Source organism: Amphiura filiformis, chromosome 12, assembly GCF_039555335.1.
Source record: "Amphiura filiformis chromosome 12, Afil_fr2py, whole genome shotgun sequence".
Taxonomy (NCBI): Eukaryota; Metazoa; Echinodermata; class Ophiuroidea; order Amphilepidida; family Amphiuridae; genus Amphiura; species Amphiura filiformis.
In genome coordinates, this window is record NC_092639.1 from 40,167,963 (window position 1) to 40,312,141 (window position 144,179).

At 36.8% G+C, this 144,179-nt stretch overlaps 1 protein-coding gene across 1 annotated transcript; it reads left to right on the forward strand.

Moving 5' to 3' along the window:
• Positions 1 to 1,642: 1,642 nt before the first annotated feature.
• LOC140166197 (ligand of Numb protein X 2-like) lies at positions 1,643 to 69,940 on the forward strand. Its single transcript, XM_072189603.1, is given in 14 exon segments — positions 1,643 to 1,970; positions 10,668 to 10,849; positions 10,852 to 11,075; positions 39,829 to 40,034; positions 44,882 to 44,991; positions 53,073 to 53,156; positions 55,463 to 55,650; positions 56,793 to 56,823; positions 62,323 to 62,439; positions 63,199 to 63,363; positions 64,054 to 64,176; positions 65,956 to 66,146; positions 67,308 to 67,478; positions 68,289 to 69,940. Coding segments are annotated over 13 exon segments (1,812 nt in total). The 5' UTR covers positions 1,643 to 1,970; positions 10,668 to 10,783; the 3' UTR covers positions 68,425 to 69,940.
• Positions 69,941 to 144,179: the final 74,239 nt, after the last annotated feature.

Genomic DNA, 144,179 nt, shown 5'->3' on the forward strand with positions numbered 1-144,179 from the left:
TTACCATGTTTAATAAATTCGTATTAATCGTATAATAAAATGTGGCCAAATGTATATTTGTGTACATAGTGTGTGGATCCACTCTTCTACGGACTTGGCTACTAAGCATGTCGGGAAGGATATGGCGGTATGCTGACCTGGGTCAATATGTTCTGGGCAGATGAGGTCCGACCAATTGCCTACGACCTTGTGTGCGATCATGTGTAACAGGCAATTCCCGATAATAATAGAGGTTCCCTGTTGACATGTAGGCCTACGGGTGGAGCTCACTGAGTTTTGGGTTTTTTTCACTGGTTTGCTATCATTTACTCATCAAGGCGCTCCACCGTTATTATAAGGACTATGCTAAAAATTTAAAGATTGACATGTAGAAAATAAACCATACTTGATTTGTGACCGTACAGCACGAATGAGCCGTAAATGTCCTCAATTGTATTCTGAGTTACAGTGTAAAATGGGCATGAAGGTCATATTCATAGGTATTTCAATTTGGTGCTACGTGTATCTCATTAAATGAGGTACACGTAGCACCAAATTGAAATACCTATGAATATGACCTTCATGCCCATTTTACACTGTAACTCAGAATACAATTGAGGACATTTACGGCTCATTCGTGCTGTACGGTCACATTTACCTAAAGTACTAAATTTGTACCTATATTACGGTTTGGTGGCACTCCTCTCAAACGCGACCAAGTCAAGGCGGCCCGGTGAAGCAAAATGTGCATTGGATTCACACGGGAGTTGTAGATTTCCTTTCTCATACAACTGCCCCGGAGGGGGTTCTCCCTGGTTGAAGGTGTACGGGGATGTGCCACGGTTTTGGGGTACCTTTTCAGCAATTTTGGTATATCGATGGGTGGGTTTTCAGTGGAGACCAATGCCCCTAAAAATGCCCCTAAAAGCACACAATTAGGGCAAATTTGGGTGCTTTTTGGGTGTATTTTGTGAAAAATTGGTATACTGATGGGTGGCAAAAACAGCAAAAAGTAGGTATAGAGAAAGTCAGCATCCGAAAGTCTGCGTGGCACATCCCCGTAATTTTTTTTCGAAGACCCCGGGACAACTGCATGCTCCCCCGTTATTAAAGCTTGTACCGGATTAAAAATTCAGATATTTTGAAAAGAATAAGTAATATTGAAACATAGAGAAAGCACTAAAATCAGAGCTAAAATCCTAACTGCATGATGATGCTCCTTAAATGCTCCCTGCTCCCTACGCGAAATCTGCGATTGATTACAGGCGGCATAGGAAGCGCAATACGTGACGTACGAGGCTGGCGAAGATACAGGGCTGACAGCCCCATTCAAAATACACGGTTAGCAATTACAAATGGAAAATTAACATACTTGCAGTGGGGTACTTTGCAGAACCACGACGGTTTTAGAGTAAGATAATTTTGCTTTGACACCACATAACAAATTTATAATTGTTTGTGAAGATTTCATGATTTATGTGTTAATCCAATGGCGACCTCAAAATTGGCGATATCGCTTCCATCACCGCCTGATTGATTATGCGATTGATATAGCGCCCTCTGTTCAATTTCATAGCGACCCGGAAGTTGTCCTGCTCCAATAAATTGATGGGTCAAATTTTCTGCAATATTTTGATTTCGTCAGTGAATCACGAGAAGGTACAGGTGTTTTCACGAAGGCAAGATTAACGTTGTAAAATAGGGAAATTATGCTTTATTTGCCTCACATAATATGTTACACATGAAGGTATATCTTTGGATCTATCAATAGATATCAGATGTGATTTACGGAAGCAAACAAGGCAGTAAATGTGTTGAATTTTTGGATGTAAATTGTGCGTGTTCTTTTGCGGAGTGCTTGCTGCTGGCGATACCGTGTGCAACAGGGCAAGCACAGTGCATGTTGAGACCTATCAACCATACATGTACATGCATAAAGAGTGTTATCATGGTTATGCAATAAATAGCTGGCAGTATTTCTATAAAATGTGGTAAGTATTTTGTAATTTTAAGTGAAGCGAGTAGCTATCAATCAATCATGTTTAAAATTTTGATTGTTGAATTTTTCATTTTAACTGTCATCTTGTCGGACTTATACTACGTGTATCAATTGAAAGAACTTCAGAGCAGGTCAAAGTACTGTTTTAGCCTACCGGTCCCCACACTCCGTGTACCCGCACGGGTATTCATGCTTGTCAGTGACCCCGGGCAGGCCGTGTGTTTTGAACTCGCCACCCTTAGCGTTACATCACAAATATTATGAATTTTTACACCAATCAAGTTTCAAATTAGAATATCTACACAACTATCAACCCTAAACTAGCAAAAGTATACATTTTGAAAAGCTGAAGGAATAAGCAATTCAAATATACACATTTCAACTCATTGTACAGGGTGACCTTGAAGTTATACAGGGTGGAATAAAAAATTCCAAATAAAAAATGGGTCACTTAATGCATTGCTTATTACTAACTTGCAGTTATAAACTGAAAGTAAACAGCATTGATTTGGTTAGAGGTTAGGGGGATCCTACTGACTGGGGAAGAAAAAAAATCACAGCTGTTTGGTACCGTCAACAGGGGTGAGATTGATCACTTGGGTGAGATTGATCATGAGGATTAATCACCTGGGTGAGAACTTATGGAATACCATATGGAACACTGTTCAATAGGCTTAACAATAAGCACAAAAAAAACCTGGTAGAACATTTTCGTACCAGATTTGGTATATCAACATAAAACATTTTGATTTGAAAATGTTTCAGAATTTTTTTAAACGCCAAATTTTGATCAATCTAACCCCATAGCAGTAGTGACATTGATCATATAGGCCCCCTACATACTTTATACAGTCAACAATGAGTGATCAATCTCACCCCATATATTGGGTGAGATTGATAACTCTTTGATTAAAAAAAAAATATACAAACGCAATTCCTACCATTATACATTATATATTGATATAAAGTGGGGACCCTATTTGTTATAAACAATTAATATAATCCACCAAAAAATTATATGTGCCAGAGTTACAAACATAAAAAGGCCCAATTTGATCAATCTCACCCCTGTTGACGGTAATCTCAGAATACAGGGTGTCCCAAAATGTGTTCAAATTTTTTTACAATTCAACATATTTTGAACTAAAACATTTTACCCTAACCCATACAGAAAAAAGTAAGTCCATATTTAGATTCCTCATCAAATTTCCTCTCAGAAAATGTATACTTTGACTACATGTATGATAGGATAAGTAATTAAATATTTACAGCAACTTTTAGATTTTGAAGACATCCACATTGCTTACTACGGTACTACTAGTACTACAGTGTTTAATATGAAAACGGGTAGTTTTGTACGTAAAAGTTTGTATTTTATAGACTAACCCAATCATAAAGAGTTCAAAATGATTAGAAACAATTAGCATAATTAATAACCTTTCACAAGAGCTCTTAACCATGCCTGTAGCCCATATGGATGCAAAGATATGATCAGTTGATTCAACGTGCGCACACAAAATCTATATTTCTCATAGACTTTGTACATACCGCCACAACCGCCACCGCCACAACAACCACCTCGGCCATTCTGAACTCAAAAAATTATAACTCCACTACATGTATCTTAGCTGATAAACAATTCTCCTTTGGAGGTCTGTTAGGTCACTCATTTAGCTACAAAATGACACCAAACACAAGCTACAATACCTTTTGTTTAAGCAGAGATACAAAATGTATAACAATTTGAACGAGTCTCGATTTGGAAAAGCGTAACAAAACCACCATTTTTGGGTGGCGAGTTCAAAACGCGTGGCCGGCAGTGACCTTTAAAACCCCCCTTTTGCATCTCATTTTGTGAAGTTTTCACTTCAGGGGAAAAACACCCCTTTTTTAGCAATTTCACGAATTATTCGCCCTTCAACAATACCCAGCTACTTTCACTAAAATGCGAACAAGATTTCTAATATACCCTTTTCTGGCAGAATGATGCGAAACAATTAGCCAGATGCAAACTGCAACATTTTTCGTAAAACCACAGAAAATAAAATTTTACCTCTTCTCTGGTAAAAGCGAGAGAAGTGATATTTTGATGAAAATACCCTTTTAATTTCACAAACACGTGGTTTGAAAAAACACCCCCTTTTTTGTACTTCGCGAATCACATTTCTTCATCTGAAAACACCCCTTATTTCGCAAAATTTTCAATGAGCATGAATACCCGCGGATGCACGGAGTGTGGGGACCGGGTTTACAATGTAGCCTACCGTAGATGTTTTTGTGAATGCACATTAAACTGTGTTGTCACATGTACACAGCACTTCCTGGAACTCCCGGTCGGAGCCGGGAGTTTCAGTTATTAGAACTGCTAAAAAAATGCTATACTACATGTACTGTCGATCACACAGGAAATCTCTTCCACAAATGCACTCACCTTGCTTGCGAGCCTACATGTGTACATCACCAGTTGAAATAAACAAAACAACATGTAGGCCGTACCGTATTTTTCATTTATTTTTTCATCAGGTTAGAGAATTGCTTGTCTCAGCTGCTGCAGTGCATCGATCGTCTCATACATAATACGAATGACACCATTATTTTATAACAAATCCAAGTTAATATGCCAATAATAATGCCGCCTGTGTTAATTATTAGAGAATAGTTGCACGGCAGCGGTTTAAAAATAAATACTTTTCTTCTCATTCATTTATAACACTTTAAATAAAAATATTAATCATAACTATAACAAATTTTAATCAAATTAAATCCTACATTTTTCAAGGAATTACCTGGGGCATAGAATTGATCTGTCTCGTTCTTGCTTCAATGCTACATGCTCCCCCTATTAGCGCTTGTAACATATCACAGTGACACGCATGCTGAACCATGTAATATCGTCTCATATGACACAGCTAAGAAACAAGTGAACTTTCTCTTGCGTTTAAGAGTTGGAGATTAAAGGTATTGTTTTTATCTGCTGCCATGCATTATACATCATACATTGTCTACATTGTATCGTCATACATTGTACAGATGACACGGACGGCACCATTATTTGCCAAAATTTATGGTGCTGAGCACTCTTATTGTGTCGCCCACGTTATGAGACAGTAGATGCACGGCAGTCGGCAGCACAATATGTTTTTTCTCATTCTTAAAAACACTTCAAATAAATATATTTTATTTATCATCTTTATGCGCAAAAAAGTTTGTGTATTTTGTGTATAACCGTGCATAATACATGTAGGTCCAACCCCGAATTAAAAAATTTCCCCTAAATAACCATTTTTTAAGTACCATACTCATTTTTCAAAAACCTGAAAAATACAAGAAAATACAGAAGGAAAAAAGTCACTTTTTTGGGAAAAAATAATAAAATAATAAAATGTGACGTGTCATGTCAAAAGCAGACACTTTTGGGCAGGTTATCAATTTTGAGGTTATATAACTTAAATAAAAAAAAAAAAAAAAGATTGTTTGCTTGTCCTCCAGCGACCGACCGTAATTTACCACCCGAGTTTAAAAATAAAGTTTTTAAAAACTTTTACCGACCGACCGACCCATGTTTGTGACTGTGCGAGTTTTTTTTATTTTTTAGTACTACTTTTCAACAAAACTACAATGATAACAAACTCAAAAATTAAATAAGATGAAGAAATTAATAAAATAGAAATAGTTTTCACCAATAGTTCAAAAATATCGCAAAAAATCGCTAAGATCGATGATAGAGAGGGTCATGGGGTAGGAACTTGGGAATGCAATCGAAAAAAACAACAAAAAAAACGTTTCCCGACCGACCGACCCAACTCTGAAAAAGTTATGGAGGACAAGCAAACAATCATTTTTTTTTGGCCTAATAGAGATATTTTGCTCCACAACGCCGTTTTCCCAAATGAAATTGGACATTTGTAAGCGAAGATATTGAGTTCGTAAATTATGGTAAAATTGGAAATTGAGATATCGGCCTTTAAGTAAAAAGATATTGTTGACAATGTTGAGAGTAGGAAATACATGTACCTTGAAAAATATCTCAAAAAATACAAGATGCCGGTTATATTCTGGTCTCAAACTATCAGACAATATTTTTAACATTAATAACATCACAAATTCGCAACAAACCCAAATAGTGAAAAAATCACCCCCGGGCAGATTTATGGCTATTTCTCCATTTACAATCCTGCTCAGAAGTTGATTCTGATTTGGCAAATGTTGCGAGTTATTCATTTTATGTATTACATGTACACTGCTCCATAGACAATGTGTTATAATTTCGTTCTGGTATACCAGAATGAAATTCAAATTTCATGATATCTGTGCTAAACAAATTAATCTGCAAGACATTTTATGTGATTTTGGACTGTCTGTAGAGCGTATATATAATACCGTATTCATTCCAATAAGCGCCCAGGGCGCTTAACAAAGTCATTTTGGGTGGGCGCTTATTTTTTACATGGTTTACCAAATTTTTCGTAAGGGGTGTTCATTAGAGACAAATTTATGTATGTTATAAAAGGGTCCTGAGACGTTCTAGTAGCTTTTCTGATGTAGAAAATGTATTGCAAGTTTACACAGGACTTGTAGTCCTCCAGCTATTTCACCGTATCGACGTCTGTCTATCACTTCAACACTGATGGTACCCTTTAGCAAATTGGAAATTTCCTGGGTGGGCGCTTATTGGGGCACGGGCGCTTATTGGAACGAATACGGTACATGTACATGCATCTTGAATAGCATCAGGCCTATATTATAGTTTAGGCCTGTTGAAGATAAAGAGCTCTGTGGCGCAATAGTTAGGGCATCTGACACAGGCGTAGGTGCCCGGGTTCGAGCCCCTTAATATATTTATATTTCTTTTTCTTTTCTTTATTATTATCATTTTACAATTTCCTTCATCATATTATATTTGTCATTCTATTAATCTTTGCCAATGTTCGTCTTTTTTTCTCTATAATTTCTACCTTTATTTTACGGCACTGTACAAATATCACCATATCCTGTATTTAGGATTTGACTCAGACAATCCAGGAAAAAAAGGTTGGCACACTTTGCCTGTCTTTTGGTATATCTCTTCCCCCGCTCCCTCAATTCAATGTTGGACCAAGCCATGTTGTCAACAGGTCTGTGAGACCCTCCAACATTGAAAGATGGGGGGTGGGGAAGGGTGATATATATAGGGGGAGTCTGTACTTCACATATATTATTGCATGCATGTTTCACTCGCCTCTCCAATTTTGATAGGGCACACATTTCCATTGTTTTGTGCAAATGTGCCAAATTTTTTTTTCCTGGATTGTAGATCTAGAGCTAAATGCTATGATCATTCATGTTTGACTTTTTAAAAAAAAGTAGGGTATTTTTAATACATGCAAAGTGATAATTTGTGTTCATGTTATACCCTATTTACGATTTCAAAATGCATTGAATTTGTATCCACTTTGAAATCATTAATAGAGTACATGTATGACATGAACACAAATGTATCACTTTATAAACACAAACAATTTTGATGGTAAGTCAACCATGAATGATCCTAGCATTTAGCTCTATAGTGGGAATTCCAATTGAATGAACGCAGCTTTTAATAGCGTGATTGAACATTTTGCGTACACTGTGCGATATGCGCCAGCGTGCAGCGACTGTGCGTGAGTAGTAAGCGGAACCATGCCAACGCACTTTTCGTGATTGGTTAGCATTGTATCCAAGGTCGTGCGTTCGCGTTGTAGTTTGAAATACGCGATATACAATCGCGGTTGGATCGAGTACAGCTGTTGAAAGCTGCGTTCATTCAATTGGAATTCTTACTATAGGTCCAGAGACACTCCGAAACAGAAAAAACACTTTTTTGAGGGGGGGATTTCAGGTACGGGTCATTCCATATGAAATCAAGGAGTCGCCCCACCTGACCCCCTCAGATTTGCTTTATATTTTAGTCATATGTTGTACCTGTAAAAATATTAAAACCTGCAAATTTGAGGTCTGTAGCTCTTACGGATTTTCTGTGGCAGCCATTTAAAGTTGGAGTAGAGGGGTTCTATATTTGGACCCAAAAGTTGCCCTTTAAATTAATTTCATCTTTGGGAGTCTGTGCCTTCTTTATAAAAAGAAAGAGAAGTCTGAAACTTTGTATACACACTAACTGCATGCCCAATTTGTCAAAAAATAAAAAATAAAAAATTTCTGTAATTGCGGGTTGTGTCACGGGGTCATTAAATATGCAAGAAAAAATGTAATGTTTTGTAAACTGGCAAGTTTAGCCCCCCTAAATTCACATTTTTGGTCAGATTTATTATTTTTTGTTGTCACTGATGCTATATATAGGATAAATACAATGCATATCCAAAAAATTGAGGTCACAACTCATTTACATTTCGAACAGCGCCCTCACGAAGATGAAATTTATTGCAAATTCAACATTTTCAGGGGGCCCAAAGTCGATGTGGTCCACCTTCAAAATTTATAAAACATCACTTTTATATAACTACTAGTCTTAAATTACAACTTTGCTAAGTCCCAGTAATTGTATAGGTTGACTTCATATAAAATGACAAGCCCAAAGTTGACCATTTTCTTATGATTGCATGTAGTGCAAATGTGCGAATTCGGAAGGCTTGAAAGTCAAATTGGCCACAATATTAAAAATAAATGATTAGATGAGTAGTTATTGGCCCTATTTACTTTTATTTCCATTTCATTTTCAATATATACATATTTTCTATGCAGGTAGCCATTTACAGTTGGAGTAGGGGATCTAAATTTGGACCCAAAAGTTGCCCTTTGAATAAATTTCATCTTTGGGAGCCTGTACCTTCCTAATAATAAAAAGAGAGAGAGGTCTGAAACCTTGTATACACACTAATTGCATGTCCAATTTGTCAACAAAAAAAAAAAACTAAATTTCTGTAATATTAACTTGGCGTTGTGTCACAGGGTCATTAAATATGCAAAAAATGTAATGTTTTGTATACTGGCAAGTTTAGCCCCCCTAAATTCACATTTTTTGTCAGATTAATTGCTTTTTGTTGTCACTGATGCGATATATAGGACAAATACAATGCATATCCAAGACATTGAGGTGACCATTTATTTACATTTCCAACAGCGCCCTCGCGAAGATGAAAATTAATGCAAATTCACCATTTTCAGGGGGCTTAAAGTCGATGTGGTCAACCTTCAAAATTTATAAAACATCACTTTTATATGACTACTAGTCTTAAATTGCAACTTTGCTCAATCCCAGTAATTTTATAGATTGACTTCATATAAAGCGACAAGTCAAAGTTGACCATTTTCTTATGATTGCATGTACTGCAAATGTGCGAATTCGGAAGGTTTAAAAGTCAAAATGGCCACAATATTGAAAATAAATGACTAGATGCATAGTTATTGGCCCTATTTACTTTTATTTCCATTTCATTTTCAATATTGTGGCCAATTTGACTTTCAAGCCTTCAGAATTCGGCACATTTGCACTACATGCAATCATAAGAAAATGGTCAACTTTGGGCTTGTCATTTTATATGAAGTCAACCTATACAATTACTGGGACTTAGCAAAGTTGTAATTTAAGACTAGTAGTTATATAAAAGTGATATTTTATAAATTTTGAAGGTGGACCACATCACTTTGGGCCCCTGAAAATGTTGAATTTGCAATAAATTTCATCTTCGTGAGGGCGCTGTTCGAAATGTAAATGAGTTGTGACCTCAATTTTTTGGATATGCATTGTATTTATCCTATATATAGCATCAGTGACAACAAAAAATAACTAAATCTGAAAAAAATGTGAATTTAGGGGGCTAAACTTGCCAGTTTACAAAACATTGCATTTTTTCTTGCATATTTAATGACCCCGTGACACAACACGCAATTTTAGAAATTGTTTATTTTTTATTTTTTGACAAATTGGGCATGCAGTTAGTGTGTACACAGAGTTTCAGACCTCTATCTCTTTTTATAAAGAAGGCACAGCCTCCCAAAGATGAAATTTGTTTAAAGGGCAACTTTTGGGTCCAAATTTAGACCCCCCTACTCCAACTTTAAATGGCTGCCACAGAAAATCCGTAAGAGATACAGACCTCAAATTTGCAGGTTTTAAATATTTTTACAGGTACAACATATGACTAAAATATAAAGCAAATCTGAGGGGGTCAGGTGGGGCGACTCCTTGATTTCATATGGAGTGACCCGTACCCAATTGCCAGTTCAAAATATTACCCGAAAGTGCCAGTCTTAATCCTGAAAGACCAGTTTTTACTTTCCAGAACTCTATTTAAATGAATCTGTTACTACATACTGTACAATGTACAATGCATTGCTACATGTATTATTACCGCTGATGTGATAATTAAGCGATAATTGTCAATTGCATCCATCCCTGTGAGAACAAAGGGCATTGGTCAAAGTACAATGTACATCAGGTTGAACCAAATATTGTAAACAATGTGTCACCAAAGAAGTATAAACAGGACATCCTAAATGAATCTTCATCTTCCTATGGCTGTGTGAAAATCGCTTTAGGTGTTTCAGCTCATCAGAATAGATCATTGATCTTCATGTACATTTGTATGCATGCACAAACATGCAAATTGTCCAAAAATGTTGAGTGTAAAAAATGTTATGTTGGTATTAACTGATGTGGTGAGATTAAGGAGTATCAAGTTTTGAGACATTCATTCATTTTTATTTTGTGCAGATTTACCAACCAGTAGAAGTTACAAGTTCATCTTGGCTCAAGTTGGCTGCTCGTAGATTTTCACATCACCAGTCGAATATTTGTACTATCCCTAGGAATTTATATCCTCTTTCACTATGAGCGTGCGAGGTGCACGAGCAGCCATTATGGACACTCTCTGCCGCACCTGCGGTCAAGTGCACTGAAACCCACGGCAACCATCTCTCACGACTACTGCGAGACAGTCGACGAGGAATTAACCTGCCACATCTGTTTGCAACCATTGGTGAATCCGATGGACACCATGTGTGGACATACTTTCTGTTCGCGGTGTATACGAAGTGTGGTGAGAATTCATAAAATGTGCCCGGTGGATAGGAAGGCCCTCACGTCACATGACTGCAGGCCCTCGAGTCTCATCATTAGAAGGTAAGGCACTATAGGATACAAAATGCTCATCTATCAAGGCACAGTTCTTTAACCCCAATACATTTGCACATTCATTAAATGACCTTTGGAAAATTTGGGTACAAAAACTCATACTCTGAAACTTGAGGTCAAATTTTGCACTGTGATTGTTTAATTGAGGTTATTGAACTATGCCATTGGGATGAGGCCATTGTGGTCCAAACTGAGGAATGCATTTTGTGACTCCTGGGGTTTACATAATATTTCATACAGAAAATGCAATAATTACAAAGTTAGGCCGAGTACAAAAACAAACATGTTTCTCGTCCGCGCCCTCCTCATTTTTTGAAGATTTTTCAAATTTCTTTTTATTTTGTAAACTTTCAGTTTATAACTTGTAGAAAAAGATGTTTCAGAAGTTGAAACTTATTTTACGGTTTGGTAAATGCATATTAAATACATCATTTAAGAAGAGTTTTGTGATCACTAGAGGGGTCTACCTCTCAAAACAATAAAATAAAAAGGGCCTCCTCCTTTTTCTCAGATATCAATCTGTATGTCGAATACCCGAAACATGGTGCCAAATGCAGGTATATTTAGCGTTGTTTTCCAATACAAAATAGAAAATAAAAAGCCCCTCATCCTCCAAATTTTTTAAAACCCGGATGAGAAACATATTTTTATTTTTACTTGGCCTAAAACACAGAAACATTTCACCTAGACATACTTAGTATTGGTACAAGAATAAAGTGTTTGTACATGTACATGAAAGCTTTTTAAATATTTTTACAATAAAATTCACTCAATTTTATACAAATTGATGATGCGACACTACATTGTGGACTGGTAAGGTCCGACCGATGCGTTTAGTTGTTCAAATCATGCCACATTTTTAAAGCACCGTGTCTGCACGCAGTATGAAGTCATCAGCAAATTGATCGTGAAGGCTCCTTTCAAGCTACCAGACTTGGAGTTGTTGTTCAACTTCATATCTCATAGCACACACCTCCAGGCCAGACTCCCAAGGTCACATATTTGTCAAGTTCACAATTTTAATCCACAAAAAGGTGGGATATTGTGCTATTTCAACTCTTGCTTTTCACTCCAGGCATAATATTATTGACATTTTATTGGACTAGAAAGAAACGAAGAAAAGTCTTTTATTCATAGATTTTTCAGTTGGTCAACTTCACACTCTATATAGAGTTTTAGAGCAAATCTGTTTCTAACCAAATGCAGAACTTTGAATTATCATTTCTCATGGCTTAGGTCTATAACCCCACTCATAATTGCTGAACTTTTCTGACCTGCTCACTGTTGGGTATCATATCATACCCATGTTTGACAATTTATCAACTTGCTGTTTAGATGCTTCTACACAGGCCTGGAAAAATGGGGAATTCAGGATTAGGAACCTCATTCCTGGGAAATTTGGTAATCTTGAGGGAAATTATGTTTTTTTGATAAAAAAAAAATACATAAGAAATAGTGGGAAATACACATGTAGCTCGGGAAATTTGTCTACATTCAGGGCTGGAAATAAACATTTTTCCAGGCAACAGTGGTGTTTGCAGGTCAGTGAAAAAAAAATGTCAGTGAATCTTTTAATCATGCTCAGCTGGATTAGTAGGGCACAGTTCATTCTCAATACATGTACAAATGTACCTCTGTACAGTCATGTACAGTACTTGTATGACCAACCTTTCAAGAGGGCAAATTTTGAGCTGTATTGAATGGTGGTTTGGTGGTTACATTTAAATGAACTGTGCAGTTAGAAATGATAATATTTGGGCCCTTAGCACATGAAACTTCCCACATGGGTTACAATTTCATCACTTTTTTTCAATAAACAATGTTAGGTTTAGGAAATATGAAATTAGTTCTGCAGGTGGACATATTTCTCTTCAAATTTGTGGAGAGAAGTTCATATCAAAATAAATTTCCCTTGTGGATGAAGAGAAATTATTTTTTGAGCTCTTTGAAGGTGGTCTTTTCTGTCATTTTGTTGAAAACAAAAGTATGGATTTTAGTGAAAGTAAAAATATTTTTGTTGAAATATTGGGAGCCGGGGGGGGGGGCACTCAACTTTGGAAGTGACGGTTGATGTGCGGACAGCAGTTCGAAACTAGGGGTCTTTCTGTGAGAGCCTAGACACTAGAAGGCCCCCCAAAAGGGGGTCTTTCCGTGAGACCGGGGAAATCTGACCAAAAAAGGGGGTCATTCAGTGAGACTGGGAAAAACTTTGGGTCAAGATATTAAAGTTGATAAAAATTTATCAAAAATTCATCACAATTTGAAAATATTTTTGAAAATTTTAAGGAAAAATACTGAAAAAACGGGGTCATTTAGTGAGAGATTATCAGAAATTTCCCCAAAATTTTGAAAAAGGGGGTCTTTTGGTGACAGGAAAACAAAAAGGGGGTCATTGGGTGAGAGGGAGTTCAGTAAAATAAAAAAGGGGGTCATTGGGTGAGAGGAAGTTGAAAAATGGGGGTCAATGTGGCCGCACATCCCTGTCACCCATTTTTAGTGAGTTAAACTTTAATACTTTGAAAATACAAGATGTTCATACATTGTCCCTGATTGTTGTGAGGCAATAATGAAAATTATCAGTGGTAACATAAAATGCCTTTGGAAAAACTGATCCTATTTCTAAATTCTAGGGAAAGTCTGCATGTTGAATAAAAATCCCATGGAAAGAAAAAGTGATTCAGTGCTAGCCTACAAAGTTATATCCCAAAGCGCTTGTGCCTCATCAGACAAAGCGGCTTGACCACTTGATCCATTCAGAATTGAAATCTTTAGATTCAGTAAAAATCCTGTGGTGAAAACTATGTGAAGCAGGTGAAACTTTGTCCATGTTGTGTCATTAGCCCTATGATCATAGCAGTAGTGTCATTGCCTTGTTAGGAGCAAAAGTTCAAGTTTGTCGTAAGTGGTCCTATTTTGATTTTCGGCAAGAATTTCTACCCTCCAGGCTTCCGTTCATGGTTCATAGTGCATTTGCTCTGTAGACATGTAGTGGCATGTAGCTTTATAATTGACCAGTGAACTAACTGTGTTGCTGGGGCTTTAAACTGGAATCCTTATGTTAAATATTACCCTTTGTATGCTTGAAAATTTTGGGATGAATTGATGATATCATAATTCACATAATTATTACCAACTTTCAGCATTACATGTACCTCAATGCTGGCATACCCTCTGATGTAGCCCGATACTACAGCTTTTGAGGGTGTAGCAATCTCAGGAACTGAGCCAATTCACATCAATTATAAAACCTGAAAAAAAGTAAGACATGGCACTATGGACCACAATGGCCTCATCCCAAAGGCATAGTTCAATAAACCCAATTAAACAATCATAGTGTACAATTTAACTTCAAGTTGCAGAGTATGAGATTTTGTACCCCAATTTTCAAAGGTCATTCAATGAATGTGCAAATATATTGAGGTTAAAGAACTGTGCCCTGATAGATGAGCATGTTGTGGATCCTAGTGTGGGTGATGCATTCCAGGTTTGACCATTTTCAGTGAGATGAATATTGGTGGAGGAAGTCCCATCAACAGCCATGTACTCTGGAGATGCAAAATCAATTCAATGCTTACAGAGAAGCAGAAAATTGCTCCCTTGATGATGAGGTTTTTTATCAAGTTTAAGCAAGCTGTCCATCTGTTACAACAGATACATACATGTAAAACCATAGACAGTAGTACTGTCTATGGTAAAACACACACAAATCCATTTAGTGTTTAAAGTGCATGATAGTTTTCTAAATATTGTGAAAACAAATGCACTAGAAATGCATAAAATATGTGCCTTTGTTCTTACATCAGTAGGTCGTCACTGTGCTACATGTAAGTCAGTCAATTTGATCAATTTACAACATACTTCAAATAATGATTTCCTATTTTTGCTGACTGACAGACCTGTTTTTTCGACAGCATGTGACCGGAATTGAAGAAATTCTCTAAACTTGAGAATTTACAATTTAAAATTGTCTAGCCTTGTCTCTAATATTTCAGGGACTACAGATTTAATTTGCTGCGCATGCAACTACAACATCACATAGCATTTTTTCTTTCATTCCCTCTTGCTAACAGTTGCCTCCTATTTTGTAGATCCCATAAGTAAATTCTTACTCGGGTAATGTCAGATTTGTGTAACTGCACAGACGGCTATGCTGTAAATATCAGCGCATCTAAGTGCTCTATTATCGTAAGAGTCTGACTCGCAGGGACGTTTGTCTTCTCCAGGGAGGAAGGGAAAAACTTCCCTACTCAATGCCCGGTCCCTTCCTCTGTACTGTTTGTGTTCGTACAATCGCGTACATTAAATTATGGGATGGGATTATTCAACAAAATGTGTCTTTTGTTGCTATAATTGACTATACATGATATTTTAAAAGCCAGAAGAAATTATATATACAAGTTCTTTTGTAATTTGTTGTTTCAACAACATGAGACTAATCGAAGGCATAGAATTTTCAAAAATTTGCATGACAAATTTCTGATCACGTAAATTATAAATGATTGTCTTGGGTACGACAGTGACTTTATAAAAAGATAAAAATTTATAGATATGAATTTCCAGTGTTGCATGTCACAATCTCTTGCTGATAATTTTAAAATGTTTTAAAAAGTTAGCCCGTCATGTATGATGTGTATTATGTTGTTGATAAGGAAAATTTCATTGGGTAAAAGAAATGATTCAGCGATACTTTATTAAAAAAATTGAAGGAGCTCTGAGAGATTTCTTGTAAAATAGATTGAATACTCTACCAAGCAGCAGACAAAATTTGTAATTTATTAAAAATTGAAACATACACAAATTACACATTGAGCGCCATGTTATGCATTTCTCCTCCTATTGAACCACAGATTGAATTTGGGGATGGGAATGTCTGGATCCAGACATTAATTCCAAAATCATACAATTTTTTCATTGCTGATTTAAGCTATAAACTATTTCAGATACCGTACTGATATTTATGATCATTGCTTACAAAATAAAAACTGGACTTTGGACTTAAAGTGAGAGCTTGATTTTTGTGAAATCTCACAATACCAGTAGGGATGAATAGTTTTAGAAATATTTGTAGAGTAATTTCAATAACAAATGATCAATTTTGTGTGAGCACATCAGAACTCAGCAAACAAAAAGTTAAAGTGGCATTTATCGGAGGGAATCCCCCGGCGAGGCAGATGCATGGCTAATGAAATTGCAAGGCGATTTACTCAACGTTATTGTGCCACAGTGGGTCGTTCTCAATGCAGCAGGAATTTGCGATTTGTTGACTGTCGGAGCTCTCAGTATTTTCTCTAACTGCAGGGGATGTTGGGTCTAGCGGTATAATGGTAACATCATTCGTAGTGAATGGTTGGATGGTTTAGTGTTCCATTTACTTAAATGTACTTGGTCTTGGCAATGATTTTGTAATTTTAGATGCTGTGATGATAAAAGTACCCAAGTTTTGGTATTTGAAATATAGAAACATGTTGTTGTAGCTGTATGTGTAACAATCCTTTTTCATGTAAATATTTTTTTTGTATTAAGAAGGGATGATCCTTTTCAAATTCAGTGCTCTAAATAATGGCAAAATTATGCAACCTAGCAATTTGGACCCTTGGGTTTAAAGTCTACAGACTCTGAGCATAGACCATCTCTTGAAAGTTAAATTTTACAATTTTAATGATTAAATACTGCTGTTGTGACACTTTGCAAGACTTGGGACTTGCAATGCCATAAGCCTTTTTGAAATATGGCGAGCACAAAAGGAGAGGGCGTACTTTGATTTGGGTAATCTTTTGTCAGCTGAGAAGCATACAAAAGATTACCCAAACCAAAGTACGCCCTCTCCTTTTGTGCCTGCCATACTTCAAAAAGGCTAATGGATGATTTGAAAAAGTTTATGTACTGCAGGCTGAAAGTGCCTGAATTTAAATTGTACATTCTGATTTTCGCAGATTCACACCACCTCCATGCTAGCCTCTCCTCCTGGATCTGTCATTGCTTGCAGACAGTCCCGCCACCTTAGTGCTAGGATACAACACAGATATACATATGTACTGTAGTTTCATTTTCACAATACTACAATTCAATGTTTCTTCATTGTTTACCAAACCTTTCACCTTTGTCCAAATAGGAGATAATAATAGATTAAATATTGACATATTGACTCACTGTACATACTGTACACACAAATCATTTTATTACTGCAGATAAGATAGTTTAGGAGAGTTTTCATCATTCTTAAACAAAATCCTCCAAAATGATGCAGACCGATGTACAATGTAGGCCTACATGTACCTCTAGTACTAAAGTTCTAGGAGACGGGTGACTTGCATGAATGCTAAGCCAACCATTATTAATTGATATCCCTAGATTATAGATATTTTCATGATTATAAAAGCCTGATCTTAACTGAGGAATTATCAACTCATAAACTTCCTACAACAAATATCCATTTCTAAAAGTGTTAATTCAAGTGGCCTAAGAAAGGGAGGTTAAAAGTGCTTTGACAATTCTGAACATTCATGTAAAATAAATTACTCAATTTTAAAGTTATCTGTCATCATATTTTATCAGGAAGTTTAAACTTTCACATTATCATATCAGTTTACATTTTGCACATATTCTCTCACCAAAAAGACAAATTTTCAAAAGCTTTATATTACAGGAACTACACAGTTATTTATACCCAAAATAATCTTGACTCAGAGCATTGTAAACGGGAAATAGCCACTCGTCAACATTACATGATTATGGTCAGGCAAGTTCAGGTGTAATGCTGATAATTGGCTCTCAAAAGCTGACCAGAATGTAAATAAGCCAGAGGGCCAGATATTTTGTGCAGGTTGAAATTGTGGTCATTCTTTGGAAGGATGTCCAGAAGGGGATATGCATCCATCCATCCATGTGGTCACTTTGTTGTGGTTTCTATATTGTGAGATGGAAATAATGATATTAATGGAAATTAAGCCTTGTTACAAAAACCTACTCAAGCAGTATTTAGTCCTTTTTTTCTTATTTCTTTGAAAAATCGAAAGGAATGTTAAGAAGTATGTCAATGTACTTAGGTTTAGGCTAAATATATAAAAATACATGTTTCTCGTCCGCGCCCTCCTTCTTTTTTGAAGATTTTTCAAATACTTTTTATTTTGTAAACTTTCAGTTATAACTTGTTGAAAAAGATGTTTCAGAAGTTGAAACTTATTTTACGGCTTTGTAAATGCTTAATACATCATTTCAGAAGAGTTTTTGTGATCACTATAGGAGCCTACCTCTCAAAACAATAGAATAAAAGGGTCTCCTCCTTTTTCTCAGATATCAATCTGTATGTCGAATACCCAAAATATGGTGCCAAATACAGGTATTTAGCATCGTTTTCCAACAAAAATAGAAAATAAAAAGCCCCTCATCCTCCTAATTTTCAAAAACCCGGACGAGAAACATATTTTTATTTTCACTTGGCTTTATTCCCTAATAAAAACTAAAAAGTATTCATATTTTCAAATAATTATATAGGAAAAATATTATTACAATAAAAGAAATTGGTGTGCTAATTTTCAATGAAATAGTTGACAAAATTGATATGAGTTATTAATATTTTTGACATTTCGTCGCAAGAAATAAGCAGTCTGCAGGATCATCAGGTCATGATTTGTTTATTTGGGCAAAATTTCCCATTTGAGAACGAACTCCCCAGGCCAGGTTAACCATGGCTTTCCATGTCATCATGTATGAAATTATTATAGAACTGGTAAATGATCACCATCAACAGTACCTCCAAATGTTTTACTGTGTAAATAAAAGAAATATCAGATCCCATATTGCAATTTTGTGAAGTATTACTTGAATCTGTAAGCCAACTAAACAAATCAATGTACACAAGGAAAGTCAATAAGCGTGGAATGAAAGCAGACCTGGTATGTCATATACAGTGTATTATAATATAAATAGAAATGAGAGACATAAATGGCCTGTCAGCACTTCCACAACACAGTAGACAACGCATTGATTTTTTTACAAATTGCTGAAATTGTGGCTTGTACATCTATAGGACAACAGCGATGCAAGAGTTGCTGAATAGGCTTGAATGTATGGTATGCAGGCGTATTGATTTGTATCCATAAAACATGCGGTTAGAACCTACATTGTAATAGGTGACAAGGTACTTTTGACCTATTCCCGTTTCCTAGAACAAAAATGCTTCATAATGTGTTAACATTGTCATTATTGAATAATTTAGTGATTGGACCTGGCAAATCATTACAAATTGTTTATTTGACTTTGTTTGAAAACATGCTTCATTTAACGGTGTTTCGGTGTTAATTAAGGTGTGTTTACTGTTGTGTTCGTTTATATTCTTTGTTCACCTAAAATCAATTTATCATCATGTTGCTTTTGGTTTCTTTGTCCAATTGTGTTTACTTTTTTCCAATAAAAATACATATACATTCATGACCTGACCTTCATTTAAAAAATCAATGACTTATACTAGGGAATGCCCATATTCCAGCACACAATGACAAGTGGATATGACACTACCATTCTCCACCCCTTACCCCCACAACTGAGAAGCCCAAGAACGGTCAAACAAACAAGCAAACAAAACCAGACATTTACAAACCAGAGAGATAAGTGAGGGAGGTGGCATATTGTTGTTGTGAATTCAAGATACAAAAGCTGTAGTGAAGTCTCAAGCATTGTTATATTCTCCTTTCAGCTTTAAGTGCAACAAATGTATAGCAAAGATACAACAACAACAATAATAAACAATAGAAAGACTGCAAGATTCCCCTTGTGCTTGTCCACAAATTGTCAACACAGGTACTTTTTATTTATATTTTTAGGAGAAGAAAATTGCAAAACTGTCAATGCAGTAATGTACAAATTGTACAATGCAAATGAAAACACATCAAGAAGTGCTTTTAAAATTTACACCATAACAAAAAGAGAAACACGGTGGAGACAAGACACATGGTAGTGGTACTAGAGAGTGTACAATGAGGCTGCAGTGTGCAAAGTGCAAACATACATACAGGAATGTCAGAAAAAATACACATAGAGCTTATAATAGGAGCTATATTGTACTTTTTAGCTTCATGCTGCTATCTTCAGTAGATGAATGTTTTATAATTGGCAAATTTTAAGTCAGAAAAAATACACATAGAGTTTATAATGGGAGCTATATTGTACTTAAGCTTCATGCTGCTATCTTCAGTAGATGAATGTTTTATAACTTGCCAATTTTAAGTCAGAAAAAATACACATAGAGCTTATATGGGAGCTATATTGTACTTCAGCTTTATGCTGCTATCTTCAGTAGATGAATGTTTTATAATTTGCACATTTTAAGTCAGAAAAAATACACATAGAGCTTATAATTTTAAAGGTTCATGATGCTATCTTCAGTAGATGAATGTTTTATAATTTCCAAATTTTGAGTCAGAAAAAATACACATAGAGCTTATAATGGGAGATATTGTACTTCAGCTTCATGTTGCTATCTTCAGTAGATGAATGTTTTATAATTTCCAAATTTTGAGTCAGAAAAAATACACATAGAGCTTATAATGGGAGATATTGTACTTCAGCTTCATGTTGCTATCTTCAGTAGATGAATGTTTTATAATTTCCAAATTTTAAGTCAGAAAAAATGCACATAGAGTTTATAATGGGAGATATATTGTACTTAAGCTTCATGTTGCTTATTGAAGAGATTCATCAGGAATACAGTAATCAGATTTCAAAGTTTTCATAGTAAAAATTCCAAGAGATGTTGCTATCTTAATTTGCCAATTTTAAGTCAGAAAAAATACACATAGAGCTTATATGGGAGCTATATTGTACTTCAGCTTTATGCTGCTATCTTCAGTAGATGAATGTTTTATAATTTGCACATTTTAAGTCAGAAAAAATACACATAGAGCTTATAATTTTAAAGGTTCATGATGCTATCTTCAGTAGATGAATGTTTTATAATTTGCACATTTTAAGTCAGAAAAAATACACATAGAGCTTATAATTTTAAAGGTTCATGATGCTATCTTCAGTAGATGAATGTTTTATAATTTCCAAATTTTAAGTCAGAAAAAATACACATAGAGCTTATATGGGAGCTATATTGTACATTGTAGCTCCATGCTGCTATCTTCAGTAGATGAATGTTTTATAATTTGCCAATTTCAAGTAGTGCACTGTATGCATGATGTAATTTGAATGGAATACAATGTATCCAATTACCTTGAATGCTTTTAATGTTGCCAACCTTGAAATTGCATTCACTATAATATGTATGTATTAATTTATGTACATGTATGTCAATGTTGCTCATTAGTGTACTAGTATTTACACAACTCTACCAGCAACCTTGTAATATTCAGTTGCCCGTGAACTCTGATAGTACCGGTATTTCATTGTTGTGATTGCTATAAAAACTCATCCACGTTGTCAAATTACTACATGTAAACACAACATCTAGGTGATTCAAAATTATTGGACTGTGCTGAGAGTTGAGGTTAAATTATGATTCCTGCAAGCAGTGGAGCTGTGATCATCATCGCTTGAGATGATCCATGTAATTTTTCAATAACACTGTTGCTATTGATTTGTATTTACGTACATGTATTGGAAACATGCTGGTCCTAATTTGTATCGAATTAAATAGCTTTTAGTGCAATCAGTGTTACCAAACTCTTAATTTGGAGGCACAATTGGGTGAATTTTTGAAGATTTTTTTCATGTTACTTATGACAGTTTCCTGTAATGTAGAAACCAATGTGAAGAAACAAATTGAGTGGCTTGCCGATGTTGGCCTGCATGATTTTCAGAAATAGAAACCAAATATATGTTGGTTTTAGAGATGAATTGGGTGATATTTTGGTATGTGATTAGATGCATAATTTGGTTTGACAATTGTTGGCAATCCTAAGTACAGTGTGATGATGTGATAGACTGTACGTATTATGTTGCTATCGTGTGGTCTGGGGAATAATCGTTGGCTCGCTAGTCTGATGTAATATTTATGTTATTCAATAAATGATGATATATCTATGGGATTGTTGTTACTTTTTATTCTGCAGAGTATAGCATGATGGAGCTTGCAAGTTCATTAATTTCAAATGCTTCAATACAACAGTACATTGCAGAGAGTTTGCGATTTCCAAACATACGTATCATACACCTGTGCAGTGTACAATCTATTCAGAATCACTCTCATGTTACAGTACCGTAACCACTCGGGTATAAGCCCACCCCCTAGATGGCAGATTTCACTTCAAAAATGGGGGTGGGCTTATAACCGGGAAGGGCTAGTGCTGGAATTTTAAAATAAGAACAATTATCCCTCATCTGTATATGCCAAATGTACCAGTAATTTCTATCTTTTATGTCAATTTCTTAAAATTGTAAGTGTGGAATGTTAATTATCAACTGATATGTTTTTAATTTGTTCTTAAATATGAGAGCAAAGCATTGACTTGGCCAAAATTTAGTACTGGGCTTATACCTGAGTGCACCCTTGTTCCCAGAATGTTTTGAAAAATAGGGGTGGGCTTATAGCGAAGGTGGGCTTATACCGGTGGTTACGGTATTTTGAATAGATGCACAGGCGTATGATACCTGTACGTTTGGTAATCGCAAGCTCTCTTGATATTATTTCAAATTGTGGGGATTTGGTAGCCCAATGGGTGACTTTGAAGATTTTCCCAATATCATTTCCTGTCCCATTATAACAGTATAGCAAAGGTTATATTAACCCTAACACGCCTGAGTACTACAAAATACTACTTGATCGTGGTGTGATGATGCAATCGCCCTAAGTGATATATAGGCACGGTTTAGCTGGCCAGCGAAGCCCAAGACCGTGGCAAAGTGTCGCCGATCCGTGCTTGGCATGCGAGGGGTCTCGGATCCCACCCAGAGCAAACAACTTCTTTCTTTCTTTTCTCTCTTTATTCCTTCCTTCTTTCCCTTCCCGTCGCCAAAAAGCCCCTGGCAGGTTAGGGTTAAGGATATTTTGACATTGGCCCCTGCAACTTTTAGTAGTTTTGTGTTCCCTAGAAAGAAACCAATGGTTATGAGAAAAGTTGGCCAACTTTTTGACGATTTGACACACGATAAGTTTTTGTAACCCTCCTTTAGATGCTGAAAAGATATGAATAGTTACTGTGTGAGATTTTAGCACATTTACATGTGTTTTGTCACTTTGGTTGTTAACTTTACTCCACAAATTTGACTGGATGTACCATAATGGATTGTTGCCATTTTAACCATCATGTCTTGTAGGCCTAAATGATCTATTGTTTTCTTTTGTAAAAGTTTGATAGTACATTCCAGCACATGGTTTATTCAAAAGTGTGTTTTCACCATGATCGCATATTCTCAGTAAACTATCTTGGTTTTTTTTTACCCAGTGCAGATAAATGGTACAAGTAAATAAAGTATTTTATTGATTGATTGATTGCAACTGAGAATCTGAGATGATGTGCTTAAAATGAAAAAAGTTGTAAATACCCATTTACTTTTACCTTTATCAAATTCAATATTTTTGCTCTACATGTACGTGTACTACATCTGCTTTAAAAATTCCTTCTAGACAGGTGCATTAACTTTGCATGATAATTGGCAGCAAAAATTGGCAGATCCTCAACCCTTTACTATTTTTCAAGAGGACATTCCTACAGAGTATCAATATGCTCCACCATGTGTAACTACATGTAGACACAGGCACTTAAAACCAGGGTATACTTTACCTTCCATCAGGTCAAATAGCTAGCACTAAAAGCAAAAATTACCTGATCTCTTAGGGCATAATTCTGTAACCCCAATTCTACATTCACAGCTCAAAATTTGACCTCAGCTTCTGGAGTATGAGTTTTTGTACCCAGTATATTCAAAGGTCATTAAGTTTGAATGCAAGTATATTGAGGTTGATGAACTGTGGCCTGACAGATGAGCCTGTTTAGGTGTGCATTTCTCCTTGAACCAACCTGCTATTCATACCTTGAATAATGGATGAATTCTTGAGCTTTGTTGCATGTCAATTTACATGCCAGGTTTATTTGTACTTTCATAGTATGGCACTCGTGTAGAACAATGGTGCTTCCCACCTTCAGGCGTAATTTTGGTGTGAAAAGAACAATCTCCTGTGTGATCTAATTTTGTGAGTGCCCACAAAAACTGAAACAATTTAGGTTTTAGAAAGTACAAATGACTTTCCTTTATCTTGAATTAAAAATAATATAGGTCTGTTCCTGTGGGTCTGTTCATTTGGGGAATTTCCATAACCTGACCACCTTTTCTGACTACCTTTTCTGACCACCTTTTCTGACCATCTTTTTTGACAATCTTATTTGACATTATTTTGATGTTTGCTTCATTGTTATTATCTTTACACTTTGCACAATAATGTTGTACCATTCTGGATGTTAAGTGACATAAAATTGAAATTATGAAGTGAAATTTGTTTTGTTTTTCCATACTTCCATGGTTTTTCACAGGGCAGTTAACTTCTCAGTTTTATAGAGAGGAGACAGTTATCATTTCAGGTGCTGGGTCAATAATCACCACTTCACAAGGTCATATTCATGATATTTGTCAAACATGCCCTGAATGTGAATATGGGTTTAAGGGTACACGAGGTATTGTTGGTCGAAGCAGATTTTCATTATCTGAATCAATATATTATTGAAAAATAACACTTTGGTGTTTTGCAGAAGTTCATTATACAAATCATATACTTTGGAAAACTTGCATAATTTATTGTTAATGAGTTATGTACATTTTACAAAAGTGTTGTTGTTTCAGCCCTCTCTACAACATAACTCAAGAACCACAAGACCTACAAAAGTATATCTGTGATATTTGAATTATTCTACACGCCGGCTCTCTATGAATAACCCCAATCGCCATAACTTTCAGGTTTTTTGGGACACTTTGACCTCTGACATATCTGGAAAATTGCTGTAATCATTAATTTATTATTGTAATATTAAACGTTATCATTATAAATAACAAAATAATTAATTTATACAATATTCAATAATCAAATTTTTGGGTTTGTTTTTATTCTAGTAACACGTTTTAAATTATATTTTGTACGCTCAAAACCCCAATTTTTCTGAATTTTCCCGATAGGTCAAAGGACAAAGTGTCCCCAAACTGCAAAATGTGTCCCACAATGCATTGCAAACTTCCAATGCCGATTGGGCTTACTGAGCAATGCAATTTTTGCTAAAGCTCACTACCATTTGCAAGGTGCTGTTAACTACTTTGTTTTCTGCTGCTTCGACCAACAATACATCGTATACCCTTAATTGTCCATCAGATTCAGACTCTGAACAGGGAAGTGCTGAGGGTAACACTAGGGAGCACTCGTTCGAATGAAGTCAGGAAAATTGGATGTGTGTGCAAAATTTTATTTTATTTGTTTTAAATAATTTCATTTACCATGAAAGTGTTGTAGTTTTTAAGTTTCAAGTTTTTATTTGGAAATTGCTTTTACATCAGTGGCACTCGATCCGATGGTGCATCCAAGACATTAAATATACAAACAAAACTGTATTAAACAAAACAAAATCAAAGGATACTCGACAAGCAAAAGGTACAAATAAATAATCTAAAGTGAGAAAGAAATAACAACCATGTACCCTTAAAAATGTTGTTTATCTATTAACAAGTCCCAGAGAAAAGCTTGGTAATTATCACCCAGCAGGGCATGTCTATGATTATGGCATAAAACACTAGGATCCAAAACATTTTCATCTATTAGTGCACAGTTCTTTAACTCCAATACATTTGTACATTCATTGAATGACCTTTGAAAATTGGGGTACAAAAATTCATACTCTGCAACTTGAGGTCAAATTTTGCACTATGATTGTTTAGTTAATGTTATTGGACTATGGCATTGGGATAAGGCCATTCAAATATCACAGGGCTCACTGTAAAAGCTGGTCAGAAAAGGTAGTCAGAAAAGGTGGTCAGGTTATGGAAACACCCGTTCATTTGTATGTTACATGTATGTCCATTCTTTGCAAGTTTGATTATAAACGAGGTTAGGTATGTACATGTATAATACAGGTCAGACTTTTTCAATGAAAGGAATGCAGGGGGGGGGGGAGTGGGAAGCTCTGAAACATCACTGCGGAGTTAATTTCCCAGGTATGTAGACAAATTTCTGTCCAACATATCAGGATTTCCCCCTATTTCTTAAAATGTATATGTATTTCTTTATCCAAAAAAAGCATAATTTCCCTCCAGATTATCAAATTTCTTGGGAGTAAGATTCATGGATTCCCCATTTTATTCCAGGCTTGACTGCTGGTTCCGTCCGGTTGCTATTGTTCTTAACAATGGTAACCAGACTGAACCGGGTGGAGCCGGCAGTCATTCCGGTTAAATGCCGGTCGAGTTTTGATTTCATCCCTAAGAGAAAGAAACATTTCATTGCTTTTCTAAACATATTTGAACACAGGCTCTATATGCCAGTGCAAAAACATTTTTTGCAATGATATGGAGTTCTTGGTTTTAGAAATCTAGAGTATTTATGTGTACTGGAATTGAACTCTGCAAATTAGGAAATCAATGAGGGGACATTTTCATGGTGGTTGAGTACTTTATGAACCATTGTGAACTTTGTCATGTTAGTTCAATATAAGATTAGCGGTCATGTACCTAAAATACTTCATGGTGAATACACATGAACAGGTTTTGATCTGGTAATCTATAATATTATACAGGATATACAATCAAATGGTCAATAATAGATATTGTTAAGGCTCATTATCAATATCATTGTGGTCTTCATGCACCAAGGAGAAATGTTAATGGTTTTGACAGAAATTAACAAAACTAGAGCCTGGGAACCTTTTGGTTATTTATACAAGGTAACATGGATTTCTAGAAGTTATAACCTTACTATAAAAGTTATGATTTTTATATTTCAAGCGATAAATATTAACTCATATCAAATTAAGGTACAGTGTGAGAAAAACTAGAGTGTTGGTGGACAGAAGTAGAGAAACTCAAATTTATTACCATGTGACCAAACCTTGCTTATTTTCCTTACGGCCACGTAATATTATGATTAGCAATTAGACTGAGAATGTGTATTGTTCCAACCCACAATAATTCCCAGCCATATTGTTTGATCGGTTCGCATATTAATTCTATATTACATTTGGCTTAGGGATTAAACTTAGCATCATTGTTTGCAGAATAGGATATAACCTGCGCAGGTTGATATGGGGTCAAGCTAAAAGAAAGATCTGGGAGTGGGAAAGCCTGGGGCGGGCTACATGCCTTGCTTCCATAATTTGCTGCAATTGATTTCCCTTGCTAGGGGTATCTTCTGTTGATGAAGCTTTTGACATTGTCGCTGTCAGCTTCTTGAGAAATACCTGGTTTAAAAATACCTAGTGTCTGGTGGTTGATTACTGGCTGGTTGACATTTTAATTAGCAGTTATACCTCATAGGCCTACATGTAGGAATATTTGGAAAGAACAAAATGTCATCTTGAACTTGAAGTGTCGATGAATAAGTAGTTTGCATTATGATTATGGGGACATTATGGGGAAATGTATACATACATGTCTGGCAGCACCAGGAATTTTTTCAGAGGGGCATGGGGGGGGGCAAAGTGAATTTCAGGGGGGGCAAAATCAGCATATTTTGCACAAAATTGCTGCAAAAAGTAGAAATTTACGTAATTTTGGGGTCATTGTCTTAAAACGGGTGGGGGGTTCAAGAAAAATTTGGGTTGGGGGCAAATTCCATCTTGCCCCCTCCCTCACCCCATAGCGCTGCCACTGCTCATGCCTGTGTAGTGGTGGGGTGATGCTGCTGATGATGATCCAATGATGATGGTGATGATTGAACACGGGTGCTGCTGATGATGATGATGGTGATAATGATGGTGATGATGGTTTATGTTGACAATGTCATGGATGGTGGTGATGTTTTTGATGGTTGGTGGTGTTGATGATCAGTGATGTTAGTGAATAGTGATAATGAGGAGGAGGGCAAAGATATTATTAATGATGTTCATATTGTCAGTACAGTGACAGTAATCATCAATGATGGATGGATGGATCCATGGTGATAATGCTTGGATGCAAGATGATGAAAGATGAAATATCAAAAATAATTTAGAGCACAAATAGTTTTTATATCGGGTTGTGCTACATGTATGAATCATAATGATTTATGAATCCAATTTAAATAATATTAATAAACGCAGAAATATTGCACAAATCTCAAAATGCCTTTTGCCATAGAAATGAAAATCAATAAGTTGACACATAACCCTCTATATTCACATAAAGAAGTGTCAATATCAACACTTCATGACAATGACATACATGTAATTCTTAACATTTAATAATATTATCAGCATGCACCAGATGTCCTGGTGTATAGGCCTAGATTTGTATTGTTTTCGCCCCGGTGTTATCACTCAACATTGACTATGTGTACGCATGATCGTTCCCAATTTCGAGAAAAAAGGGGTTTTGTTTAAACTATGTTCGCGAACATTTTATGTTCAGCGATATTTAAAAAATAGGGCTGTTTTTGACGACGGCGGACTCGAAATTAAAAAATAGGGTATGGTATATTTTGTGAATCCTGATGTTGAAATCATTATACCATTTCTTGCTCAATTTACTCCGGATTTCACTTTTGTGAAACTTTTGTGCATTCCAAGTAATATTCAGGAACTCACTTCCCAGTTTGGCGCTGTGTTCTTTGGTATGTGTTCTAGAAATGTTAAAAAAGTGGTGCTTTTGTAAAAGTGTAAAAAAAAAAAAAAAAATAGGGGTAATTTTTAAGGCTAATTTGTACCCGTTTTGTGTAAAATAGGGGTAACAAATGCTGAAAATGTTCTTGAAACCGCGCAAAATAGGGGGGTATTTTTGACTTTGGGAACGATCATGCGTTACGCCTTTGAATAGGAAGTGACAACACCGGGGTTTTCGCCATTAATAGATATTACGATTCAGTGTTATCAGAATAATTTGGTTTTCATGGTTAACTGAATTTTATTCTAACTCTGGTAGTCTGGTACAATTTGCTGTGTCTAATCAGGAAAACAGCGGTGATGGCACCTCGGGGGGGAGAGATGCGTTCAGAGATCTTCCCCCAGTTACCCCCTCCCAACCCCAATGTAAAAATGAAGTCAGAAAATTTACAATTTTCACAGCAGTTTTGCCTTGATTTTTGACCCCAGCTGGAAAAAAATTGCCACTGGAAAAAAAGGGGTCTCCCCGTCAGTCCGAAACACCATCAGACCAAACCACCACTAGTCCGAATTTTTAGGGTTAGGGTAAGGTTTAGAGTTAGGGTTAAAATTAAAAATTCAGACTAGCGGTGGTTCGTAATTGATGGGGTTTTGGACTGACGGGGTAAACCTGAAAAAAATACAAGATTTCTGACAATTTATTGAAATTTGAAAAGTATGATTTTGCTATTGAATATGTCTCAGCATCATCAATATTAATCTGTATGTTATGTAGCTTGGCAACACTAGCTGTATTTGGACTAGACAAGTTCCCACTTGCTGCAATCAGGCGTAAAAATCAGGTGAATAGTAGAAAGGGACTTTCCATTGGATTGAATGCCAACATGTGATATTTGAATGAGTTGAGGTCTTTAGAAAGGGTGCTTTAAGTTTATATAGGGTGTAGGAATGTATGGGTCTACAGCAGGTTCATTTTCTTTTGTGGTGAATTTTAATCTCTTGAAAAAATAAAATGCATTGGTGAGTTAAACTGGGCTTAAAGTCAAGTGGGGTGGAAAGAGTTTTCCTTGTGCAAGGTTAATCGGCAATAAACTCCTTTTCAAAATATGCAAAACTAAGAATTGATCCAAAAATTGATGAATTGAAAATATTTTTGCAAGTTAAATACCTGTTAAAATAACTGTTGCCACCAACTTTATTTTCTGCATTTTGAGTACATATAATTTGCATATGAAGAGCAATATTTTAGGACTTTCTGAGAAATTAGATGATTTTAGATTTCCTTCAAACCCTGGGGAAAATGGAAGTATACGTTGTATGTAATAATATCAATATGGTATCATCATTCACAAGGCATAAGACGGGTTTCAGGGCCAAGGCATTAGCCAGAGGAGGGTGTCCAAAATGGTCAAAAATACCTTATTCTACCAAATCAGGGTGTCCACTTTCTATTCACTCCGTTATAAAAATCAGAATTTTAGGGTGTCCAAATTGAAAACAAGGTCAAATGACACCTGGACACCCCTCTGGCTAATGCCTTGGGTAGGGCCCAGGGGCAGGGCTTGAGGAGGTCACAATTTTTTTGTGCTGGTCTGAATGTTCATTTGCCTGAAATAATTAAATTGGAATGTTGGGTACTTTTAATAACACACAGTTACATACTATGATTATAATAATAAATGTCTAAATATTAAGCCTCCCCCCTTCATTGCGTACTCCAAAATGACAAAACTTTCTTGTGAAAGGGGTGAGTAGAACATGTATACCAATACACACAGTGTATCAACCATCCATGGTAGGTTGTACTTTTTACCCCTTCCAAATTTATGGTCTGTTTGGTCTGAACTATGTAAAAGCTGTCATGGTTGTGTCATGGTACTGAATTTTGCTATAAATCTGTCATTATGTTTAAAATGAGTGTGAAATGTAGCAAAACTTGTGGGTCAAGTTCAAGTACTTGGTAATTGGTGGCACATCCTTGGGGAGAGTATACACCACAATGGCCTCATCCCAATGTCATAGTTCAATAACCTCAATTAAACAATTATGGAGCAAAATTTGTCTTTATTAGGCTGCAGAGTATGAGTTTTTGTACCCAAATCTTCAAAGGTCATGCAATGAATGTATTTGGGTTAAAGAACTGTGCCCTGCTAGATGAGCATGTTGTGGATCCTAGCGATAATGGTAAACAAGCATTGAATGATACAGGTTTACCGTTTATTGCTGCAGTACATACCATGGGTTCTCCCTGTTCTATGTTTTTCATGTACATTTATCCATTTGGTTTTTTGGGGGGTGATTTTTCAGTGATTTTGGTATATATATCAATGGGTGGGTTTCTGGCTTCTGCAGACGCATGCCCTGGGTTCTAGACATGGTAGGATGTTTTTAGGTATTTAATATTTATCCATATTTGGGGGTGATTTTTCAGTAATTTTGGTATAGCCTACCGATGGGTGGGTTTCTGGCTTCTGCAGAGGCATGTAGTCAAATTATGTGACTTTGGGCACAATTTTGCTCTTATTTTTTCTCAACCAATTTTGACAAAATTAGGCGCTATAGGCCTAGATATTAGAATATTAAAATTAACATCCCCACACCCTGGGTGGTAATTTGTATTCCATAGGCCTATTCACAGTATGAGTTTGTAGAGATTATTAAATTCATTTAAAGGAGGATTTCGTGATCCTAGCATCTTCTTTTTATGACATTTTTCAGCAGATATCCACGAAAAAAAGCTTATTCCCACAATTTCAGTTGATCCGATTTATGCATGATTATGTGTATTACAGAACGAATTTCAAATTTGACGATATTTTTGCTAAATGCATTAATCTGCAAGATATTTTTGGTACATGTACATAAACATTATGTAGCTAGAGGTTTCCAGTGGTATAAAAATCTCAACTTTTTTTGAGAATAATGGGGGGATGAGGCTGTGGAACACAAAATGCCCTTTTAATTTTACTAATAATTAAAAAAAGAAGAGCACTACTACAGTACTACTTATTAACTTATTGTAATACAACAGAGAGCAGATCCAGGGAAGGAGTCAACTATGGGAAATGTTCTCCCCATAAAATCTTTGATATATTAATTTTCAAATAATTTAGATCTCACCGCTCCTTTTCATGTTGAATGATTTGCCATTGCCAATGATCACCTGGTAATAACAAACCAATCACACTGTCATAATGCCTTTCACTCGCCGAGTCAGTCACAGCCTTGCATGTATTATTTATACATCTATTATGTTTCATTTTAATCTCTGCGAAAAAGTAGTTCAGTTCAGTCTAAACAATATCCCCAAGATACTATCTATTGCGATGGTTAAAAATCATTATTTTAGTATGGCATTCAGAATACTAGTATACTCAACCTTGTGGATGTGAGAATATCTCTTGAATGGTGTAAATAATGTTCAAAAATTACAATTTTGTTATTGATCGTAAATGAGAAGTCAAATAATGTTGCAGCACTATGTATGCCAATTGATGAATAAGTCGTACTTCATAAAAGAGTTGTGAGATTTTATATGATAGCTTCTCATTAGCATTGTTTAACATATCATTCACTATTTATAAATTTTTCCCTGGGGGTCTGATAATGATTGCATCGTTGCTGTGATGATAACTGCAGCAGCAACACTTGCTGTACTGAATCTTGCCATTTTAGTATGTACATTGATTACAAAATTCGTAAGGCAGTTTGGAAGGGGGTATGACCTAGCGGTATTTTCACTCAAATATTGAGACAAATAAAGCTGACACACAAGGTTGGATTGATACATGTAAGGGGTGTCATTTCGGTTCAGAAGGGGATATGACCTAGCGGTATTTTCACTCAAATAATGAGACAAATAAAGCTGACACACAAGGTTTGATTGATGTAAGGGGTGATATTATACATGTAAGGGGTGTCATTTCAACCTGCATGTGTTTGATATGCTTTTACAAATTTCAAAGTGACATTCACATCCAGTCTAGGGCAGTTCCCCAGACCCCAGTGCATTATGTTTGTCCTGATTGTGGAGTGAATGTGCATAAATGGGAGCTACATCATACATTGTACATGTTGCTATTTCAGTACCCATACTGTTTTTCACCAAATTCTGAAAGCAAAACTTGTTGCATAGGGAATTGTTTACTTCAAACTCAAAGTATCAGATGATGCAGTACTCATGAGTTACATTTGCATATTATGGCCATCGCTTTCTACATTTTGTACCTAATAAGCTATTGAATGACACCTCCCCAGCATGTATTTCAAAATGTTTTACATCTCATTGGTTATGTCACTTCTGTTCTACCTGTCATCCTTGAGAAATGTTGTTATGCCATTTGTGTTGTTCTCAAGCTAAGGTAAAGACATGTATGGTTTCGGAGATAAAGTCCGATGTATACTCCACTTCGCGACCATGATTTCGCAGGCCGCGAAGTAATTTGAGCTGAAATTGTACTACTTCCGCGAAGGAAATTCCTTCGCGGAGCAGGTTTCTTCGCTTCGCAGAAAGTTGGATTTGGTTCAACTTTTGGGGGGTAGGCCAGCGAAGTTTCTATATGAAAGCACAGAGCGGACAACAATTCTTTGCGATACTCGGCGATATTTTGATGAAGTATCAGGCATTGAGTTTTGCAATGTGACAGGTGTGCTGTAAATCGCACGCCTGGATAACCCGAGGTGTGCTTTTAGGTGTGCTGCAAATCGCACACCTAAATAAACCAAGGTGTGCTTTTTTCAAAACTGGTGTATGACTATGATTTCATTTTCAGCTAAAACTTAGCAATTGTGACAACATACATGTACTTTTTTAAATGGCCATGGTAAAAGCTCTGGGGTAATGAATGGTGTATATTACATAGATGTCCCTGGATTTTAGAATTATTGCTAGTGTCATTTGTAATTTTTTTTTTTAATTAGTTTTTTTTTTTGGATTTAGAATGTCCCTAGAATGTCCCTGGAACTTTAGAATGTCCCTGGAATTTTTTTTATTTAAAAAAAAAATTACAAAAGATTATAAAAATTATAAATTCTTGTTTAAAATAGGCAAATTTGTAAATTATGTTCACATAATAATCTATGAATGATTTTAAAATGCATTTGTTTTGTATGCTTCTTTACTTCATAAATAGGTTGTAATGTGAACATCAATTATAAATTTGCCTATTTTGAACATGAATTTATAATTTTTAAATCTTTTGTAATTTTTTTTTTTTCAAGTTTTTTTTTTTTTAGGTGTGAAAAATCGCACCCTCGGCGTATTTTCAGGCGTGCGGCGCGTGCGAATCGCACTCGCACGCCTTAAAACTCAATCCCTGAAGTATACATGAACGCCTTCGCGCGAAGCTGCGAATTAATTTTTTCATCACAGCTTGTGGCGAAGTGGAGTATACATCGGACTTAAGACATGTAATTTTGGTCCAATTTGTGCCTGGTAGATCGAGCTGGCCTGAAACCTGGTGAAAGCTGTCTACATGATCTAGGCATCTAGGGGACACTTTGCATCTCTGCTCTACCCTGGCCTGCTGGAGGGAGGCTGAACCATATGGGACACTGATGGGAAATCCCTTTTGAGCCAGTAGCACCAAAGGTTCTACACAACTCGGAAGAGAGTTATTGATGGCTGGTAAATGGAAATGCCCTCCATCCCTGTTGAGGTGGCTGCTTATAATCTTCCCTGTACTTAAAGTTCAAGTGAATATGTAAAGAAACCTATTAGGCCCTTCACAATTGATTCTGAGTTTACTGTTCATGATTTTAAAAATAGGACGAGGTGACTTTTAATTATTAAATATTAATTATCTATTATTTTCTTTATTTAGTATTAGTTATCACAACCAATTATCAACCCGTTTTGACAGGAGTCGGCATTTAATTATTTTATCAATATGCTTACTTTTACACATAGTATAGGGTGCAGTTATGCTGTTTGTTTATTCATCATTATTGTTGATATGATTCATGTTAGAAAGTAGCAAGTAAAAGTCATTAAAAGTTATTTTAAAGGAGAAAATCCAAAATAAAAATAAAATAATTAAATATTTTGCAATTTTCAATTTTGGACGCGGGCGGTTAACAGTAAACTAAGAATTTAATGTGAAGGGCCTTAGCATCAGTTTTAAACAGCCATCCAGTGACTGATATAAAAGTGGCCGTGTCTGCTTGAATTCCCAGACAGAGATATCAGTGGATTGGTGTTGAGAGTTTGTATTTGCCTAAATACTGGGATTGGTATGAATATTGGCTGCTAAAGGCACTGTCATAATGAGCAAGCAACTGAACTGTCTAATACTGACCTAAAATATATAAATGAATAAATTTCAAAATATGAATTATGAAATGAATAAACGTAATGATAAATGTTAAGAGGTGTCAGGATTGTGGGGAGTTGGTCATTTGGAAAGGAAATTAATTCATTATCATCGTGTTAGGAATGTGTATCTATCCTGTGTTACGATTAATACATTAATATTAGAAATGGTGTGTTGCCAGCCTGCCATTGATCATGATTGCTATCATCAATCTGTCAAGGCCAGAATATATGAGCTGCTGAAAGCATATTACGTAGATGATGAGCTCAAAATCACTTGCCAGCGGAGATAAATTAAAAGTGAGATTAAATTTCTAGCCAACTATTAGATTCACTCTCAGATAACAGTTTTAACCCACAAGATTGGAACTGCGACTAGATATCGCAGAACGTTTGGTCCTATGCAACATCATATTGGAGATTAATATCATATTTTTGTTTGTTTGTTTATTTATTAGTTTATTTATTTATTTATTTATTCATTTGTTAGTTTATTCATTTATTTGTTTATTTATTTGTTTATTTATTATTTATTCATTTGTTAGTTTATTTATTTCTTTATTTATTTATTGATTGATTGGTTGGTTGGTTGGTTGATTGATTGACTGACTGTGATTGATTAATCCATCAACCGATGGTAGATATTTTTGCACTTGAATACTGGATGATAAAAACTTTTCTTTGACAAATTGTGTGAAAATTTCACTGTTACATAGCTCTACTCTATGTACATTTATAAAAGTATTTTCACTTTAGACAATATCATAGTCAATAATTAATTATAACCCACACATAAAAAAATGAAATGATGAACATAGGCTACTGATTACATCTTGTGCAGGTGTTTGGAGATAATTTGTGATGTGATCAAGCAAAATCAGTCAGAACTTGGAAATCCTAGTTTTGAGATTTTTCCACAAAAGATTTTCTCCATTTCTTTCTTTACTCCTACTATGCTCCGGCTAGGTCCAAAAATGAGGATGGTTATGTGGTTATCAAGTTGTTGTCTCAAATTATTGGGTCCAGGTGGACCCCATAGTCTTCTAAATTTGAAAAATATATGGTCCCTCACAATTTTATTGTGCAAAAAAAAAATTGGGTCTCGTGAAAACCCTGTTCATCACATACATAATGTAGAATGTATGATTGTGCACAAGAGACTACGAGAACATTGTGAAAGAATTCTAGATATATTATCTCCAAGACAAATTTCCCAACCTCTGAACGTACGTTTCTGGGTCGCTAAAATATTGAAATACAATATATCCACAGCTGCTACATGGTTAATTGGCTAAATGCATGTCATGAATTCAATATTATTATTGCATAAATGTTACAAATCGTCGGTCGCAATACATTAGTGGCGCCGGCGTAGTGTGATTTTGCCAAATTTTCCATTTCACATAGTGGCGTATTAAAGGTTTAGAGCTAGCTATATCCCATAATAGTTATTCCTTGTTAAATATTATTAAAGATACAGTAGTTTAATAGTTTGAACTTCTATTTCAAAAATGGGCTATTCCATTTGAAATGCACACTACCCCTGTGGAAAAGTTTGGAAATATCTTCCACAGGGGAGCATTAGGCAGCCCCATTTGAATTTCATACACACTCTGAGAAAGATTCAGTCTGAATCTTCAACAGAGGGAGGGCAAATAGAGTTGATTTTGCTAATTCCATTTTAAAAGTTCCTGCCCTGTGGAAGATATTTCCAAAATCTTCTGCAGGGGTAGTGAGGTACATACATGTATATAAAATTATGGAGTGGCAAAAAATCTAACAAAAAATCTATAAAGCAAATGTAATGAAATATTTATTATAGCAGGTCAATGTGTTAGAATCCATAGGAAAAGTGGCAAGCATGCACAGTAAATTCAAATTCTATTTCCTGCATTGAAACCTATTGACCTGGAAAGTTGTAAACGAATATGCCATATATGTGATACGACAAACCGGGGTCTGTTATGTATTCTCGTCAATGTGCATAGATGATAACCATTGTTTTAATACATGATGCCATACTGAGAACGTCATTTTGAATTAATGTTCATGATGTTGGGGGCATTGAGCACTTGTTCAGTATCAAAATCCCTCAGTTCTTCCTGAGACTAGTTGGTTTACTAGTCTTGGTTTTTCTCTCAAATGCATTAAAGTATGCTTGAAATTATGAAAACGGACTGATACTACATTTGTATACATTAAGGGACCATTTACAAATACTTGTTAGGGGGGGCCTGTTGCAAAAACATTTCATCGCAAACAATTTTTGGGCCCCCCTTTTCAGATCTCAAAAATTTCAGGGCCTCCCTTTTTGGCATGAAAATTATGGGTCAACCCATAGAAAAGCATATAAACTCAATTTTTCCGGGAAAATTTGTGGTCATTTTTTCAGGCCCCCCTTCGGAGGGTCAAAACTTTTAAGGCCCCCCCCATTTTGCTTCAGGCCCCTCTAACAAGTGTTTGTGAATGTTCCCTAATAAGCAATATTTTGTCACTGTTTACAACATGAGTGGTGATGCAGTGAACAGTATGTCATTTAAGGCCCATGGTCAATTTGTAATCAGTAGGTATGTTATTAGCAAAACCAAGCATTCAAGTATCGTATCAATTAACCCAGTTACATCAATACAAGATGAAGCGCATGGTATGGACAGCCCTACATTTGTGGCATGTAAATGTGTCCAGTAGAGATTGGATAAGAATTTCTTTTCTCTTGACCCAAAGGCTAACAGTAAAATTGTTCCACTTGATTTGTTGGGAGTGGCCATGTGGTCTTCTTTTCCTTTATTCGTCATATAATCTTTTTCTCTCTTATATTTTCATAGACCACTAAGCCAGCATGCTTATATAGGTTTCTTAGCCTGGCTTGAGCATTTTGTTTGAGCCTGGTCCCATCAGGACCCAAGTGTGTGTCCGCACAGACTGATCGGATAAACAAATAAGGACATTAAAGAGAGCTTGCAATAACTTTTGGTCTGTATGGCAATGACACATAGTTTCTCCACCCTTTTTTTATACCGTCACAAGGTTCTTCACATGCAAATTAGCCTTGCCTTAATTTCAGAGTCCAAAGTCTTTTGAATTTGGTTTTAAATAGAAAGTATTTTAGATGAGGTGAATGTGCAAAGACAGAGATTGAAGAGAACTCGCTGAAAGTATGAAAAATGAACCAGTCCAAGAAATTGATGATTAGACTTTACATTGAAAATATTTTAATAACATTTTACATTTGTACATGACAACATGATGATCCATATTCATGCACTCTACATTTAGGAATTATTTCCCAACTTGATGACCTTGTTGGTATTTTCTGACAAATGTATATTAGTGCCAATTTCCAAAGTATTGGAAATGGAACAATATTACATTTGAAATATTAATAATGATTGGCCATGTTTGTTTAGGCGTAAGAAATTATTAAAATCTAGAAATACTACCAAGTGTAGGATGTCATGTCATACTAACAAAATCATTTTTGAGTAAAAAACTAGTCTAGACTTGCACCGAGTAAATGCCAATAAACATTGACATTTCAAACAGTATATAATTCCATTGTTAAAGAACAAAATGTGCTCTTTAGTTTCGCCCACATGCCACCCAGACTCCATACTTCTTGTTCCCATAATAATTTGTCAATAAGAAAACAATGGTTGAGGAGGGAGGAAAGAGGATGCACTAGTCAACAGATAAATTCTGATGGAATCAAAGTTTGACTTAAAATAAACTTCTTTTGTTATAAAAAGAAGATCTTAAAGTTTCTGTTTATACATGTGTATTAGAATAAGAGTAAGGACAATGTAGATTTATATTATGAATAGTATTGATCTGTTGGTTGAACAAATAATGAAAATGGAAATATTTGATAATATTTGCCCTCAAGATGTTGCCCTGAATACCTATAGACCTACATTTGTATTGGAAGGATAAACCATGTGAACCAAAGACCTTGATCCAACTTCTAAAGAGAAGGTGTTAAAGTGCCGTAGAGGCCAATCTGTTTCTATACATTTTGGACAAATTATTCACTTGAAAAGTGCCAAGATTTCACACTTGAAGTAAGGAAATGAAAAGAAGAATAACTTAGTGAAATCAGGAAGGTAATAATGTACACTTAAAATTTCTAGAAGGTAGAAACTTCAACACTTTTTGAATTGTTGAAGTTTCTACCTTCTAGAATTTAAAAATTCAGGTTGGTTCACTCAACAATAGTCTTTTAAATGTACAATAATCACCCATTATTTTCAGCATGGATGAAAGAAAATGTTGCATTTTACGTACATGTAAGGTGTCTCTGAAAATAAAACTATGGATCCATTGCTATATCCCCACATTCTCAAGAAAATTGAACACATTTGTACACCTTAAAGGCCAAATAAGCTGTCAAATTTAAAGCACCTTGAAGCCATAATATTTCCGTCAAATTTAAAACAAACTAGCACAGTTTTGACTCAATTTCCAGAAGATTTATTTTGTTGGTTAAATGAGGCAAAATTGGGCTATTTGTCAGAAAATTCGCCCCATGTTTGCAGCACGTCTAAAATTGAAAACTGAATGCGATTTTGGTTGACATCAGACTCATTTAGCTTGAACGCATCACATATGATCATTGATGCTGACTACCCCCTCCGCAATTAACTACATGTACATGTATAATCATATATACCACAATTATACCTGTTCATTAATTATATTTTTATTTCTGTGCTGTTCTTTTCAGAATGTTAGACAGACTAATAGTTGTATGTCCGAACACAAGTTACTGCCAAGCCACAATGCCACGCTGCGACTTGGACCCCCATCTCACGAGTCGGTGTCCAGGAAATCGTGCACACTGTCCTAATGAACCTATGGGATGTACATGGCATGGACCAGAGGAAGCAAGGGAAGATCATATGTGGGAGTGCTCCTACAGGACAAGGGCCGGTAAGTGTTTTAATCCAGGAATATAGTATCATCATCATCATGTGTCGTCTTTGAGACGAAGGTTGGCCACTCACCGTAGCTTTCCATCTCTCTCCCTGTTCCCTGCTACTCTCTTCAATTCTGCGTAGGATGCTGCTTAAATGTTCAGTTTAAAAATGTACTCATCTGTGCTTTCCGTTTTCACAACGATTTGCTTCAAATACGCTCTCTAGAGTCTTAAGGTGCACTTCATTTACGTAATTAAGTCATGCAATGTTAATCATGGATAGCGTATCACAGGTAACTTGTATGGCATGATTATTCCAAATGAGAGTTTCATCAAGTAAAATCAGATTTTGCTTTTGAATCTAACCTTTGCCCATATATTAGAATACAATATGTCAAAAATTAGATGTGTTTATTACCTGAGACATGTATACACTAAGGAAACCACATTGGGATTGAGATTGAAATCCCATCAGATTTGGATTTACACTTTGTGAGAAACGATATTTTAAAAGAATTTGAACACTTGTTTGGCAAGTTCAAAACAAGCGATCATCGATCATCATTTTGCATAGTTTTGTAATTATTTTTGTTGTTCTTATCTGTATTAGCTTTATTAAAAAATTACTCTGAATGATGGGCAACTATACATCATAGCAACCATCACACTGTGTTGCAGACAATTGCAGTCAGTACTTTTTCCCTGCATGTCCTATCGCAACAGAATCGTTTTAAGAAAACATGAAATCCTTTTTTCGAGCCTCAGATGAGGTTGCAATCAAAGTCTAGCCGTCTCCTCCAAGCCAGTGTTGTGATGTCACTGATCCAATGCCAAAGGCTTCAGAGGCGGTAGAGTAGCGGGTCATGTGATGCCAAGCAAATTGAATGCTTTTGTCGCAATTGTGTAAGATGAAGATATGAATGTATTAGTTTGTTTCAAAGAGGATGGGACATATATGTAGCAAGTATTGGGTATTTGTGGCTACATTTTGTAGTATGTGTACGTAATTATTTTGATTCTAGTCTGTGTCATATACATCTGACCATTTGGAATCTTGGGTTTGGAACTTTTCTTATGTGTATTGCTCAATTGCACACACCCATGCCCAGGCCAGTAACCAGGATTTATTTTTGGGGGGGGGGTGATTTTGAAAAGGTTGACTTTTTTTCAAAATTTGGACCTTTTTGGACTAGGGGTGGGGGCAGATTTTGAAAAAGTGGACTGTTTTCCCAAAATTTGGACCTTTTTTTTGACCAAAAAGGCATTAAAGAAACCCTATTTTTCTCTCGCTTTGCATGCAAATAGGACTTTTTGGGCATTCCTCCCCCAGCTAGCCCTACTACTACATGTAGTATAGGGCCTTTTGACTGTGGTGATCCAAAACCATGCTATATCATAAAACCTGGCTATATACAGAGAACTGCTAAACCCTGTGACTGCTATTCCCCTTTTTTTTCGGGTGGGGCGGTTAGTGGGTTTTAGCGCTTCTTGGATATAGTGTGTTTAAAATGCCCTATAGTAGGGCTACCCCAGCCCCCCTGGTTACGAGCCTGCCCTTACCTTCATGTTTTCTTGTTTATGAAGATGCATTAAATTAAGGACCTGTAATAACATTTTGTCGAAAAAAATCACCTTTTGGTTCAAAAATCTAGTGTAAAAGCCAGCCTGTCTATAACCTGATGCCAGGAAGAGAAATTGTGACGTAAAAGGAGTACACATGCATGACAGTGACATTACCACTTTACGTGTCTTGAAATGTGTGTGCTCAACAATGTACTTCAAGATTGTCCATTTCTTGACATTGCAAGCCAAGTAAATCTGCCCTTTGCGTATATGACTTACTACATTCAGAGAGGGATTTCAATAAAGGCATGTACGGGATTGTTTTGCAGGGAGGGTGGTACAAAATATGAACCTTTCTTCCTACTTTTTGGAACTATTTAAAAAAAGTTTTAAATGAAATTTTTTTACCCTTTCATAAGGACTGTTCCAATATTTGCAACACTAGAAAATCTCATAACTAAAGTACCATTATAGCTACTTTATAAAAGGTAGAATATCTTAGCATGCTTGTCTAGCATAACAATAACATCAATGTCAAAATGTCAAATATTTTGTGTTGCATATTCAGTGCATATTCTAGCACCATCATGCTGGAAAATATTTCTGAATCTCTTTGGTATGAATAATTCTAACATCTTTGTTAGCACAATTCCAAGCAGTGAAATATTGTGGCACCCGGAGACTAGAAATCCTGTGGTACACTTGTTTCAGGCACAAGGAAGGGTTAGGTTGAGCACTGCCTTATTAATAGAAGTAGTGTGGTAGGTAGGGAGGCAGGCAAGGATCCGTTTGGAGTATCATGTAACTAGTGCGGACTAGGGATAACAGGGCTATCAGGTTCACGACTGGGTTTTAAGAAAAATGTAGGGGCTCAGAAATGATGTAGCTGCTCCATGCACTATTTCAACCAAATAACCGATCTACCTCTTGGCATATCTATGTAAAAAGATTTCTTTGCATATTTGTATTATGAAGTAAAGTTCCGAGTAAAGTAAAAACCATCAGGGCACAATGGTGACGGCTTTGATTCATAATTATAACACATGCATTGCTACCATAGACCCAAAAAGCAAGGTGTTGATCGGTTATGCTTGGTTATGATGATAGTCCCAAAAATGACAATATGGGTAAGCTCCCCCAGATAGAACCCTGTTTTTGGACCGCACAGCTCTGAAAGACCCTGAATTTTACCAAAACCCCTGAAAGAAAGGTAATTTTGATATTTCAGCTCTGAAAGACACCTAATTGGCCTTTCACAAGTCCAAAAGAAGTCTTTTTACCAGTATGCCATCAGCTCCCATTGAAGGCACCCTCCCATTGAAGGCACCCTAACTCCAAATTCCTTGGGAACATAACCACCAAAAAATTGATGATGTTTCTTCACCAGGGACTGAAAGACAAAGACTAGCTACAATGGATCATCATCACTGTTTTACTGGCAGGGCATTGGGTATGCACTGGTAAACATATTTTCATCACATAGGCTTAGGAACCAGGGGGGATTTGGGGGCTCAACACCCTCAATAGTTTTGCCCCAGCCCCCCCCCCCCCCAATTCCAGGTGAAGTGAAAAGATGTCATCATAAACCTGGAAAAATTGGTGTTTTGGGCATTTTTTTTGGCAGAATTTACTAGTACTAGGGGAACCCCCTCAGGCACCCCCATGGGTCATCAACAAATGTTCATTTTGCCAGCCCCGCTAATGCTGAAAGTCTTTCTAAGCTACTGCATCACATTGCCTTGTTGATTTTTTACTAGTTCAAAAGCATCATAGGAAAATTACTATTCTGTGAGGGTTTTTACCCAAGCACTGACAAGTGGGTTTCATTACACTTTTAATAAGACTGTTGTTCTGTAGAGATGGTACATGTGGGTTAATAGATTCACTAAAATAAGAACATGCACGTAACATCATGTGTATAGGGAATAGTGATTATGAAATATGGATGTGATCAAGCAAATGATGAATTGCAAGTTCTAGTTTGCAGATGAGGAGAAAGTGTCAGTATTTCCTGCCTAGTCCCTTTGTTTTTGTGATTTATAACCAAACTTTGAATGAATAACCTCCTAATAAAAGGTGATGTGTTTTACAAAGAAATTTTAGGTAAAAAATTCTAATATTGTAACAAACTGTGCTATCTTCGAGTCTGGTCTATGACACTTACACACTTGAACCTCCGTGACAAAGCTCCCACTCCTCGTAAGATGCATTACTTCCTGAGCCAGCCATTTTATTAACTCCTAACTCTTTCCATTGGATGGATCTACCTGGTGTTATTATTATTATTACAGAAACACTAGGGACCATAACTGCCACTATTTCTGTCACAAACCACTCACAGAATTGTCCTGCGCTATCTTCAAGTCATTTCCGGTCCGGCTGCCGGGCCTTGAACCCATGGCCTTGTGGTTAAAAGACGAGTGAGCTAGTGTATAGAACAAAAAAGGACTTCCCCTTCTAGTCTTTACCTCTGTGACAATATTAGAAATAAAAATGTGTAATTTGATAGAGTCGATTATTCAACATCGGACTCATTTTGTTTGATTGCATCACATAATTATTTGAATTCTCCACTGGTATTGACAGTGCAATGCTGCATGATCTATTTTCAGGTATTCATGTATGAATCAATGTGTTTTTGACTTGAATGAATATCTTCACATATTTCCAAAGCCTCATATATGTATAATGCAGGCATAGGCATAAAATTTGCAGCCAAAAACTTCCATGTTAGAGTACCTACAATGTTAGTAGTTATTTTGTCGGTTTTTCATGTATACATGAAGACATCCCTAAAGATACACCCATGTTTGTTGATTACTTTTTCTAAGAAAAGCCGGTTCCATTTCCATTCCTCTCAATTTAATAGTTCTCTCCCCAATAACTATAGCTTCAATCAGTTCTACATCATTAATTAAGCATCCGATTACATCTTTCAACAAAGCTGTTTACATGTTAGCGATTGGAAAGTACCGCCTACAACTATTGAATGATAAACCTCATCGCATTGTCTATTGATCCAGTTTTCATAGAATACAATGATCCTCTTCCAGTCATCCCAAGTTGATTAACCCAATGAAGGACAATGAGTTACCATCATCAATATCATTATTATCAGCTTGGATCCAATTTATATTGGCATCTGAGGTCATTGGTCACTATACCATTGATTTGCACCTTGAATTTCATCCAACAACCAATTACGATCAAATTGCCGACAAATTGTATTCAAATTATCCAATGATTGTCAAGGTGTCTAATGTTGTTATGTCTTAATTTGCATCTTCTTTTTTCGTAGTACAAGCTGGGGTACCAATCAAAGATGGCTCGCTGACGACGATAGAGGTACACAGAAGAAGAGAGGAGGAGTTGGGCATCAGCTTTGTGGGTGGTAATGAAACCCCTATGGTAAGGATATCAAAGATTAACTTGTGTCTGTTGAGACATAAAGCATTTATAAAAGGACAAGTTAACTCTGTGATTAAATTTCTACATCCGGTTAAAACTAGCATCTACATAATTGCACAAAAACATACAGCTCATTTCTTAGTAGCAAAATTTATCATGTTTTATTGTAAATCACACAATCTATTGCAAACAGTCAAGTTAGTTACGTGAAGGGACTCTGTGGTATGGTATAAAACATGATGATCAGGGTTCACAGTTTATCGCGTTTTCGCGTCCAGGACGCTTTTTGAACTCACTGGACCCGGAAAAAGTAAGATTATGTAACCTGAATGGGTCCAGCAGGCTGTGCTTGGACCCGGAAAAAATATCCCATCCAAGAAATAGAAAATATCATCATAGATCGCCATTGTGCGATAACCCAGCTCAATCGGCTCACTTTTCATTCATAAATTACATTACAAAAATCGCTGCAACATGATACACACCTCATTGCTATTTCATGCACAGATATTTGATCAGCGATACGAGGGGAACTGTGGAAGAGGTTGACTTGCGATTTTTTTTGGATCGTGCAAATATTATGTTACAATAAAAATGTCAACAAAACAGGACATTCCTGGTGACATCGCGAAAACACATTTTTGCGGTAATTTTATATTTCAACCGAGCAAATATAACAAAATAACCAAATAATTAGATGATTAAAGTAGTGCATGTTATTAGGTAGTAATTGTAGTTCTTTATGAGAAAGTCGGCCGATCGCGGCAAGTCGTCCTTTACCCAGTAATTTGACTCAACTTTGGTAAGTTTTGGGTGCGAATTCAGCATACTTTAATATTTATCGTTTGCGCCAGTATCGGTACTGAAAATACATTTCCGGTTGTTTCTGAAGTTTCGTACATAAGTACAATTTGGACCCACAAAAATCAATTTGGGACCCGCAAATTTCAACTAAATGGGATCTGAATGGGTCCAGCATAAAAAAGTGGACCCGGTTATTTGAGAGCAAACTGTGAACCCTGATGATGATGAGTGGGAGTTCCAATTGCCTGCCGTCGCAGACCCAAAGAGCCATATTGTAGTTCTTGCTTTTCAGTTTTTTGCCATCATAATCCAAGTATGGTGCAAAATTGGCCCAATTATGGTGCAAATTGTCATTGTTTTTGTAAAATATGTATAATTTAGGACACAATTTTGTGAGGAAAGAAGAAACTTTATAAGAAAGAAACAAGAAAGAACAGCAACAAGGCTAGAGTGCCTGACAAAAAACACCTCTTCACATTTTACCTTAACAGACAAAAAAGCTAGTATCCAGGTATACTGTATGTGTTTCATAACTGAAATATCAAATAAAGAAACACGACTTGTGTGTCAATTTTTATTGGCATGATTGATCCAATTTTGCATTTATCAAAACAAAGCTTAGAGCGTTGTTGTCCTTCCGTAAGAGACATAATTACCGATGTTGTATACAAGTTGAATCAAAAGTGATGCAAGCATCTTAGCTATAGATCAATTCATGCTTGGAGCATGAGTTGGACTTGGTTCACGTTCATCCTGACACTTGTATTGTAAGTCAGTGTTGAGATAATCAAGAGAGACTTGTCGTCACGAGAGTAATGCATGTAGAAGTGGTTATATCCATACATTTTGTGTGTCAACTATGCATTTTACTTTATTGTTCAAAAACTCATACTGGCCAATTGTCATATAATGAAGTTTGGCTAATCATTGATGCCACCAAGCAACTTCATTTTCAATGGACATGTCCTGTATTTTGACAGTTTACTGTACTCAAAATATAGCTGGTCCCATTCATAAGATGGTTCAATTTCTAGAACATGGTAACAAAATCATCAAAAATTCTTTTTTTTATATTTTGTAGGATTTTCATACAAATTTTAGCATCATAACATTAATTACAAATAACAATTATGGAAACAGTTTATGTTCATAAATATACCACAGATTCATTACTCCTGATATGATACATGAATCAGTTTGATGAAGATATACTCAAGAAGAGTTGCCAAAAGCAACGAAAAATTGACATTTTGTATACTTAACATACATCGCATCCACCTGCTCCATATCCACCTGCTCCGCCACCCCTTGAGGTTCAATTTGAAACTGTTGCTAATTTTTAATAAAATGTTGCTTTGTTTTCAAAAATTTCGCACATAAACACTGATTTCTTAGCTTTGAAGTGACACCGCAAATTTGTGTGGTAAGGGGTTGAGGCGATACAGACTTTTTAATGTGCAGAAAAATGTTCCACCACCACCTTTTTGCATGCATTGCCACCTTGAGATACCGCGGGTACTCAAGTTTGGTTTTGGTAGGGTGTGCTGCTGAGAATTTGAAAGTGGATCCATCAATATACCAATTTTTCAAGAAATTTGGACCTATTGATATATACCAAAAGTCAAAATATTCAGCCAAATTGAACCCAAATTGCCTTAGTTTTTTCAAATTTTCCCCCAAATTTGGGCAAAATTGCAAAAAAATTTGGATAGATTGAGGTAAAATTTGGCTATTTTGCAAAAAAAAAATTGAAAATTTTGAAAAAAGGACCCATCCATTTACCAAAATTTGCCTAGAAAAAGGGGTCATGGATATACTAGGAGGCCGAAAATGCTACCCATGTTTGCGGCATGTCCCCGCATTGGCCATTTGTACTGAGTACCCCCCCAGGCTTGAGACATGTAGCAGCTAAGTAAATGCAAAATCAAGGAAAAAATGTGTAGCATGTTTCTCCTTAAATTTAATGCATTACAGTTACAACATTATCTAAAATACAAACATGTACAATTAAAAGTTGAAAACATCCTCAAAGAAGTTTTTATTTTCACTATTAAAATAGTGAAAATAAATATAATGGCATGGGCTTTGGATTTTAGCAGAGGGGAAATCTCAATCTCAGATCAAAAGTGCAGGCCACTAATGGGCTATTCCATTTAAAATTCACACTATCCCTGTGGAAGATTTAGCTGTTCAAAGTCTTCCACGGGGGAGTATGAGTTTTGATTAGAATAGACAAATTGTGTAACTTCCATTTGAAATACTCACTCCAGTTGTGGAGGATTTAGGTAAGAGGGAGTATGGGTTTCAAAATGATTAACTCTGATTAGTTACATTCAAAAACCCATACCCCCTTTGGAAGATATTTCCAAAATCTTCCACAGGGGTAGTGTGGATTTTAAATGGAATAGCCCAATTCAACTGATTATGTCATTGTTAGCAAGAATAAGTATTGAATTGTCACATACTACCATTCATTAAGGGATCTAAAATGAGCGTTTATTTGCGTTTCGACAGTATTTTTTGTGGGACATGAGAGCACCTCAGACCTATCGAATTGCATTCTGAATACGAAGCATGTCTTTCTGATATCAAATAATTTTCATTTTTTGAAAATTACAATATAATACAAATTTTATGACAAATTATAAAAATTTGATATTTTTTCAAATTTTTGATATATAACAGTCCTCGAAGTAAATTATATAAATCTAATGATATTATATTCTTTGTATGTAGCAGGAAGGAAAAGCCGACGGTCAATTGAAAATTTTGACCTTTCATATTGAAGATATGGATTTTTTTCCCAAAAAGACCTAATTTTTGTTGGTGTTTTGGGAAAAAAATCCATATCTTCAATACGAAAGGTCAAAATTTTCAATTGATCGTCGGCTTTTCATCCCACCTACATACACTTTAAGTATAAATCATCAGATTTATAAAGTTTACTTCAAGTACTGTTAAATATTAAAAATATCAATATTTAATGATTTGCCATAAAATGTGTATTAAATTGCTAATTTCAAAAAATCAAAATTATTTGATATCAGAATGACATTCTTCGTATTCAGAATGCAATTCGATATGTCTGATGTGCTCTAATGTCCCAAAATAAATACTGTCCAAATTCATACCCCAGCCCTTAATTCCATTGTTTTAAGGTGCATAATATGACATGCCACAGAGACAGCTCAGAGCAGATGGACCATTGTATGCGTCAATGACTGTGAAATTATGTATTGATACTTCACAGTGAGTGGAAGACAGAAGGATAATTGCTTACTTTAGAAATGAAATAGCGTTTGTGTTTCAGATGAATGTGGGACAGTGGTGTGGCGTGGGTCATCATATTGGGGGGGGGGACACCAACCATGATTTTTTTTTGTGGGGGGCACGGGTCTGTTTGGTGGGGCACAAGCCATTTTTGGGCTATTTTCCTATAGGGTTTTCTAAATTTTGCCATCTATGTGCCCCCTGTACTCTTATGACGCTATGTCACTGATGTGGGATACCTTATTTGGGATAGATTTATTGTGTCATATATATAAGGTAATTAATGCAGTATTCTTTACACACAAATCATGTGTTCCAAGCAGTATATAAACATTAAAAAAATTGGTGAGGTGCATATTGTTGTCCAATCATATTGTTTGCTGAGTTTTGTTTGTGTAAATATGCAGAAATCTTTAAAACTATGTTTCAATCATGATTCTGCATAGTCTTTGTCAAAGACTACTCGCGATTGAGGAGGACACGAGCCGCAAGTCGCAAATCGCGATGCCCCACAAATAGCGAGCTGTGCCCACTTATGGTTTCCAAGAGTGTGTGGTTCCCAGTAGTTTATCTCCCTATGGGTAGTACAGACTAGATTCTGCATCACCTTAATTTGGGCTCAAGGCAGCTTTATATCGACAATTTCAATTCATCCATTCGACTCAATGTTACCTGCACTCTCTCGTTTTAAGAGTGAAATTTTATAAAAGGTAAAAAGGCGGGCACTCAATTCAGCAGAGTCAAGTTTGTCTGCAGCAGGTTGACAGTGTTTTAGGCACAGTAAAAGGAGCAGACTGCTAGAGGGGCCGCAATGTTTCAAAATGTCACCAAGTTTGTCACAAAATAAATATTTTGGTGTAGTTAAAGAATAATATGCTGTGCTCAATTTCAATCATGGTACAGTACAGCTTCAGTTGTGCAACATCTTACATGTAGCTGGGGTTCAAAGGGAAGCAGGCTCCACAAGGATGAAAAGTGATCTGTTAGAAAGTGTGCCATAGAATTGAAAAATTATCACATTTCAGAATGTGGTGTGCGCTTAGTGCTTTAAATAGCTTTATAGATAAGAACTTCAAAATTATTAATTTTGGAAGAACTTAACTAAAACTAAATAGCTGGCCTAGGATTGTAACATGACAGAGAAGATATTTTACCCTTCCCAGAATCCTTTGCAACATGATGCATCACTTCATTACAGCAAATCACACTCCTATTACTTTGTACAGGTTCCCTTTGTTTTCATTTTGAGAATGGACTGGCTAAACATGGGTCGATAGTCAAGAAGTAAACATTTTTGCAAGATGTGGATGTGCTCTGTTGTTCATAGAGGCCTGTACTTCTTGTCACTGTCGACCCATGTTGCATGAGATAACAAATCAGTACAGAAAACTGAAATGGAAGAAATGCATTGTGGGAAGTGTGTGATATCTTCTGTGGCAACATGAGGTACATAATTTCAGCAACTAGATTTTTTTTCGAGAAAAAAAAGAGTACAAGAAATGTTTCAACAGTTGTTGTGCATGCAGCCCTTAAGAGCATATCCAATATTGTGCCAACTTGTAAACATTTTTCCCGCAGACCCATTTAGTATTCTCACAATGTGTCCGTAGCAATGCAGCAATAAATGCCATTGAGATCTCCTTATGGTATAAGACACTAGTCCTAATGGCCCCTCTAAATGAGGTTATCAGCCATGTCCAGGTAAATGTTTAATGGTTAAGAGGCCATGATAAAGAGGGGAGTGGCACGACATGCTGATGTTTCATCTTGTTCCTCAGGTAGCTTAGGGTCCCAATTGTGACTAAAACAATATGCTGAATATGGGAATTGTTGCATAGGAAGAAATCATTGCGGTGATGTTGTGCTGAGTTTTCAGCCGAATTTCATAAATGTTGAAATTGTTGGCTGTCAGTAAATTCCTATTTTAAATCAGATCTAGTCTATAGATTGCTAATTAAAAATTAAAATATGATGAAATCTGACAGAGAAAGCATACATGTACAGGTTTGAAAAATGACACTAACTGTAATTAGGATGACAAATTGGTTCAGCGTAATGGCGAAGAGGACAGAGAGGTCATATCAGTAAACTGTAAATCCATATGATTGAAAATTCTGTGTTAATTACAATGTGTAACAAAAATGGATTAGGCCCAAAAAAAAAACAAGTTTGTTACCTGGAGTGCACACGCTAATGCACAAAATAAGCCATCAAAATTTTTGATGGCTTATTTTGTGCATTAGAATTTTTTTCATTTACAAAAAAAAAAAAAACCCAAAGCGGAAAAAAATCGCAAAAAATAATATAAAACACTACTGGAGTAAACATTTACATATTACACAACAACCGAGCATAGTGAAGCATAGTGAACTACTGGAGAAAACATCACACATTTTTTTAAATACTTTTTTGATCTGCAGGTTGAAAGGGGATCATAAATATTCTTGAATATGAAGAAATATGATATTTGTGTATGTCGGAGAGACCCACTGTAAATTCCCATTTCAAGGTTTTTTTTTCATTTGAAGACATGGATTATATAAACAAAATAAGAATAAAAAAACGCATTTCGCATTTAACAATTTCGCAATTTCTGAAGAATAGAAAATAAGAAATTGGTGATGCTAAATCAGGTTAGTGTGGGGGTCTTAATTGTAAATTAAAATGAATCTATCAACCAAATTACAAGACAAAAAATGTGAAAAATGTTCATCCGAATCTACATTGGTAACCAAAGTCACATGCAATTAGTGTCCGGACACGATATCTATCCAGCAACTGTAAATAATTACGCTGATATAGAATAAGCAAAGTTCTATAAATATAGCCTCTCTAAGCTCATCAGTCTAATTTCTGAAATAGCTCAAGAGGTCACCTGACTCGTGCGGTTTTAATTGGTAGTGAGCACTGGTAAGGAAGCAATTTTGTATTGCAGGTAGGCAAGTTAAGAAGGCAATTTGTTATGAGCAGCTAAGGTTACTTTTGATGTAGACCTGGGGGTACTCAGTACAAATGACCATATTGGGACATGCTGCAAACATGGGTACCATTTTCAGTCTTTTTGTATATCAATGACCCCTTTTTAGGCCAATTTTGGTATGGATATCGGTCCTTTTTTCTAATTTTTCTCTTATTATTTTGGAAAATGGTCCAATTTTGCTTGCTGTAGCCAAAATATTTTCAAATTTCCTCAGGGGAAAAAAGTTGTAAAAATTACGACAATTTGTGTTCAAATTGGAACATATATATGGTGCTGTAGGTATGACATTTTGTGAGTTTTGTGTTACTAAGTGGTGTTAAAAACTTGACTGAAAAGTGCACCAAAATGATGTTTTCACAAGGATAAAATCTGAAATTAAAGGTGGAAACTCTGGTCCAATTTTGTGAAGGGATACGTTGTTGGTAACTGGGCGTACCCCAGCTACTTCTAGCATCCATATGAAATCCAGTAGTTGTGGTCAGTGGCATAACCAAAGGCAGGGAGTAAAAAGGAGGAAGTTGCCCCCACCCGCCCCATAAGTCACTTCAAGTGTCCCCCCTCCCCCTGTGGGATGCTGATCGCCCTGATATTTAAGATTTTTACGCCCATTTTTAACCATTTTGTCAATGTTCCCCCTTGAAAGTTACCTGGCTCCCTTCCTTTGTCCACCTTCTGAAAAAGGGCTTGCTACACCACTGGTTGTGGCCACATTTCACATACAATACATGTACAGGTAATAAATAAATACGATCCTTCAAATGATTTTGAGGCACGCTTAAACTGTCATACATGTAAAGATTTTGGTTATTAATTAGCATTTTGATAAAGCAGGAAGGTGTCGCAATAAATTATGTATTTATATTTATATAATGTATAGAATGAATGTTATAGTTGTCTTAGCACTCCTCAGGAATAATAACATTGTCTGATAGAACTTATTTAGCATAACATTTAAAAATGTAATAGTTACAATAAAGTCATATGAGTAAACCCATCTATTTTGTTTCATTTTCTTTTCCTATTACAGGTTGGGATAATTGTGCAAGATATTCAAGCTGAAGGTGTTATAGCAAGAGATGGGAGGATGTTACCTGGGGACCAGATAGTTCATGTGAGTACTCCTGATCCGGTTCAATTCACTCTGTACTCGGACTAGCACCAAACTGAATAGCTGAGAATAATCTAGTCTCCTGCACAAGTGCACATGTGTGTGTCCTAGACAGGCCCGTATGCAGGGGGGGGGGGGGTTCCTAATTTGCAAAAGTATAAAAAGTTACAAATAATATCACATTTTTTATGCTTTTTAGAAAAAGGTCCAAATTTTGGGAAGAAGGTCAACTTTTCACAAAATTTTACACTGTTTCAAAATCTGCACCCCTCAAAAAAAGTTCCTGCGTACATTAGTGCGTACGGGCATAGTTCTATAACACATTGAAGGCATAATTACCACTGGTCTTTCAACAAATGTATATCCAACATGGAACACTTGATACGCGTACAGCAACACACCACAAGAGTATGGTGCAGCTAGAACCTTTGCAGATCTGACCAAATTTAACACTCCTGGATAACATAATGGAGGTGACTGTGTCTGAATATCATTATTCAAGACAGAAAGCCCATGCTAGCAGGCATTGTCAGGTACAAGGTGTCTTAGAAAGCCCATGCTAGCAGACATTGTCAGGCACAAGGTGTCTTAATGACTGTACCCACTCACTCAAGTTTGGCCTAAGACCTTATTATCACTTTAAGTGACAATCATATCTGTCATAGAAAGAATACATTAATTTTATGTGATCATGAGCACAATGCAGTGTAAGCTACATTTGTATGTGTTGGGTATGTTGCATGATGGCCACAAATATTTTGAAAGACCCGTATTTGTCTATTGCTTAAATAATTGGTGCAGGATTATAATTTACGCTGATACTATTCTCACGTACTATTCTATACTATTCTCAAAGTATAGACCTACATGATTCCCACAGTTTGTTTCAAGTAGCATTGTTGCTTCTGCCAAAGAAAACAAACCCTTCAGCTTGTGGTGAAGTGGTGCTTTGAAAAGATTTTTAGTATACTCATGTTCTCTTGAAATTACTAGGGCTGGATAGTGGGGGAAGCTTAAAATCTTTTCCTGGATAATTTGCATTTGTAGGGAAATGTTGCTTTCCTAAATATAGACCACTTTGACCTCGTCTTTGTTGATAAACAATGATGTCAAATGGTCTATTTACAAAAAATATACTAAAGAAATTGTGGGAAATGATGCTATCTTTGGAAAATGTGCTTCTCTTCCCAGGCAGGATACCGTATTTAGTCAAATAGTCGCCCCCCTCAAATAAACGCCCCCCACCACTTTTTTCAACCAAGTTGTTTCAAAAATGCCGATATTTCCATGCCATCTTGTGTAGTAAGCTTACCAAGTTCCCCACATCATAGTTGATAATAGCGTCAATAATTGGCGAAAATCTGGATTGGAAACCCGGAAGTGAGCCAGAAGTCAGTGTTTCTAGTTCATATTTCGTCATTTTAGCGTTTTTTATCGTTCTAAAATTGACCTTGAATAAACGCCCCCCCTTGGGAAAATGTAATGCCCCCAGGGGCATTTATTTGACAAAATACGGTACGTATAATAAGGCCTGCATATTATATATGTACAGGTGGGTACATTGCAAGAATACTGTTGCAGTTGGAATGTTTTTGTAATTTAATTTTTGATGCTGCAACAGTCTGAAATATTTTTGCCTATTTTATTTCAAGTTGCTTATTTCAAATTTCTTTACTGATGTAAAAATACACATTAAACATTTGTGACTGTATACCCAGCACGCAAATCAATCTGTCCCAAACATTTGTGACTGTATACCCAGCACGCATAAATCAATCTGTCCCAAACATTTGTGACTGTATACCCAGCACACAAATCAATCTGTCCCAAACATTTGTGACTGTATACCCAGCACGCAAATCAATCTGTCCCAAACATTTGTGACTGTATACCCAGCACGCAAATCAATCTGTCCCAAACATTTGTGACTGTATACCCAGCACGCAAATCAATCTGTCCCAAACATTTGTGACTGTATACCCAGCACATAAATCAATCTGTCCCAAACATTTGTGACTGTATACCCAGCACGCAAATCAATCTGTCCCAAACATTTGTGACTGTATACCCAGCACGCAAATCAATCTGTCCCAAACATTTGTGACTGTATACCCAGCACGCAAATCAATCTGTCCCAAACATTTGTGACTGTATACCCAGCACGCAAATCAATCTGTCCCAAACATTTCCACTTCTGCAGTAAACCGCTTCATTACCCCGCAGACAAAACTTATGTCAACAAAAAGAAGAAGAACTTGCCAAGTAGAAAAACTCAATCTAAGATTTGTTCCTCTTATCATTATTGACAGGTTAACGATACAGACTTGAAGGATGTGTCGCATTTTGTAGCTCGGGAAGCCCTCGGCCAAGCATCATCACCAATTAAGCTAACAGTGTACAGGGAGAAGGCTGAGAGAACGGGACAGAAGGAGGTGCATAGAATCCAACTAAATAAGGTACCTGGGGTACCACTGGGTATCAAGATTGCTGGAAGAAGGTGAGTGTGTAGCTGTGTGAATAATATTACACTAAATAAGGTACCTGTGGTACTACTGGGTACTACTAAAGATTGCTACAATTATGTTCAGTTTATCAGTTTTTTGCAATCTCAACACCCCCCCCCCCAACACATACACTGCTTAGTGAGAAGAGAAGGAGACTTCCCCAGGTCTGATATCTGCAATCAATTCTAGGTTCCAGGATCGTGCATAGGTAATTGTGCATGTAAAGCCTGTGCGTTAATACATTTAGTTATGTATTTAGGAAGGAAGGAGCATTCAGGATGCTTTGCCATTTCATCCTTTTGGCCAGCATGCTATCTGATATCCACCGAGATAGTTCAAATGAGGATGCTGTGAAGAAGCTTGCTTGTCCTTCATGCAGACTATTCTAGGAGTGTCACAGTATGGACTGAGCTGGTTCAAACTTATACCATTTTGTCCAGCAAGGCAAGGTACACTCAGATACACAAAATCAGCACCGATTCCCTGACCTTAATACTCCCTCATGCTGCTCCATAGACTATTTCAAGTATACCACTCCAACAGTAGCTGTGCCAGGGGGATGGCATGGAGGAAAATGCCCCCCCCATCAGAACTTTTGCCCCCTTATAGTTTCCCCCAGTAAAAACTCAAAATTACAAACAATTTCACTTTTGGCAAAAATAGTGTGCACAATTTGTTGATTTTGCCCCCCTGAAATTCACTTGCCCCACAAATTTGGACGTTTTGAATTGTCCACAAAAAAGTGGATCTTGAAATAGATTTTGAAGTCCCCTGGCAACAGGCCTCCATTACAGTTAGGGAAAATGGAAAATATTGATTGTTATTAAGTGTACAAGTCACTAATATTCTGTTAAAGCCAACATTGATATGCTAGATGACATATAATTATTGGCAGTGGATTTACATTAAGCTAATAATGATTCACTTGTGTTAAAATATTCGTAGAATAGCCTACCTATTATGTTGCCTAATGTGGGTATCATTTAATTTGATTGATATAGGCCTACTGATATTGTTGCAGGTAGCACTTGCAGTTTATATTACTGTAGAGGTACAATCGTACAGAGTAATTAGTTTTCCCCATTTCATTTAACACAATTGACTTGCATGTATTTCTTTGTTTGTTTTTCCACAGAAATGAGCCAGGCATTTACGTGGTTGAAGTTGTAAGTACATACCCCTACAATCAGCTATTCCAATTGAATTCCATACACCCCCTATAGAAGACATAACCTTAATCTCCCAAACAGGGGGTGTAGATTTCAAATGGAGTCACCTATTCAGGTATTCCCATTTGAAATTCACACTCCCTGTGTGAAAGTTTTAGGTCATGTCTGCCATAGGGGGTGTATGGATTTCAACTGGAATAGCCCAAGTCCACCCAACAAAATATGTGACGGATCTGATCCAACCAGTCCAAAGGAAGCAAATTTGAACATTTTCAGCGGATCGTGCTGGCGCTCTTGATTCTCGCGCTGCACGTTCAACATGTTCGCAAGAGCACATACTGTGGCCACACAACTCTAGAACATCTTACTATTTGGTATTTCACTACTATGCACAAAAACATAGCAGTACAGGAAACAAAAAATATTTTAGTGATCTTGTTCAGTAAATTCTCCCTCCTTGTAAATGTCCCCCAGCACCACCCACCAGGGATAATTAATTACTGTCTTAATACATGTCTAATGTTCAAGTGTGGTAAATCAATCAACTTGACAGAGTTAGACAGACACTGAGACAGTGAGTTAACATGAAGTGATGAATTTGGGGAGTAAATACAATGTAAGCTCTGTGCTGCCTTCTATTAGGTTTCTTCATCAATATTTTTATTGATACATTGAGGGGCACAGTGCAACACTGGCTCCATTTTGGGTTTAAGGCGAGTTGGAGCCTTCAGGTTATATTTTCCCAGTTTTGGTTATTTTGCTATTTCTGGCAGAATAATACATTGATCTTAAAGGAAATGAGTCAAGGGAGCCACTTGTTCTCATTTATATTACCATATGTAGTGCAGTTATTGAGTTAATAATAGGTCAAAACTTTTTGTTTGAGCTGAGCGTCTTAATATGCAGTTTCATGACGCCTTTGAATGTACATCTTTTTTGAATAGATGTCAACTTTCAATACCTTGTTCACTGTATACAGTGTCCCTCTTTTATTAGCACAAGGTATCCTTAACTCTCTTCACACGGGTGTCGACTGTAGGCGACAAGATTTTAAAAAATAAATAAAATTCAAAAATTTCAGAATTGTAAATTTTCATGACCATATTTGGAATCAGCATGAAAAATGCATTAAAATGGGTACAAACAAGCCTATTTTTGATTCAGCAGGTCTTAAGATAACTCTTGATATTTTGAGAAGATATCTATCTCAAAAGTTGGGCTTTTTATGTTCAAGCCTATGGCTAGCACACAGAGCATTAATAACAATAAGATAAAAGATATGCAAGGCAGCCTTTGGGTATATCCTATTCTGCATCTGAACTCTGACCTCTCAAGTTTTCTCAGCTGTATAAATGTCTGTGCTACTGAAATCTGAGGTTTATCATCCCTCTCTGTCTGTCTCTTCCTTGATGATGTATTGAGACAGCAGCTATTATGTGTGTATGTCTATAACATACTGTTATGCACAGTATCTTCAAAGAACAAAATTTTTGCAACTTGAAAAGAGTTGTCATTTTCTTCGGCATGTAACTTTAGCAAAATGGTTACATTTTCGTAAAGGCCTCTGTAGGAAAAAGAAATATTTGTAAGCATGAAACTTTTACAAATCTCACTAGTTGTGAAATATCCAACATCTTCATGAACATTTCATGGTTTACATTAATAGGATGAAAATCAAAGAGATCTGAGACACTTCCATACTGACATGTCCCATTTTAATAGTAACCTGTGTCTCTGGGTTTTATTCCATATTTATGGCAAATGATCTTGTGTAAAATGCACCGTGTCTATTAGTTGTGCTTAGCACTACATATGCAAACCTTTGGTAAGATCATTTATAAAGATGCCAATTATTATACAATTTTAAGATTTTAAGACAGACTAATTGTCTGTCCTCAACATCGGTATAGGCCGTTAGTACGGAGTGTCTCATCTCATAGTCTGTTATCTTTGGTAACGCCATGTTGGATTTCGCATTGGCATACACATAGAATGGCGATTTCACTGTACGCTGGCGACGCCATCGCGTATGCGCACCGGATCAAATCTGCCACTGCGAAATCCAACATGGTGTTACTTTCAACTTGAGACTACATGTAGATGCACTATATCAGAGTGTAGGCTCTCCCATTGTATAATTGATTTGATGAATGTACAAAATCTTTTCATCGTTTCATTCACACTAGAGTCATTTGTCCCATATGCTATATTATAAACATACATTGTAGACAGTTAATGGAAAGGACAACCAGCTGTCAAATTCTAAGAATGTGATTTTTTATCTGATCTCGCAGAAAACCGATTTGTCCATCTAATGTTACCCACAGAGGTCTAGAGTTCTGTCAAGAAAGTCTATCACATTATAATATAATGTGATAAACATCACATAATAATATAAATAATGTGATAAACAGTAGCAGATCAGAGTTATCAAATCGAAAAGATTGAGAGAAAAAATGACATTGATTGAGTGAGTGAATGAGTGTGTGAAAGAGAAAGGGAGTATGTGATCGCAAGAGAGAGAGAGAAATTCAGGCAGACAGACAGACACCCGGACAGCCGGGGTCAGACAGGAGACAGAATTAATCATGTAAAACACAGTTTGTTTGGCTTATAATAGGAGAAAAAAATAACACTCATTACAAAGTGTATTGATATAGAACAGCATGCACACAGCACTTGCAATAGTTGTGCATTCCAAAAAGTTTGCCTATTATAAGCCAACAAAATTTAGCTATCAGTCTTTACCAAGCCATGCTTAATGTTTCAATGTTGTTCAATCAAAGATACTTCGACCATACCCTAACTTTGTTATATTATTATTTTGAAATGAGGTATTTATGGTTAAATTTGCAACAGATACTGCACAATACACATCAAATCATGCAGGCATTAATGTGTTCCTCTGCAATGTTTTCCTTTATTCTTGAATAACAACAAAGTTTATGTCGGCTGTTATTTTTGGCATACTTCAAAACATTGCTCCCAAGCAAAATACCAGTTGTGCACTGCAGTATAATAATAACTCATAACTTAACAGCAAAACATTATTTACATGCATACTTAAACACAATGTGAATACAATCCCATGCATCAATCAATCATGCAGACACTTTGTAGATTTACCATTAAAGTTGTGTTAGGTTGAACTTTTTGACCTAAAAGTGTAAATACACACTCCCAAATAATCATTTTCCCACATGCTTGATAAGAAAAAATATTGAAGATAAAAATAAATTTCTCAAAATAAGTTGGCAACTTACCATAGAATGTGCCGCTTGAATGACGTATAATCATGGCCAATAGATTAAGCAGGGATTTTAATAAAACTGAGAGCAACTTTGAAGTTCAAGTATTACTCACCAAGAGTACCTTCTTACCCATGGATGTGATCAGCTATTGTCATTCTATCTTTGTTAAAAAAATCTGTGATCCACTTGGGAGATGTGATGACATCACTCCACCAGATAGACGTCATGAATCTTGGAGGTCTTGACCCCCGCTTCCAAGATTCAGCAAGTTACCCTGGACTGAGTCCTGTGGGATTTCAATGTTTTACAACAATTTGAGATCCCCTTGAGAGATGTGATGATGTCACTCCACCAGATAGACGTCATGAATCTTGGAGGTCTTGACCCCCGCTTCCAAGATTCAGCAAGTTACCCTGGACTGAGTCCTGTGGGATTTCAATGTTTTACAACAATTTGAGATCCCCTTGAGAGATGTGATGATGTCACTTCACCAGATAAACATTGTGAATCTAGGTGATCTTGAACCCCTCTTCCAAGAATCAGCAAGTTACCCTGAACTGAGTCCTGTGGGATTTCAATGTTTTAAAACAATTTGAGATCCCCTTGAGAGATGTGATGATGTCACTTCACCAGATAAATGTCTTTATAATCTTGACCCCCATCTTCCACGATTTAGCACAGATTCTCAACAATCTGAGAATCTGTGGATTTAGTAAGTTGTCCTGGACTGGGTCTCATGGGATTTTAATGTTCTGCTGATGAACATCTGGATGATCTTAACACCCCCCCATATTGAAAACCTGACCTTCCCACACAGGGAGTGTAGATTTCAAATGGAGCCATCCATTCAGGTAACCCCATTTGAAATTCATACTCACTACATGGAAGATTAAGGTCATGTCTTCCCAGTCCAGGGCAACTTGGACTGGGTTTCAGCTGAAATAGCCCAATGTTTTACAAAAATTTCAGATCCACTTGTGATATCTGATGATGCATCTCACTAAATAGCCATTGATTTTGACCCCCCCCTCCAAAGATTCAAGAAGTTATCAAAGACATGATCGGAAGGGATTTTGATATTTTTAATGTGCTGATTATGAACATCATGAAATTGCGCTCTAGATTGGCACCATGCATGTTTCGTTTTAGTCTTTCAGGATCAATAAAAGCCAGGTTAGTACGTTAGCTGGTTGTTAAATATAAAAACAGCACTGTTTTGACGTTATAGAAATGATATGTTTTGATGTGAAAACTGTTATTAGATCCAAAATCAAAATCCATCAAAAATGTCAAATTCTGTTCAATTTGGTTGGCTCTTGTCCATGCACCCCTACACATATATTTTGATACCAAATAGATTAGATTGAAGAAAAGCTAAATCAGTTCACCATTTAGTGGTGAGAATAAAAGTAGCAATAGTTTGAGAACTTAAATTGTTTGGTTGCCCTTCCAAGACAAAAATTTGGAGGGTCGGTAAGTCGATCCTTTTTTTTTAAATACTTTTTCATGGGCTGTTCCTCGATTTTTCATACATTTTGAAAAGGCTAAATGCTTGGCTTGGTCATTACTCAATTTACGGTAAAAAATTATGCATTTTTGGACTGAATTTAAATGGAAATACTTCTTGTTTTCAATCAAATATGCATTTAATACATAAAATGAGTGAATATCAAATATAAAATGTCCTTGGTACTGTCAATATTTAAGGTTTCTTCTCAAAAAGTGATTGAAAAAAAAACCGACCCAAGATTTCCAATGTTTTGGGTCGTTCTCTGAGGGCAACCAAACATTTTTTTTGCCTTTAACAATTCCTTACAGCTTGAACTTATCACTTTTTATCATGTGACTCAGTGTCTTGACACATTTTGCTATTTCGAGAACCACTAGTTGTTCTCATTTTAATGCATTTTCAGGCTTGTGTGTACTTGTTTTAATGCATTTGTCATGCTGATTCCAAATATGGTCATGAAAATGAACAATTCTGAAATTTAATTTTTTTTTATAATTATTTGAAACTTGTCATCTGCAGTCGACACCTGTGTGGGGAGAGTTAAGGTGAGCTACTCATCATGAGGATGATTAGGAGAGTGGTCCCTCTTGCTCACCTGTGAATCAAAGCTTGTTTAATCTCACCACATTTACATGCATTATGACTTGTAATTATTTGATATGGGAAAATATTCTATTTAAAGTATTTTTCCTGTTGCTTAAATTCTGCTCTCATGTGTTTTGTTGTATTCAATAGTTGGAGGATAGTGTAGCATGGAGGGATGGTAGATTAATGGCCGATGACAGGGTGCTAGAAATCAGTGGACAGGATCTGAGAGAAGCCGAGCCTGAGAGAGCTGCTGATGTCATTAAGGTAGGAGAGCATTTGTTTGTGTGAAGGAAAAGGTTAATTTTGGCTGTTGTCAATAATGTTATCGACAAAGCAATTTTCCAGATTGTCGACAAACATCATTTGAACAATTGTCAACAAAAAAAATAGTCATAAGGTTAAGAAATGCTTAACATACATGTATACATAATTTATTTACCATAAAATAACTGCACCAGTTCTATTTCATTCGTAAGTGGTGCAGATTATCTTTCCATTACAATCCCAAAATGTGACATGATCAAGGGGAATGAGTCGCATGTCGACAATTTTCAATTAGAAGATTTTTACATCATTTTACAAACACCATCAAAATCGGACATCTGATTACCGAGTTATGAGCAATTTATCAATGGCTGAAAACAATATAAAACAAAAGAATTTGAAGACTGTTTTTGCCAATATCTCAAAAACAATATTTGCGACATCCGACTCATTCCCCTTGATTATGGCACATATTCTGATGATGCGTATTATGTAGTTGCTTACATAGTTGCTCAAACTCCAAAGAATGTTTTTGTGAATGGTGTCTGCCTCTTTTATCAATACAACTTATTTAGAGGCATTGTATATGCTTGTAGATGAAATTCTATGATATCTTTGTGTAAAAATGTTGATTCAATTTGTTAGAATCTAGTCTGATTCTTACAAACTATGATGAAGTTATCTCCTTCATCAAATTTGAAAAAGTTTAAAGTTGCATTTTTAACCATCTACTTTTCTTGATCATCTCTTTTCCAACAGAGCTGTGGTGACAAGATAAAAGTCACTTACTCACGTATCGTCAAGCCCACTGCTCCAGACCTGATCCAATCACTCAATGCTGACATCCCAGTAGAAACTTTCAACCCGGCAAACCTAGTGGCAGCACTCGTACAACGCTCAGAGAAAGTCATCAATATCAGAAAAGTAAGTGTTACGCTACTGCTATAAATTTTAAGAAAACAAAAACATGTAACAACATCAACAGTGGTTGAAAAGATGGGTTTTCAGGCTGCGTTTGAAAGTAGCAACTGTGGCAGTTGACCTAATGGACGAAGAAAGATTGTTCCTGATTCTGGTTCAAAATTCTATGATTATGGTTCATGCTTAATTGTTTGCATTGTATGAGTAGTGCATTATAATGCCAATAATTAGCGGTAGTTGCTACTTGCACAAACCTTTGCATCACTCTTATAAGCTTATAGCAAAAAAACGATGTGTTGGGTTAGGGTTAGTTAACATGTTTTTCCTAGATTTAGGCCTTCTTAACCCTAATCCAACTGAAACTCACTAAAGCTCACTATGAAATCCACTGGGCATGCATGCATTCCATGTGATGTGATGACACAATCAGCCTAATTCATATATACCTACAGAATCCCTGGCCTTATCTCTATGATCAGTTGTCAACCATCTGTTCAGCAGGCTTTTGCAATACTTTAATTAAAATGCATGAAAAATAACATATTGCTGGAATAATCTGTCATGGCAACAGGGGTGAAAAGGCTTTTTGTTTTCTCGGAAAAGTTTCAATGAGTCTTGCAGCTGCACAAGCACTAGTGTTTCAATAAAGATGTCACCTTTGTAACCTGACTTTAAAATTGATTTCATTTTCAGAGTTCAAGAGAAAGTCTTGGTATTAGTGTGAGCGGAGGTAGAGGAGGTCCTAAAGGAGATGTACCAATCTTTGTTACAAGTGTACAACCAGATGGGCCTGTTGGTAAACATCATTATTTAAGGGTAAGTTGGATTGGATCGGTGAAAGGAGATTCTTGGTGGTCTCTATCTTTTCCTGCTCTGCAAAATTCAACAATGGGCTCGTCAGTGGTACCATTCCATTTAAGCTACCCTGTGAGAAAAATATATCGGAGTAGACAATAATATGAATCAAATTCTGGACTCACCAATGATTTCTAGTAACGTTGCGATCCGTTGCTTCATCAGACTGCCCACAGACTTGACTGATGGTTTGGTCACATGATGGTAATCGGCGAGGAAGTAGTTTCACAGTGGGGGCCCAGGTGTGTGATAGCAGGAAACGGAGACCCTCTTCACCCCCGGATGGCCTCTTTCACTCCTCAAACCACCTCTCCACCTTGTCGAAGATTATGATGTTGATTACCATCACATGACCAAACCATCAGTCAAGTCTCTGCGCAGTCTGATGAAAACCCGGTGAACGGGTTGCAACGTTACTAGAAATCATTGGTGAACCCAGAATTTGATTCATATTATTGTCTATTTTATACTACTGGATGACTCAAAACATTCATAATCTTGTATATCAGAGTACTTACAACATCTTTCAAAATTTTCAACTTCCTGCTTTTCAATTGTTGACTTTTATACAATACTAGCATCAACATTCTATCTATAATTGGAACTGTATTTGATGTGGGACCTAACTGACATCCTCATCCCCCACCCACACACTTCAGCCCATCAAACTTTAGATTTTGGTATCAGGAGGAAGCTCACAATTTTGTTTATAACCCCAGTTAAATTTTAGGCCTGAAATACCTGAAATATGATAATTTCTTACAGAAAAGTAGTACAAGAGTGATACACCACCCACATGTGCACTGTTCTATGGACCACTGTAATACATTTTTTACTTCAATATCCAAAGCGGTGGATTGATTCTACTTAAAATATTGAATGCAAATGTTTGGGTTACGGGCCACCAAACAAGCCAAATAGTTAAAGGGATATGTCATGTTCTACAACATCATCCACACACTTGCCTCCAAAAACTTGAGATATTTCATCAGAAACCATGGACTGCATGCATATGTACACAACATTTCTTGCAGATTTGGTTGTTTGCCAAAGAAATACTTCATTTTGTATTTTCTGTCTTTCAGATTACAAAATAGGCATATGGAGGTTTGTAGTAGTTACGTATGTATCGCGTGTAAATGCAAGAATCAACTGAAATTTTGGAAGTAAAGATTTGTTCTTGTTATATATCGGTCCATAATGAAAAAAGATGTTCATTTATCAAGGCACATCTTATTCACAGATCTTGCACACAAGATATTTAATGCATCATATTGATGTTAGAAATAAAAAAAACCAAATTAGTGTGTTTAGAAATTTTAGAAAAATGCAAAATACCGTATTCACTCAAATAGTCTCTCCGGGGTGTTGATTTTCCAAAAGGGGCATTTATTAGATGTCATTTTAAGAACTATAATTCCCATTAAAATCATTAGGTAAGATTAAATTTAACCCATGCTGAAATGATGAACTTAGGACAACTTCCGGGATCACTTCCGGGTTTACGACCAGATTTTCGCCAATTACTGACGCCATTAGCCATCATGTATGCACCTTGGTCAGCTTACTACACAAGATAGCATGGAAATAGAAGCATTTTTGAAACATCTTGGTTGAAAAAAGTGGTGGGGGTATTTATTTGACAGGGGATTAGAGGAAATACGGTATGTATGTTTAAAAGATAAACAAATTTAATGTCAAAGTTAAACAAATGCGAAATTTGTGGTTTGTTATTTACAGAGAGGTGACATCCTACTCAGTGTGAATGGTGCTAATTTGTGGAACTTGTCCCATCTGGATGCTGTCAAGGTACTCAAAGGGTACGCAGGATGCAAGGCGCTCTGTCTCAAAATCGTAGAGGCTGATACGCCGACGAATATTGAGGTAGAAAGATACTCACCAACATGGCTCACATGGCTTACGTTACCAAGGTAAGAAGCAAGATTGATAAACAAAGATAGGAAGTTATGACAAGAAACTTTATGTTGCTGAGACAGTCCAGAGAGGAAGTGATCATAACTAATAAAGACTATCTCCAGTAGTTGCAATTGTTTCACTCTGTCATTATTTCATATGTCAGTTCACCTATTATCAGAGACTGAATTAAAAAGACTAGCAGGGCTGTCGCGTTCTGGCTGCACTCTAATCGGAGCTAGGTGAAGCCAACTCACGGTTGGCCCTGCTACCTGTGTTTGGCTGTGCTAACTTCTAAAATTATAATGTGTTGATACCACCTACCTTGCGACCCATATCCAAGATAATGAATTGGATCTAGTGCACAAAGGCTTATTGTGAAAGAGAAACCACAAATCCTATTACTACAAAGTGGGCAATAGGAATAATGGTTAGTATGCACAGCAAATATGGAAATAGCATTATTTACTCAAGCAGATATAATCCTCATACGATCTAACACCAAATGGCCTGCTCTGACCGTAGCCAGACAGCGTAGCCAGAATTAAAAAGAGTAGCAGAGCCAAGGCGGAGCTAGAGCTCAGCCTATTTTGTGCTCTCATACCCAAGTTGGGTCATAAGTAAACATTACAAATACCACAAAACCTCGTCTACAAGCATATAGAGTGTGTTTGATGAAAGCTAAATCAATACGAGACAGCCGTAAATATGCCAATACAATACATAAGTCTTACAGTAGTACTTGTTTGTATATGCTTGTATCAGTAATTAATTTGCTGAAACTCCATAATATGATAATTTTGTTGGTGGATAGCATCTCGATTAATTTAGCTTTTATCAAAAGCACTCTATATGCATGTAGATGAGGTTTTACGGTACGTCAAAAAATCAAGTGGATCGATTGAGCCTATATTTATTGGTCGAGCTATGAGTTTTAAAATATTGGACGAGACATAGTCGAGTCCAATATTTTAAAACTCATAGCGAGACCAATAAATATTGGGCGCAAAGCATCCAATTTATCATTATTATGTTTTGGATCCAATATTTTCACACACTTGGACTCATCAAAACATAATAATGAAAAAAAGTGGCCAAGATCATACATTTGTGGTTTTAATTTCCTCTATTGACAATATTAAAACTTGGACATTAATCAAGTTTCTTTCCCTTTTCAGCTACTGTCACACAGCACACAAAGTCTGCTTAGAGAAGATCAATGGTCAGAGTCTAGGCTTTAGCATTGTGGGAGGTAATGACTCCAGTCATGGCAATCATCTACAACATGTAACTATCTATGTCAAAACATTGGTGCCTAATGGGGCAGCGGCAAAAAGTGGACATCTCAAGTAAGTCTGTCTGTCTGTCTGTCTCTCAGTGTGTCGGGGTGTTGATCAGTCCATCGGTTTTACAGTCTATCATAGCAATCATTTAAAATCATTACGGCATATCAAAGCATAGTTCCTAAAAGGTGGCTGCAAGAAACATTCGACACCATGTCAATATTATAGCAAATGTTAGTGCCCAAAGTATTCCACAAGGTCCTTCAGCTGTCTGCCAATTTGACACTGTTTACAGCATAAACATGGAAGTAGGGCTATGATTGGCTAACTAGAATCACATCATCATATTAGCACCCTATTTGCTGAACAAACTGCATAGCATCAATGTAAACTAGTTGTTTTTTATGTGATTATCAGGAAGAGCGGTAGGGGAGTGCTAAGGGACCTTGCTGAATGGACTACATCTCTTTTTCGGTTTTAAAAATCCTACAAATGTCACATGAGTCTTTGTTTTTGAATTATCCCCACTGCCCAGTATAAAGAAATGTGCTTTTCCAGACACTTTTGGAGCTGAAATGTATGTAGTAGTAGTGGGGATTTCTGATGTAATACTTGTCTTTGTGTATGTATCTTTCTTTTATTTATCTTGTACGAAGTTATCATCAAAAAACTTGACTGCTCAGTGCCAGAAGTGGGTAAGTGCAATGGCTGCCAAGTGAACATTTGGCAATTTCGACCAGTATATTGTACTCATCTACACATGGCAGCTACACGTGGCACCTACACATGGCAGTTATTGCACATACCCACTTCTGGCACTGAGCAGTCAAAGTAATATTTCAACTCATTTACCTGTTCCTCTTTTCTTTGAAACAGGTGCGGAGACCAGATCCTCATGGTCAACGGCAAGTCGCTGTCTAACGTCTCACATACGCAAGCTGTAACATTACTCAAACAAGCTCCGAGGAGAGTAGAACTCACTGTTATATCATGGCCTGGCACACTGGTTTGACCTCGGCTACTTATCTCTTTTGTGTGTGTATGTACTGTTATATAGAGGTCGTTCCGTAGGCACCTGTAAGCATCAATTTGGCCAGGCTGAAGGCAACAGGTATAATGTGCGAAGATTAGTTGGGCAAAACTGATGGCAAGATTTGTCAATTCAACCACAGCAATACTTTGTCAGTGAAGGAGATTGAATTTGCCTTCTTGCGTCACAATTTTTTTGATCTTGGACTTGGAGAGATTTCAACAACTTCTACGAGTACCATTCTTTGTCAACTTAACAATGTTGCGATTGTGTGTCTTTTGTATTTTTTATCATTGTTACATTTGCACACAAGTTGTTGAAGATACAGGGATGTCAGTTTCAGGCAATTGTGCGATTTCAGACTTTTTGTTACTCCAAATTTCCGCACTTTTATTTATTTTCAGCCTGTTTTGAGGCTTTATAGCCCAATTTTTTGTGCTTTTTCAGGCTCCTCCTGCAAAGTCACTTCAGGCCACTGGCATCCTTGAAGATATGACAATGACAACAAAGTTTTTCCAGTTAAGACAGAGGCACCAGTTGCAAACATTGTGATGCGTTCAATTGGTGTGTCTCCTTCAAACTTATACTTGGAGCACAAAAAGTTTTTTAAAACATTTTGTCTTACTTAAATGGGTTTTTTCTCAAATCAGTTACTTGTACACTTGACTATGTATTTTGCAATATGCAGAGTCAAGGGTAACTGACTTTACATGTTCTGCAATCAGAATTTATACGTAACTACACTACATTTCAGAAATGTCCAATACTTTTGGCTTATGAGACTATATAGTTCTCACAATGTGAGCTGAAAGTCGTCAGTTGAAAGTCGTGATAAATATACGATTTATTAAATACTATGCCACAAAAGAACAAGATTTTTCTTTGAAATATTGACTTTTTAACACCAAATGAGGGTACATTCCTGGCAAATTTTATACCATAGTCTAGTATACAAGTGTATGATTTGAACAAGCACTTAAAACTCTTTTTGTGCAACAAGCAGTCGATGTGGACAAGGTGATTTAAGCCAACAAAACAGAGAACACTGCATAACCTTTGGAGAACATATATGAACACTTTTAAGCAATATATCGTCACTGGGTGGGAAAAACCTTGTATGTACTTTTGGCCCTGGAACATGGATGAAACCTTGTAGGTGTAGACTTTATATTGAATGGCTTGCTTCATCTATGTTCAAGGGCAAAAAGTACTTATGAGGTTTTTCCCGCCCAGTGACGATGTTTTCTGATGAAATTCCCGTTTGGGCAGAAAATGTGTCACTAGGAGAATGCAAAACAAAAGTCAATTATGAAATACAGAGACACTTGTGACATATTTGCATTCTCTCAACGATTTTTGAAATACTATAAAATTACTGAATTTCCACTTATTTTGTGATATTCAAAGATCAGCATTTTTGCAAGGACTTAGGTGTGTGAAACCAGAAACTCTTTAAGGCAGCTGTGTACTCTCAGACATGCATGTAGTAAAAGTGCAATAACTTTGTAATTATTTGCGCAAGACATAAAAAGTATACATTTTTATGAAAGCAAGACATCAATAAATCTTAATATAAATACAGATTTGGGGTAAAAACAACAATTATGAAGAAAATCACAAAAAGTGAGTTTTTGGCAATATTTGTTAGCTACATCATAACAAAAAACACTCTTTCCAAAATATTTTATTTTGTTTTTAGCTCAATCTTGAGGCTCCATTCCAAAAACGGTTTTTTATTTTTTTGATATTGGCCTTATTTTTTGAGATATTGACCATATAAGGCATCAAATTGAACTTTTTAAAATTCACAAATGCCTATTTGAACAAAATGATGCCTAAAATCGGAAATAGACCAAAATATAAAAAAATGAGAAAACCGTTTCTTGAGTCGATCATGCTTCTTACGATGATCATTATTTGCTTACCTATAGATGCTGTATTTATTGAGTTATCGTGTACCTAAATCGTCATTTTACCGAGAAAATGAACATTGAAATAATGGCCATTGAAGTTTAAAGTGGTCACATTTTGCACTTTCATCGAATCTCACAGGAGAATGCGACAGTTTTCGTTTTTGTACCTATTATTACGTGAACATCGGGTAAATCCACAGCCCCTTGACAAGTTTGAGCGAAATCCATTCATAACTTGATATTTAAATCCGGGAAAGAACTTGAAAACACCCACATTTTATCAGCTAAAACGGAGCCATTTGACCGCTAGGTTTTTGTGAAATCAGTGCTTCGCGGTGCTTCCATAAGATGCGCCGCGCATGCAGATGAGCGTTGTGTATGCGTAAGCGTATTTGTGCGTTAACAAATTGCGCGATACGCAACGCGATGCGCGTTATTCTTGTGCGCGTGTACCCTGCTGGTACAACAAAGATTTTCTTTGCTTTTAAATTTCAAACACGAGTGGAATAGTGAAATAAAATCCTTAAAATATTGCAGTTGGAGTTTACAAATCTGGATTTTCATTCCTTGTATTTATAAAAAACATAACAAAGTACAAACATATCAAAAAAACTCAATTTTGAGAAAGAAACAATGTCTAGAGTACACAGCCGCGTTAATAGATCAATTTAGGGTTATTTAAATCTGGTCATTTGGGCTCCAATTGAATTCACAAAATCTAATAACTTGCAAAAATTAAGTAGTTCTTTGTCAAAGGAAAGACAACTTTATCATACAATTCTTACTGTAGTAAAATGTGTTATTTTAGACAACTCACAATGCTTGTAATGTATTATATAAGATGTTATTTTGTTAGATGTGTACAGTGTAAACCAGGAGAGATTTCATTAACTTATAGATTCCTACTGAGAACAGTTTTGAAACACTAAAGTACAGCTGGAACTTTTTCAATACTCACTTTATAACAAAGTGTTTGACTTAAGAAAACTCTTTATTTGATATGCCATATTTTTAGATATTTGAGAAGCATAAGATGGGAGCAATATTTGAGAAGCATACGATGGGAGCATTATTTGAGAAGCATAAGATGGGAGCAATATTTGAGAAGCATACAATGGAAGCATTATTTGAGAAGCATAAGATGGGAGCAATATTTGAGAAGCATACGATGGAAGCATTATTTGAGAAGCATAAGATGGGAGCAATATTTGAGAAGCATACGATGGGAGCATTATTTGAGAAGCATAAGATGGGAGCAATATTTGAGAAGCATAAGATGGTAGCAATATTTTAGAAGCTTAAACTTCTCTAGGGAAAGATTAAATCTTGCTCAAGACTGTGTCTTATATTACAAAGATAATTTAGCGAGGCAACTCGGCATGTTCAGATCACTTTAAACATGAGGATTATACTAATAGCCATTCAGAGCTTACTTCTTTAGTATTATACTGCCACCCTCTGCAGTTAAGACAGATGGCAGTGGGTAAAGCGCTTTGACCCCGAGGCCTTCATTCTCCAGTTGCATTGCTGTTGGCACCTCAGGTTTCTCATTTTCTGATCAAGTCTAAATGTGCTCTTATATTTCATACTTAATACAGTATTATTACAATATAGTATGAAATACAGGTGCACATTGTTCTTGTAATGAACTGTATTGATTTCCCAAACATTGCAAAGCTCATTCTGTATCTAACTGTGTGGCAAATCTGCAACAGAAAGTTACATTGGGTTCATGAACATATATTAAAGCTGTGGGCTAATGGTGCAATGGGCTATTCCATTTAAATTCCACACTACCTCTGTGGAAGATTTAGCTAAAGTCTTCCACAGAGGGAGTATAAGTTTCAAAAAGAATAGACAATTGGTTAACTTCCATTAGAAATACTCACATCAGTTGTGGAAGATATATAGTTGGGTGATCTAGAGCAATTCCGTGACCGTGGAGAGCGAAGGTTCGTTTCTCAGTGGATTTGTCTTCTATGAAGGTTAATAAAAAATTTTAGCGGGGTGCCCCTCGCGAAAGTGTAAGCGGAATTCGTGAGAGCCGAAATCCAAAATGGCGCCGTCGGCCATTTAAAAAATTATTTTTCAATGGTTTGGCCTACAATGCTGTTCAGTATTATGTTTTCTGGGTTTTTTTGGGTCGAGGAATTTATATCTGATGTCAATTTTATGATATGAGCAACTTTTGACCTTCAAATCCAAGATGGCCGCTGATTTACAGCTCAGAAAGGTTAAATTGTCACATTTGTCCTATAGCCTTCATAATAGGCTCTAAAAAAGTTCTCATCATGTCAAGTTGAGTGATTGTCTCTAAAAACTACCAGTGATAATGATTTGACCTATTTTTGACCTTCAAATCCAAGATGGCCGCCGATTTTTAGCTCAGAAAGGTCAAATTTTCACATTTGTCGTATAGCCTTCATAATAGGCTCTAATTCAAGATCTCAACATGCCGAGTTGAGTGATGGACACTAAAAACTACAAGTAATAATGATTTGACCTGTTTTTGACCTTCAAATCCAAGATGGCCGCCGTTTTTCAGCTGAGAAAGGTTAAAATTTCAAATTTGTCGTATAGCCTTCATAATATACTCTAATTAGAGCTCTGAGTAGTCGTAGAATCTTCATAATAGCCTCTAATGAACACCCCATTCTGGCACACACACCCCCACCCGCACATACATATATATTCCCATTATTTGAATGAGTTTAGTCTATATTGGTTTCCGGTCTACGTGTGTTTTGCTCTGCACCCTATCAATAATGAATGAATGCAGCATCAAAGATATTTATTAACATTTAGAAAGAAACATATTCTATGAGACTTGTACATATATCACCTACAACACTGCTTGCTTGTTACCTACAGCAAAATCATCCCCTAACAATGTCTACTGAAATGTGGCAAGCCGTGTAGGGCCTAAGTCGTCTGATACTATCGTCCAAGGTAAACATGGTAAATGGGAGAGTTTACAAACAAAAACGAAAAACTTGTCAAATATTTACAACATCTCTTCAAGGTAATATGGGTCTAGAAGTCATTACATGCATCACATGTTACATTATATCTCAATATCATCGTCAGAAAAGCTTGTAAAGGCTCAGTGTTCAAGTAAACCACCAAGTTCTGAAAGTGATGATGAGACAGGGACCATTGGCACCCAAGCGCCCGCGTTCATCTGTGCGTGGACCTCTCCACGAAAAAACTAAATGTGTATGGTGCATGCAGGGTGTGGATCTGAAGCACCCGAATAGACCACGGGTAAGCTGTTCATAATCAACACACACTCAGCATGGCGCTCCTTTAAGAGCCACACAGTCCTCGTAAAAGATGGGGAGCTGAGGAATCGTTTCGCAGAGGTAAAGAATTTGTTCTTTCGACACGTGGATTCGATCATCTTCACTGAGCACAGGATCCATTCACTGCAGCCCCTCTTTATAGCAGACTACAAACGCATTCATACTATGCTATGCATGGTGACTATGGCTATGCAGTGGGTGCTGTAAAATCGTCCAATCTCAAGGACCTACTCAATGCTTATTAATGAGTATCAAGAGACAAGAGAAGAACAAGAGTGAGTGGGTCTATGATATTGGGGGAAGAGGTGATGACACTGAGGCTGCCATTTCATCACTTGGTATCAGCTCCTCCAGAAGAACCTGTCACGGCGGCTGTCTCAGAGGATCAAAGACAGATCTACTGTCGCCTGGCCACCTCATATCGATCATCTTGAAGAAGACGAAGAGCTCTGTGAGTTGTGAGTAAAGCTGTCAACTTGGCTTAAACAGCCTAAGAATAGATCACCACCACTGTTATCAACCTAGGCATCAATGTCCCTTTTACTTGTATGACGAGGAGTAAAGATCTGGTGGAACTCTACACAAGAGTCGTGTCTGCATCAACTATGCATCAGCAACCTGCCCGCAGGAGATTGCAGACAGCAAGCCAGCCACTGTTATCGTCTGCACTGACGACGTCAAGATCGATACTATGACAGGCAATGTAACAGGAGTAACAGGATCGAATCCATCCACATGTCAAAAGAACAAATTTCTTGGCTCTGCGAGACACACATTCTGAAGATGCATTACACCATCTAACTCTAATTGTGTGTGATTGGCGTGCTTCAAGCAACAGGCTTGTTGGTGCATGATATCATTTGCAAAAGGATCCGACAGTGCTGACTCGAGAGGCTGTGTAAGGCGATCCCTTAGCTCCCCATCTTCTATGAGGACTGTGTGGCGCTTAAAGGGCGTCATGCTGAGTAGTGTGTGTTGATTCTGAACAGCTTATACCCCCGCGCTTTAGTCGGGTGCTTCGTGTCCACACCCTGAATGCGTCATACACATCTTGTTTTGTCGCTCAGTGCCCTGGCGCACTCTGTGTGTATTTATATCTTATACAACTAGGCATCACAACCTTATGGTTCTCAGAGCGGAGGATATTCAGTATATACAATTATGCGGAGTTAAAACAAACAAAAACCAAATACTAGTCAGGACTTAACAACTTTGGTTATGTTTACAACACTACTTCATGGAAATGTGGGACTAGAAGTCATTGTATGCTTATCAAACATGTTATATCTTCAGACAAGCTTAAAAAGACCTGACAGTGCTGCAAAATCAAAGAAAGTGATATTGCTCAGTGTCCAAGTCAACCACCAGGGACAGAGGGACCATTGGCAACCAAGTACCTGCGTTCATCTGTGTGTGGGCCTCTCCACGACAAAACGAAATCTTTTACGGGGACTGTGTGGCTCTTAAAAGAGCGCTATGCTGAGTGTGTGTTGAATATGAACAGCTTACTCCGTGGTCCACACCCTGCATGCGCCATACACATTTAGTTTTTTTTTTGTGGAGAGGTCCACGCACAGATAAACGCGGGCGCTTGGGTGCCAATGGCCCCTCTGTCTCATCATCACTTTCAGAACTTGGTGGTTTACTTGAACATTGAGCCCTTTCAAGCTTGTCTGAAGATGATATTGAGATATAATGTAACATGTGATGCATGTAATGACTTCTAGACCCATATTACCTTGAAGAAATATAGACTAAACTCATTCAAATGTGAATATATATGTGTTCGGGGGTGTATGTGTGTGCCAGAATGGGTATTCATTAGAGGCTATTATGAGGACTCTGCGACTACTCAGAGTTCTAATAAGAGTATAATTATTATGAAGGCTATACGACGAATTTGAAATTTTTACCTTTCTCAGCTGAAAATCGGCGGCCATCTTGGATTTGAAGGTAAAAACAGGTCAAATCATTATTACTTGTAGTTTTTAGTGTCCATCACTCAACTCGGCATGTTGAAAGCTTGAATTAGAGCCTATTATGAAGGCTCTCGACAAATGTGAAAATTTGACCTTTCTGAGCTAAAAATCGTGGCCATCTTGGATTTGAAGGTCAAAAATAGGTCAAATTATTATTACTGGTAGTTTTTAGAGTCAATCACTCAACTTGGCATGATGAGAACTTTAATTAGAGCCTATTATAAAGGCTATACGATAAATGTGACAATTTAACCTTTCTGAGCTGTAAATCGGCGGCCATCTTGGATTTGACGATGAAAAGTTGGTCATATCATAAAATCGACATCAGATATGAATTCCTCGACCCAAAAAACCTCAGAAAACATATACTGAACAGCATTGTAGGCCAAACCATTGAAAAAATATTTTTTTTAATGGCCGACGGCGGCCATTTTGGATTTCGGGCTCTCACGGATTCCGCCCACACTTTCGCGAGGGCACCCCGCTAAATTTTTTATTAACCTTCATAGAAGACAAATCCACTGAGAAACGAACCTTCGCTCTCCACGGTCACGGAATTGCTCTAGATCACCCAACTAATATGTAAAGCCAGAATGCAGAGGGAGTATGGGTTTCAAAATGATTAATTCTGACCAATTACATTTGAAAAACATACTCCCCCTATGAAAGATATTTCCATAATTTTCCATAGGGGTAATGTGGGGTTTAATTGGAATAGCCCATTTAGAGTCTTCTTGAAATGGCCCCACTTGTAAAACAGTGAATTCATATTGTTTTGTTTTTTGACCAGGATCTCAACATTGTGTTTTTCATAATCAGTTTGTAAATAATTGTTATAATTTACTCATTGAAATTTTGTATGATTTTTTTTAAAAACAATTTCAGTAATTTTGCTTTGATTCTGTATATATTTAATTGAAAACAAATTGTACATGTAAATAAATATATATGTAAATATATATATAATGATATAGATGATATCAACAACAATCAAAGTAAATTGATGAATGAAAGCAGTTATGTTGGACAAGATTGTGTATCATGTAAGCTATTTTTTCCTGAAATTTATATCGTCACTGGGCGGGAAAAATGTATGCGATTTGTACTCCCCGAGGAGCAATTACAGAGATTTTTTTTTTTCACTTTTTGACAAATTAGGCATACAGTTAGTGTGTACACAAGGTTTCAGACCTCTCTCTCTCTCTTTGTAAAGAAGGCACAGACTCCCAAAGATGAAATTTATTTAAAGGGCAACTTTTTAGTCCAAATTTAGACCCCCCTACTTCAACTTTAAATGGCTGCCACAGAAAATCCGTAAGAGCTACAGACCTCAAATTTGCAGGTTTTTAATATTTTTACAGGTACAACATATGACTAAAATATAAAGCAAATCTGAGGGGGTCAGGTGGGGGACCTCCTTGATACATGTATCATATGGACTGACCCATAATTGTGCTCCATACAAACATTAACCCTAACGCCCGGAGGGCTTTTTGGTGACTGGAAGGGAAAGAAGCGAGGAATAAAGAGAGAAAACAAGCAAAGAAGTTGTGTGTGTGTACATGCCAAGTGCTAGGCCGGCAACACTTAACCATACATGTAGGTCTTTTGCTGGCCGGGCCAACGAAAGTGTGCCTATATATCACTTTGTGTGATTGCATCATGTTAGATGCACTCGGGGGTAGTACATATATCATGTTGTATTTTGTAGTACTCGGGCATGTTAGGGTTAATCAAAGTCAGTCACAGCTTCGGTTTGTATTGTAGAATTTATTACCTGTTCAAGATTTGACTATCAGTACTTTTATAAATATAAGTTGACAATATGAATGTTCTATCACTTTTGCACAGTGTCAGCAATACAGTACCATCCCATTGTGATCTTATAGTAATAATTTCATTTGAATGAACACAGAATGTCAAAATGTGGGCTGGCCAAAAAAATGTTCAAACTAGACTAAACCAATTAAAAAGCATCGTAAAATACTGGCCAATCACAGTGAGTTTGATTCACTTCATGGACGTATATATGCGCATTGGTCACCTGTGTACGCCTGATGTGTTCATTCAAATGAAACTATATTTGCTCTACCTGTACTGGCTCTTTCCACTGAGGTGTATAAATGGGCTTGATTTGTGGGAGGAATAGCACACCTCCGGTGCACCAAATTGCACCTATTAGTCTAACCCAAAAGCGAAGGCAAAAGAGATGTGCATTTTGTTGGCATGACTTTTACCATTCCCTCATTCTATGACTTACCAGTAGCAATTTTCGTATGACCATTGGGGTATAAACTGCCATATTCTTATTACTGCTGCACCTAGGGGACACTGCAGGACCATAGAGCTACTTCATTTGTACTTCAGAGTACCTGTGTTGGTACTCTAGAGTACACCCATCAGGATCACACATACAGTACACATGCTAGTACTGGACTGGTGCTGCTCTGGTACTCTTTTAGAGTAGCCACAAAGTTGCTGGGCAGCTGCAGTCTACTTCTGGGGCAAGCAGAAATAGGAATTTGGTAGTGTTACACAAGCCAGTGTTCACATTTGAGTGCATTGTGAGGTGGTTAGTGCAATTTGTCCTCTACTGGAGAAATAGAGGGTAATGCTATACTCTTTATTTCTATTCTATTACTACTAAATAGTGCAATTTTAATAGAAATGGAATAGAAATAAAGGGTGCAGCATTATCCTTAACACCCAAATAATGTTGGCAGTAAAAACTTTTTAATATATAATAATTGCTGCGGCTGCACCTCATATTTACGTTTTTACTGTCTTGGACACATTTTTTGGGTGTAAAGGATAATTATAGGTTAATAACTGTGTATCTTTTATTTGGAGGGCATTGTAAAAATCTAAACATTCTGACTTTGGAACCAAGGAATATCCTAAAGTCCAAAGCAAAATGTTTAGATTTTACACAATGCCCGACATATTACCGATGTAAAGTTATTAACCTCATTCATAACTGTCACTTTCATCTCTTCACTTTACAAAATGTAACACGATCTGCTCCATGAGGGTCAAAGGAGGCATTTTTGAAAATTGACTTACTATAATTATTACAAACATTAGGCTATCATTATACTGAAAACACCAAAGGTCTAGCATACTTGGTTCTAAAGTTCTGAAGTTTTGTGATGTGTATTTTCTTATGTATTTTATTATTTTTTACTCCATATGTTTGCTTTGATCTCAATTTCAAATTTGCCACCTTTGGCCCCCATGGACCAGATTGTGTCACAAATAACACAAACGTTTTACCAGCCCAACAACGAATTGTTTCCCTTTTATCATTTTGACATTGACAGGTTTTATATAACTCCCTGAAAATGACGAGTTTCTGGTCATTATGACTTGGAAAGATGGTTTACTTAATTATACAACTCATAAACTATTTGCTACTTTCCAACTCTACATGTATGATGTGTAACTATTGCACAATTGCACTGAATTGATGCATTATAGATTGCCTATTAGATTTTTGTTTTTGTTTGAAGAACCAGAATGACAAGAATGGCTTCAATCATGTAAACTATGATATCTGTTAGTGTACATTGGTGGTTTTAGTCTTGTACAGTCATTGATGTATCGTGAGATGCAGTATATTTAAGCGCGCCTGTGTACATCAGCACTGTAGGGATTGTTCGCATTTTGAAGATGCGCCAAATGAAATTTGTGCCGATGATACTGACTGCACTTGGTTAAAATCACCTCGGTGTATGCACGGTCAAGATTGAATCGCAATCTATTTCGCAGGGTTACTCTGTGTTAGAATTTTCTTTTGTTATTAGAAGTGTGTGTGTTATCATAGACCTTGAAGACATGGGTGGTCATCTGCCGCATATCCTTTGAAGCTATGCTAGTCTCGCCTGAACACAAAGACAAGATAGTCTTCAAACCTGTCACCGGAAAGGTCAATAACTCAACTCTTGTCTCGTCAATTGCATTATCAGTAGCAAAGCAATGAATGTTGTGCTCTGGGCCTCTGTAAGTTTGATGTTGAGACTTGTATAATGCAAGTTAAACTCATTCAATGTCAGCGTTACAGATATTGTTAAATAAATCGCAATATATATGTGACGTGTCATGTCAAAAGCAGACACTTTGGGGCAGGTTATCAATTTTGAGGTTTTTATATCTTAAATATAGAGATATTTTGCTCCACAACACCGTTTTCCCCTATGAAATCGAACATTCCTAAGCGAAGATATTGAGTTTGTAAGTTATGGTATTGGAAATTGAGATATCAGCCTTTAAAAATATTATTGCCAATGTTGAGAATAGGAATTTCCTTTAAAAATGGCTCAAAAAATACAAGATGGCAGTTATATTCTGGTCTGAAACCATCAGACAATATTTTTAACATTGATAACATCAGAAATTCGCAACAAACACAAATTGTGAAAAAATTACCCCCGGGCAGATTTTGGCTATTTCTCCATTTACGATCCTGTCCAAAAGTGTCTGCTTTTGACATGACACGTCACATATATTTATTTAATTAACTCTTAAAACTGAATGGAATAAACAGTTTTTACAATTGCATTTCTTGTAACTGTAATTGTTTTGCAATAACAGAGTTTATATTGCCATGGTAACTGTGTCAGACAAACTGGGTACTTTCATCGAATGCCGCTTCTTTCAAGCATGATAATCCAACAGGTGGGAGGGAGACGTACATGGTCTCAGCATAATGTGAAATTTCTTTAGAAATACAATCCAGATGACCGTCTATGTCTTCAAGGTCTATGTTGTTACAAACCGTTTGGGTATTACACCATTTGGGCATTATACCCAAACGGTTTCGCTTCGTTAGGTATCACCCATTGTGGTCAAGGAACAAATTTTTCTAGCATGGTAGAAGTGGGTGGGTGGTGCTGATGTAAAATGAGAAAGATAGTATTATATGGGAAATTGAATGGAAAACGGATAAGCTTTACAGAGGAAAAAAAATAGCAAAGCAAAATTAACAAATCATGTCCGAAAAGGTAGTGTAACAAAATTGTATTACCAAATATGTGTGTGTGTTAAATTGTGTATAGTAGAGTATTTTTTGTTTCTTTATGTATGAATAGAAATCTGATTTGCCAAAGATAATGGGAGTTTTATGTCTGGAAAGGGTTTTGTCAAGTTTCCTAATATTGTCTTGGGGTTCCTCACTTCACAAAACATGACATTGTAGTGCCGAATCCACTTAAAAAGACACACATTTATATCGCCTGGTTGAGGTGGTGCACAGCAGGTATCTTTGCCTTTTTATGTGTAACCAATAGTTCCTTTGTGACGTGTACATTCGTCTTGACATTGGAATTCAATTTGCACTGTATTGTTCTCTCCGTTAATATTTTTTGTATTTTGTAGTTGCAAACCCTTACCTATTTTCTACATAGTCAATGCACGATCTGAGATTACTGCAAACTCTGGCTATGACATTTTCATGTATGCCCTGTGTTTTAGGCCTACAGACATTGTCATGTCTTGTACCAGTCAGTAACCTCAAATCAAGCATGTTATACTTCTGTAATAGTCACAACTTGCTTTGATACTTAATTATTATATATCACAAGCAAGAAATTTGCGATTCCCATCAAATTTATGCACATTTTTATACCAAATTTTGATTTTGATATCATGAGTTTCATTTCTTACACATATTCATTGAATATATATGTCATGCTAGGATCTGTGCTGGGATCTTTTCCATTCTTTGTAAATGTTTTGACAGAACAGCAACAGCAAAAAAAGTTGTTTATTGTGAAAATATAATATGTTGTTGATTGTATTAAATATCAACTGCTCAGTGCCAGAAGTGGGTAAGTACAGTAGCTACCCTGTTAACATTTGGTAATTTATACTCAGTATATTGTACTCATCTACACATGACAACTATTATAATTACCCACTTCTGGCACTGAGCAGTCCATATGGCAGTAATTGCTCTGAAAATATATTCCTTTGGATTTGCACAGGTAACTAGGAATTGTCAAAGGATTTTTAATAATTTGTGTAGCTATATGTCCTGTATGTGTTATGTATGGGAAATAACCCATATTGGATTGCTTGGCCTGGGGACCAAAAATAGTGTTTTGCTTCTGTTACTGCTCATCACAGACTTAAGTTAAAATTATGTGTTTTTAAAGGCTAGCCCAGTGACTCTTATCTTAACAGCATATCTATGTGAGCTAGATTCATAATTTGGGCTGCATAATTTATTTGTAATGATATTGTAAAAGTTGTGAATTGCAAACAATTTCGCTCCATACATTGTACAATGAGAATTTTTACTTGTTATATTTTGAAGTCCAAGAATTTGACCAATAGGCACTTTTTAAATGATTTCTTCAGAGATCACCGAAACATTGAAACATATTATTTCATTTTAAAGCAATTGGTATGTTGGTGAACAGTGGCTATTCCATAGTTGTGAAAGTGGAAATTTTCACAAGATTAATTTATCAAGCTTTCCTGTTTTTTGAACTCTTTCACTTTGTCTTTAAAATCTGTTTAAGCTTCCTTTATAACATACAAAAGGGTATAATTCACAGAAAGTGTGATTATAAATACAGCACGAAAAGTTCCACTTCAGCAGTACTTTGTATCATAAATGTATGTGTATCTCAGTGCAGTCATGTAGACTGATGGTTACAGTGGTGGAGAGTTTGAACCATTATTTGCTTTTAGTGGAACTCTTGTCCACCACTTTTGAGGGCATATTAATGATTATCAGCTTCCAATTTGTGATGGTATGGGTCATGAGAAAGTGATGATATCATAGCACCTGGATAACGAGTAGAAGATTGCTCATAACCAGAAGTCCAATGTTTAATGGAGTTTGGACCATACTTATGAATGCGATTGAAAATTGTCGACATTCAACTTATTCCTCTTGATCATGCTACTTACCGTATAATTCCAGCTACAAGAACATTTGCCCCTAAATGAGTGTTTTTGGTGTTATTTTGAGTTGATACAGGTGGCTGTACAAACAAGTATTATTGGAAAACCAATCTGTTAATGTTTTTGTGGAAGGGATCTGCCTTTCTCCTTGTTTGTCAAAAAAAACACACACTCATTTAGAGGCATAATGCCTGTAGATGGAATGCTATGGTATAGTGGATATTTTTATAGCATTTTATATTTTTTGCAGAAATGTCACAATGAATGATGCAAATTAGATGCCTGATATGTCACACACTACTGGATCTAACACACCAGCACACAATAGAATCAATGAAATCTACACTCCCTGTGTAGAAGATTAAGGTCATGTCATCCATAGTGGGTGATGGATTTCAACTGGAATATCACATTTGCATATTTGTGACAGTTTACCCAAAGCCATATCTGGGGAGATGAACATCATATTTGTAACAAGACAAACTCGAAAGTAAACATGTTTTGTAAATAGTTATTTATTATGACTTTTTTTTTCAACTATGTTTATGTCAGCAAAAAGAAAATTAATAAAAAACAAGAAAATTGGTCACAGAGACCAAACATGGAATTATGAATTTGGTGTGGTGTCTTTTGATGTTTAATGTCTGCATATATGTGACCGTACGCGGCGAATGAGCCGTAAATTCCTCCCCCGGTCAATTTTGTTTTATTTCGTATTTAGAAAATATACATCATAAGCTTTAAAATGGTATTTCATTTGACTTCAAACGATATCCAGAAGCGGGTTATGGTTTGTTAAACTTTGCTCCTTCAACAAAATGCTAGCTTTTATCGTTTCTACATGTGTCTCTTTTCCACATTGCTGGCAATAAATATCAAACAGTCATAATGGCAGTCATTTCAAATCATCCCCAAGTCAACGAGGTTCAAGAAAGTTCTCTCATTGTTAATTGTTGGTTATACAATGCCTGGTAACCGATCACTTGAACAGGTTTTAGCCAAAGCCCAGAGCTATTAAAAATTCTATTACCATCTAAGGCAGAAGCTTATTATCCAGTTCTAATATAGGATTATTGATTGGTGTTTGACTATCAAAATAGATGTCGCGCCAGCTTGTGTTACCGATGAATATGACCGTTATGTACATTTTACACTAACTCGGAATACAATTTAGGGAATTTACAGCTCATTCGTGCTGTACGGTCACATATGAGTATCATTTTGTATCTTCCTTTCTCCATTAGGCCAAAAAGAATAAGATGTTTGCTTGCCCTCAACCGACCGACCCTAATTTTGGAAATCAGAAAAAAGGGTTTTTTTCTTTCTATTTACTGTACAAAAGAATACCGACCCTATTTTTGGAAATTCCTGAAAAAGTTTTTTCTTTTCAAATTTTAACATTCTTCTGATGTAAAAAAAAATGTATTTTAGAGCTTGTGTTCAACATTTTAGTTGTTTTGTAATGTTAGTTGATTCATTTTGACACAAAATTCTCTGATTTTTCATATTTTGAGCCTTAATTAAGGGATGGGGTATGAACGATTGGACAGTATTTATTGTGAGACATTAGAGCACATCAGACATATCGAATTGCATTCTGAATCTGAAGAATGTCATTCTGATATCAAATAATTTTGATTTTTTGAAATTGCAATGTAATACACATTTTATGGCAAATGATTAAAATTGATATTTTGATATTTAACAGTACTTGAAGTAAACTTTATAAATTTGACGATTTATACTTAAAGTGTATGTAGGTGGGATGAAAAGCCGACGATCAGTTGAAAATTTTGACCTTTCGTATTGAAGATATGGATTTTTTTCCCCAAAACACCAACAAAAATTAGGTCTTTTTGGGAACAAAATTCATAACTTCAATATGAAAGGTCAAAATTTTCAATTGATCGTCGGCTTTTCCTCCCAGCTACATACACTTTAAGAATATGTCATTAGATTTATAAAATTTACTTGAGGACTTTGATATATCAAAATGTGAAAAATATCAAATTTTAATAATTTGTCATAAAATTTGTATCATATTGTGAATTTCAAAAAATCACAACAGTTCAAAATAGTTGCTAACCTTAAAGGTGAAATTTCACATTTGGGTCTCCACCGTATTGTCCAAAAGGGTTAAAAAATGGTGTTTTGCATGGGTTATATCACAAAATATTTTTAGCATCATCAGCAAGCAAAAGCATTGTTGTTCCAATTTTATACACACATTATTTTACTCAAATTGATTTGTCTATTGTGTTTGCTGAGTATATTGCTTTAGCAGCATTGAGGACTGAATGTGGCTAATAATGTATACCAAAGACACTAAGTAACACACAAAAGAGACATGATGGGCAAAAATAGTTGACATAAATTTGATTTATTTGAACCCTTGCAACAACTTCTCTCATCATATTCAATGCAAAAATAATATTAAGCTTCTTTACAACTTTTATCAAAATTACAATGTTATACACTTCACATGTTATACATAGTAGTACAGGCTTTTAACGATACACAAAATGTTGCCTCACAAATACACACACAAAGAATTGAGGACCTACAATGCTAGACAAAATAGGTTGGAATGAAAAATAAAATGTGCACCTTATAATGACCATATTTTCATTATTTCTAGAGTGATGAAATGGCGCTTTCTTTAGTGTCAAGTCTAAACATTACCATCACCCTCAATACCTCCCCCTGCCCCACCAATCAATGTTGGGTACATGAACAAAATGTCAGGATTCAACATTGATTTGGAGAACGGGGGCTCATTTTGCAATACTGTACTAATTTCATTCCAACCCTTTTGTCCAGGGTTGTAGATCACATTATGTGCATATTGAGAAAAATGGCAAAAACATGTTTTTCATAGTTACTTGTGATGAAATGACATTAAAAAAAGGCTTTGTTATATAAAAATTGTGTAATTTGGTTGATTTCTCCATTTTCATATATCGCTAATCTAAGAAGGATGTCAAGTCGCATACATGTATTACTGGACTTGATCTCCTTTTTAAACACAATGTGTTGAACATAATACCACCGTATGTCCTTGAATAGTCCCCCCCTCAAATAAACGCCCACCCCACCACTTTTTTCAACCAAGATGTTTAAAAAATATCGATATTTCCATGCTATCTTGTGTAGTAAGCTTACCCGGGAGCTTACCAAGTTGCTCAATAGCAGCAATAATTGGCGAAAATCTGCATCAGAAACCCGGAAGTGAACCAAAAGTCTGTGTTTCTAGTTCATAGTTCATCATTTTAGCGTGACTTTTAAGCTTACCTAATGATTTTAACAGGAATTGTGCTAAACATGACCTCTGATAAACGCCCCCGTTTGGAAAATTTGTGGAAATACGGTATTTATCTGAAAATATTGAATAAAGATGGTTTATATTCTCCTAACCATATTCAATACATAAATAACATTTATTTACACCTTTTATCAAAATTACAACATGTTATACACTTATAACTTAACATACAAGTATCAGCCTCGCAAGTACTAGTACATGTATACTTAAATAAGATTAAGAATACTTTAGGAATAACCTAAAAGATTGATGATGTCCTTACAAAAGCGATATGCTGCTCTCTAGAGTTACGTTGGTCCCAAAGGTTGGTCTCAAAGCTCACAAGTGGTTTGAAAACAATGCAAAATGCAATATTCCCCCCCCCCCCGACATTTTTATGGTATTTTGAGAAAGAAGTCTGACTTTCGCCGAATTTTTCCAGAAAAAAAATGTTCGTGATCCTTATAGCATCCTCTTTTTATGGCATTTTTCAGTATTACACTGCTCCATAGGCCACTGTTGTAATTTCGTTCTGGTATACCAGAACGAAATTCACGATTTCTGCTAGCCAAGTGGACGCGTTGGTTGGCGTAGCCCGTAAATAAACAGTAATATTAATGTCATAACAAAACGAATCAAGCTATTTATATGAAAGTCACATCACAGAATAAGTAGGAGACAAGTGTGTCATTGTATTGCACTCATTAAAAATAAATACACTGTTAACTATATATTTTTAATTTTTTTCAAACACGGTATGTAAATCATTCTGGGACATCCTTTATAGCCAGAAATAGGAAGCAGCACAATAGAACAAGTGTGTTGCCATATGCCGAAGATGGCACATGGTAACACACTTGTTCTATTGTGAAGCTTCCTATTTCTGGCTAGCTCGCTAGATTTACAGCAATTAAGGTTTTCTGCCAGGAGTTCTATTGTACTCTTTGCCTATTTTCGGCAAAGGCAAAAATGGCACACAAAGTTTGACTGCTGTCGGGTAAAGATCAAAGAGCTGATAAAAGGTATCCCCTCAATTGTCCTCGCTTTAGCCCATTTTAGCATTAAAATTGCAATCAGCAGTCAGCATGACGATTTGGAAAATGTTGCCCTCCTTCCAGCTTGATAGACCCAGTATAAGCCTGCCTCCAGCCCCTACAAGATTTGGACAATATAACCATGCATTCTAGTCCCATAAATGATCCACCAGACTGCCAATGCCGACCCACTGCTGCCAACAAGTACAGGTTTCCCATATTAAAAGTAATGTCATGGAGCATATCACAAGAAATAGAGGAGTCAAAATTAATTTGCGTCCTCCATGCGAGTGATAGGTCAACATTGGTTTAGATGTGTTGCAACAGCTCACCGTCACTGACGAAACCACATTGAGATTGAGACGTATTGTACATCAAAAAGATATCGAGATGCACATTCATCAAAAACAAAATCCACTAATCAACTGTCACATTATTTGCAAAAATGTAATAAAAAATAACAAAAATATTTAACTAGTTTACCTCTTTCAGCTAAAACGTGTATGGGTTGTCAACTCCATGCACACATGTCAAAGGTGGCACGTGGCAACACTTCCACTACCTCATCGTACAAGGGGAAGTGTGTTAAAAATGGGTTATTTGTTGCTAGGATTTTCTGAGCCGTCATTATAATAATCCTCCTTAATTCCATACGAGTTTGTTGTCTTAAAATCCATGGCATGTTTATGTCTTTACGAGTGCATGGCGTCGATCAGCTCTCTGTTTTCATTCAATGCAAGACAGCTTGAATGTCAAGAAAAAAAACCAGGTAACCACCATGCTCGTGAATGAAAACCCCCTTCGATCTCTTGATTCCTAGAAAATAATGAGGTCATTGCTCAACGTTGTATTAGATATCCTGCGTTATTCCGCTCAATTTTTGTTGAATACATATCATGCGCAATAGAGGCGATGGTTTCACGGAATCCACCGCGCCCATGATAGCCATGTGCGAAGTCCCTAGCAGAAATTCTATACAGCAAGAAGTGTATCAAAAGTGTATCAAAGTGTATTAAAACTGTATCAAACAGCAATTTAATACAGTTTTGATATACAAAGGGTGTATTGAAAATGTATCAACTGAAAATATAAGGTATCAAAACTGTATCAAATACCACCTAACTGTATCAAAAATGTATCAAAAGTGTATCGAATTTGAACTTAGTTTATTTTGGCCATGTTTGTGGTGTATCAAAAGTGTATCAAATTGGACTTTGCAGTTTTTCAGTGTATGTAAAGTGTATCAAAGTGAACTTTTTGGTGCTAGATGTATATCAAAAGTGTATCAAATTGGACTTAGTCAAATTCTGGCTGCATACAGTGTATCAAAAGTGTATTAAATTGGACTTTGCCTGTTTTTTAGTGTATGTAAAGTGTATCAAATTGAACTTAGTTAATTTTTGGTGGCTAGAGGTATATCAAAAGTGTATCAAATTGGACTTGGTCAAATTCTGGCTGCCTATAGTGTATCAAAAGCGTATTAAATTGGACTTAGTTTATTTTGGGTGGCTAGAGGTATATCAAAAGTGTATCAAATTGGGCTTTCATAAACTGACCTTTTGTAGTGTATCAAAACTGTATCAATAACTGATCACATGTCTAGATAATGACTCATCATTTTCAAATTTGCCCATGTGGCATGTATGCAGTTAACACCAGGATTTGCATTTGGAAATGTACTGTATTTTAGAGCAAATTATGGTGTTTTATTTATCATGATGAAGATACAAACATGCTTGTAGACTGCACATTAGGTTACAATGTAGTTGTAATCAGGGACTGTGATTAAAGAGGAAATATCTGACTTTGTTCTGATAAGGTAAGCTTACTATATATTATATATAGGGCCTCAATGTATATGTATTAGTAGATGTTATTGGTAGCCTTTTTGTCTCTTTATTGAGGGTAACAACTTCAGTGACAAGCACTGCTTTCCAAGCAGGCCCTCTGATGTATGTATGTTCCATTTTGGTTGGGTTTTGCTTCTTTTTTGCAAGACTTTCTCACACATTTATCCTATTGCGTTGTAATTTTGAGCGTTGATAGGGAAAGTGCATTGAGCTGCTCCGTGATGGGGAAAGTGCTAGAGGTCAGCATTAGCAGTAGAGGGCAGTGTTGAATTTGAGCTTGATTAGACTAATTTCAAAATTTGACCTTTGACCCCTTCACTTTGGGGTCATTAATGTTTGCAAATATGTTTAGATCATGTAAAGATAATTCTTGTTGAATTTGAGCTTGATTGGACCAATTTTGAAATTTGAAAAACTATCAAAAGTGTATAAAAAACTGTATCAAAAGTGTATAAAAACTGTATCAAAAGTGTATCAAAAACTGTATCAAAAGTGTATCAAAATCAAAATATAAAAAACTGTATCAAAAGTGTATCAAAAAATGTATCAAAAGTGTATCAAAAACTATATCAAAAGTGTATCAAAGGCATGTATCAAAAATAGGGCGGTCCCGCTGGCCGGCAGTAGAATTGGAAAGCTGATTTGATACAGTGACATATTTGATACACTTTTGATATAATATGTATAAAATGTGTATAAAATGAAAGGATAAGAATTTCAATGCTAATTTGATACAGTTTAAATTGGGCGCTGATTTCATACAGTGACATATTTGATACACTTTTGATATAATTATGTATGAAATGTGTATGAAATGAAAGGATCAAAATTTCAACGCTAATTTGATACAGTTTAAATTAGAACGCTGATTTGATACAGTAACATATTCGATACACTTTTGATATAAATTATGTATGAAATGTGTATGAAATGAAAGGATAAAAATTTCAACGCTAATTTGATACAGTTTAAATTGGAACCCTGATTTGATACAGTTACATATTTCATACACTTTTGATATAATTATGTATGAAATGTGTATGAAATGAAAGGATAAAATTTGAATGCTAATTTGATACAGTTTAAATTGGAACGCTGATTTGATACAGTTACATATTTCATACACTTTTGATATAATTATGTATTAAATGTGTATGAAATGAAAGGATAAAAATTTCAACGCTAATTTGATACAGTTTAAATTGGAACGCTGATTTGATACAGTTACATATTTCATACACTTTTGATATAGTTATGTATGAAATGTGTATGAAATGAAAGGATAAAAATTTCAACGCTAATTTGATACAGTTTAAATTGGAACCCTGATTTGATACAGTTACATATTCGATACACTTTTGATATAAATTATGTATGAAATGTGTATGAAATGAAAGGATAAAATTTTCAACACTAATTTGATACAGTTTAAATTGGAACCCTGATTTGATACAGTTACATATTTGATACACTTTTGATATAATTATGTATCAAATATGTATGAAATGAAAGGATACATTTCATTTGATACTTTTTGATACATTATCTTGGCATTTGATACACTTTTGATATGTATAAAATGTGTATGCAATGTTAATTTGATACAGTTTTGATACATAAAAGTGTATGAAATGAGGGTTCCAATTCAAAAACTTTTTATTTCATACATTTTTCATACGTGTCAAAAGTGGTGTATCAAAAGTGTATCAAATTTCAGCCAGGGGTGTCATTTTTTTGTTGTGGATTGGTGATGATCATGGTGCCGCCTGGGCTAGTAGGCAAAACAATGTTGTAACTGGGGGTGTAAAGTTAACTTCTTGGGATGGGATTTGAGTAAAAAAAGGAAGCAAAAGCGAAAGAAATAACACAGTGAGTGCCTCAGGCCTCATTATTAATTTGCATAAAAGAAAGGAATGTTGCAAGTTCAAGCTTTTAACTGAAGGCCAAAGGGGTGCGATTTATTTATTTGCATATCATGAAAGGGATGCCATTGCAAATAATGGCAGCAACAGAAGCATCGCCCCTATTGGACGCGGCAAGACCTACACAAGAAATTGAAAAAAGCGCGAAAGGTGATAGTGCACACATGTCTGGGTCGGAAGCTCCAGGAGATGTTTTAATAGCAGAAAAACTTGACAGCGTATTAAAATCTCTAGAAGATTTGAAACGCTCGGTGTCTGAAAATACCCGCAAACAGACTGATGTTGAAAGTCAACCAAAAGATCCAAAAGAAGATCTGGAGGAATTGGAAGCTCTGAAAATTCTGATTCGGAATGCTAAATCTATTCGCAGAGTTTGCGATTTGGCAGGCATGACGCCTTCGGATGAAAAGTTAATATGCGATGTGTGTTCTTTGGAAGATATGTGCACAAATAATGGAGTCTTCCAATACGATTTCACCTTGGGCACAGATTTTAGCAAAGCCAATCAACCTCAAGCATTTCGCAATGCCCCCCCCCCCCCACACACACACACAAGCATGTCAATAGCACGACATCAACAGACACAAAGTCATGTGCAAAACCTCATAGCGAAAAGAGAGGACAGTGAGCGAGCTCAAAAACTAGTGGCAAAAAATCAAAGTGTTGGTGTTACTGTTGGCAAACAAGCCTACTGGCTTCTCAAATATGGTCGCCCATTTGCTGATTATGAGATTGACATGATGCTCTTATCATCGGCAGGGGTTAATGTCGGGAATCTCAATCACTCAAGGAAATTTGCATCTGAAATGAGAAAACCATTTGCAGAAGCGGTAAATTCTCGCATTGTAACATACCTGCAAACGCCACTTGAAGCAACATTAAATTTACCACCCGTAGGAATTGTCGCGGACAAGGTGACTACGCGCCGTCGAACAGGACAACTCTATGGTCTTCATGCCAAATATGTCATCACTTCTATCGCCAGTTTCGCTAGGTATTTTGCCAGTCAAAGCACACAATGGAGAGAGTATCGCCAATGACATTTGCAAAGCATGCGAGAAGTATAAAATTAGCAACAATCAGATAGCTGGTTTTGGGTTCAATGGACAGTATTTCCATCTTGGTGTGGATTCCAAATTGAAAGATAAGTTACAGTTAGACGATACAGTGGGGTTTATTTGGGATGCTGCCCATCTGCTTCAGTTGGCTGATAAAGACACACGCAAAAGCAATGAAGTTGCTAGCTGGGTTGAAGTCATAGCAGCCGACATAGCAGCCGTATTGAGTAAATGTTTGTTTGGAAAAACATTCGGAAGCCACGATAGAGAAAGCGCAACAACTAGGTATTGATCTTAAGGCGCCACAATGGTTCTCTGATACCCGCTTCGCCTCCTAATGCACACAGTGTATTCAGCAATTTCATGAACTACAAAGTAGTCAGACGCGTACAGGATATTGCTGCAAGTGATGATGGTAAGCGTGCAAAAGAAGCGGATGATCTTCTTCGTCACATCAGAAAGATAGACTTTGTCGATAAAACTCTTATCATGACTGATTTTTACCAGTATCTAGGGAAAGTAAGTCAGGATCTTCAGTGAGTGGACCATCCAATCTGGTTGAAAACACAGGCGCTCCAAGATTACATAACATCTTTGGAGAAAATGCAAACGTGGAATGACCCGATGGAGAAGTATCATGCAACATTTCACAGCCATGAAACTGAGATTCAAAAGGGGGAATTTGCAGATTTCCCACTTTTAACTGCTGATGTTGGCTTGGTGGTTCCACATCGGCGTACCACGACAACAAGCGGTACCGACCAGGAAGTCACCGTCCATGAAGCTTGGCGCACTGGCCTAGGATAGCAAAATTCAGCTTCAATTTGGGATAAAATAGTCTAAAATTGAATTTTTTCGCGTGCAAGCGCGCAAATATCCTAGTGAAATCTAAAAACTTGGCCACTTGAGTACACACGCCTTCCTCACAGTGCGTTTGGGGGCCTCTAAATTTTGGCCTGGCCCAGGGCCTCCAGAAAGGAATCCGGCCCTGAGCACTATTTCTGGCTAGCTCACTATATCTAATAGCAATTAAGGTAATTCTGCTAGTTCAATTAAACATACTCTTTGCCTATTTTCGGAAAAGGCAAAAATGGCACACAAAGCCACTCGTCCTGCGATTCAAGTTTGATTGCTGTCGGACAAAGATCAAAGAGCTGAAATTGGATATGGTTTATTATGTATCACAGCTTGGAATTTGTTTTGCAATAATGGATAAGGAAAATTGATTGTCTATATGTCAATTAAGAACTGAAATTGGACAAGGTTTCTTGTGTATCTCAACTTGCAATTTCCTTACCAATAATGGGTAAGATTTTTTTGCATCAATAATTGGGTTGTATTCTAAGATTTCCACAAAGTCTTCATATTGGTTCTATATATAGGAAGCCATAAAGTTGGCCTCATTTTTCCTCTCTTATCGGACACTATTCATTAGTTTCAACTAGGCTTCATTCCTAGTGCAAATAAGGAAGTACCTTTACTTTCTCTCTGATAAATAAGCCCACATTCCATAGTTTAGAATTCAGGGCATTTTCAGAGTACATTGTACCTTTGGTTTCACCACAGGATAAAAAAACCCAAACTGGCCAGAAACTAACATTTGGCAAAGCAGAGAAATTTATGGAAACACTTAAGAAAGCAATCTGGTGAAGTCAAACAGAAGGCAAAAGCTGGTAAGGAGTACTTTAGATATTTCTACATGCATACTGCAGCACCCCGTACACATCCACAGGTGTTTCTCCAGCCAGAAGGTTACCACTTGAGTGGGTTGCCCCCCCCCCCCACACACACACAATTATCCTCACTTTAGCCTGTTTTGGCATTAAGCTTGCCATCAGCGGCAGCGCAGACCTGCCAACCTACTGACTTTATTCCATTGCTAAGCAACAAAGATGCCTCCAAAATCCAAGAGAAACATTAATCTCTAGATTCTGCTAAGAAGAGCCAATCTGATCCAAAGAAACCACAAAAATCTTTGGATTTTCATGACGACACATCCAGTGGTGATCAACTGGTACAAAATTTGGAAGGCACATCTGATGAACAGGGTAGGCCTAAGCTTAATGAGACTGAGAGTGATCAAGCCCTGATTTGGTTATCCAAATTTGAAGAACAGTTGGTGGGGGTTGGTAAAAAGGGATTGGCCAAAAAAGTTTTAGGTCTTCAAAAGGGGGGACCAAAAAGTTTGGTGCTCCCTAAGGGGGTGTAAAATAAAAATTTTGCACATGAAAGTGCTGATGAAAATAAAAATTATGGCTTTTAAAGTGATAGAGAAATCACAACATGATGACTACTTCACCTTGGTTTGAGGGCATCATGTCAGAGGAAGAGATAAAAGATTTGAATGTTCAAGAATATGAAGATCTTGAAGACACATGGAAAGTAATAGTTGGGATGTTGCAAAAGAACTTGTTTGTAGAATTGATGGGCACCAGTGCTTGCTGAGTCATATATCAACTAAATCAACAGACCATTTCTTCTTTTCAGGGATCTGTTGAAGAAATATCACGGAAGCTCAGCCATGAGACAACCCCTCATACCAGGAAGCGGATATAGGTTCCCACAACGAACAAGGGGAAATATATATTGAATATCTGAAAGCATCATGTTCACAAGATGGGAACTAAGTACATTTTGCCAAATATGCCCATGGGGAATGGTCCTCCCATAACAAGAATGGCAAAACCAATACCAGATGCAAGTAAATTGCCAGGAATGCACTACCTCCCACTCAGAGATACACATAATAATGGCAACGTTGATGGATCCGCAAGAAAAGTTAATTGCTCCCCGCACCAATCTCAAAGTCCTCTTTAGAGATGGTGAGATAAGTGTAGAAAAAGATGAGGCAATCAACAACTTTGTCATAAAATTTAAAATTAAACATGATTTGGTGATTAACTACATAAACATACATGACAAACCTTAAGAGGCTACAACAGATTCATCAACAGAAGAGGGGCAGTGACAGACAGAGGAGGGCTGAAAAGAACTTTGAAGATTATGATTGGAACACCATCTTCAGTAATGGCCAGCTGTCCAAGGTAATTGCTGAAGAACTCTACAAGTATCTTCAACATTTAAACCTATCTATAACAGGCACAAAGAAAGACAAACTACTGCGTGTAACAGCACACCTGTGCAATCAACTGGACGATGTTCTAGGTAATCGATAAAGTATGATTGGAACACTATCTTCAGTAATGGCCAGCTGCCCAAGCTACTTGTCAAAGAACTCTACAAGTATCTTCAACACTTCAATCTCTCTACCAAGCTACTTGTCAAAGAACTCTACAAGTATCTTCAATACTTCAATCTCTCTACCAGGCACTAAGAAAGACCAATTGCGGCGTGTACCTGTGCCATCAACTGCATGATGTTCTAGGTAATCGATAAAGTGTGTTTGGCTACAACAGATTAGTCAACAAAAGAGGGACAGCGACAGACAGAGGAGGGCTGAAAAGAACTTGGAAGATTATGATTGGAACACCATCTTCAGTAATGGCCAGCTGCCCAAGCTAATTGCTGAAGAACTCTACAAGTATCTTCAACACTTCAATCTCTCTACCAAAGGCACAAAGACAGACCAATTGTGGCGTGTAACAGCACACCTGCGCCATCAACTGGACGATGTTCTAGGTAATCGATAAAGTATGATTGGAACACCATCTTCAGTAATGGCCAGCTGCCCAAGCTACTTGTCAAAGAACTCTACAAGTATCTTCAACACTTCAATCTCTCTACCAGAGGCACAAAGACAGACCAATTGCGGCGTGTAACAGCACACCTGTGCCATCAACTGGACAATGATCTAGGTAATAGATAAAGTGTGTTTGGAAAGTCCCTGTAGAACAGGTTTTTTGTTTTGTTGACTAAACGTAAAAGCTATAAATTGGAAAACCCAGTAACACTCATATTTCTGTTTTATGTCTTTTGTATGATTTAGGGGACTCAAGGATGGTAAAGTGGCAGCATTTCGGAAGAAATACAATCGTTTGGTAGAATTGCGGTCATTCCTGCGCTGCATGACACCAATGCACAGCAACAGCATCGCTTTCCATAACCAACATCATAACCTCAAGTTTTGGACTTAGCACAGTCAACGTCCCGAGCGCCCAAACATAAGCTACAGTGTCATACGCTTCAATGAAGGAAATATTGACAGCCACTTCAAATGGTTGGAAGATTTGCTATATAAAGAACAAGAAAATTTGCCAAAGACACTAGTATTTTGCAAACTGAAGATGAACTGCAGTAATGCCCACGCTGCACTGACAACCAAATTGCCACGTTTGGAAAAAACTATTGCCATTTTCTATTCGGATACACTTGATAAGCGTAAAGCAGAGGTCCTTGAGGACTTTGTCAAGAAAGAAGAGAGCACAATTTGTGTGCTCCTAGCGACTTCAGCATTTGGCATGGGTGTAAATGTACAAAATTTGCACACAGTGATTAACTATAGCCCACCGAGAGACATTGATGATTACTTCCAGGAAAGTGGACATGTTGGTTGTGACAATGTTCAGAGTTACTCGGTGATTGTTGACTTTTGTGGGCATAACAAAGGGGTTGTCAGGCCAGAGTTAAAGAAATATGTAGAAAACAATTCAAAGACATGTAGACGTCAGATACTGATGGAACATTATTGGGAGTCAGCTACTCTAACTGTTGCTCCTCACAACTGTTGCGACATATGTTCATTCAAGTGCAACTGTGGAGGGGATGGTATTGGGCTATTCCATTTAAAATCCACACTTACCCTGTGGAAGATTTTGGAAATATCATCCGCAGGGGGAGTATGAGGTTCAAAATGATTAACCCTGACCAGTTACATTTGAAAAACATACTCCCCCTGTGGAAGGTATTTCCAAAATCTTCCACAGGGGTAGTGTGGATTTTAAATGGAATAGCCCATTTGTAGTGAAGGTGGTGGTGCTGGATGGGCAGAGACTGCCATGCTTACAACTCTGCCAATATCAAGACCAACGTTTAGCAGGATGGTCACTGATCATGAAAGGGATACAGTTAAAGGTTTATTTAAAGAGTACCAGCGGTCATTAATACATCATGAGGGCAATAGACAACTGTATACTGGCACAAGCATTGCTTCTGGGTTTCCAACTCAACTTATACACAAACTAACAGCTGAAGCAATCAACAACTTTGTCATGAAATTTATAGTTAAACATGATTTGGTGATTAACTACATGAACATACAACGCATGAAAACCGTAAAGAGGCTACAACAGAGTCATCAACAGAAGAGGGACAACTACAGACAGAAGAGGGCTGAAAAGAACTTTGAAGATTATGATTGGAACACCATCTTCAGTATAATGGCCAGCTGTCCAAGGTACTTGTTGAAGAACTACATACAATTGGGAATATAGAGGACTTAGAAGAGCGATTTCCGTTCTTCAGTATGGGACATGTGCGCAAGAATCACCCAGACTGGATTCCAAGCCATGGTGTGGTGCAAAAAAGTTTGTCAATTGTGATGTACATGTTAAGGCCGAGTAAAAAAAAAACATGTTTCTCGTCCGCGCCCTCCACCTTTTTTGAATATTTTTCAAATTTCTTTTTATTTTGTAAACTTTCAGTTATAACTTGTTGAAAAAGATGTTTCAGAAGTTGAAACTTATTTTACGGCTTTGCAAATGCATAATACATCATTTAAGAACAGTTTTGTGATCACTAGAGGGGCCTACCTCTTAAAACAATCAAATAAAAAGGGCCTCCTCCTTTTTCTCAGATATCAATCTGTATGTCGAATACCCAAAATATGGTGCCAAATACAGGTATTTAGCGTCGTTTTCCAATAAAAAATAGAAAATAAAAAGACCCTCATCCTCCTAATTTTTAAACACCCGGACGAGAAACATGTTTTTATTTTTACTTGGCCTAATATGTTGTATTATAATAAACTGCAACCATTAAATATCATGTGATTCTGGACATTTATGCTCAACTTGAACAACATTTGATATAAAAAAAAGTTTAAATATTAAGAATGTTTTATTTTGTGCATGCAACAATCGAGCATCATGTCAATACAATACATGACGGAAACTTGTGCAACTGACTATATCACTAAATTTGATGAGATCTGTAAACTGCATTTACTTAAAATTGTTTTAATTCTTGTTTTTACAGGAAAGCCATCCTACCGCCTATCCAAGAATCACCCAGACTGGATTCCAACCCTCAACATGGGCCACAATATTGCATCAGTATCTGGAGGAAAGTGTGTGTCTGTGGAACAACATGAGCGAGCACTGAAGAGGAAAGATCCAGACCAATGAAGCTGTGTGCCTTCATCGCTTTGCATCAGCAGGAAGCACCGCAGCCAGAAGTACCTGTGGATGAGCCGACAAAAGATCCAGACTGACCTTGACTGGGATAAGGACATGGAAAAAGGAGAAAGATTGCCATCGTCCCTGAGAAGTGAGCTTGTATGCTTCATTGTTGATGATATTCACGTAGAGAACAAGCCATATCCACACACAACACAGCGGGGACTACTCCCTATTCCAGAAAAATACAGAACTAATTTGTTGGGATTAAAAAAATATCCTGTTTTGCCAAATGAAACATAGCTAATTCCTAATCCTTTAGTTAGTCCTAACTAGCAATAAAAGTCAAATTTTGATATTTGGCCAATTTTTGGAAATAAGGGCCAAAAACATGCATTTTTAGGGTGTTTTTCGTATGCAGTGACAATCAAGCACAAAGACTTGTACTAAGACTAATTTCAGTTTATGCATTCTACTTTTTTGGAAAAGACATGTTTCATTCTTATAATCAACCATTTAATTCAAGTAACACAAAAAAGTGAAAATTAGAGCAACATTTCCGCATATACTACAGTCAGTATGCAGGCACACGCAATTACGTTGCTTTTCTAACCCACACCATTGACCCGGAAGTACTCACGCTGTTAAGAAGCAGAGTTTGACCCTGAAAAGTTGGCCCAGGAAAACTTCGTTTTTTAATGTTTAGAATCATAAATCGATGGAAATTTGCTCATTATATGCCAGGATAGGGATGATATTATCTATCCATATGCATAGATTCATGCAAAATATATTGCATTGTTGGAAATACAAGCAATGTTTTTTGGTAAAAAATTTAGTATGGTTTTGGATATTTTCTCACGAAATTTAACGCAAATATCTGATTTTCAGAATGCCGGTCCTTGATATCACTTGACAAAATACACAATTTGTAATCTTTTGCATTGAAAAATTCAACTCCGATATCATGAAGATATTTTACCTGGTCAAACGGATAGATATAATTTGTACTTTTCATTTTGAGACCGGACTGTCAGACCGCCGATCATCGCGTTTGTTTTGATCAGAAATCATGACCTTGACTGGGCTAAATCACGCGCAGTGATTGGCTGGTTATAATCACGTGGGACGTAAAATAATAAAAATCCTTTAAAAAGGGATAAATAAAATAAATAATTTTTTAAAACTTATAATAACATGTGTGACAATACTAAGAGCTGGGGGGGGCTGGGGTTAGAAGGGCAATTTTGAAAGGTCAAAAGGGGTAGCCTATGGTGGGGGAGGGCAAGAGGGCTTGGTCAAATTTTTTTTATCCCCCTTCCCCCGTCAGCCAAAAAAACAAAAAAAAAAAAACAACAGAAAATCCATTACTTTGGGCCAAAATTACCATGAGGGTCAATATTTTTCCCAGAAATTTTAATCCCAGAAAATATTTTTCCCAGAAAAAATACTTTTCCCAGAACAAAATATTTTCTCAGAAAAAAAAACACTTTGCTCCGAAAAAGTATTTATCCAGGAAAAATATTTTTTCCAGATAAATTTTTGAAAGGTCAAAAGGGAGCAGCCTATGTTGGGGGAGGGCAAGAGGGCTGGGTTCATTTTTTGTTATTCCACCCCCCCCAGCAAAAAATAAAAACAAAAACACAAAATCCATTATATACTTTGGGCCAAAATTAACATGAGGCAACGGAAAAAAGAAACCCTGTTCTACGGTCAGACGGACCTTTCAAGGGTGTCAGGACGTTTCGCCCCACACCAGTACATACCACTACCAGTTCGCCCCAATACACGTACATACCGCGACCAGTTCGCCCCAATACACGTACATACCACGACAAGTTCGCCCCAATTGACTCACTGTGTAAACTGTGAAGTGCCGTGAATGCAGTGCATGCGGTCATATGGCCAATCAATACAACTTCCAATTGCTTGCATTTATATTCATGTATTATGGAATAATCAATACGACCTATTCATATAATAATAATTAATACGGTATTATAGTAAAAATTATAGTAGGCCTATTATTATTATTTTCTTATGATAACAATAAAAATAACTATCATTTTAATATTATTAATAGTACTAGTATATATTAATCATATCTTAATTATTATTATATTATTGAATCACTTTACATTGTGTTGTTTAATTTGTTTATTTACTGTAGGCCTATGTCTTTGTAAACAAATTTGACGGTGTTCTACGAATTTTATGCCATTAAAATGTATTTATGTATTTTATGAATTTGTCATGTTTTTACAAGCCATTGTTCGTAACTAATACAATTTGTATTTTCAGTAGACAGTATGCAGTGCTGTTTTTAAATAAATGTTGAGTATTTGTAACAATTTGGCTGGTGATATATATAAACGTGTAATGCTATGAATTTGTTTATTTGTAATTATAGTAGTTTTATCTTCTCTAAGAATTTTAGATCATAAAGATAGCACATTCTATTCAGAAGTTATATAATTCTAAAAGAAAGTAGGTGTTTTTACACTTTTCATCGTAACGCTGGATCAGTAGCGCACCATTTTCAAAACTCTATTTTACTGCAAATACCTTGTGAGGATGATATGTTGAAAATCATGGAAATGTTTAATATTTTCCTTACCTATTTCTTCATTCATAATATATATAAATGTTATAATCAATATTTATTGCTTGAGAGTAATATTATTGACTTGAATAATTTAGGTGGGGTGAAAGAAGTTTGCATTATCAACACCATCCAGGGCGGTAATTTAAATTGTATTATTGAGATTACTAAGTATGGCGTGGCAGAATGGCTATAGACTGTAGACAGTGTGTAGGTTAGTTTAGACCTGGTAAAAGTTATTGGAATGGCTCCACAGTATTCCACACTTCAGTGTGCATTCATAGTTAAGAATTACTGGTAGACACGTTGCTATGGAGAAGTGCAGAGAATATTTAGGAGACAGTTTCTAAGAGCAAGGCGTATCCCATGCAAACATGCTATAACTTGCAATGCTTCAAAATTTGATATGGGCAGTTACATAATGGACCTATCCCAGGTGTTAAGTTCATGATAGGGCTTCACCTCACACTGCCAGAGTCGTAAGGCAGGGACTTCAGGAACTGTCTTTCTAAAAGCATGTGTAAAGCAATTTTATGTTATGTATACTGAGGCGAGATATAGAAGAGTATGTATGCAATAAATGGTTCAAGCAGTGAACCTTTTCATCTTGTGTTGTGTAAGACAAACCATGATTACGTCGATCTTCGTTTAAATGACAATAGCTCCCAGATGCATCAACCTATCAACTTCAGATTGATAGATCAACAAGTTAACATATGCCCCTTTCTATTTATAGAACAAAAACTATATTAATTAGCAATTTTATATTTTTGATCTATTTTTGAAAATGTGACATAGCCCGGTACCAATCATTTTGATACACCATGTATTGTGATTTTCAAAAAATGAAAATTATTTGATATCAGAAAGACATGCTTCGTATTCAGAATGCAATTCGATAGGTCTGAGGTGCTCTTATGTCCCACAAAAAATACTGTCGAAACGCAATAAACGCTCATTTTAGATCCCTTAACTGAGTTTGAGTCGGTAAAATAAAAATACACACAACTCGCAAGAGTAAGAGTTTTTTGTTGTTTTTATTTTCTTTTATATAATGTTTTGTTTTGCCATATATTATATAAATTATTACACTGGCGATTTATAAGTAATTTACATCATGTTTAACACGACTAGTACTATGCACGCTACGGCAACGTTATACACGGTGAGTCAATTGGGGCGAACTGGTCGTGGTATGTACGTGTATTGGGGCGAACTGGTCGTGGTATGTAATGTGTATTGGGTGAACTTTTTTGGGGCGAATAGGTTTCGGGGTGAGACGTCTCGCATTCTGTTTATTCCTTTCAAGTAGGGTCGGTCTGTCGTTTCGGGGGTTTGTTTTTTTCGGGTTTTTAATGACAAAAAAAATGACTAAAATCTGTAAATAAATTGCAATTTGAGAAAAAAAAAAAAAAATTCCTGATATTTCTGAAATTTGGGTCGGCATTCATTTGTACAGGAATTTTTTTGTAGAACAGGGTTTTCTTTTTTCGTCGCCCGAGGGCCAATATTTTTCGCAGAAAAATGTTACTCCCAGAAAAAATTGGTTTTCTTACAAAAAAAGTTTTCCCAGAACAAAATATTTTTCCCAGAAAAATATTTATCCCCAAAAAATATTTATCCTGGAAAAACATTTTGCTCGAAAAAGTATTTATCCAGGAAAAATATTTTTCCAGAAAAAAAACCATTAATCCCAGAATATTTTTTCTGGTTTAAAAGTTATTTTTCTGTGAAAATATATATATTTTTTTTTGGGAATAAATTTTTTGTGGGATTCAGTAATTCTATTCGTATACTACTAGTCAATACGGATGAATGAATCATACAACAAAAATTATACACATGAAAATTCCAAGTTTGTTATATTTTTCTTTTTTTTATTAAATAGAAAAAAAGGGCATCAGGCTTAAAAAATTGTTTGATTGGCGTAACATAAAAAAATAGGGCAAGGCCTACTTTTAGGGTAGGTTGGGCTACGCCAATCAAACAATTTTAGGCCTAATTATTATTATAAATAATAATGATTAAATAATTATTAGCTGCAAATAACACCGTCTTTTTCTGGCTTTTTTGTTGCACATTTCTGCCTTGTCAAAGGAGGACACATACACCGAGGGGTATACACGGTAATCCCTGATGCTGCAACACCGCAGGATTTCATCAGCAACTTGTTCTGTAAATTATAGTTCCCTCATCTCTGTTCAGATGAAGCAGATCATGTTCGGAACAGTCTGGCTGTCAAAGTGTTTCACTTGCAAATTACGTGAAGTAATAATTTGTGCCCAGGCCTGCACAAACATTCTGCATTTGAATGTCAAGTAATTTTATGGATGCATTAATTGTCCAAGTCAGAACAGTAGAACTGCATGTCTGTGGATGACATTGTTAATGAGAAGCTTTAAGAGTATCAGGGTACTTGTATATTGTCTTAATTGTGGAACACAACTCTGTAAATTTCTGCGACAGTTCGAGAAACAAATTCGAATTTAATGCGTTTGATCCGACATGAAGAAATAATATCTGGCTAAATTCCTATTCCTATTTCGACATCATATTCAATAGCCATCTGCTTGAACCATTTCTCCTTGCTTGTACATAATGGAGTGACATGTACGACCAGTCAACTGCGTCTTTGTAAATATCAAACATGTCCATAATCTAAGTATTTGGTGAGCGAGTCCCCAACGATAACAACTTGCAGAGCCCCCTAATCTGGCGAGAACCTGTAATAAAAAATGAAGATATCAGGTATTAATACTAGAGCCCCATAAAAACAAAATCGGATTCATCATTCTTAGAAGACTTTTTCGGTGAGGATTTTACAAAATTTCCAATTTTGCGGCAATTTTTTGCAAATTTTTTTTTTTATTTGACCCCCCAAAAAAAATCACTTTACCCCCCCCCCCCAGAAAAAAAATCCCTTGCTGCCACTGTTATCATGATAGTTGGCAGTATACAGTACACATTAAGTTGGGTGCATATATATTATTGTGAGTTAAAATATGCAATGTCCAACAAAATCGTATCGACGCGTCTCTGCAGGTTTCAAACTTAAAAACACTTGGGACCACCGATTTTTGAGGTCCGAGACCGAGATCGACATTTATACATCAGAGACCGATACATAATCAATATTCATGAATTGTAAGAGAGATCTAGCATGTCTAGTTACGTTTGTTGTCATATTGTTGTTGCAATGTTGGAGCGATGAATGCATTTATCCATCCATTTATAGGCTATAGTTCTTCATGATTTCAGTATAAACACTTCTTCATGATAGTTTGAGATTCGGATTCCATAAATAAAAGTTGATGAATTCAAAATTTTAACCAGTTTCCTGACCTGTGAGTGTGAGCTGTCATTAATACTGTCCAGACCAGAGCTGAATTAAATTTATAAAACACGTCATATAATCTGGGAATACCATGTTAAATCATACGCAAGTGCCGATTGAATTGTATAAAATGGCCCGGAAAATGGTAATTTTCGTCGGCGGATTTTTATTATTGGAACTTGTCGGTCCCCAATGATTTTGGTATCAAACAAAAGCTTCATCTCTCAACTACAACAAAAACACACCGAAATTAACGTCAATTTCTTGACCCGGTCAAACGGATGGTTACAAACTACTCATGTCACACAATTCTTCAAACCCACCCGAAACTTCCAACCAATATTTCATCACTTTACGATCACCGAAACTCATCAAATTTGGACTTAAAATACTCGTAAGAATCTGGACATTTCAACTTACCTCGCCATTTTGTCGCAGCTCTGCATACCAACCCGGAAATAGCCTCGAAAGATATTGGACATAGGGCAGACCTTTCCTATGACGTATTTCACAGGGTTGACATCCTACGATCGCGGTTTAGAAAATGCGAGGTCAGCGCTGTGAGCACGATTGCTGCACACTGACTGACTAAAGATTTTGAATGCTTAGACTTGTTCCAAGTCTGTGATTTTTGTGACACGTTTGTCAGAAAACATGCCGAAAATGCATGTTTCTTGCTCTTTTTGCAAGAAATTATTAAAATAGTGAACTTTTTCTTTTATCTCTAGTTAGGACTAAATGAATGATTAGGATTGAGCTATATTTCATTTGGCAGAACTTGATAATATTCTTTTAATCCCAAAAAATTAGTGCTGTATTTTTCTGGAATGGGTCAAAGGTAGTAGCAAAGTATCCCAAGAGTCTGAAGGATACAATTGATGGTGATACGGTGGGTTCTGGATATGACAGTTTGCCGACTCAACTTGTGAACCTGGTTGATAACCTATCAAGACCACAGTCTAATTCTGTGAAGCAATCACTCACCATGGAGCAAGAACACACCCAAAGAAAATTACAGCGGACAGCTATGGATGTGTTTTTAAACCATCTTATATGCTTCTGTCTTATTTTGTTTTTGTTTTAGCCAATTACACCAAACCAAAGAGGCCATGCCTCTATTGTACTAACATCATGGTGGCAAGCAGTAACTATATGCACCATGCACCACATGGGTACCTATAGTTTTTCTGTTTTCAAAATGCATCTTATTGCTAATAAGCTTTTTATATTAAGCATCTTCCATGGTATAATTATTTAGTGATTGTATAATACCTTTGTTTTCTTTTTTGTTTTTCCTTTGAAATTATTGGACTATTATGTATATTATATATACCTATCCCAATTTTGATTTTTTTCCCCTTTCTTTCGTAAGTATAATTATACTGTATGATATTAATGTTTTATAAACAACGGGGTGTTACCTAACTTACGCTATGCGTTCTAGACTGGCATCCTAATCTCTCTCATATGATATTCCATTCACTTCCTATCATAATTATTTTTATTATTACTATCAATATTATTATTATTATCATTATTATTATTATGTGTATTTGTGAATTTGTATGTTTGAGATGAAACCAAATAAATCTGAATTTAAGGTCGCATGCAGATAAAGGAAATAAGGAAGTAAAGGCAATTCTTGACTTATCACTCACAAAAAGACAACAAGCAGTCAACTAAATAAGAAATAATGCAATCATGAGGCAAAATGTAGAACTTGTCAACCAAGGAAAAGAGCCAATAAGAAACATTATTGCTATTTATGTGTTTACATCAAATAGTATAGGTGTATGTGTAATAGGCCTACAATTGATTATTTAATTTTATATTTAATTATTTAATGTATTATATTTTCTTGTATTATTACAGGTTATAAAGACTTATTATTTATTATTAATTTTGCATTCAGTTGCAATATTATTACTTTTGCATTCATTTTGTTTCAAAATGAAAATATTTTCTTCATAATATATTATTTGATTGATTCCATTGTAATATTGTTATATTTATAATTCTACTGTGTACCATGTATCTATCTTATCTGTTATATTGATTGATGAAAAAAATTGAATTGAATTGAAGGGTAAAGGGCAACCTGTTTGGTGCAAAGGGTGCAAAAAGTTTCTGCTGTCAACATCAGCATTCAAGCATAAAACCAAATGCCAAGCAGATAACCACATTGATAAGAAATCAAAAAGTGGAAAACTTAAAGCCAAATAACAATGACACACACACTAACAAATTCAAAGAGATGATGTCCTCAGCCACATCAGGACCAAGAATAATCCTGTAGGAACTTTGGCCAAAACAGATCCAGGTATAACACTATTTGGCAAAAACCTGTACAGAGGTACCTCCCAAAAGAGGTCTAACATCACCAACCCCGTGCGGTTACTAGCAAGGCTGCTACTAATATGCCAACGCATTGAGGATAACGCCGCCTTCAGTTTAGAAGATATGCTAATGCCATTTAATTGGCACACATTAGAAGCGACACTAGCCAAGTTGGCAGAAAGCAACAAAGGACGTTTGCCCCTGAATACGTCACAGCACCTACAAGCTGCTAGTGATGTACTCAGGGTCAACTACCTTGTTAATTCAATTCAAGGAATGACCCTGATGCCAGAAGGAAGGCGGATGACCTTAAGGCAGGTGTCATCTGGAGGAAAGGGAAAGCGATTTTTGCCAAAACATGGCAAATAGCTAATACAAGCAGAACAGGAGTTTAAGACTCCCAGAAGAGAAGCCAACATCTTCTGACATAAAGCTCCTCAGAGACACAATAGACAAAAGGCTTTATGACCTGAGTTGCAAGTAATGGATGAAGGGAATGTATAAAGAGCAGCGTCGGCTGCTGGTGACACGGTGGGTATCAAAGCACATTTTAATTCCTTTATCTACATACAAGTATTTCACATTCAAAGGTATTGTTATCGACTTTTGCAACTAAATTTAGTCAACTCCCCACACTTTTGACTCTACTGTATAGAGCCCATGGTATCTGGCCTGAAGTGGGTGTCCAGGTATTGGAAACAAGACTAGCACTTTGTATCCTGGACTAAGTACCCTACTTTTAGCATCTTAATCATACCACGTTTTCATTTTGGTTTGTATTTTAACATACAGCTTTGTATTTCACATGCAATTTCACTACAAGAATTGCAATTACAGTAGTAAAAAGACTCAAACAATTCATTTAAGATGTTAAGGGATCTAAAATGAGCATTTATTATGCTTTTTCGACAGTATTTTTTTGTGGGACATGAGAGCACCTCAGACCTATCGAATTGCATTCTGAATCTGAAGCATGTCTTTCTGATATCAAATAATTTTCATTTTTGAAAATTACAATATATCTAAATTTTATGACAAATTATAAAAATTTGATATTTTTCAAATTTTGATATATAACAGTCCTCGAAGTAAATTATATAAATCTAATGATATATTCTTAAAGTGTATGTAGCTGGGAGGAAAAGCCGACGGTCAATTGAAAATTTTGACCTTTCATATTGAAGATATGGATTTTTTCCCCAAAAGACCTAATTTTTTTTGGTGTTTTGGGAAAAAAATCCATATCTTCAATCTGAAAAGGTCAAATTTTTCAATTGATCGCCTGCTTTTCACCCCACCTACATACACTTAAGCATAAATCATCAGATTTATAAAGTTTACTTCAAGTACTGTTAAATATCAAAAATATCAATTTTTAATGATTTGCCATAAAATGTGTATTAAATTGCGAATTTCAAAAAATCGAAATTATTTGATATCAGAAAGACATTCTTCGTATTCAGAATGCAATTCGATATGTCTGATGTGCTCCAATGTCCCAAAATAAATACTGTCCAAACGTTCATACCCCAGCCCTTAAGGTACAGAAAATTGCTCTGATGTTCTGAAAGTACACACAGCTAGTGATAGCTTAATAAAGCCATCTTTACCATCAATATTCTCATAGTTGTATTTTAGAAAGATCTGTCATAGAATTGGCGTACTTCTATATAAATAAGCATTTCATATGCTAAAGTGCCATAGTTTTACTTTGCCAGTTAGGTTTATTAATAAACACGTGATCTATCTTCTGCATACACAATAAAATTATGTGCAATTTTATTATGAATAAATAACAAAAATGAATTTTACACATACCTTAACAGAAGTACGACTCCTAAAAGCAGTGGCCAAGACCTTATATATTCATGTTTCTATTATGAATTCATTTCAGCAAAGTCATAATATACAACAAAGTATGTCATCCTTTTGTTGTGGAGGGTAACGGTGTGATGCTATTGAACACCTTGGTAAAATCCACATCACTCATCATTGACCAACAGAGTCGTATAGCCTTACTACCTCAAACACTCCAGATACCAAGCAAGATAATGGACTAAGCAGAAATAAGCCCTTTCGCAATTTCGGAAAATTGCAACTGCGCATGCTCAGACATTGTCACACAGTTCTTCAACAAGAGATAAACACGAGGAGGCTGCAGTGCGTTTGCAATGGCGGCGAACTTTGCACTTCCTTCAAAAACACATTTTTGTAAAACATATTTTATTCATTCCTACATGTTAATATTTCCTGTGAAATACAAATATTGTGAAGGAATGAAGACCTAACAGTCAGCGAAATTCCAGTACGAAACATTTTTATGCAAACGTCAAAGTTCACCCCATTGAAAATGTACAGTAGCCTCATCGTGTTTATCTCCAATTTTATCGGCAAATATTACCCATGATGCACCATGATCTGAAATTGCGAAAGGGCTTATGCTCACACTTTCAGAGCAACACCAAAGGGATAAGAAAATTGAAGACCTCACCAACATTGAAGACGCAACAACAGTGACAATTTTGGGATAAATAACTGAGGTAAGTTCATATATTCCAAAATGTAACATTACCTGTCATGGGCATTACATTCTATTATAATCTCATTTCAGCAAAGTCGTCATCTACAACAAAATATGTCAACCCTTTGTTGTGGAGGGTAATGCTGTAATGCTACTAAACACATTGGTCAAATCTTCAGAGCTAATCGTCGACCAACAGAGTCGTATGGCGTTGTTACCTAAAGCACTTGAGATAGCAAGCAAAATCATGGACCAGGCTGAAATGCTCCAACTATCAGAGCAACACCAATCTGATCAGAAGGTTGAAAACCTTGCCAACATAGTAGATTCAACAACAGTGACAATTTTGGGACAAATAACTGAGGTAAGTTCATATATTCCAAAATATAACATTACCTGTCATGGGCATTTCATGTAACAGCTTTACTTCCATTACTCTTCTCAAATAAAGTTAACATTTCTACATTAGTATCAGTGAAAACCTTTGTCACCCTTTAATTGTGTGACTATTTTTGCATTTGTCTCAAAAACTAATTAAACACTGGTAACAAAAGTTATGTATATTATAGGGGCAAGGAATCCAGTTACTACACAGGAATTTTTATTTATTTCTTTATCAAATATTAGTTTCCCCTAATTTTTGAGAAAACTGCAAAAATAAACACAAATTTGGCCAGGGGTGTAGTACCACCTTAACGTAGAAAATATTTCTTGCAGATTAATTTGTGTTGGCAAAAATATCATGAATTATCATTAAATACACTAGAATAAGAAAATCACTTTCTTAAAATAGTCACAGAAAACCAGTTTTTACCTAAGTTTTGATTAACCACCAGTAATCCCTTATAAAAGTGGTTGCTGCTAACATTTGTACAGATGTAATCACAGAATAGTAATACTACATGAACTTAATAAAACTAGTTCCTGTGTACTAAGAATAGTAAAAATTTAATGACACAATATATCAAATATGAATATGTATCAGGAAAAGCATGTTCACTGAATGGATTTTAATTTTACCTTACACAAAGATTACTTAAGAATTTCATTGTGTAAGTGCCATGCAAGTTCAGTCAAAGTAGTGTATAGCGCCCTCATGCATACAGTGCAGTTCGATAGATCAATACTGTTCGATAGATCAATGCGGATCGATGCATTGGCTGTTCGGGGCTCTCTACTCGGTAACTCTTCAAAACATGTGTTGCCCTATTCTTTACACAAAATTTTTAACCGTTTTTCCATCGTTATGTTACAATAAATGTTAAAAGAAACAAACAAGACAACTGCTTCGATAATATTAATTTGAGAGTGGCATCGATGGAGCGGTGTCTAGAACGAGAACTTGGTAAAATGGTGAGAAATTATCAGTCAGTCTGTGGGGTTAAAATCAAGCATGTTTAGGGTGACGAATTCGTGGAATCAAGCAATCGGACCCTACACATTGTATGAATTTTGTTGAAAAAAATTCTTGTTGACTTGATGATAAGAGATTGCTATAGATTGAGTTTAAAGAATTGAATTTTAATTTTACCTTACACAAAGATTACTTAAGAATTTCACTGTATGAATTTTGTTGAAAAAAATTCTTGTTGACTTGATGATAAGAGATTGCTATAGATTGAGATTAAAGAATTGAATTGTAATTTTACCTTACACAAAGGTTACTAAAGAATTTCATTGTATGAATTTTGTTGAAAATAAAAATTCCTTTAAAAGGAATAGGGCGAGCCATTGAATTGTCAAGATAAAGGTGTAGTTCCATATTGATAAGTCCAAGTAAAATAAAAAACATGTTTCACGTCCAGGTTTTTGAAAAAAAAGGAGGAGGGGCCTTTGTATTTTGTATCGCAGAATCGATGTAAATACCCATATTTAGAGCTATTTTAGCGTGCACAATAATGCCTGCAAAAAGGAGGAGGCCTCTTTTTATTTGTTGTTCTGAGGGGTAGGCCCCTCTAATGATCTCAAAACCTTCCAAATTGTTTCTTGTATATTGGGAAGGCTATAGAAAGCATCTCAACTTCCTAGACATAATTTTTAAAAAGTTCTAACTGAATTTCAAAATATAAAAATATAATTGAAGAAACCTCCAAAAAGGAAGCGGAAGGGGACGTGAAACATGTTTATTTTTTTATTTAGCCTAATGCAATATTACTTTGATTTTCACTTGTCATCATTAGCAGAGGAGTGAAATTTTGATTGAAAGAATTAAACTAAGGGACGCACCATTTGATACGGGGGGGTAGGAAGTTGAGGTCGGGGAATTTTTTGTCGCTGCCAAAGGCGGCGATTCTTTTTTTCGCATTTATACACAGTTAGGGGAAGGTTTTTTTTTTTTTAGAGTTGGTGGGGAAAGTTTTTTTTTGCTCATGTAGTGGGTGAAGATTTTTTTTTTTTTTTTTTTTTTTTTTTTGAAAAACTTCCTACCCCCACCCTGAGAATCTAATGGTGCGGCCCTAAGAAGGTTTGTGTTGGAAGTTATATAAATGATGAAGAGACCAAAGAGAGCAATCATAGATTGAGATTAATGAATTGAATCTTAATTTTACCTTACACAAAGATTACTTAAGAATTTCATTGTATGAATTTTGTCAATAAATTTCCTGTTGACTTGATGATAAGAGATTTTGTCCACTGTATGCAGTATGTTTTACAGTCAGTTCTTTTTGCCCATTCTCCCAAGTAAATTGATTTCAACAAACAAGTTTAAACAACTATGTATGTTTTAAACAATTGTTTTAAACAACAGCCATAAGACGCATAATTGTAACAAAGGATAGAACACAGGCTGTCCTCAAATATATAGCACTTTATAATGATCTCCACATTGTGTGGCGTTCAAACTATCCAAAAGAAGATCATGCTGAGGAGTTAATGAGGCAAAAGTTAATGAGGCAAAATTTGCCAATTCAAAAGAAATTACGAAACTGATCAAAAATTCACCAAGACGTGGGGACAAATTTGAGAAGTTGAAAGCAAGTCGTTTTTGTTAATTTTCTATGTGGAAGAAATTGCAGATATTGCAGAGGGTGGAGCACAGGGAAATGACACGGCAGCTGGGGAGATTTCCGTCAGGCCTGTTCTCATGCCAACAGATTATGTTGACAATAATATATACGTAATTTCATCTGATGAAATTAAAAGAATCTCTGCTCCAGAGTATTTCTCCTATAGCAGTCTAACTGCATAATAACGTCTTAGATGTGGGAACAACTATGTGAAGGATGCTTTACAAGACAGTCAATAACATTATTGTTGATAATGACCAATTCAAAAGGAATAGATGTGGGCTTGTGAACAGCCCATACCTGCGTCTATGTGAACAGGAGGTGGGATTTTTAACATTGATCTGAAGTACTTCCCAGTCAGGGAAGTAGCCTTGGAGGTGGCCAGCTACACTAAACCACAAGGTGAGTTGGCTGACCACATGGCTGCAAGAAAGGAGAAAACTAGTTGCAAAAACAAGTACATGAACTTTCTCATGCAGGGACAATCATCTAAATAAAAGTGGGTGATCATTCAAATAATACTAATGTGAAGCCAGTGAAGGATTAATCATTTTGTCAATAGACAAATACTTTGCAATATGAGACGGTGTGACAATGCCTTTAGCGTTTAATATGGAACAAGACAACATCATCACAGCTGAAAAGTAGAGACAAAGTACTATCACCCTCACACCGTCTGATGACAGTGTAGGTGTGTCCTCTGCAAGACTAGGGGCGACAGACAAAGAAAAAAGAAGTCATAATGTAGGCCTTCATGTAGGTTTCTGGGCTGGTCATGATTACAAACAAGTAGGCAGTGGTTGTAGTAGCAGTAGATCTCCAGCAATTACTTTAGCAGCAAAAATATTAACCCTTACACAAGTAAATACTAACCAAACACCTAACCAAACCCCAACCTGATAACCCTGTGTATTCATCCACAGCCTAACACTCCTCCAAATCCCCCCAAAACATGAGGTTAAGGGTTATCAAAAACTCCCCTTTCCAAATTAGCTACATCTAGTAAGAATCATAGTGTCAAGTCACATACATGTATTAATTTATTAACACAAGAATGTACTAATCAGCAAGACTGGCTGGAAGATGTTCTACCATTTGTAAGAATCGTAGTGTCAAGTCATATATTAATGTATTGACACAAGAATGTACTAATCAGCAAGACAGGCTGGAAGATGTTCTACCATTTGTAAGAATCGTAGTGTCAAGTCATATATTAATGTATTGACACAAGAATGTACTAATCAGCAAGACAGGCTGGAAGATGTTCTACCATTTGTAAGAATCGTAGTGTCAAGTCATATATTAATGTATTGACACAAGAATGTACTAATCAGCAAGACTGGCTGGAAGATGTTCTACCATTTGTAAGAATCGTAGTGTCAAGTCATATATTAATGTATTGACACAAGAATGTACTAATCAGCAAGACAGGCTGGAAGATGTTCTACCATTTGTAAGAATCGTAGTGTCAAGTCATATATTAATGTATTGACACAAGAATGTACTAATCAGCAAGACTGGCTGGAAGATGTTCTACCATTTGTAAGAATCGTAGTGTCAAGTCATATATTAATGTATTGACACAAGAATGTACTAATCAACACACAAAGGGTTGGAGTTGGGCTTGCATTTACATCATCAATTTGGCTACATTGTACATCAAGAAGTGGCCAAACTATTTACACAAGATTATTTGCCATGTTCCAGACATACTATCTATACTGGGTTCATGTGGTATTAGCTTTTTCTTCAGAACCCAAGGAAGCTACCAATAAGGACTTCAGTTACAACAGGAAGCATCATTGCAGGAAAAATATTCAGTTTTTGATTCGCAGTTTAAAAGCGTAACTTTTGAGTTTCTGATTAATCTCAATTGTCCAATGTTCAACTTGATATAAGAGTTTCAAAAGTCAATGTTTAACTGATCAAGTTGTAAATGTTCAACTTGACTAGAGTTCTAACAATATAACTGTTCAACTTGATTGTAAAGTTTTAACAATCTGAATGTTCAACTTGATTGTAAAGTTTTGTTTTACAATCTAAATGTTCAACTTGATTGTAGAGTTTTGTTTACAATCTAAATGTTCAACTGTAACAGTTATTAACAAATTAACAACATGTATTATTTATACATGTTTGCTTAAAGTCTAACCATTGCTTAAAGTCAATGTGGTCCATCATCTTTTAAATATTTCTTGTTAAAAGATTCTTGTGTGCTTTCACATGGTTCAATTTAAAAGTCTTGGAAGTACAAAAAAACATGTATTATATATGTTTCTTTGTACCGGGTACATGTAATAATATCAATGTTTTTTTGATACCTCCAAATAAAGTTACATACAATTTCAGCTTCATTTTGTGTAAAAGTCTCATTTCTTTTGTGAAAGTCTCATTTCTTTTGTGAAAGTCTCATTTACTTTCTAGAAATTAAAATCAAAATCTTGCACATATAACAGCTCAAAACAAATCATTTTTGGTTTGTGTGTCTTTTTTTTCACACATTTTTCAGAAAACAAATTATGTGAACTTTCCAGATTTTGGAATTAGCAACACAGCAAAGGAAGATCTTGGACTAACCATGATTAGAGCCAGCATTGACTTGAGAATTCCAAACAAATCCATGGAAAGAGGCAGGATCACCCAAGCTACAGTTGTGGAAGATTTCTCACACAAATTTCACCGCTGTAAAGTATTTTTAAAGCTAGATATTACAAGCAGTATGATATCACATGATATTATAATAAAGTATCATTGATATAGTTAGATTGCAGTGCATTTTGGGTATGATATCACATGATATTATATTGAGTATGATATCACATGATATTATAATAAATTATCATTGATATAGTTAGATTGCAGTGCATTTTGGGTATGATATCACATGATATTATATTGAGTATGATATCACATGATATTATAATAAATTATCATTGATATAGTTAGATTGCAGTGCATTTTGGGTATGATATCACATGATATTATATTGAGTATGATATCACATGATATTATAATAAATTATTATTGATATAGTTAGATTGCAGTGCATTTTGGGTATGATATCACATGATATTATATTGAGTATGATATCACATGATATTATAATAAATTATCATTGATATAGTTAGATTGCAGTGCATTTTGGGTATGATATCACATGATATTATATTGAGTATGATATCACATGATATTATAATAAATTATTATTGATATAGTTAGATTGCAGTGCATTTTGGGTATGATATCACATGATATTATATTGAGTATGATATCACATGATATTATAATAAATTATTATTGATATAGTTAGATTGCAGTGCATTTTGGGTTACAGGTGCATTTTGTCCTGTGATATCCTGCAATACACCTGTTGTTCCTGAATTAACCGAAGAAATAGGATAGCTACTGGCATCATACTTTCTATATCAAGATCTCAAGATGGCTCAATTATATGATCATTTCAAATAAATCTTTGGGACCTGATGACCCAAGTTCTATCGAGAATTGTCATGATTTACACACCATAAGCAGAACCCAAGCAGCCATGCAATAACTCTAGAGGACATTGAAGATGTGTTTGGACAAAGACAAAAATATTGTTAAATGTGGAACCATTAGTAGCTCGATGTTGGAACCATATAATGATTTACATACACTCATTCAGGCTATTGAGAAAGCTGATCCAATCAAAGTTACAGCTGCACATAGCAAGCTTTATACCTGCAAGCAATTAGAACATTCCCTTTCAAAGTGTTGACAGAGTTAAAACTTCACAAAGAATATGTGCAGTATAAAGAAGGTGATCTGTGGTTTGTTGATGACCCACATCCATCCACAACTTTGGATAAAGAGATGATATTGATCCATGCCAATCTGAGGATTGCAATGACATCACATATTGAACATTCTGCATGTTTGTACTGAGGGTACAATTCCGTGCCGTGCCATGCTGTTCCGTGCCGGGTATCAAGCCCAGTAAAAACGACATGAGTAATCGGTTGCCGTGTCATGTGCTCGCCTTTCATGATCCACCTTTTGAGATGGATCATGCCAGGTCAAACCGTGTAATCACCGCAGTAGAAACGAGTTGAGTCATTCGTTACTGTGTAAAAGGCAGACCAAGGTCATTTTAGTGAACCCGGAAGTAGATCGTTGACCCTTAAACCCCGTGAAATAAAAGGATCTCCTTCATCTTTCGAGTTCACATCCATGCATGGTCGATAAGCTTTTTAAAAATAAAATATTCATATTAACCTTAATACTAATAACGGCGTGTCCGTCCATCCGTCCGCGCGCTATCGCGCTCGCGTCCACGCGGTTCGCGTTCACGCGGTGTACTATCACGTGTTCGCGGTGCGCTATCGCGGAGTATCAACTGGGGTGTGCGCAGAGTACCGCATCGCGCATCGGAAAGCATTACAGTGTGACTAACAGGTGCATCTCATCGGACCAATAAGCCTATTTTCAAGACATGATTGAATTGACGGCCTACATCCAGACACTACTAGAATTTCGGAGTTGGGTCCTCCAATGTGGTAGCAGGACAGGGCTTGGAATCGCATATAAGTATATACCATAGGCTAGTGTAGCCCCATCACCAGGATTCATGAAAGTGACATTTAATTATTTTTTAATTAATTATTAACATTTCTATTATTATTATTTATTATGTTATCAATATTAATATTAAATATTTATTTAATTATAATTAATTCATCACAATTATTAATCTCATTGTACATTGTTTTCCTTGTACAGACATTGGTGAATGGCAGTTAAAGGGGACAGCAGCAGCAGACAGATTGAGGGAGCCATATGGCCTTGCTGTGAATGACCGCAGTGAATATATGTGTATAGCTGACAGGGGGGCAAGATGTGTGTTTGTTTACAATGCACAAGGGGAGTACAGGTTTAGTCTTGATGATGCCACACAAAAACTAAAATCACCCTGGGGTGTTGTTTACATGTCAGGTAAGTATTATGTAACAGACAAGTCAGCTTATGTCATGTATTATAATGCTGATAATGGTAAATACTGTGATAGATGGATGTCTGTTGCACCAGTAGGTAATTATGATCAGAGAAGAAGACTTCTTCTCTGTTATAATGCAAGGCTAGGGGGAATCTGTGTGGACAACCAATGTAATGTGTTGGTAGGTCATTTATATATGGGAGTCAATATTACATAAGTAAACACACAGCTGATGGGAAACACATCAATAGTTTTAGTGTTAACATATCACCTTATTACCTGGCTGTCACATCAGATGATAATGTCATCATCTCTAATGGGGTTGAATTACAAATAGTCAATCAGCATGGCTCATTACAACACAGGATTCAATATCCTGGCATGAGTCAGCCACTTGGTGTTTGTTTTCATAGTGATGTGATTTATATATGTGAGTTGAATAGTGCCAATATCTTCTGTTTTACTCACGATGTTATATATATTGGTACTATCCCAATAGCTGATGCACAACAAGGTGATGGGTGTAAAGGAAGCAGGGGTTTATCAGTGAGGGGGGACAGGATGCTGGTCACTAGAGGAGGTGATCCCTGGGATGACTCCAATACTGGTAGAGTTGAGGTGTATAGATTCATTCATCAACACCAGTCAACGGTAGTGCATATAGTAGAGTTGAGTTATATACACGTAAAAAATAGATTAATTCATCAACATCATCAAATTAACATATCAATGGGATTATGTTAATTATGTTAATTTATTCAAATTTTTTTTTTTCACATTTAATTAATTTTTAGCATATTTCTATGGGAATTTACTGCAGTTTTAAATCATTTCCAAAAAAATTGCGTACTCGTTCATAATAATTCCCAGGAAGAAATACACACCATGGAGGCGAATGAAACCGTCAACTGGAACGCAGATATGATAACCTTTCTAATCGAGATTTGGCAAGAGTACACCGTCAAGAAAATTCTTGACGGTAAAACAAAAAGGAACAGTAAAATCCATTATCAAATGGCTACAGAACTACAGAAGAGGTTTGAACATCTACAGAATCTGGCAACCAACGTTGTGAAAACGGCAGTAACCAATCAAATGAAGTAGCTGAGGAAACGCTATTATGCGGCAGAAAACCGTAATAAATCGGGAGCCGCTAGCCGGCAGAGATACAATACTGAAGGTGTGTGCACAATACTAACAACTGGCCGATTTTCTTAAAGATAGGCTGCTGACAACTCCATTTGCTATCATAGATGCTGCAGCAGATCAGCGTGAACAACACAGTAAGTAACATTATAGTCAGCTTAAGCTTATTTAAAATTACAATTCAAGTATTTGGCCTATTGCTTACACATGTACAGTTTCTGCCAAAGAAGAACGGCACTTGTTTACATAAATTGACGTAAACACGGAAGTGGGGTTCTGATTGGGTGAATCAATCGTCTGACAATCATACATGTAGCAACAGACCCATGATATTGATTGGCCGATTACGCGTCAAAACGTTGAAGATGTGTTTGGAGAAAGACAAAAACATCATTGTTAAATGTGGAACCAATGTGATTTATATACACTCCACCAGGCTATTAAGAAAGCTGATCCAATCAAAGTTACAGCTACACATACTAGCAAGCCTTATACCTGCAAGCAACTGGAACATTCCCTTTCAAAGTGTTGATGTTCCTGAAGAGGTACTCATGTCAGAGTTAAAACTTGCACAAAGAAATGATGTGCAGTATAAAGAAGGAGATCTGTGGTTTGTTGATGATCCACATCCATCCACAACTTTGGATAAAGAGATGATATGACTGCAATGACATCACATATTGAAGATTGAAGATGTGCTTGGAGAAAGACAAAAACACCATTGTTAAATGTGGAACCATATGTGATTTACATACACACCAACGGGCTATTATAGTATTAAGAAAGCTGATCCAATTTAAGTTACAGCTACACAAAGCAAGCCTTGTACCAGCAAGCAATTGGAACATTTCCTTTCAAAGTGTTGATGTTCTTGAAGAGGTACTCATGTCAGAGTTAAAACATGCACAAAGAAATGATGTGCAGTATAAAGGTGATCTGTGGTTTGTTGATGATCCACATCCATCCTTTTGTTGGGGATATTAGCATAGAGCTTGGAACATTCCCTTTCAAAGTGTTGATGTTCTTGAAGAGGTTCTCATGTCAGAGTTAAAACTTGACGAAGAAAGGATGAATGTGCAGTATGAAGAAGGTGATCTGTGGTTTGTTGATGATCCACATCCATTCTTTGACAACTTTGGATAAAGAGAAGGTATTGATCCATGCCAATCTGATGACTGCAATGACATCACATATTGAATAATGAAGATGTGCTCGAGAAAGACAAAAACATTATTGTTAAATGTCGAACCAATGTGATTTACATACACTCCTCCTGGCTATTAAGAAAGCTGGTCCAATTAATGTTACAGCTACACATACACATAGCAAGCCTTATACCTGCAAGCAATTGGAACATTCCCTTTCAAAGTGTTGATGTTCTTGAAGAGGTTCTCATGTCAGAGTTAAAACTTACACAAAGAAATGATGTGCAGTATAAAGGTGATCTGTGGTTTGTGGATGACCCACATCCATCCTTTTGTTGGGGATATTAGCATAGAGCTTGGAACATTCCCTTTCAAAGTGTTGATGTTCTTGAAGAGGTACTCATGTCAGAGTTAAAACTTACACAAAGAAATGATGTGCAGTATAAAGAAGGTGATCTGTGGTTTGTTGATGAGCCACATCCATCCACAACTTGGATAGATGTTGGAATACTGGAAAGTTTACCAAATTGCTCCGAATTGGAAGAAGATCGCGGCCCTACCCTACTTACAGATAAGCTGCATCTGTCGAAAAAGGGAACCTAGAAGCTACCAATGAACTGTAATGGAACGCGACAGATAGTCCCATCCCGGCCACGACGCAACAAGGAAAATACTAACAAGACTACCTCTCAACATGCTCGCAATGAACACACATACCGTGAACATTCTTGCGAATGGCAATGCACTAATTCCCGATCTCAAAGGTGCCCTACTCACACGCGCGGACAGCAGAATCATATGAAGAGGAACTGTAGACATGGTAAGGCCATCAAATGTTATGACTGTAATGAACTTGGGCACAAAGCCCATATGGGATTGTGTAAGGAATTTTAATATATTGGCCAGGAAGATATTGATCTATGTCAATCTGATGACTGCAATCCTTTTTTCCATAATGTATTTTATTTAGGAAGCTAACAACCTTACATAAGGAGAAGGTATTATTGATCCATGCCAATCTGATGATCGCAATGACATTCACATACTTTATGACCCTTACAAGCAACTATGGAAAATCCAATCAGGTATGTAATGAATTCTACAAAATATTTGCTTTCAGTCAGTGAAAAAGAAGAAATATGCAGGAATACATATACATGTAGCTCAAAATCAAGTTTATTGTGGACCATGGAATAACATTGGAATAATACAACTGCTGACTCGCAAAGGCACATTTAATAAAATCATTAAAATGAAATATGGGGATATCTAATTTATATCTCCTTTATCTCATACATGTAGGTAATCCCACTGCCTTGAAAGTCCTAGAAATATTGGAGATATTCAAAATATGAATAGGAATACACCATCCAAAATATCCACCTTTAGTGGATATTCATTAAAATAAATACTGGGAGGGAGTTCCTGTACTGTCAACCAAGGCATCACACAGTACGCATACGACAAAAGAAAACTCTTTCGATGTCAAAGACATTCACATACTTTATGACCCTTACACGCAATAGTGCAAAATCCAATCAGGTATGTAATGAATTCTACAAAATATTTGCTTTAAGTCAGTAAAAAATAGTGCAGTAAATATACTTTATACTATTTATACTATTTAGTTATTAATAAAAAGTTTGCTCTCAATCCACAGGAACAAAATCAACCCATTCAGACCAATATAATGAAAGAACCAGGCTACCAGATCATATTCGATAATGTAAAACACAGACAACACCAATGCCATAAAATCAGTGAAAATCAAAATAAGCAGTTTCACCTTGTCCAAATGTATGATATCCAAGACAGGGTAAAAACCTGGAGTCCTTTCCTAACATCCAACCAATCCTCAGCTATGTCAGGGAGTTACAACCAGATTCATAGTGGCTGCGCCCCAAAGATCAAGCCCTGATCAAAGAAGACCTGAAGCTAAGGTATCAAAGTATAATTATTTAATATTTATAGAATATTTAAGAATTCGGGGATATGTAAAGAGAAATCATATTGGGAAGCAGAGGGTAGAAAGACTTTTTTTATGTAGGATACACCTTGCCTCCTCAGTATCAGAAATAATCTAGAGCAAAACTATAGACAACAAAATCTCAAGGTGGGAATATATTTGACAGTTTTATGAATTAGACAAGTGTACAAGTAAGGTCATACTGTATCTAAGTTTATGCGTTTGTTTTTGATGGGATTTGCTCTTTCAGTTCTACCTTTTCAGTAAACTATGTATGGAGAAAAAGACTAATATTTCAAAATGCAGCATATCCATACTTGTAAGCACTTTATCATCTGACTGCTCTGAGTATCCACCACTAGTGATGTCAAATCCTGTTGAACTGCCAAATATATTTGTTGAAGATGTCCACACAAATAGCTACATAACCAAAAACAAAATATACATGGGGAAATATAAGAATTGCAATGTCTATGGTACACCTTGAGGGAGAAGCATATATTGAGATAAGTCACATTATATGGTCATTGGACAATGTCATATCACACAAGAATCTCCTCTCCACTTCATGTAAAGGGAATCCAAAGAAGAACTCGGCAAGGTTTCATAAAACATTCAAGAGTGTGTACAACAAAGCCATGTCCTCACCTACCAAACGAACACAGCTAGAATGGGTTGGCCCCTGCACAAAGAGAGGTTGATGCTATTGTTATGAAATCAATTGAGGATCAGCTTGCAGTAATTAAGAATAGGAAGAAGATAGATAGATGTAGAGAAAAAGCGAGAGATCGCCTCCAAGATGAGTTTGCTTAAGAAGTATGGACTGCAGATATCGGTATCCACAAAACTTGGTATCGTCCAAAGCACATCGGGAAGCGGTCAACGCCTAAGGAGACGGTAGATGCATTTATCGCCCACTACATCAGCTCCGCAATACAGTTGCCAGATCAGAAATACATCAGCAAGAAGACTCTTCTGAAAACAGGTTCTTAGCTTCAGAACGAAACGCCCTGATTTGAAAATCGGCCAGAAGAAGTTCTTCTCACTTCGACCAAAACACATCAAGACCATGGGGTCGATCAAATATCGCAGCTGCCTCTGCAAATACTGCACGAACAATGACCTGAAGTTGGCAGGAGAAACTACCAGCATTCTTGGAATGCCACACAACACTGGGGCCAAAACTACGAGAAAGTAATGGAGGCCTGCAATATCTTCGAACGCTCTGTGTACAAATCAATAGGGCATGCTACATGTATGTAGCAAAGTGCAACTTTTAAATTGGCATCTGCCTTGGCTTTTTGGATCGTTGTGTCTTTATTTCTTTAACAATTTCCACAATGAGGTCTTAAATTCGAGCTAAAATATGCAGCTCTTGGCGGCTGGTTCTAATTATGATATATCTGTCTTTGTTTAGGATATACGGGGGTAAATATAACTGGTACCTTAATTTTTTGGCTTACTGTATGTCAGAATTGGGAATTTGCAATTCCACAATAGTAATGGCCCAGAGATGACCTGGTAGCAGACCATGTGGGTGGATCTGAGAAGAAGACGAGGAAAGCAATAGAAGATGCCAGTGTGGGTGTACTCATTGTACAATGTAGATATGAAGTGTACACACTATTTAGAAAGGGTAACAATTTTTGGGGGAAGTAATTGCAACGCTTATGAGATATATGAAAATCACAGGTTATTCTCCAGCAACAACCAACATTAATGAAGCAGTGGCCATTAATCTTTCTAGGTTACAAAGACCTAATGAAGGAATTTTCAAAGCCAACAACGGTCTTGAAAGGCAGATCGATTACATCATCAATCTGCCAGTAATGGAGCTAACACAATTTATGGATATAGCCCTACATATACTGGGAAATGAAGTTGGAGTCAGCACACTTACTCTTAATAAAGCCAAGATCCTCAAAAATTGGCTGATCACGTTAATATACGATTGGCAATATCATCAGAAAGCCTATCAGCAACGTCTTTTGCCGAAATGATAATGTCATCAGTCTCACCAATAAACCCAACACGCCTGGCAATTACAAAAGCAACACGCATATCTTGTATTGAAAACTGCACACTTAATCATCAAGTTAAGGGAAAGCCAATTGAATGTTCAATGTGCCAAGTTGAATACCATACTCAGTGCGTTGAACCAGTAATGGAGATCACACATGTAATGGATATAGCCCTACATAATATACTGGGAAACCAAGTTGAAGTTAGCACAGCTTCTCTCGAGAAAGACAAGATCCTCAACAGCATGGAGGGTATTCCTGCAGCCATCATTGCAAATAGGAATGCTGCTCTTGGACGAGAAGTCGCATATAAGGTGGATAGCGTCACCCAAGAGCAGCTTATCCGTTTGCCACATGGTGAAAGGGTAAAGAAAGCTAGATCTTTGTCTACAGCTCAGTTTTTGCAGGGTATTCAATATTTTAATTAATATTATCATCGTTCTGTGTGTCATGTCTACCTAAGTAGATCCTTAATTACCATAGTGATCTACTTTGTTTATTTTATTGCTTTATTTTTGAATAGGTGCTATGTCAGAATTGGGTATTTGCAATAATAGCCCAAAGGGATGACTTGGTCGCAGACCACGTAGGAGGTTCTGAAAAGAAAGCGAGGAAGGCATTAGAAGATGCCAGCGGGGGAGTTCTCATCATTGACGTAGTTTACACACTCCTGAGAAAGGGCAATGATTTTGGGGGGAGGTAGTTACTACACTAATGTGGTACATGAAAATTGCTGGCAATCCTCCAGAAGCTACCAACATCAATGGACCAGCAGCCATGATTTTCCTACGATATGATGACCTCATGGTGGAGTTCTTCAAGGCCAACAAGGGCCCTGAGAGGCGCATTGACTACTCCATCCACCTCCCAGTAATGGAGATCGGGCAAATATTGGACATAGCCATACATATTCTAGGAAATGAAGTTGGACTCGGCACCTTCACTCTGGACAAAGTCAAGATCCGCAACAGTATGAAGAATATTCCTGCAGCCATCATTTCCAATAGGCATGCTGCTCTTGGACGAGAAGTCGCATATAAGGTGGATAGCATCCTCCAGGAGCAGTTTATCCGTTTGACCCATGTTGAAAGAGTTAAAGAGAGCTAGGAGTTTGTTTACATCTCAGGTTTTTTCTGAGAATAGAGGATGTGGGAAAGGCATGGACATCAATAAAAGGCGATGCACCCACATAGAACATGAAGGCAAGGTATGTATATCCTCAAGTTTGCATGAAGGAACATCAACCAACCATTGTTATGGCAAAGTTTCAAGAAAGACGAAGACATCGGATGAACAGTTAACCAACATGACACTTTCAAACAACTTATAGCTAAATACGACGAAAGAGGCCTACAAAGTTCTTGGAGCCGGAAAGCGAGAATGACCCCGACCCACCTATCGATAGTGATGGAGGCAACCTGCCCCCTGCACCAGATGATGACAACTGGTCGCGAGCCTACCATGAGGTGAAGCCCCACAGATTCAGGTGGCCAAAACCGCTTGGGCCCACTTTCGAGATGGAAGGACTGAAAGAGGTGGATTTTTTTTACCAGTTTTTTCCCATAACTCTCCTCACAAGGATTGTGGCGTGGACTAATCAATACTTGCACAAGTGTAACAGGACAGCAACTACAATCCAGGAACTTTCAGCATGGCTGGGATGTCTAATTGTCATGGGGCTGACAAAAACAGCCAACCTTGCAGACTATTGGAGCCCCAGGCCTGGATATAGGAACATACTAATATCACAGACCATGACACACTCCCGTTTCCAGCGACTTGGTAAGTGTCTTGGTTGCTGCGACCCCGAGGAGAATCCTGACAAAATAACTACATCTTCCATGGGAATATCTTTCAATATCTTCCCCAAGCCATCATGAAGCTGTTTAATGCATGTATCCACTATTTTTCTATTATTTCTTTCTGGATCGGGGTTGCAGTCATCAAAACTTTCAACTCTCAATTTACATCTCCCTTATCTCATACATGGATGTAGTAAATCCCCACTGCCTTGAAAGTCCTGGAAATATTTGGGATATTCAAAATATGAATAAGTACCCTTGCCTCGTTGGGACCGTTGGTCCAAACAATATAAATAATTGTACCTGTCTTGCAGTCAGGTGTGATCTTTTTTTCCTTATAGGTGAATGGGTACACTGCAATGAGCAATATCACCAGTGCCGAATGTGTAATATCTGGACCAGCAATAGAACCGAACACATTCAGTCCGAAATACACCAACTTCATTTGGAGGTTAGTCACAAAATTTAGAACAACCATCATAAAGGTCGAGGCCTTATCTAAGCCTCGACTTCGCCTCAGAAAATAAGCTTCATGAAGCCTCATATGCTTAGCCTCGTCTTAGCTTACCAAAGGTCGAGGCTTTATCTAAGCATTGACTTAGCCTCAGAAAATAAGCTTCATGAAGCCTCATCCTTAGCCTCGTCTTAGCCTAAAAATTAGCTTAATTAATTAAATTAGATAAGCCTCAAATAATTAGCCTCATATCATTAGCCTCGCATTATTAGCCTCAATATATTAGCCTCGGAATATTAGCCTCAAATAGTCCTCGTAAGTCCTCGAAATAGAGGAGATATTCCAAATATGAATAGGAATATGCCATCCAAAATATCCACCTTTCATGGATACTCATTATAACAAAAATGGGGAGGGAGTTCCTGTACTGTCAAGCAAGGCATAAACGGTAAACCAGTATGCAAATGACATAAGGTAAATCTTACGATATCAAAGACAAGAAATTGTCCACTGATGAGAAGATGAGATGAATTTAAAGTATTGCACAAACAAATGACCCTTATGCAAAGGCGCATTTATCTGTCTGTGTCATGTAATGTACTTGTTTATGTACATGTATTTCCTATTTTTACAATGTCAGGAATCCTTTAGCTGATGTACTATTGGAAGGAAATCCGAGAAAACTGTTTTTAGAAAAACAGAGCAAATTGATTTAAACTTTCTTTTAAACTGTTTTTCAGAAACTCCAAATGGTATGGTCATCAGACCAAATTTCACAAAGTACAGGGAGGGACTGTACCGGATCATGGGCCAGATGCTGGCAAAAATGATTATGCAGGGTGGCGAGGCACCAGAGCTTTTCACTCCTGGTCTCATGACTTACATGAGAGACTCCAAATGGTATGGTCATCAGACCAAATTTCACGAAGTACAGGGAGGGACTGTACCGGCTCATGGGCCAGATGCTGGCAACAATGATTATGCAGGGTGGTGAGGCACCAGAGCTTTTCACTCCTGGTCTCATGACCTACATGAGAAACTCCAAATGGTATGGTCATCAGACCAAATTTCACAAAGTACAGGGAGGGACTGTACCGGATGATGGGCCAGATGCTGGCAACAATGATTATGCAGGGTGGTGAGGCACCAGAGCTTTTCACTCCTGGTCTCATGACCTACATGAGAAACTCCAAATGGTATGGTCATCAGACCAAATTTCACAAAGTACAGGGAGGGACTTTACAGTCCATGGGCCAGATGCTGGCAACAATGATTATGCAGGGTGGTGAGGCACCAGAGCTTTTCACTCCTGGTCTCATGACCTACATGAGAAACTCCAAATGGTATGGTCATCAGACCAAATTTCACGAAGTATAGGGAGGGACTTTACAGTGCCATGGGCCAGATGCTGGCAGTGATGAACTGTTTTTAGAAAGACAGAGCAAATTGATTTAAACTTTCTTTTAAACTGTTTTTCAGAAACTCCAAATGGTATGGTCATCAGACCAAATTTCACTAAATACAGGAAGGGACTTTGGCAGCAATGATGATTATGCAGGTTGGTGAGGCCCCAGAGCTTTTCTCTCCTGGTCTCATGACCTACATCATTTCTGGGGACCTGTTAAGAATTGATGGGGAATTGATGATGTGTCTGACCAAATGGTCAGGGAGGACCTGTACAAGGTAAGCCTCTAAGTATGCAGGGTGGCGAGACCCCAGAGCTTTTCACTCCTGGTCTCATGACCAACATCATTTCTGGGGACCTTTTAACAATTGATGGAGGGTATTCCTGCAGCCATCATTGCAAATACATGTAGGAATGCTGCTCTTGGACGAGAAGTCGCATATAAGGTGGATAGCGTCACCCAAGAGCAGCTTATCCATTTGCCACAAGGTGAAAGGGTAAAGAAAGCTAGATCGTTGTCTACAGCTCAGTTTTTGCAGGGTATTCAATATTTTAATTAAATCATCATTCTGTGTGTCATGTCTACCTAAGTAGATCCTTAATTACCATAGTGATCTACTTTGTTTATTTTTATTGCTTTATTATTTTTGAATAGGTGCTGTGTCAGAATTGGGTATTTGCAATAATAGCCCAAAGGGATGACTTGGTCGCACCCCACGTAGGAGGTTCTGAAAAGAAAGCGAGGAAGGCAATAGAAGATGCCAGCGGGGGAGTTCTCATCATTGACGAAGTTTACACACTCCTGAGAAAGGGCAATGATTTTGGGGGGAGGTAGTTACTACACTAATGAGGTACATGAAAATTGCTGACAATCCTCCAGAAGCTACCAACATCAATGGACCAGCAGCCATGATTTTCCTAGGAAATTATGACCTCATGGTGGAGGTCTTCAAGGCCAACAAGGGCCTTGAGAGGCGCATTGACTACTCCACCCACCTCCCAGTAATGGAGATCGGACAAATATTGGACATAGCCATACATATTCTAGGAAATGAAGTTGGACTCGGCACCTTCACTCTGGACAAAGTCAAGATCCGCAACAGTATGAAGAATATTCAGAAACTCCAAATGGTATGGTCATCAGACCAAATTTCACTAAATACAGGGAGAGACTTTGGCAGCAATGATGATTATGCAGGTTGGTGAGGCCCCAGAGCTTTTATCTCCTGGTCTCATGACCTACATCATTTCTGGGGATTTAAGAATTGATGGGGAATTGATGATGTGTCTGACCAAAGGGTCAGGGAGGACCTGTACAAGTCTCTAAGTATGCAGGGTGGTGAGGCCCCAGAGCTTTTCACTCCTGGTCTCATGACCAACATCATTTCTGGGGACCTTTTAAGAATTGATGGAGAAATTGATGATGCTGTCCCTGATCAAAGGGTCAGGGAGGACCTGTACAAGGTAAGCCTCTAAGTATGCAGGGTGGTGAGACCCCAGAGCTTTTCTCTCCTGGTCTCATGATCTACATCATTTCCAGGGATCTGTTAAAAATTGATGGGGAAATTGATGACCTGTTCAAAGTAAGCTTCAAATCAATTAACATTTTACATCCTTAATTTTCACTTGTTTAGAGTGGTTACTCATAGTGTGAATAGTGGGCTTTTAATAACTGAATTGAAGAGTATTTGGTAGCTACTCGAGTTGAGTTCCTGTAGTATCAACCAAAGCATCAGCCAGCTCGCAAACAACAAAAGAAGAAAATTCTTCCAATGTCAAAGATGATCCGCTGATGAGAAAATGAGATGAATTTCTGTTGCACAAACAACTGCCCCTCATTCAAAAGCGCATTATTGACATTACAAAAAATTGTAGCAATTGTTACAACATTTGGAAATATGTTCCTTTCCAAGGTATGCTTGTCAACATTGTAAATTCACTGATAATTCCACCATTGCCTTCAACAGGCACTGCAGAGAGAAACATGGTGCCAGTGCTACGACCATAGTCCAGACCACAGCTGCTACTCCGAGTGTGACATCAACATCACCCACCCTCAGTCTCACGGCATCCCCTGGCACTGGGTTGTTTGAGTCGCCAACCAAGACAGATGGCACTGACCCAGTGGCCAAAAGGATGCGGAGAATAGTGCAGAAGGCAACAGACGGTGAGGAGGCAGCGGTGAAGGTCACCTTTGATAACCCAACGATACCCACACCAGTCGTACTCTACCTTCAACACCGCCTAAAACACTGAAAAGGGAGAAAATCAGTCAGTAAAAGAATGGCTGGCAAAATTTTCCTTTAGTTTTTCTAAGTGGATGGAACTTACAGATGTTCCTCTTCAGACTAAAGAGGCAAAGGCAGTCCGAGATTAAATGATCAGAGACCAATCTTATGGAAAACTGCCTTGAGATTTAGTTGTACAGTATATAGCCTGGGTAAGAGGGAACTGTGTCAATGTATTCTGAGTATAGCAACTCTCTGTGATTAGCCTTTCTAGGGTACGTACTAGTGTGCACAGGAAAACACTGAAAGAATAACACACTCTTACTTGAGATGGAAACTCTTTTTTCCCCACCCACTAATTTTTGAAGTCTGATCTGAAAATCTAATTTATGGTACAGCTCTTTAACACAGGAACTGTTCACCAAACAAGAGCTCACCACAAGCTAGGTAATGGGGGAGAGCGGGGATCAGAACCAAAGAAAACAAATTCTGAACCAAGAATCACATATAAAGATAGAAGGTAAGTGTTTTTTAATTTGTCATTTGAAATAACCTTCCACATCTCAACACCATATAGATCAGACTTAATGTTTCACACTGTCTTGCCTGCGTGAAGAAAGATTGTGACTTGTTCATTAGCATTGACATCAGCTCTTTGAGGCAGTTGACAAGTATATTTAATACCATTATGTAGCTGTGGATCTGTCTATATTACCAAAGTACAAAAGCTTACAAATTTATTTAAGGAAGCAGAAATATTAATTTTGCCCCATTCAAAAGCCTGAATAGGTGGTTAGAAGGGATGTCCTAGATCATACACAATTTAATACTGCAACCATCTTAATATGTGATGCGATCAAGCAAAATCAGTCGGAACTCGCAAATATTGATTTTGAGATATAGCCAAACAAAGGTAACGTTTCCTTTTCTTTCCTATTGTTTTGGAAACTCTTTAATTGCTCATATCTTTGGAACTGGTTGTTCAAATTCAATGGGGTTTTCTGCAAAATGCAGCTTTGTAAATGCCTCTTACTAACTTGTAAGAAACTCTTGGACGAGAAGTCTCATATAAGGTGGATAGCATCCTCCAGGAGCAGTTTATCCGTTTGACCCATGTTGAAAGAGTTAAGAGAGCTAGGAGTTTGTTTACATCTCAGGTTTTTTCTGAGAATAGAGGATGTGGGAAAGGCATGGGCATCAATAAAAGGCGATGCACCCACATAGAACATGCAAGCAAGGTATGTATATCCTCAAGTTTGCATGAAGGAACATCAACCAACCATTGTTATGGCAAAGTTTCATGAAAGACGAAGACATCGGATGAACAGTTAACCAACATGACACTTTCAAACAACTTATAGCTAAATACGACGAAAGAGGCCTACAAAGTTCTTGGAGCCGGAAAGCGAGAATGACCCCGACCCACCTATCGATAGTGATGGAGGCAACCTGCCCCCTGCACCAGATGATGACAACTGGTCGCGAGCCTACCATGAGGTGAAGCCCCACAGATTCAGGTGGCCAAAACCGCTTGGGCCCACTTTCGAGATGGAAGGACTGAAAGAGGTGGATTTTTTTTACCAGTTTTTTCCCATAACTCTCCTCACAAGGATTGTGGCGTGGACTAATCAATACTTGCACAAGTGTAACAGGACAGCAACTACAATCCAGGAACTTTCAGCATGGCTGGGATGTCTAATTGTGGAAGCCACTTGCCAACAATCTATACTGCACGCCCACCACCCCAATGGAATGTCATATATCAGGAAGGACAGACTATTTACCATCATTTTGAATTTACCCCAACAGATCCAATAATAACAAAGAGTTTGACCATCAAAGAAAATGGAACATACATTGTAAGATTATTCAGGCAAGACATTCATTGTAAGATTATTCAGGCAAGACATTCTTAAAGGAATGTAGAGGCTTTCTTAAAGGAATTTTAACTATTCCCATATTCATGCTCACATATGGTCACTATAATGTGATGAAAAGGATGTCTGCAGATGATGCATAACATTTATTGTTATTTTTTCTGTCTCTAATTATACTAGTGACATGTTTATTACTGTTTTTCACATTCTCTGAAGCAAAACAAACTGATGGCAGGTGGAAAAAGGTGCCCTACAAGGCGATTGATGATGGGAGAGTAATCGTGACCACAAAAGGGGTGCCCCTTGGCGTACAGTTGAAAAAACCCTCTTCGTACTCCCTAAAGATATTAAAGGATATCCAGAAAAACTTTGAGTACAACTCACCTGTGTAAGGGCTATCCTGACAGCGACATCATGGACTGATAAGAACACGGAATTCAGAGAAATATGATGAACATGTGTTCCATGATAAATTGATATACAAAGGCGAATTGGCCAATATTACTTTGAGAAGTGCATCATACACATTATATAGCCTGGGTAAGGGGGCGCTTTGTAAACAGTGTTCAGATTATGGCAACTCACTGTGACCAGCTAATCTAAGATACAAGCCTGCACAGAAAAACTCTTGAGGAAAGAACACGCTCGGAGAGCTGTGTGCCAATAGTGCATCTTTCGCAAATTGAAGCACAGAATCGTGCAAAAAAAGCAGCAAAAGAGCGCAAAAGATTGAGGCAGAGAGTAAGGAGGCTGTAACTGAAGCTGCAAAATGAAATAATGAAGAAGGGGTCCTTGATCCAACCGGAGCAATCAGAAGAGTTGCTAGATATCATGAAGGACCATACCAAAGAAATTAGTGACTCCTTTCCAGCCAACTCATTTGGTGGCCTATTTTGGCAGGAGCAAATGAACGCTGTATGCACCAAAAGTAAAAGTGGCCACCGCTGGTATCCCATGATGATCAAGTGGGCCCTTAATCTTAATCTGAGGCTTGAGCATCAGGCAAGTCTTATCGGAACATGAGGGCTTCCAATGTGCTTCAGCTCCCACACAAATCCACCTTGAGGGAGAATGTACCTGAACATGTGTTCCATGATAAGTTGTAAGGCGTATTGGCCAATATCACTTTGAGAAGTGCATCATGCACAGGATATAGCCTGGGTAAGGGGGCACTTTGTCAACAATGCTCAGACAATGGCAACACACTGCGACCAGCTAATCTAAGATACATGTCTGCACACAAAAACTCGAACGAAAGAACACACTGGAGAGCTGTGTGCCAATAGTGCATCTTTTGCAAAATGAGGCACAGAATTGTGCAAAAAACCAAATCGGACCTTGGGACATCCATAAACTACTCTGGACCTTGGATATCTATTTCCCTCGGAAACCTTTAAACATTTCCAAGCAAGTATGTTGCCAGTCATTAAACCTTATTTATAAAGTGACAATATCCATTCTGTGATTGCTCATGTAAATATAGCGAAATGCTGTAAGTATTTGGTTTACTGATTATACCATTCTTAGAGATTATTTACAGCCTGTATCATTTCACATTGCAGCAAACCCAACACCATCTACATCCACCATGCCACATCAGGCGAAAACCTCAGGAACATCAAACCAGGTGACAACACCATCTACATCCACCATGCATCAGCAGGGGAGGAAAGCAACTGAGATGACACCATGACCAACAGCCAAAGTTAGAAACAAAATGGAAGTAAACTCAATCCTCTCACTTTCCTCTCCCACTGGGTATATTTGTATATGGTAACATTACAACTTACCTACTTTTCAATTAAACACCCCTAGTATAATAGATATCCTTCAATCTTTATCAAGAAAATGGACAAACAAGATAAAATTGTAAAATCATGTAACTCAGGTCAGTGATGATTGCTAAATTTCCATCCAATGATTCTTCTGGTGTTTGTTGTCCTTTTAAAGTTTTTTTATTGAAAATTTACTTCAAACAAAGGTCCCCTGAGTTGGACCTCATAATTCCAATGGAACATACCCCCAAAATATGTGCGCCATCCCCCAGATGCCAGTCATTAAACCTTATTACAAAGTGACAATATCAATGCTGTAATTGCTCATATAGATATAGTAAATTGTTTAAATATTGCTTAATTTGATTACTGACAGCCTCATTCTTTTCAGCAAACCCAACACAATCGACCTCCCAGCAAACAAAGCCAACACCAACAGCCACACCATCAACCACACCATCTACATCAAAGCAGGCAGGCAAAGAGCAAACACCTAAAAATCCTCTCAAGGCAAGGTGTTTTACACATTAAGTGTCATCAAGACATTGAAACAAGCATTGGTAACACTATCAATTGCTCAAGAAATTGCTAGACACCCTGAACACTGCACTGATGTCATCATTAGGTTAGTATGATAAATTGTAGCAAAAGTAAAGAATCCTATGTTCCAAAACTAGCAATTTAACAAAAGCCAAAAGCAAAAACATTTTAAAACAAAGATGTGTTCAACATTTCATTCTTTTTAAATCATATTCAAGATGTCGACTGCAAAAATATGAAAATCTTTGTGAAAGACTCAATAAATTCCCCAATTTTGTGCATACGAATGAATGGTTGAACTTGAACATAAAGAGACATAAATTACATCCAAGCATGATTTAAGAATGTGAATAAAAGTATTGTTCTGACAGAAGACTTCACAGACAGAAGCTGTAATAAATCACACTGATGAAAAAAGGGATGATAACATCTTACACCAGATCAAAGACAAACTGATACAGGGCATGCCAAATTTGAGAATGTCTGAGAAACGGACAATATTGTGGCATAAACGATGGTATAAATAACACAATTGAAATTGTTTCTTCAATTATACAGCAGTTTGAAAGTACATACAAAATACAAAGATAGATGGAGGCATGACCATTACGGCGAGTGGTATAGCAGCAAAAGACGACAATGCCGTGCAGCACTACTCCATATTTGTGGTGAGCAATGCATTGAAGTACACAACTCCTTCAAATGGGATGAGGCAGGTGACCAAGAAGGAGATTCATGACAAGAAATACATTGTATGACAAGGTGTGGCTAAATTTAAAAGTTATTATGAGCCAAGAAAGAACCCAACATTAACTAGATTGTTGGGTTCTTGTTAAGTTCTTCACTAGAAATCAAAGATCAGATGAGAAAGTAGGATTCTATATGTAACTCAACTCAAGAACTTAGCCAGCCAAAGAGTGTGAGTTCGGTGTCTTGGAGCAATCACTCATTTGTGATAAGATTAGTTTGCGAACTAAATAATGAAATGTAAATGCTCACATGCAGAGCAGGATAAATCTTAAAATTGCAGAAGTTGTTAGATCTTTTCTTTCAAAATAGGGGTGGTGCAGTAACTGTCTCACATGAATATCCAACATATCAAGTACAATGTAGATAATATAAAAGAATTATGTCGAAATGACTGTCCAAGAAATCTATATGCACACTATCACAGATTTCTAGGCCTGTATACCTGTGCCAGTTATTTGTACATATTCAATCATAACTAGTCGGGCTCTCATTCACGCGCGGATGGGAAATAGTGTTCACTTTATTCTTGAAACAGGTTCATCAGGTTTGGTAATAACGAAATAAACAGGTTTTTAATTTGTCAAAACCAGTGAAGAAACTTACTATTTCTTGCTGACAGTTTTCGTCAGTGCACTACTGACTTTATCGAAGCTTGTTGATGTTGTGATCCAACAGCTGATGACTGGCGGAAGTTACTGTTACGTCACTTCGGTAGTGATCTTAGTCCTACTCGCAGTCTCCAAAAGAGGATCATAAACATGACTCAGATTGTAGACCCCCTCGCCTCTGTTCATTACTCCTCGCCCCCTCCTCCTGATCTGAATTGACTCTTTTATCCATCGTGCTTTTCTGTCACTCTCTCTCTCTAAGATTTTAGACTCCCCCCAATTGATAATATGATTAGCCCTGGCTACATGGTCACTAATAGCTGAGTTCTTAAAATGGCTCTCGGATTCTTTGCGTTTAGATCGGATGTATTTCTGTTGACTCGCTTTTTCCGCCTCCCTTCGGTGCTCATCTAACCGTGTGCCGAAAGTTCTTTTGGTTTCGCCACGTAAGTTAATTCAAGCAGCTACCGCATACGGGACTTCGTAAACACAATTAGGAGTTTTGACCGGTTCTTGCTTGTCTTTGGGGTGGACCACCATTTTCCTGATTGTAGTGTGTGGTCTCATTGCAGTTTGCGATGTCGTGTTTCTTTAAGGTTCTGCTGATTCTTTCAGACACACCGCGACATATGGAATAACCACCAGGCCTTTGCTTTTATGCTCAGAAGTTGCGATCTTATTTTTCTTGGTCTTTCCTTGGTGCTTGTCTTCCATTTGTTTCTTAACTTTGTCTATAGTCCATTTAGGATATCCACACTTGGCTAGAGCCTGTCTAATATGCTCTTCCTCTTTGATCTTGTCCTGCTCTTCTGTAACTATTCTGTCTTTCCTGTCGAGTAAAGTCCTGACAACACCCATTTTTTGATGAAGAGGATGGTGGGATGTGAAGGACAAATACTGATCAGTGTGGGTTTTCTTCCTATAAACCATGAGTTTGATGGAATTGTCAGGTTTGCGGACAATTAAAGTGTCTAAGAAAGGAATCTGATGATCTTGTTCTTCCTCATAGGTAAATTTTATACTAGAGGTAGTATCCACTTGATTCAAGTGTTCTGTCAAGGTTTCGCAGTGTCTTTATTTACAATTTCCAGAATATCGTCCACATAGCGTTTCCAGAGGCGGGTTTGCATTCAAGCGGGGCAGTAAGGATGGCGTTTTGCTCCAACCATTCCATGAAGATGTTAGCAGTAAGTGGGCTGACCGGCGAACCCATGGCAGCGCCTAAATTTCTGTTTGTAGATAGTACCGCGAAAGGTGAAATATGTGGTCGTCAGTACAAATTTCATTAGCTGCATGATGTCTTCCACCTCCAGGAGCGTGCGTTTTTTCAAGTCTTGATCTTTTTCTAACCTATTGCGGATTATGTGAAGGCACTGCGTCTATGGGAACATTTGTGAATAGCGAAACAACGTCATGTGAAATGAATTGCTCATTTTCTTCTATCATCACACCACATAATTCCTCCGCAAGATCATACGAGTTCTTAACATGGTGCTCTGTTGTACCCACTATCGGATTGATGATGTCAGCCAATGCCCTAGAAGTGTTGTATCCAATGCTACCTGTGTAGTCTACAATCGGTCTGAGCGGATTATTTGGCTTATGGATCTTAGGCGTGGCATACAATCTAGGAATCACCTCCCGAGGGCCTCAGGTGGTCATACTGAGCTTGCGTGATCTTTGATTTATCGCGAAGACTAGTGAGAATTGACATAAGGTCTTTTTGTATTTATTGGTAGGGTCTTTTTTAGCACCTCATACGCTTTTGCCATCACTCAACATATCTTTCACTCTATCCTCATAATCTTGAGTATCCATCACAACTGTTGCTTTGCCTTTATCCGCGGGTAGGATAGTGATGGTCTTTTCTTTTGTAAATCAATTAATGCGCTTCTTTCCTCCTTCGTTATGTTGGATTTTGGCGGTTTTGCAGCTCTTAACGTACCCGCGATCTCCGCGCGAAGCACCGTGGCTTCCGAATTCGGAAGCTTGGAACATGCTTGTTCCGTGGCGACAATATAATCTTCAAACGGGAGCTTGGCAGGGGAAATGGCATAATTGAGACCTTTACTTAACACACTACATTGTGGCTTTGTAAGTTTGTACTTTGAAAGGTTTATAACCCACCTCTTCAGTTGCGAACCACTCAGATCTATTTCTGGTTCCTTGGCCGGCTTCTGTTTTTCTTGTAACCGGTTTAATTTCTCTACATGGCGACATTTTGTTTTCTCAAATTCCACACTCGTGACTTTGTTTACATGAGTCGCGAGATGACGTTGTTCAGTTGGGTTCAACGAACTTTTCAACTCATTCTCGATCGAGCATTTCTTTTCTTTGAGACTACTTAATTTATTGTTTATGATTCTGATTCTTTCACGAAGAAGTTCTTTACGAGCCTTAGCTATTATACCACGAGCCTTGGATGTATTAATCGGGCATTTTATCATAAGACTAGGGGGAGAGAGTTCAAGTTCTTTACATCTTAGAGAGTACACAAGGTGATTACGATGACGGGCGATTTTCTGTTCTACTCTTTCTAGATCTCGCACTAAAGTCACAGTTTTCTGTCCATATTTACTTCTCAGATCTTGAAACAGGTTCATCAGGTTTGGTAATAACGAAATAAACAGGTTTTTAATTTGTCAAAACCAGTGAAGAAACTTACTATTTCTTGCTGACAGTTTCGTCAGTGCACCACTGACTTTATCGAAGCTAAATATATGTTTATGGACATGAGCAGGACAAGATCAAAGAGGAAGAGCATATTAGACAGGCTCTAGCCAAGTGTGGATATCCTAAATGGACTATAGACAAAGTTAAGAAACAAATGGAAGACAAGCACCAAGGAAAGACCAAGAAAAATAAGATCGCAACTTCTGAGCATAAAAGCAAAGGCCTGGTGGTTATTCCATATGTCGCGGGTGTGTCTGAAAGAATCAGCAGAACCTTAAAGAAACACGACATCGCAACTGCAATGAGACCACACACTACAATCAGGAAAATGGTGGTCCACCCCAAAGACAAGCAAGAACCGGTCAAAACTCCTAATTGTGTTTACGAAGTCCCGTGCGGTAGCTGCTGAATTAACTTACGAGGCGAAACCAAAAGAACTTTCGCACACGGTTAGATGAGCACCGAAGGGAGGCGGAAAAAGCGAGTCAACAGAAATACACCCGGTCTACGCAAAGAATCCGAGAGCCATTTTAAGAACTCAGCTATTAGTGACCATGTAGCCAGGGCTAATCATATTATCAATTGGGGGGAGTCTAAAATCTTAGAGAGAGAGAGTGACAGAAAAGCACGATGGATAAAAGAGTCAATTCAGATCAGGAGGAGGGGGCGAGGAGTAATGAACAGAGACGAGGGGTCTACAATCTGAGTCATGTTTATGATCCTCTTTGGAGACTGCGAGTAGGACTAAGATCACTACCGGAAGTGACGTAACAGTAACTTCCCGCCAGTCATCAGCTGTTGGATCACAACATCAACAAGCTTCGATAAAGTCAGTGGTGCACTGACGAAACTGTCAGCAAGAAATAGTAAGTTTCTTCACTGGTTTTGACAAATTAAAAACCTGTTTATTGTGTTCACTTTATGTTTGATACGGTTTCTAGACTGAAATTTTGCGTAGAACACGCTCCCGTAGTCCAATGGTGGTGATTTTGGTGTCTAAATATATGTTTATGGACATGAGAAAGTCATTTAGACAGTTTACGAAATCCAAAATGGCTTCCTTATGGTCCAAAATTCAAAATGGCGGCCAAAATGGTGAATTTTAGCCGAATCCAACTAAAGGCAGCGTAAGAGTGAATGACGTCACTCTCCAAATATGGTCAACACACTTCAGCGGGGTCTTCAACTTTGTTTACAGCGTACTTTGGCGATGCCGTGTTGTGTGCCTGGTTGTGTGGTGAGTATAGCAATAACTTTCCACGTAATTTGTGTGTTAATTTATGACCAAAGTCGCCAGATTGCTACGGATTTGTGTTGTCAGTTCTGGTAAGATCAAGAAGATCGTAGTACTTTTGTTTACCAATGTTTACTGAACTGAACTTATTTAGACAGCGTGTGAGTGAGTATTAAAGCACGGTAAGCTTAAGCAATACTCAACTCAATACAATTTGTGTATACACATTAACATTGTACACGTGAAGATTCGATGGTTTGGTGCCCACAGTCATGCAGTAATTCGAAAGTACTGCTTTTTAATCAATTCTATGACTTTTATAAAATCTAGAGTGGTAAAATCCTAAAGTACATGCATATGCATATAACTGGAACCCATGTCCCAAGTTTTTGGCACATTCTCAATCTTTTATTATCGTAAAAAACAAAAAAAAAAAAAAAAAACGATCGAATGCGTGAATTATCGTGGTGCAAATTTGAAGCTAGAATTCTCGAGTACATTAGGCCCTTCACAATTAATGCTTAGTTTCCTGTTTCATGGTTGAAAACAAGGGATGAGGCGACTTTTAATTATTAATTATTAATTATCTATTATTTTCTTTATTTTAAAGCAAGTGGTCGCAACCTACATAACCTGTTTTGACTAGGAACATGCATTTAATTATTTTACAACTTTGTTTGATTTTATACATAAGTAATGGTACAATTATGTTCTTTGTTTATTCATCATTATAGTTGATATGATCAAAGTCAGAAAGTAGCAAATAGAAGTCATTAAAAGTTACTTTAAAAGAGAAAATCCAAAATATAGATAAAATAATTAAATATTTTGCAATTCTCTACTTTGGATGCGGGCGGGAAACAGGAAACTAAGAATTAATTGTAAAGGGCCTTAAGGCGTAGTTCATGGCCGTTGGTTTATCTGGCTGTCGGTAAACAAAGGGCGTTGGTGAAAAATAAATTTGTCAACAATAGACAAGTTTTGTGTGTACTGCTTATGCAGAGTGATGAAATAAAGAGTACCGTATTCATTCTAATAAGCACCCAGGACGCTTAACAAAGTCATTATGGGTGGGCGCTTATTTTTTACATGGTTTACTACACCCATCGAATGTGTGTCATCAGCCCTCAGATCGGCCCTCAGACACACACATACAGGCATAGAGTTCTGCAGTAACATGTTTTGTTGACATTTTGTGTAATGTTTACATCCATGACAGTTCTAATACCATCATCAGACAACTCAAATACAAAGGATGTCAGTTGGCAATCTTAATGTTATGCAATCAAGTTTACAACACTATCACTCTTACAATGAGCAAAAAGTCACTCAGGTATGCAATTCAAGGACCAATATTGATTACCTGAAGTGGCCTACTGCAAATGACCAGATATAACCTTTCTCATTTCCATGTTATTTTGCAATAACAAAACCATGTTTTCCTTGATTTTGGTATGAAATTGAGCAAATAGACTTTATTGTCATGTCAATTTGGAGTTATTAGGGGCAACTAAAACTGATATAAGGTAAGTTTTATATGTTTGGAATCTGTATTGCCTATTCTGAAGGAATTATTGCCATGTAAACAAACCATCCCTTGGCCAATATGGACATGGTGTACAGCTATTCAGTACACTGTTTTCCATGGGTGACTGTAGGAACCCATGGATTCGATCCATGTAATGGTTTACCCAATTTCTTCCTATTAACAGGCGTTTATTAGAGACAAATTTACATGTTATAAAAGGGTCCTGAGACGTTCCAGCAGCAGGGGGTAATTTTTTAAAACAGTGAATGCCGCCACGACCGCTACAAACAAATATTGGACCTTTCTTTCATCTAAGTTTTTGAAATCACCCAGAAGTAAAGCGCTATATCAATGAAATTATGTCATTGTAATCCATATAGGGTATAATCTTCTTCCACGGTAAACCAAACAGCTTCCGTGGTAAACCTTATAGCGCCATCACTTGATGAAAGTACGTTATTAGTAGGTGTGAGTTAAAAGCTATGGGCTATAACTATTGCGACTGTAGGGGTGAGCTTGCCTACAGGTAAATACTCGTGGCGGTTACATTATACACGTATAGTTTAGGGCAACGGGGGTGGAAAGGAGGGTATACCTACTACGGGATGTGCGACAGATTCGGGTGTATTTTGGTTTATTGATTAAAACTCATTTTAAATTTTTTGCTAATCTTTTTAAAATTTTCAGCCCTAAAATGAACAAAATCTCAAAATTTTACAGATTAGACACTTAAAAGTGACCACCTAAATAACATATTTGAACTCCCATGGCCACCAAACACAACCCTCTCCTGTATAGTTTAAATAGGCCTATTAATATAATTTTTAAATGCTATTTTATTATTTTGTTATTAATTGAAAATCTAAAATAGTATAAAATCGTATTTGATGCCTTAAAGTAAAGTTTAAAACGTTCTTCCAATATTAAAAACTATTATTAAATAATCCCTAACATCTCAGACAACACCCCCCCCCCCAACACACACACCCCCACACCCCTACACCAACAACCACATGCCAAGTCTTGGCGAAAGTCTACCTTGTACTAGTACATGTGCAACCGCGCGTGCACCATGCCCCGCTAAAATACACTACCCTATTACGAGCAATGGAATAGCCCGTCAATCATACACAGTGGTTGCTCCTGGAAGGAAGATTATACCCGATATGACGTGGTTGCTCATGGAAGACAAGAAGGATTATACCCCTTTTCTTGTAATCACTGGTCCTTATGTATATTATGGTACCATGATCAAACTGTCATCTATTTTGGAATTGCTATCTTCAGTAGACATGTCTTACTACCTACATTGTACAGTAGAATTGCTATCATGCTAAGCCATCTACAGTAGACAGCAAGTTATATGCTGTGCTACATACATATCTTCAGTAGGCAACACATGATATGCTTTCTTTCTTCAGTAGACAGGAAGCTGGTATGCCTGGCTATCTATAATAGATAGCAGGTTGTACACCTTGCTATCTTCAATAGACAGCAACTTGTATACCTTACTATCTTCACTCTTCAGTAGACAGCAAGTTGTACAGTGTATGTCTTGCTTCTTACAGTAGAGTTAGGGATTCAATCATGTTTCATCGTTGTTCATCACCGATTAACAACGATGTGTCCGCGTCGTCTGCGTGGTTTACTCGCGAGTTGTTAATCGGTCATAAACAACGGTGAAACAACGGCGAAAACAAGCTAAATATCGTCTAATTCACATGATTCTTCCCATTCGGAATATCCGTTTGTCATTGCCACTCAACCTTACAAGATGATCAGTGATTTCTCTGTTGATATTGATATCAGCAATAAAACTAAAAGTGGTAAAGTTAGCTGCTACTTTCATAACAATGAACATTACGAAAGTGTTAACACATAAGTTCCAAAATGATGAATTTTATGCACTCACACGTAACACGTACGCGCAACCTGGTGTATACGGTACTGGAAAAGTGTGGATTCATCACGGATTAATAACGCTTGGCTTCTGTACAAAGGTACAGGAAGAGTTGTTGAAAACAAGAGGTATGCTTTGTTATTATGAGTAGATACTATGCCAAGTTGTATGCCTACTCTTGCTATCTACAGTATGTATACAACAAGATGTATGCATTGCTATTATCAGTAGATGGCAAGTTGTATGCCTGCCCTTGCTATCTACAGTACGGTACCCGGTATACAACAAGTTTTTTTATTTTTTTTATTAAGTTTTTATTTTTAGTAGCTAACATGTTATATGTTTGTAAATAGTCAGAAGACAGCAAGCTGGTAAGCAATTAAGTTGTACACCTTACTATCTTCAGCAAACAGCAATGTGTATGCTTTGCTATCTTCAGTTTGTATGCCTTGCTATCTTCAGTAGACAGTAAGTTGTATACCTTGCTGTCTTTGCAGTTGATTGCAAGTTGTATGCAACAAAATCTGTGCTTGCTTGCTTCAGTAGACAAGTTGCCTGTAGATTGCCGATACATGTAGCAAGGCATCTAGAACTTCCTGTGTATGAAAAATCAAGTATAGAATATGAGCTAATATGTTGTCTACCAAAGATACATGTAGCAAAATAACAAACAACTTGCTGTCAGGGAGGTAAATAACATGTTAACTGGGTGGGCAAATGCCCACCCAGTAAATTATTTTGCCCACCCAGTAAATTCAACTTGCCCATTGCCCAAAAGTGCCCACCCAGTAAATTATTTTGCCCACAACAAATTGGACACCATAATAATAATCAAAAAACTAGTACCAACGTTCATTTTGAAAGTGATGATCATGACAGTAAATGTATCTTTTCTTAACATTTGCCAATTTATTCATTTACCATGTTTACATCTTCGGAGTACTAATGATCACACAGTACAAAATGGTATATAAGAAGCCAAAAATTAATATAATTTTGAGCAATTTCACACAAAACCTGAAAAGATTCTTATCATGCTTATGAGCCCATAAATTTGAATATTCTTGAATAAGGTGTGTTTTTAATAGACTTGGAACATTATAATTATTTGAAACTTTGAATCTAACTTTACTGCTTTTTCCTGCCTAGGTGTAATGGTGAGTGAAAATTTAGTGTAAGATTTTTAAATGTCCAAAGTGAAATATAATATGATATACAATTTGTCTTGAATGTTGCAACATATGCTAATAAGATGCATTTAGGCCAAAAAAAAAAAATATGCTTGCTTGCCCTCAACAACCGACCGATCCTAATTTTGGAAAAAAAAAAAAAAAGGGTTTGTTTTTCTATTTACTGTACAAAAGAAAATTTTTGCATTCTGAAGATGAAAAAAATGTATTTTAGAGCTTGTGTTCAACATTTTAGTTCTTTGTAATGTTAGTTGATTCATTTTGAAACCAAAATTGTCTGATTTTTCATATTTTGAGCCTTGATTAATACAAACAGTAGAGTTTGCTAGTAATTAAAAAAAAAGAAGATATCCCGACCGACCGACCCAATTGTTAAAATTCATTTGAGGGCAAGGAAACAATTTCTTTCTTGGCCTTATGGAGAGGGTAAAGTCCACTTTTTACATCAAAGCCAACTTCCACGCAAAACCAGGTCTACATTTCCGAAAATCCAAAGGCCTTTAATGAAATTAATTATCGCTGCCCACCCAGTAAATTATTTTCCCTAATTTGAGGGCAAAAATAAATTAAATTGCCCACCCAGTAAATTATCCTTATTTACCTCCCTGCTTGCTGTCTACTTTACATAGCAAGACATACAAATTGGACAAACTCCAAAAGTCTGCATGAGATATACTTTTTAATGTAAAACTTACCATTTCTGTTCTTGAGATCAAATATCATGGATTTAAAGAATTTTGTTGCTGTGCAACATGTCATATTTTAAAAACTGCAATATGTTTGATATATAACTTATGTACCTTGATTCTTAATTTACAGAGACAGAATTGTCACCACAGTGTTATGTTGAAGGGGGTGTTAGTGCCTACATCATTGTACATAGGAACAATTGATGTGGTCCTCATGATGAAGGAAAGTGTTATGGTCCATTTTCCAAAATTTAATGGCGCAGATGTTATCATTATGGAGGTGAAACAGGAGGTAAGTGAAGATTCTATGGAATATCTATAGCATTTTTCAGTATTCAGCCTAAAAACTACTACCCCCCATAAAAATGATGATGCGTATTGGATGAATAGGGGAAGTGGCATATCTGGTTGCATACCAGATATTCATGAGAAATAAATATTTACATCGAATAACCAGGGGCGTAGTAAGTG